At 39.3% G+C, this 144,179-nt stretch overlaps 1 protein-coding gene and 3 long non-coding RNA genes across 7 annotated transcripts; 2 read left to right on the forward strand and 2 right to left on the reverse strand.

Annotated features, from left to right (window-relative positions):
- Window positions 1–861: 861 nt before the first annotated feature.
- LOC115947150 (uncharacterized) lies at window positions 862–3,797 on the reverse strand. The gene is made up of 3 exons (XR_004081108.2): window positions 3,703–3,797; window positions 2,806–2,981; window positions 862–2,062 (listed from the first exon to the last, which is right to left on the reverse strand). It is a non-coding gene; the product is annotated as an uncharacterized lncRNA (long non-coding RNA).
- A 5,864-nt stretch (window positions 3,798–9,661) lies between these two features.
- Window positions 9,662–34,597, reverse strand: LOC115947149 (uncharacterized). The gene is made up of 4 exons (XR_004081107.2): window positions 34,472–34,597; window positions 17,010–17,097; window positions 12,176–12,290; window positions 9,662–9,739 (listed from the first exon to the last, which is right to left on the reverse strand). It is a non-coding gene; the product is annotated as an uncharacterized lncRNA (long non-coding RNA).
- Window positions 34,598–39,099: 4,502 nt separating this feature from the next.
- ITGB8 (integrin subunit beta 8) lies at window positions 39,100–94,103 on the forward strand. 4 transcript variants are annotated; one of them, XR_004081079.2, is made up of 15 exons: window positions 39,267–39,508; window positions 55,788–55,873; window positions 59,302–59,476; window positions 62,164–62,410; window positions 64,179–64,344; window positions 67,089–67,247; window positions 71,413–71,508; window positions 71,603–71,692; window positions 74,192–74,326; window positions 77,242–77,647; window positions 83,812–84,037; window positions 85,277–85,380; window positions 86,484–86,647; window positions 86,733–86,992; window positions 93,667–93,741. XR_004081079.2 is itself a non-coding variant. In XM_031052368.2 (14 exons), exons 1-14 carry the CDS (start codon window positions 39,382–39,384, stop codon window positions 86,853–86,855), a joined length of 2,304 nt encoding a protein of 767 aa, XP_030908228.2. In that variant the 5' UTR covers window positions 39,100–39,381; the 3' UTR covers window positions 86,856–93,035. The 4 variants fall into 4 exon arrangements, 3 of the variants coding, with proteins under 3 accessions (XP_030908228.2, XP_030908230.2, XP_030908229.2); XM_031052368.2 differs by lacking the exon at window positions 93,667–93,741 and having other exon boundaries at window positions 39,100–39,508; window positions 86,733–93,035; XM_031052370.2 differs by lacking the exon at window positions 86,733–86,992 and having other exon boundaries at window positions 93,667–94,103.
- A 34,320-nt stretch (window positions 94,104–128,423) lies between these two features.
- LOC115947127 (uncharacterized) lies at window positions 128,424–130,542 on the forward strand. Its single transcript, XR_004081081.2, has 3 exons — window positions 128,424–128,584; window positions 129,261–129,347; window positions 130,457–130,542. It is a non-coding gene; the product is annotated as an uncharacterized lncRNA (long non-coding RNA).
- The last annotated feature ends 13,637 nt before the right edge of the window (window positions 130,543–144,179 follow it).

Genomic DNA, 144,179 nt, shown 5'->3' on the forward strand with positions numbered 1-144,179 from the left:
TCTGTTTGTGTTTTCTCTTTTAAGACTTTCAAAAGTTCTGACTGAAAATTATTTGCCAGCTTAGAAAAAACCTGCAAGGTGTGATATGATTTAAGTACAGGAAATGCTGAGAATGCAGTTATAAAAAAGAAATAATGCCAGATCTTCAGCTGCAATTAATCAAAACAACTCTGCTGAAGCAAAGGGAGTAATTCCAGTTTACATTTTCTGAGGATCCGATTTGTACATTTACCACCAAAGCTGTTAAACATAGAACATCGCTTCAGCACACTATGTCCTTGTTAACTGAAAGCTGTGGAAATAGGAACATGTTTTGTTTCAAGGCCTTTACAGGACCTATTCTGAAAGGCAAGTTCCCGCAATATGCTGAATATTTTGAGTGCCAACTGGCTGAAGGGAGTGCTTACTCGGAAATTTCACAAAGTTCATTCCTGCTGCCTTCATTTTGAATGTAACAATTTATCTTCCTTGACACCTGCAGTAGCAGGATAAGATCAAATAATGAACTGCTTTAAACTTCTTCAAATTGCATGGGTGGTTTCAAGAAATATTTTCTAGCAAAATAACACAACCAATGCTTAACCTGGCATCTTCCAGTGTCATAACAAATCCCTTTGACTTTTAAAACTAATGCAGTTAGGAAGCTGTGATTATTCACAGGTAATGAAATTGCAGTTCTGCACCAAAGCTAATTGTGGTGTTAACAGCTGCAGCTTTGCTGACTTCAGACAACTCTGAGTTGAAACCAGCAGTGACACTGACCTGTGGATGGAAGTTCAAGTAGGAACAGCAAATAAAAATGGCTGTAAAGCCATCTCAAAATGTAACAACAAAAAAACTCAGGAAACACACACACACAAGTTAATTAATCTATAAAGTAAGATGATTTTGAATAACAGTTTGGATCACAGAAGATCCAAGATGATCCCCTCTACAATTGCTGAAAGACAAGTTCAAAAACATATATAAATTGAGTAGTGATGCTGGTACGCTTCAGTAAAACTTCCAGAGTATGGTGGGAACTGCTCATAAATATTTACCTATTTGAAAAAAACTACATTTTTTGCTACTGTCTTCATAGGCTTAGTTTACTGGAATTTTTTACTTAATTCCTATATAAATAACTTTTTTGAATAGGGGCTCATTATCTCACTTTATTAATAATGGACAAATTTAGTCATAGTAAACACTATTCGTTACAATGTTAATCTTTTAAATATGAGGGAAAAAGAGCAACTTGCAAATCTGTAAAATATCCAGAGAGTGATCTTCCCGACAAGCACCTTGAAGTGAATTCTGCATCAGCATCTGCAAGTTGTAACTCATCATTTTTTCCCACTCATAAACATGTAAAATCATACACAAGTTCAGTCATGATTGTTAAATTGTGGATCAAAGCCACAGTTCATTATAATGAAGACAGTACTTAAATATGCCCACAAAAAGCATTCCCTATTGGTGCCACCAAGCCTGATCTTACTGCATTCACTGGTGTTAAAAACAGGTTGTATTGGTGGCTGATTGAAGGTAGTGAATGCTCCATTCATGGCAGTGCTCAAGACCAGATTGGATGAAGCCTTGGGTGATATGGTTTAGTGTGAGGGGCAGGGGGGTTGGAACTAGATGATCTTGAGGTCCTTTCCAATCCTAACTATTCTATGATTCTATGTATTTCTGATCTTAAACAATCTCATTGTGCTGATACTGTCTCACAAAATATGAACTACCTGCCACACTTCACACACTGAGAGACTGAAGCTCATACACGTGACTCCAGTCTCTTACTCTTCTGCAGCTTAGGCCACGTCTCCTGCACTGGCTACGCAGTGCCTTTTCTCTGGTTCTCTTACTGCTATTTATTTGCTAACCAGTTGCACTTGGAGTGTTTGCTTACAGAGAAGAGGAGTGTGCTGGTTTGTGCCATATGGAATGACTTCTTCCAGGACTCATTTCCCTGGTTAAAATAGCATTACTTCGATGCCAAACCCTTTGACTCAGGTCTCAACCTCAAGTTCCCCTTTCCTCCATCCAGAATCTTCCTCATGCATTGAAGCAGATGGATCTTGAAAAGAAACATAATAAATAAATAATAAATAAATAATAATAAAGCTGGGAAATCAGTCAATCAGTTTCAATTATAACCACCCATCCAAAGCATGTCTGCTTAACATGTTTCTATTAAGGCTTACATCATTATAAGTGTGCAGATCTTATATAGTTGGTGCCTTTTCTATTCAGTGTTTGATTGAGTGCTGGATATTGGGAAATCTATTTAGGAGCCAGCACAGAAGTCATAAAATACTGTGATGAATCTGAGTGTCTAGTTTTATTTGTCAGCCATGTTTTCTCTGGAGCTTTCTTCTTCCCTGGAATCTTAGGCATCTCCAAGAATTTCTAACTTCACATCTTTTGGTGGATTTGTCCTAGAATATAACCCTTGGCAAATCATTTCTGCCAAAATATCTGTGGCAGTGCAGAAATTACACTCTTCACAGGTTTTTATCCTTGCTTCTCCTCCAAGGATTCTGTAGCTAAATTTCTTCTAACATAACATATCTAGTGAATGCTCCTCATTGCATACATATCTAAAATTGTATCATGAAAAACCTCCTACTGCAGCCCCATTTTGCTATTTGGATTACAAGGTGTTAATCTTTCCTTTATATCTTATTTGTAGATTTCAGCAACGTGAGTGAACAAAAGTAAGACTTACCTTCTTTTGCAGCAACCTGCATTGGAAAGGTCTACTCTCCCTGGAATTATTCTATATAATTAGTATGAAAGAAGGTGATTTTTAAAACTCACAACGCTTTGAAATCAGTTAAAACAATCATTTTAGATTCTTTCTTTGCACGTCTTCCAGTTTTCCTATTGCAACATGTCCTCATCAGCTCAGAAATTAAAACCAGTGCTCCTCCAAATGCATGCTATCCTTTTGGTCAAATTCCTTATGATGTCATGATTACTCTTCTTTATTTGGCCTGAAAAATAACATCTTATTTGTATCATTGAAATTAAATTTGATAGTTTGGTAAAAAACTACAGGGATATCAGATACAATAGCAGTATTTATACAATCTGAAGCCATGCCAAATTCCAAGTATGGGCATTGTGAGAGCCCGTGCCAACTCCATTTTGATACCTATGCTAAACTTTCCATGGTATTGGTGTCATTGCAGAAGTTTCCATGACAGTTGTTGAGCCTCAAGACTGAATAAAATATTGTAACTTTACCATTCCAACTACTTCTCCACATTGAGTAATCTTTTGGACTTTATATGAACCTTCTTTCATTATCCATTTATGCTTGAATAAAATCAGTTGCTTTTTCCTGGGGAAGTTTGCTGTTTCATCAGCCATAATTGGATACCGTTTACAGGAACCCATAGCAAAAATAGCCCTCACAGACTCAAGATCCATGATTTCTGTTGTCTTATTTTGAGTAACTGGAATTGTGCATTTGTTTTGATCCTTTTCCAGCTGTTATAAAGTACCAGGATCACATCTGCTTGCAAAAAGCAGTTGAATCAAGTTGCACCCAGCTTCTGAGAGGCAGGTATGTCTTCAGCTTGCTCAGTACAGTGATCTCGTGGTGCAAATCTTTGTCTTGCAAGATGATTAATATTATTTATAATTTTGTGCCATTTAAATTAAATCATTTGCCCTTTTTCCTTCTTTCTCCTGTGAATACTGAAAACTTACCAAGTCACCATCATTCTTTGTTGTTCCTTGTAGAGTAAGAGCTTTGGTGCCTCAAACTTCTTTTCTGGTTAGGAGACCAAGGCTAAGTAAATGTTTCTTCTGTGTAGATAATCAGAAGTTATTCACAATTAAAAGCTGCATAACCACAGAAATGGAGTTCATTGTCATAGACTACAAAAAAGAAACCCTGAAAAATCTTCAAATTACAGTGAGCAGAGGAAGGGTTTCATTTCTTAGGGTTGCACAGAAGGAAATGTTTCAGTGTCCTCTGATGCAATGTTTCAGCTGTTTTCCTGGGACTGAGCACTGTTTGTTCTTGTTCTGGATGCTGCTAAGTATAGGCCATTATTACACCCAGAAAAATGTTTCATTTTTTGTTAGAAACAGAATTCTGTTTTCTATTTAAAGCTTTTAAAATATGTTTCAGTTTAAATATATTTAATTTTATCTTCTGAAAAGCATCATACTTTCTAATTATTTTGTTAAACCATTACTTATTACATATCTTAAAATATATAGGACTCCTGACAAATCAAATTGTTCAGTTAAATTCAGGTTTACTTGTTAACTGTTCTTTTAAATTATCTGAAAGACAGCAGAATGATGGAGAGTAAGAAAGTTAGGTTCATACTTGTCCACAGAGGAACACAGAAGAAGTACCTTTGTCTGGTTCTGAAATAACTAGTTGTAACTAGTTTGTTAAAATAGAATTTTAGAGAAAAAAAGGGGGGGGAGGAGAAAAAGGTTAAAAATATGTTGTTCCTTTTCTTTTTCCAAAAAGACTGGCAAATTCACAGAAAAAAAAACTTTTATTTTAAAATATTTTCAATAGCAAAAAGTAATTAAACAGAGTTTTTGACTAAAATCTTTTGATCACTTTTCACACAAGGACCACAAGTTCCACCTTTACTTCAGGCCTGCATATGAAGTTCCCAAATGACACCGGCCAAACTTTCACTAAGTATCAGCTTTTCTGTAATTACCACTTGCCCACACTTCTTTCATTTTTTCTTTTTTTCTTAAGCAGAAAAAGAGATATGTTTGATAAAAGAAAAAAACCTTACTATTTATTTACTGTTGGAGATGTACTGCCAAATGCTTCAGGTTCATTTTAATGAGAAAAAGCAATATAACCAGAATTGAAATAAGTGTGGCTCTAAACATCAGCAAAATACTGATGAATCAGAGAGAAAGTATGCTGCCAAATCATAATTTCAGCAGAATATATTTTTGTTTATTTTAACTGAATACTTTGCTAGAGATAAAACACTATTTTACCAAATCAGAGGACTAAGAAATATAGTTCTATTAAATAAACAGAAATGAATTGTCCTTTCTTCATTCCATCACCAAGAGCAGCATGTTCCTAAAAAGTAAAAAGCCAGGAGCCATGTTTCAGGAGTTATGGTCAAAATAGAAAATCTGGTTACATCCATGAAGTATGAAAGGTGTACTTTTCTCCCTATGCCTTTCCTTCCCCTTCTGATTTCTTTTAAAATTATCCTTTAATCAGTCAGTGTTCATTGTGAAGACCAGCAGTAGCCCGCTTATAAAGGATCAGAAAACTTTACGTTGTTCTATAAGTTCAGAAGTTAATAGAGGCTTAGGTTTTGGTTCTGATTATTTGAATTTTACTGCCATGTTTCTTAAGAAAACAAATGGTAATTTCAGCATGCAGAATGACTTTATGTATACCTTAAGAACTTTCTTGATATCTTTTCTCATTGTGGTTACATTTTCTATAGAGACCTTACTCCAATTAATCATCAGTCATTGAATTCACGCTTTTCTGATGTCAGATATTTAAACAACAAAAGTCTTTAAAATTAAATTTCTACAGTAACAGACACTATTTTTTAAAATTTACTATTCCATAACAGATGTCACATGGAAAGTTGAACAAAAAGTGTGATGAAGTGATTTTTATCCACATCAACTTACTTTCAGATGATCTCAGTCAAGAGATTGTCAAATGTGATCTGTATAGAAATGTCTGAAATCAGGGTTAACAGACATCTTGAAAACAAAAAATCTCTAACATCTTTTACAAACATTTCCACTGATGGAACACCCATGAGTCATATTTTAAAAGCTTTGCAATAAAAAGCTGCTATAACAGGGCTCTGTTCCACACGCACACACAAAATCCATTGCAAACTCACATTAGTTTGATAGTGGAATAATTCTATTCCAGAAGATCTTCTTTTGCCAACTCTTCTTTTCTTTTTTTTTTTTTTTTGTTTGTTTCCCTATGGAAACAGCAGATCTTTCCCCATGAAATACAGGCTGGAAACACAGTGTACTTAAGAACCAGAAAAACATATGCATTTTCATATGGCCTCCTTGTAACAGGATAATATAATTAGAAATAAAAGCATATTTTGCTTTTATTTATATTTCAGTCAATGAACTCACATTTTAAATGAAGGATTTATCCTTATCATTAGATGTTGAATTAAATGTTATTGATGAGGAAAACAGAAGTTAAAAAGTTTATAAACCATTTTCTAGAACTTAGAATTTTCAAAACCTAATGAAGCTTTATTTTAGTTTACATGAATTTCTTTCAAAACTTACTTTCTGGATCACTAATTAATATACTAAAAAAACATGAGTCAGTCTATCACCGGCTTACTAGTTACGATCAGTCAGAAAATTAAGCAAGTAGATGTAAATCAGGCATGTCTGTGCCTTGCAGCTTTTGTTCCAGGAACAGAGCTTTTTAAGAGAGCAGCAGAGGGATTCTGCACATTACAATTGCTTTCAGGTGATGACTTTCAGAGTACTCAATGCACCTGGCATCCTGCCACCTTTGATAAACCATACAATTTGTTATGCAGATCCTTACTATTGAGTTTCTATCAGAAATAGTGCCAACAGAAAGTGAGGAAAGTATTACAGAAAAATATTAGCCTGGTGCTCTTGGATGGGAAGCCTACTGAGAGTTATGAGATAGGTCTTTGGCAGATCCATTCAAGTGCAGTCTTTTTCAGAGACATTATGTGGTGTGTTTTATCTGGGAGGGCAAAACAGATGATCACAACAGTCCTTTCTATCTTTACAATCTATGAAAATCAAGGATCCCATAAACTCCAAACACTAAGACACTGATATGGCTGAGCCTGTGAAGAAGGGAATTTATAGAGCCAAGACTAGCCTAATGTGCTACAGCAATAAAGAGCGGGCCAGGGATGTTTTGTACTGAGAAAACTGTACTAAACACAGATGAAAGGTTTGGGAGAAAGGGCCAAAAGATGAAAGATGTAGAACAGCTTGGTATGGCCATGTGATAACTTCAAATGAGTAAGAGGCATCAAGAGAATGCTTGGTTTGGAGCCTTCTCGTGACAATGTAGTTTTCATGCAATGATTACAGTAAGACAGATTTTAAAATGTATTTTTCTTTTTTAAAAGGACCTGAGAACCCACTGTAAAGCCCATCGGGCTGAAGAGAACAATACACAGCTCTTACAAATACTTGAAGGCTGATTGTTTTTCACCAGTATCATGTTGAACATAATTTATCATTAGCTCCTTGTCATGATTTAAGCCCAGCCGGGAACACAGAACCACTCAGCCACTCTCTCACTCCCTCCCCTTCCTCCCTCCGGTCCCAGAGGGATGGGGAGGAGAATCGAAAGAATGTAACTCCCACAGGTTGAGATAAGAGCAGTCCATTAACTAAGGTATAACACAAAACCACTACTGCTACAACCAATAATAATAATAAGGGAAATAACAAGTGGAGAGAATACAACTGCTCACCAGCCACTGACCAATACCCAGCCTGACAAGAGCAGTGATCTAGCCCTTCTGGGTAACTGCCCCCAGTTTATATACTGGGCATGACATGCTGTGGTATGGAATACCTCTTTGGCTAATTTGGGTCAAGTGTCCTGTCCCTGCTTCCTCCCAGCTTCCCCTCCTCCCTGGCAGAGCATGAAACTCAGAAAGTCCTTGGTCAGAGTAAGCATTACTGAGCACCAACTAAAAACATTGGTGTTATCAGTGCTGTTCCCAGGCTGAAAGTCAAAAACATAGCACTGCACCAGCTACTAAGAACGAGAAAAATGACTGCTACTGCTGAATCCAGGACACTCCCCTACATTATCTTTCTTTGCCAAGCAGTGTGAATGCAGCAGGCACACAAGACTGTTTCTGCACAAGTCATGACATGGCTATGGGCAAAGTGTGTGCTCTGAGGGCTTGTGGCAGCACTGGCTGGCTGAAGTAACCTCACCAGCTTCAGTAGCCAAGGATGACAAGAGCAGAGCCTCTGTTGCCATGATACCCCTTTCATATCAAATTGAAATTATCCATGGGTTTCATAAGTGATGTCACCCAATTATCCAGCTGAAACGTTTTTAAAGCTAAACCTATCAGTTATCAGAGTTTATACATCCTTTTGTTTCTTTTTCAGTCATTGTCTTTGATGTTCAGACTGCACGTTGTCTTAAGGGAGAAAGAAAAACTTTACTCTTGTTCCAGAGCAGCTTTTCTGTGTTTTCTTTTCATAATACTGACTGAAAATAAATCTGTAGGGTTTATATTTGATAGCTGCCAGAAACACCATGAAAAGGTTCTAGTGTTCTTCCAGAAAGCATACAAAACCCGGGGGATACCTGTTTCAGATCTGCATCTGCTCTGATGTCTAATAATAATTATATTCCAGAAGAAACCCAAAGAAAAAAACAGGGGAAGAATGAAGACACTTTGAGTGTTGCCTGGTATGCTCCTTACTTGAGGAGCTGTAACAGGATCTTATAGATATTTGAGACCTGTTAAACCCATGGGCCATCAGGATCTGGAAAGAAGTTGCCTCCTGGAACAGAGGTAAAAATACTTTGTAATCATGTAACTGTGAACAGAAAAAATCTTAACTACAATACTTCCTAACTTCTGAGCCCTCGGTTTTGTGACGTGCACTTTCAGTGAAGGAGTGGGCATGCAGACCACCTCTTTACAGTCTTGATTAGGTGAAGAGAACACAATTTCTTGTGTTTAATGGGGTATTTGTCAGGCATCTGAGGGATGTTAATTGTAACACCTTTTCCTTATGCTAACGACTGTTGGGAGGAAATTATTGCTTTCAGGCTACAAGTAAATGCTCAGGAAACTAGTTAAGATAGCCTTAATGCATGTTTGGTTCCTCGTTATCCAGTAACTAAGGGTGACGAAAGCTTTCTAGTGCTGTTCATAACAAGTGACTGTTATCAATCTTACAGGTCTCTCATGGAAAACCATCAGTCTTAGCAGCAAAATCTGACTTGTGTGTATATATATTTCAATATTCAGTATGACCAACTATTGGCCACCAGTGATCTGCAGACCACAGTTCTGAAATCTGTGCGTTAAATGCTGGCTACAATAAGCAGAGCTGCAAAGCATTGGGATGTCTCTGACCATTACTGACAGTAAAAAAAAAAAAAAAGGTTTGTTTTAAAAAAAGATCATTGTGTGCTTTGTAGAAACAGTTTGTCACTTGGAAATAGGAAATACTGGTCTTGAAAGCTGATTTTAACAAGTTTAGTGTTCCATTAAAATACCCCTTTTTCAACTTGATTAGTACTTGGAAACTTCTCCATTTACAGGAAAAGGATTCCACTCCTATCCTTGTTTTGGTCTTTCATCCTACTATCACACATGTTTTCCAGAGGTCTCAGTGCCAGAAAAAGTCACAGTCGTCAGAGTTGCTCCAGGTTTTGAAGACAGATCTCTCACTGAAGTATAACAATACCATTTTGTATTAGGGGAACTCTGTATTATACACTTTACTGTTTAAAGATCAGACTATGGATAAAGTAAACTTGCTATAAAACCACTTTGTATGCAATTCTTACTTTCCTTTCAAAAACTGCATCAAAGGAAGTAATATACAAAAGGATTTTCAGAAATTAATTAAAATCCAGCTTACTGTTGTCATTGGGGTGCAAAATAGTGCAGGGCTGCTTTACCTTGGAGAAAAGCTTTTGCTGCTCAAGCTGTCTGGCATCCAAAGGAGGAGAGACTGTTCCCAGCCATCTGGCTGGCTACTCAGTCTGCAGCACAGAGCAAGGAGAAAAGTACATTATAATCAGGAGAATGAATATGAATAACAGCTTAAAAATATGCCTGTCCAATATGTCTGTCAATGCAATATATAATTCACAGGCTGCCCCTCCAAAGTGCAGCCTAGATATAAAATGAAAGTGAAAGATGCCACAGTCATTTGTACACTGCACAGCTCATTGCACAGCTACTATTACTTCTTTAGCTCAAAAAATTCAAAAGTGATAATAAACTCTCACAGGATTTAAAGGATCATGTTTTAGAACAGAATCAAGGTTACACACTTAGAAATGTAATATTGTATATTGGGAATATTGCTAGTTTGGAGCAGAATAGGAAGTGAATATGCTATTCACCTGGTGAATTTGTGTTTGTCATATAGGTAATGTACAGAATAACAAGGATTGTTGTGTAATTTTTAGCCCAGAAATAGTACTGTCCTGGGTTAAGGACAAAGGTAGCAAATAATGGTGTCATTCTGGTCCTGAGAAAGAAAATTTGTCAAGCAAAAGTTTGGTGGTAGTTCTGCATAATTCTCATTTTGCTAGCCTCCTAGTAAAAATGCACAGGCTTTACACACTTAATTTTTGTTTTGAAGATCTGTATTCCCTGGACTAATACAACCTTATAAACAGTTCATAAGTTTATAGTGAAAAATCTTCTAGTAATTATTTTTTCTAAGCTTTCACATTTTCAAAACCATGAATTTAGCTTTTGTGTTTGTTGTTTCCAATGTCTGACTTGAATTTAAGAAAGAAAAAATGTGAAGTCTATTTTTCTGTCTTAAGAATAGACTCAAACCCATATATATGAAAAACACTGTGTCAAAAACTTAAGGAAGCTTTGGGATGGGGATGTTTTGAAAAATTGATCTTTAACCAAGTGATTTGTCAAATTCTCAGAAAGGGCTTAGGAAAGATCTGGGTAGAAAACTCGGCTTATTTGGAGAAAAGGTGCAATTCAAATATGTTAGTGACAATCTAGAACAAATTACGTTTGAGAGAGTGATTGCACCCTGTAGCATGCATTTCTTTGGCAGAATAAAAATGATCATACATTTCTGAGGACCAGCACAAGGAGTGAAACACTTCATTATACTTGTTGGTGAACAATTCTGTAAAACATGGTGTGCTTTCACTTCACAGAAAAAAATTAGTGGGATCTGAATGCAGGTTCAAACCTCTACACAACTTTTTCTAAAGGATATAATTCTTTTTGCCTTTTTTGTTTTTCTCCCTCCTTTTCCCCAGAAGGGACTTTGGGAATCTCTTCTAGCAGTATATTACCTAGCATATTACATAGTGTGTGGAGGGCACTAGCCTTGAATCTGAGACCTTTCCTTTAGATTTCCCATGTGACCTTAAATAAGTTATACTTTTTAACATAAGATAAACCTATTTGAAAGTCAGACCTTAATCTTGCTTCTTTATCTACCATCTTTTTGGCATATAAAGTAGGTATAACAAGACTTTTCTACATTACATATAGCACGAAAATACAAATTTAAAAATTTAATGCAGTCAGATACTGAAGGCTTTTTTTAATAGCACTGCTGTGAAGCGTTATACATGTAGTCTGCATATTTGTTCTTGCTGGGACAAATTATTAAATTATACAAACTATAATTATAGACTTGTTAGTCTGTCTTTGAAAGCAAGACACTGCCTGTAAATTGAATTAAGATGCCAACTTGGAATTTAATACATGATAACTACTAAAAAAATTAAGCTATTTTTAATTGTCATGACAAACCTGTTTAATCAGATCATTTTGAAAGATCTAAAAAACAGTATAGGTAATTGTAAATGGAAGATTGAGACTACGAATGCAAACATGAAAGAGTTCATATATCTCCCTTTTATTGTGATCCCAACAGAACAAATTATTTTCTGCCAGACAGGCTATGGAAAACACATGTTTCAGGGGTGTGCAACTGGGAGTGATTTTCCACTGAAATTAATCTATATATGGAAAAGTAAGTACTATGCACAGACTTTCACATACTTACATGTGAACATAGAAAAGTACACATAGGTATGTGTATCCATCTTATGCTAATCAGGAAAAGCTAGTAAAAAGCAAAAAAAAAGGCAACAAAAAAGAAAAAAGAACTAAAAGATTAAAAAGTGACAGGTAAATTAAAAAGATGTTATTTCACAATTCTGGGAAATTGAGCTTTGGCTTATTATTTTGAGTTTGACAGTAATGACTCTGTAACAGAAATATTATCAGTAGCTCTGTTTCTTGGGATATTGCCTAGGACAGAATAATTCTGGAATCCACATTTTGGGGCAGCATTTTCTCACTTTCATTTAGTTTAAATTTATAATTCATTTGGAGTTTACATACTGAAAGAACAGGGCCATATACACATGCACAAACATATGAAGAGTATTTAATAATTAACTCAGCAAGTGGAAGATTACCTGCAATTGACACCCCCTCCCCTTCATAGCTGTGAGACTTAATGCAGATGGTTTATCAGTTTTTCTTGGTGACTGTGATAAAGGACACACACGATCTTGCCTGAAGAGCCCATCCCTAAATGACAAAAGGGTAAAAATAAGGATTTCTGATTGCAAGAACAAAACGTGAAAGAACAAAACATCTTACAGATACACACACCACTTTAGCACTTCACCAGCATTATATGAGGAAATAAAATCCTGTTGTACTGCTCAAATTGTCAACTCTTTAACTCTAAACAGTGGTTTTAAGTCTCTATTTCAGCAATTGCTGATGTGTCTTTATCAAATACTGAATTTCTGTATTCATGTATGAAATAGACTGCAAAATATAATGACAAGCACCAATTTATTAAACAGATGCAGGCGAGGAAGAAGATCTAGATCAAAACAATAAAACCGGTAGCAGAATGACCTATCATTATATGAACTTTCAGCTGCACGATTAGTCACTAGAGTCTAAAATGATATTTCATTTAGGCTGTAAGGAATATTAACTCCAGCATATCAAAGAGAATTTCCTCTGATGTGTTCTGATGTAGATGATAAATACCTAAAAGTCTATCTTAAATTTAACATTCCTATATGATTTGTCCAGGGTCATTTCATTTGCAAATGACAATAGAAGAGTATATAGAGGAAGGAAGTAGGGTGTTAAGATAAAGCAAGAAAAGAGCAGAGGAGGCCTCTAGAATCATGTGCATGGGAGCTGAAGACAAGCTTATTGTGAGGGGGTTTGCTGTGAAGAAATGAGAGCTTGTACTAAAGCATCACTTCGTGTTAATTCAAACATGCCTTGAAAAAGAAATGATATATTATTATATTAATTGGGAATAGTAAAGCTATTGGAGCTGCAGAGAGAACACAATTTGCAGTAGAATGTAAAAAGGCATTTGAGGTGTTTCCCAATGGTAAAAATGAGACATGGAAAGCTAAAAATCACCAAAATACAGAAAAACACTGGAGCTAAGCAGAAGCCAATTCAGAGTCAGCTTTTCTACAGGTTTGACATTTTGGTTCATATTTGATGGTTTTTTTCTGTCTCATATTTTTCATGAATTATAATTTTAGTTTGTGTCACATTGAACCTTTTTATCAGTTGACTAAATGGAGAGATCCATTTATCTCTGATTTTGACCTTTCTAACCTTTCAACTTCTCTAACCAAAAGAACTGTGTTAATTATGCAAAACTTGAAATATCAAAAATGTCACAAAAACCTACAGAAGAGTGAGATGCAAATTGCAAATCTTTGGACAGACATTTATGCATGTCAATCTATCTGGTATTAAGTCAAATGCCAAGCTGATTTTAGTCTTCTTCAAGTATGCACTTTACAGACTTCCATGTCACCCTTCAGCTAAGTTCTCCAGCTCTTTTCCGCTCGTTGCTACTTCCAGTTTTCTTTCCACTAGTCTAACTTTTCAGCCTTTTTCTAGGCTATGCAGCAGGCCATACAATAGGGAAGAAACCACAACGTAAGCTGCTAGAAAGTGATGTGAAATCTGGAAAGGTTCCTCTGCAAATTGGGCAACAAAAAAGGCCCAAAATATGCCCCCATATTGTGCAGTCTGGGAAAACAGGAATGGAGATAAAGGCATAGGTCTACCACCCAGTATGTGAGACTTGACAGGTCTGCCCTGTGTCTGCCACGGGTTCTCCCTTCTTGGCTCCCTGTTCCATTTAAAGTCAGATGGGGAGTCCCACCTACTGGGTGACCTTCTTGAAGCAGGTCGTTAGCTTGATTTAAAATAACTGTCACAGGAATTTATACAGAGCAAAAACACAGCATGGGCCTAAAATTAATAAATTGACTAATCAGACTTGGTGAGAGGACAAATTGCACTAAAAGTAGCTTCCCTACACTTTCATTACCATTTTGCGTTGCTTTTCTGGCATGCTGGTCAAAAATCTGTAAAGCTGATCATAACTTGTCCTCTTTATATGTAATGAAGCTTTTCAACAGGCTGCATGAAGCACCTCCCTGCCTGCTAAAACTATCACAGACTTTAAGATTTGATTCTAAGGTGTGATACTGTTGTCTTTGTACACAAAAGAAAAGAAAGAACTGTCCATCAGCTCTTGACAAGGTCTTAACGCCTACACGTAACAAAGTCAAAATATTCTTAGTCCTCCTGTAGATCCTGAAGGGATTTTCTATTGTTCACTGAGTATAACTGTGAATAGCCAATGGGATGGATCAAAATTTTCCAAGCAGTGTTTTAAATGTGCAGGTGTCACTCTGCCAGTCCTGACTCTAGGATTCCTGAAGTGGGGAGACTCACAGCACAGGCCAAGAAAGGCAAACTTTTGTCTTGGCTGGAGACATCAGAGAAGATTAATTTTTCAAATTGCTTTAGGTTTTCTTAACTATTTAGTCTCTTAGATATGCCTCAGAAAGCTGGCCTAATGAAGTAAACTTCTTCAAATGAAGAATTTTATGTCTAGAAAATGTCACAAACTGCATATTGAAACTGTTTCTGTCACATTCACTGTTACAGGAAGTGTTCTAAACTAAGGTGCATATATAAAAATGTGGTGCTTTATAACCAGATTTGGGAAGCTGTAACATACATGATATCTCAATCTTTATCTGAAGTTGTGGGGAAAAGTCAAAACAAAATGCCAGAAATATGTAATATTGTAAAGAAAGATGAAGAATTGGAGACAGAGCTGAACTAAAAGAGTGATAGAATCCCAGACATTCAGCACCTGGTGGCAGATCTCAGTGGGCTGCCCAGGAAAACACAGCAAGGTCTGTAGTGAATATTTTGGCTTCAGAACCAGAAAGGAGGCTGCCCAGAGAAAGTCAGTCAGGGTCCAGCACCTGACTTCTGCCAAAATACACATTGGAAATGTGGAGGTGATTGCTTAATTAAATACAACAGTGCCATCATTTCCCAATCTCACTACTTCCTGATAAGATTAAATGGTCTAAACCATGATCCTGTGAGAGCTGACTGAAGTAAATCAATCGACTTCTGTGCGAAAAGTCTAGCAAAGGACACAAAGTGACTGTAGCAAAGGGTAGTTGAAAAATCACATATACTGGCATTAGTTTAAGATAACAGTCAGTGGCAAAATAACACAAAAATTTCAGTTCAGTGGCTATCTGTGGCCAAATAAAAGAAGGAGAATATCTTGCTGAGAGGATTTTAAAGGGACTACCTACAAGAAGATGGAGCGGAATTGAGAAAGTGGAGCCAGGCTGTTCATGGTAATGCTTGAGGGAAGGATAAGAGATAATGGACAAAGAAAGAAGAATGACGCAGACTAGATATAAGGAAAAACTTTTACCATGAGGACAGACAGACAGCTGAAACAGGTTGCCTGGTTGAGGAGGGTGTGCTGTCTCCATCTTTTGTTTTTGAGACCACAATAAATCCCAGAACAACCTGGTCTACCCTTATAGCTGCTGTGAGCAAAAGTTGGACTAAGATGCTTCCTGAGGTTCCTTTCCAGACAAATTTTCCATAAGTCTATGCTTATGTTATACTGTGAAAGTAAATAGCTGAAATAATGATTTAGACTGATATAAACCTGCATGAGAAGAAAATAGTTTGAAAATCAATTGGGAGAAGTTACGTTATGACAAAAACAAAAACTGCCTAGTAAAATTCAATTATGTAAAGATCCTACAAGCATTTAAATAACTCAGCTGATGTATAAATATCACACAAGAAGTGAAATACCTCAGCTGATGGGTAATGACTGAATAACAATGTTAGCTTAAATGTTAGTGGTCAGGACGAATAGAATGAGAAGTTAAAAAATCCCCATAACAGAAATGCACTAAATATGCTGCAATGTCAAGTGACCTAGATGATGATTAAGCAAGTCACAATGTACATGTCAAGTTAGTGGCCAGTAAGGAGGGCAGAAGAATGACTGCTGCATAGAATGAAAATGGGATATCTTGGGAGAGTTCTGCATAAAAAGGTAGATATACAGACAATTATAATCAGAATTTCACCCTGGGGTTTTGCTCTAAAAAGCTGAAAATCTTGAGATGCACTCTAGGAGGACTGTCTTTTTGTGAGTAGTCTTGCCCTCAGTGTTATACTGATAAATGCTATGTGACCATGCAGCTTTAGGCTGAAAACAACAGATGATGATGCAAAAGCAAGAGACAAAAACAAAACACAGATATTAAATGGCTCCATTTTATCTGCTATTATGAATATTTTAAAAGGGTTTTATTGTCATGCTAGTACTAATACATAATATTTTCATTTTCAGCAGATTAGTTTTCTTGAACAGAGTAACTTTGCATCAGAAAATGCTCACTGTCCTTCGCACTTTATTACATTTCTGCACAAAGAGCCTGCATGTACAAAATATAGCATTTCATCACAGCTCCAGCTTCCATACTACACTGATCAGTGAGCCTCTTCCCAGCACCAAATCTGCATTTATCTTTCTGGATTGTCTGGAAGCCTATTTTGCAGAAGCATACATGAACGCTTCTTATTTCTGCAATAGTTCTTGATCTAGATGCTTTGGGGTTGTGCTAATATAAGGGAATATAACCTTTTCCCTGACAAAACTTTGTGAATCAGGTATTCAGTAATTATATTGACAACTTGCTCTTCTCAAAAATTTCTTTGTGCAGGACATGATTAGCTCATCTTTTATATCACAGCTAAGGGTGTCATGCCCAGTTGTGCTTAGTGACAGCTTTCCATTACATAAAAAGAAAGACAAAAAAGCAACAATACCTCCCCCCCCCCCAACCCCCCCCAAAAAGTGCAGTTGAAGAACTAGAAAAGAGATCTTCCATTTTCTTGTGTAGTTACCATATGCTTGTTCCTCAGCAGCAGAATAACGAGTCTTCTCTCGCAATACAGAAGTTATGGACTCATAGTAAAGAACTGTGGTTTTCCCCTTGGTTTAGCAAAAGAAAGAAAGATTTTTATTTGTATCAAAAGTTTCAAGATGGTACTGAGCCTGGTGGACAGAGCAATCATAACATATCAAACTGTTAAAACCTAAAAGAGACAAGAAGGAAAGGTTATAGCTGAGGTAGGTAGGGAACAGAAAAGCTGAATACAAAAATGAGAGACGTGAAAGTTCTAGGAAGAACAACTGGTTATTTATGAGGGATCATCTCCTGTCAGAAATCTGCATCATATGAAAACAGTATACTTTATTGCTCCTGATTCTCATATTTTTACATTCCAATCGAATATTTGCGTATATATCTAACTATGAAACACCTGTTGATAATGTCTTCTGCTTGATCAGAAGTGATACAGCTGGAACAATATTCTCAGTGGCTTCAGTCTCATATGGCTTTTGTGACATAACAAATTATACTGTTTGATTTGAGCCAAATCTCTTTTGACACTGGACTCCTGCCTTGAACTACTACTTCATTATACAGCTTTAGATATTTTACACTGGGTTTGGTTTTGGAGGGGTTTTGTTTGTTTGTTTGGTGTTTTTAGGAAAGGTCTTCTAATTATTCTAATTATTTAGTATTAGTTTAAATTCTGATTTTTTTTGTAATTCTATTAATTTTTTTATTGTTTTTATCACTAATAAGATCTCATTCTTAAGAGTGATACCACTTAATTTCTTCAGAGTTATCTAGTCCCTGGGGCTGTGGAGACAAAGAATAAAGGTACATACATTGGTTTAATTACCCTGAAATGTCTGAAATGCCATGCTATGGCATAAAAATGTGCCATAGTCAATTCAGAGCTTCAGTATTTGCATCTATGAAAGAGAGAGCCTTTACAAAATACTTGAACATCTAAAGTAATCCAATTTCAACAAGCTTAAGAGTAGAATGTTCCTCTTGGGATTTCTTTCCTTGTAAAATCGTGCTTCAGTTACATTTTTCAACTTTTTAATATTTGCTTACATCTTGTTTGGTTCAATTTTATTCACTTCCATTATTCCAAGCTGGACCAAAATTTGCCTGTGGTTCACTTTTATTTCTATGTAATTTCTAAAATGCCACGCCCAAACTTATATTTTGGATTTTCCCAATAGAAATCTGTGCACCTGCACAAATCAAATTTTCCTTTAAAGTGTAATATGGATTCCCCCAAACCAGTATTTGATGTCATTTTTTGATGGAAATATCTAGACAAGCATTACTATCACCAGATGTCACTAAGCTGCAATTTCCTTTTGAAAGATTCTACTTAATTGTTTCCCATTTCGTAAAGCATTTATATTTCATTAGTGACGTAGTTTAAACCCCGCTGTAACTCAGAACCACACAGTGCTCTTTCACTTCCCCCCTACCTCCACACGTCTCCCAGAGGGATGGGGGGTAGAATGGAAATAATGTAACTCCCACAGATTGAGATAAGAACAGTCCAGTAACTAAGGTATAACACAAAACCACTGCTGCTGCCACCAATAATAATAATGATAAGGGAAATAACAATGGGAGAGGATACAACCACTCACCACCCGCTAACCAATACCCAGCCCGACTGAGCAGTGATCTCACCCTGCCCAGTAACTCCCCCATTTTATATACTGGGCATGATGTGCTGTGGTATGGAATACCTCTTTGGCTAATTTGGGTCAGGTATTCTATCCCTGCTTCCTCCTGGCTTCCCATCCTCCCTGGCAGAGCATGAGACTCAGAAGGTCCTCGGTCAGAGTAAACATGACTTAGCAACAGCTAAAAACATCGGTTTATCAGGGCTGTTCCCAGGCTGAAAGTCAGAAACACAGCACTGCACCAGAAGGAGAAAAATGACTGCTGCTGCTGAACCCAGGACAGTTAGTTTAGATTTCATCTCCAGATATGACTTTGTCTTCTTCAATCACTTTGCTTATCATCTACATTGTGTGCAAACCATTGCACTGTAAGCTTGTGTACATTGTACAGGGGAGCTTTTTTGTCATTGGGTAAGCTCAGTGTGAGGACAGGTGAAGCCTTTATGTGGGTTTGTTTTATTTTAAAGAGTTCTGTTTCACATAGTCCAAGTAACATAGGATCCTCCATTTGCAGTAGCTTAACAAGCTTTTTTAAACTAAAATACTAAAAACTTTCTCCTCGTTGAGAGTATGTAAAGAAACTATTCATACCTGGCTTTCTGAGAAACTTGCTTTAGGTTTCATATGACCAAAGTATGTATGTGTTGAAACTTTTTAGAGGCAGCAGGAAATAAATATACCAGAGGAGAAATGCAGACATCCCTATGCTTCTCATGTCAAGTTTTTAACAAAAGCCAGATTGGCCCCTACAATCTGTTTCAAAGGGAGTGCACCAGCTTCCGCTTGTCTTTACACATCTGCCTCAGAGGAGCACAGGGCTATATATGCCAAAAAATGCTTCTACCTTGAGACTACTGAGGTAAGGTAAGGTACTATCCTGTTCTGATGAAATAGCTCAAGAATGCCAGCTGTGCCACTGTGCAAATCCCCATCAGATATTTCATACACTCTGGCAGCACCCAGTTTCAGCTATGGAGACCTTATCTCTGACTAGGAGATCAGTGCCACCAGTGACAGCAGGGTAACCAAAGGGCTCACACTGTGTAATGCAAGAGAGGTTCCAGCATTACCTCTTACCTCTCTGTTCTTGGTCTCTGGGCTTCCAGTTATCCTATGTTGTCAACACTCAGATATCTCACTTTCATGCTATGCTTTGCCACCACAAAAAATTTGACATGATCCAGAATACACGGTGGTGTCCCAGCTCATTTAGAAATAAGCATCTGGTTTCAGTGTCTCTCTTGCTAACATTGAAAGTGCATTTGTTTACAGTACAGTAGCTCAGGCTGGCTGAGTGCAATCATTTTAATGCATTGCTTCTGCCTGAAGAACTTTGCCACTGTCCACTGATTTGTTACCTATGTAGTATGGAGTGTGCATTCTTTGCTTGATGAGATTTTAATGTAGCTGTGACTCTTACTAGTGCCCAAAGGTTTGATTTGCCATATTTCTTTTTGATCCGTTTTTCCTGTCTGTGGTATATATACATCTTTTTCAATAAAAGCAAAAATTTCAAACTAATTCTTTTTCACAGCACTAATGTTTTCCCTTCCTGTTTAAGCTTTGAGTTATACCCTGGTTACAAAAAGTTGGTTACCCTTTACACTTCTCCAAAACTTCAGTTAATTCCTCCTCTGTTTCCAAGGATGAAACCAGTTTTGTCACACACATAAATTAGCCTGTTTCAGACAGCACTGGGAACATTTGTAGTTCTTGAAAATTAAGCTTTCCCTATTACTAACCTTCACAAGCATATATATATTTCTTTTAAACCTGACCTTACTAATGAGTGAGTAACTAAAAATGAGCCTTTAATAGCCCAGCTGGTGTCTAGGTAAAGAATGGGTTCAAATAATATTTCTGAACTCCTAAGGGCATTATTTTAACAATCTGCTCCAGAACTAAATGAGGTGACAGTCCAACTTAATCAAACTCTAGTGACCATAACAAACTAAAAAATGTCAGTGTGTTCCAAAAATGTATTTTTAGAAATGAAAATGTAAGAGATCCGGGGAACTCACATTCAACCTTTAAGTTTTCAAGGAACTGGAGTTCATTAAAAAAGAGGTATTTGTGCATATACAGAATTCTGGAGGAGGGAATTTGGTGCCTACTTCTCATTCGTTCTAGCAGTTATTTGTAAGGACTTCCAAATATTTTAGTTCTTTAATTACATTAATTATGAGCATAGATAGACCTCAATATTAGGTAATACATATGAGATAGAGAACATAGTCAAGTTTATTCAAAAACCTGGCTGCTGGTCACAGCTGTAGAGAAATATTTAAAAATCTGTGCCTTATTGTCTCTAAAACACCCCTGAAGAGAAGTCCACTTGCTTTAATTGCTTCCAGATGTAATGTTAGGAATAAGGTATACGTGAAAGACATATATCTAACTTATAACTTGAATATTTTCTTCTTCATGTTGTTGTGCTACACAGTGATGCAATGCTATAAAAGGCCATGTATATTGAATTCCACAAACTACTTGCAGAAAATGAGAGAACTATGAAAATAATGTTTACAAGAAAAAAAAAGTGCTTTTTGAAACAATGTACTAGGATTCTTACTATTTCACAGAGAGCTAGAAAAAAGTGTTAATACAATGAGATATTTAATCTTAAATAGAAGATATCATTTTGGACAGCATATGCAGGTAAAATAGTGTTCTTTAATAAACACAGCACTGATATTGGCACGAGTTTTCTGTTTGAAGAATTGCTAGCTAGAGGACCTGTTACCCGAAAGCTTAATAAAGTTTTTTTTTATTATGCCAAGTGGCCAGTACATGGGTTTCAGAGCAGAAGCACTCATCCTTTCTCTCTCAGAATTTCGACATGGGCTTCACATATTTCATAACAATGAAGAAAAAAGAATACATTTTTACATATTTGTTATGAATACTGAACTCACAGCATGTAAGATCTCTTTACATCAGCAAAGTCCTCACCACTGATTCTGTCTGAAAAGTTTTATCCACTTTATTGCTGATTTTTCTTTTAATAGCACTTAGGCAGTAACCAAAAAGTTTCTGTATTGTCCTTTATGACAAAAAAAAAAAAAATAAAAGAAATACTGCAAGGATGACTAGTCTTCTAAAAGCTGTTCCTAAAACAACAGATTGTTTGGGATTAGGGATATTTTATTGTACTTTTTATGGAGAAAACAAGAATACCAGGACAGTGTTTATACAGTTTAAGCAGCATACTTATGCCTCAAATTGCATTCCTCTGGGGAATCTATCTGTATCTATATTTTGTCTTTGCTCTGGTCTATCTCCATAGCAACATGTTTGTTCCTATGGAGAATCTGGATGAATAATTTCAAATTGAGCCTGAAATTTTTAAAACAAGATTTCTGTTCTCTATAAAATATTTATGGACCAAAGCACTTTCAAAAACCCTCAGAAAATAAACATAATTTTGTCCTTGTTTCTTTTACCATACCCTAGACATAGTTATCTATGAACAAGCCTTTGATCTCTCTTTCCTGTGATGTTCAGACTGGAAGCAGGTTTATCCACATGCCTTCAGCATCTGTTATAAAATCTGTTGGGGAATTTTTCATTCCAATTTGAATGGCTCAGTGTATTCACTGATTATGTTGTTATATACACATATTCCATGGTTTCCCTCAGAACCTGGGATCTTTGCTTTAAAAAAACCCAACAAACAAAAATCTCAGGAGAATGGTGAAAAGAACAGGGCAAGATGACTTTAAGATGACTTTCAAAATAACATGGGTCATTTTAGAAGTGGTCTTTAAATTATAGACAATGTAACTTCCTGATTGTATCTGTAGCTGTTCTGTCTTTGATCTCAGGGAAAGATTCTGTGGCTGAGAACTCTTTATGGCTACAAGATAACAGTGTTAATTTTTTTTTAAAAAGATTATTGATCTTTAGCATTGATGCTAATTAAACAATTGTTTCTTCATGCCTTAAAATGTATGCACCAAGAGCAATCTAAAAAAAAAAAAAAAGAGAGAAGATAAAATATAGTATGTTTTTAATCATGAGTTACTCTAGTAGTAAAATGATCCAGCTAGATTTTCATTCAAATTATTCCAGGAATTCTCATGGAATTGCCAATATTTTCTGACCAGTATGAGCTGTCCTGCATTGCACAATAGGGCTAAGACTGAAAATCCTATATATAGACTAGCATAAAAGGAAGGACCCTTTTGTTTAATTGCTCAGATAGTGTCAGCCTATTGAATCCAGCTCAGATAATACTACTCATCCAACTCACCAGAATTATTGCTGTGAAGTTTGAACAATTCTGCAATATTTTAAGGCAGACACAGCATCTGCATCATCTGGAAGTAATGAAGCTTTCATTCTCTATGCCAGCTATTCAAGTCTTATATCTGATACTCAAAAAGTTTTCACATATGGTCCATTCCAACCTGTTCTTTTTCTGCTTCCCCTGGATTTGTATTTTTTTAGGCATTTCCCATGTGCCTACTTTAAGATCTTTAAATAGGTGGAATATTCTGGTGAAAGTAATGAATACTTTTATTCTGCCTCCAAATTCTTTCCCAGTGATGCCAAATGCACATTATACCTGGCACACCCATACTTTGAAAAGAGTCGTAAATTTAAGAAGCAAAATATGGACTTGTTTTATATAACAGTGAGTCACTTTTGCATTTTAATCATACAGTACAGACAATAAAAGAGAAATGAAGTGTCAATGATTTAATTGGCAGTCATAGGCAAAGGCTGTGTAGAGACAGCAATATCTCTTTTAACTATAAAAACATATTTGTTTATGGGATAGGTGCCCTACCATCAGCCAATGGAGACAGCTTTAAAATTCTACCTGGCTTAAATAAACAGCACATACAATTATGGAAGTGGTTTCTACATATCATTCAGAACAATATCCTTGACATAAAAATAACTGAGAAATAGCTACTGAAGAAAGATGGTGTCATTTATTTTGAGTAAAAGTATGGAAAGAAAGAAATACATTCCTATTCCACAAAATGAAAAAATAAATAAATCTGAAGAAATTAAGCAGCACCTGTGATGATTTATTGTTAATCTAAATTAATTTAGATCGTTATTTAGACAACCTTTTTTAGATCAACTAGAGAAGAAAAAAAAAAAAAGCAGAAACAGAAAAGTGTGGCAGCTCTATCTGCCACCAAGGTTGGATTTCTGTAAGAAAAATTCCATGTAGCATATATGGCTTTTATCATTGTAATGTGTGTACTGAACTAGTCAACCATCTTCAGATTTCAACTTGCAATCCACTTGATTTAAGGGGGAACTAGAGGGAAAATCAGATCCTGCCTGAATCAAATATCCAAAACTGTGTTGCTCTCTGAGGTACATTGAATTCCAGGCCATTTTTGAAAATTTGGGTTCAGTGTATAGCAGACTATATTCATTTGAAGAGTCCACTCTTAATTGTAAATCAGTACTTCTGTTTGAAAAATCTATGTACACCTGCAGAAGGAAAGAACATGTTCATCTGAATTAAATGTACTGAAGACAAATTAAATTATTACTCAGATTCATGCAGTTTTAGTGTTTTCTGTCCTAAAAATTAAGCTGATAAATATATCCTGCAGTATAACATCTGTGTACTATCTCACAGTGAAAATTATGGGCATTCATCAACTCTGTGGAATATAAATAAAAAAAAAAGACAGTGAAGTACTGACAGATTGTTTTTATGTCACATGAATAAAAGGGAGAATTAACAAGGAAGTCAGGAATAAAAACCACTGAAATTTGAGAAGAAAAAACAACAGAGTGATTTCAATAAATTCAAGTGATCAGCAAATCTCATATACAATTTTTTAAAAGCTCATGGATAGATACTTTTTTGAGTTATTAAAAGGCTAAAAAACTTTTCCTGATTAAGGAATATTTGGAGACTAGCCATCTAATAGCAAACAGACATGGATAAATAAGCTCTACTCTTTAAATCCAAAGACTCTCTCTAAGTGTGTGGAGACACCATAGGAAGCCCCTGAGAATACTGTATGTGTTTGGGATCACATAACAACTAAATGACTTTTAACTGTGGTTATACTGGAATACGTGTCTTTCTAAAGGTTGTATGAGAATACGTCAGATAAAAGTTAAACAGTGAACTGAGCAAAAAAAGAACCTTATTACTATTTATTAGTCTTTGGTACTGTATATATTTTATATAGCCTCATCTCATTCTAAATAAACACTACACTTTCCTCATGAAGGACACGGTGGAGTGTCATGTTAGAACAGGTTCTTTTATTTATATCTATGTTAAACAAAGCTAGGCCAGCACTTGGAAGAAAATAAGGAAATACCAAAGGTGTTTTAAAACTTGTAGAAGGCAATTACTGTTCTTCTACATACAAAAGTTTTACTTTTAAAAATTAAGAATAGTTTTACAGAGCTGGAATAAGGGCATAATATACTATACCATGCAAGAGACAGACTGACATTCACACCCACCAAAATAGTAAATCAGAAGTTAGGGCACAGGCCCAGAATTTGAAGCTTGTTAATACAGAGAGTGCATTAACTAATACATTAGCTTTTCCATCTTGGGCTGGGGAACTTATCCCCAGAACAATGTATCTAAGCCTCTGTATTGCCAGAAAATATTCTCGTTTCAAAAGAGGAAAAAAAAATATACGTGACCTTTTGCTCGCTTTATGGATAGTGAATTAAGAGCTACTGTTATCAGCTACTAGGATAGGTGATAATATTAACGCTAACTTGGGGTAATATTAACAATCAGAAATAGTGCTTTCTGTGGAGCATCCATAAGGAATTGAAAACAACATAGACACTACAAGATGAATTAGCCAAATCTAAATTTGCATGAACTGGACAAAACCCCTTCAGACTTCTCTTTAAAGCTTCTTCATCCCTTCTTGGTTGGCTTTAGCACAGTCTTCTTCTACGAAACATTCTTATCCAACATTCAAAATCATCTTGCTAGCAGTACGGTCTTAAGGGATGAGTATTAATTATAACATTTATATTTCATGCTAATCATAGAAACACTCATTCACATAAAATAAAATTCTTCACATGCACCCTTATATATACACACAAAGATTTTACATGACAGATGCAAACAAAAAGGAATAACGATGTGTTAACAAAATAAGAAAGTTACCTAAATACAACTTATGCCCCTGCCAGCATTCCCTAAAGTCTATCCACTGCATTGAGTAGGCTATGGATCATGCACAACAGTGCTTACTGAGCAGCTCTTCCTGAAAAGGCTTACCTGGAAATCTAAATGTAATTTTTGCTTTTTCTACTTCATCACCTGCTCTGTGGCTCTGGCCTTCTGTCATGTTTCTATTTAGAGAGTAAAAACACTTCTGCTTCGGTGTTTCTCCCCATTTAATGCTGTTGCATAGCAGGGTATGCGTGCTGCATAATTGGAAAGCCTTGGTCACTTAAAATGTGGCTGTAAGCAGCAGTTGCTAAGAAACTGCAACTTAACTGCTTTCAAACACAGTTTTACTAAAGTGCAATTACCCACACCTGCTATTATTATTTATATGAGCTAATGAGTAATTCCTTCTTCACCATACCGGACACGTCCTCTTTTACCTCCCATTGCACTAAGCTCCTTTCCGGCAACTTGTGAGATCATTTCTCATCTCACTTAAACAAACATTTTAAACCACCCCCATATCCCAAATATTCCCCAGGCAGGGAAATGTGTCACAAAACATCTCCGTGTGGCTCAGCATGAGACAGTAGATAAATGCCCAGCTGGTCACTGTCACTTACAAAACCAGTGTCATGAGACAGAGCATCCAAATGAAATTTACACCAAGAGAGACTGCAAAGCTGAATAGGAGGTGGATGGGCATTTTTTAATTGGAAAACAAAAATAAATTATGCAGTAATAAATTATTTAACAAAAAAGTAAGTAGATCATTTAGTAACTCAGTTTCTAGTAAGCCAGCCTCCAATGTTTTGTTAGATGAACAAAAAAAATGCCACTTATAAGGAATATACATACAAGAGGAGTGGGTGTCTCTTGAGTGGAAAACTTTTGTCTTTACCTTTTTTATCATGTAAACATCTACTGGTGCCTCTTGAATAACAAGGGAATCTTTTATAGTGTCTTGGCTGCATTCCACATCAGCACAGACCATTGTTTCCTAAGTAATTTCAACCATGTGAATTAGATGCCTTATTCTTTCTTTGCTTCCTGGAGGTGAATGCAGACATCTTGTAGCTAGTCAAGCAAGGACTTGATGAGAGGAAGCCTTAGCCAGATGATGGGAGTGAACAGTTAAAAAGCAAAGAATTTGTAAAGCATGATGCCTGCCCTTTTCTACGCCATTGGAGGTGAACTAGTATGCAGCAACAAAGAAGAGGAAGGGGATACAACCTTAATAAGAAAAGCAGGGCACTTCTTCACAGGTGGGAAAGCCCAGGCTCACTTCTTTCCTTTCACTCTGCTTCTGCTCAGAGCTAACTAGACAGAAACCAACAAACAGGCTCTGCAGGGAGGCAGATGTACTAGCTCTAGTCCAGGTATGTGTTAAACAGCTGGAAGTCTTCTGGAGAGACCCTTGCTTGTACCTGAAGATTCCAAAATAGTGGAAATGGTACTTACATATGGCCTCAGTCATTCACACAGGTTCACACAAAACAGAGAATGTGAAAACAAAGAGAGAGGGGAAAGGGAGGAAAACCACATCTTACCTAATAAATGCCTACACACTAAGACAGACCTGACACATTCACAAACTCTGTGAAAAGAAGTTATATATTCTAATGCAAATCTTGATGTAAACCAATCTTGTTAGTCATTGAACCACTAGTCATTTAAGTTAAAGTACTTGATTTTTAACATTTGGTGTGCAATCAGGGTACCTGTCTCACTGTTGAACTTGGATGCTTGTTCTGCACGTATATAAGTTCCTGGCATCAGAATGTTCAATACTTCAGCCTATCTGTACGATGGTGAGATGATGCATGCTGCATGCGAACGCAAAGGTAAACAACATGATTTGTAACTGCATGTGACTGCTAATGACAAAGAAACTTTGGGAACAGTATAATAAACAGATGAGGTTATTTGTAAATCTCTCATTTTCTGGTTTTCACTTCCCAAATACATAATAAAATGTGGCTATGTTTTCTTGCACGAAAATGACAGTAAATTTAAAAAAAGTAAATTCTATATCAAAAGGTATCATTGCACAGCTATTTGTGAAAACAAAGATGCATTTTCTTGCCTAAAAGAAAATCTCTGAAGTCTACAGTTCTTTCAAATAGTTTTATCTTCATTGCCAAATATTTTGACATTTCTACATGACTTAAGGATATATTTCAGCAGAATTTCAACATGGCTACTACATAACTGCAGTAAACTAACCTCAGGATTTTGACAAGTCCGTTCTTTTTTCTTTTACATAACATCACAAAGCTCTGGTTTAGAGTGGCATGGGGAAAATAAGCCTGAATTACAATTTCTGAAGATATCATTTGAATGACCGCCTTTAGGCATGAAGTCTCCCACAGCATGCCCCAAATTGCCCAGGAGACTTGTTGAGGCATTACAGTGCCAGAGGAGGTGCATGTCAGGGGACCACCGAGTGTTTCCAAACTCCTCCCAGGTCCAGACACACATTTATCATTCATGTTCTGAATACAACATGAAAGCATTATATTGAATGACATTTTATAATGAATGTGTCAATAGGGATATGATGTTAGTTAAGCTTTAGGGTGTGCTTTTAAAAGTATTTTGAAGGAAACAACAGGGTGGCAGAAGTCCACAGAGCTCCCAGGTTCATTTCTGTATATCCAGATATATCCAGCTTTTTTAAAATTGTTTACCCGTGTGAAATTCCTTCTGCTTTACTTTTGGATGGATTAGAAATTCATTTGTCGTCATACCCTCTTTGCCACCTGAAGCAGAGGCACAACCAATAAATCTACGGATTCAAACTGTAGCCCTTGGCTGCCACCTAAAGGTTTCATATACTTCTTTCGAGGGGTACCATCAGACTCCGTTCCAGTGTTTGGAATGGAAAAATGCTTGCCTAGTATTGTTACAGACAGCTTCTACATTCTTTATTGCTGAGAGGGATTAAAGGGAGGGGACAAAATTGCTCTGGATTTAAAAAGAAAAAAAAAAAAAAAAGGAAAGGAAAACCCAAAACCTATTAAGCCAAGGGTGCTCCAGAAAGAACAATTCCTTCTTTCTGCCTACCCTTTGGATTTGAAAACCAACAAAAAAACTAGGGGAAAAAATATTATATGCTACTTGCAGAAGGGGCCAGTATACCCAGTCACTGTTTGGGTAATTCAACTGGAGCTGCAGACAGGTTGTTTAGGTCTTATGCTCTCCACTGGGGAGAGATTGCTCTCTCTAAGCACTCTTCACAACTCAAGCTACTTGAGAATATCTGGAGCTCAGATGGCAAAGAAGATCCTGGCCACTGACTCCTTTTTCCACCAGCAGGCAGAATTCTGCCTCAACTCTCTATCTAGGTACAACTATCATTTGTTTTCATCAATTAACTCAAAACCATTGTTTCTTATTCACAGTGTCTGTACTAGGTAAGCAATTTACAGGTATTTACAGTTTTACATAGTGAAATTGTATGTTGGAAAAACTTTTTCTAATATATGTATGTATCTAGAACTAATATTATAATAGCAAATTATACATTTTTCTCCTTTTACAGTGGATCTCTTAAAAACTATTTGGTAGGCTACAGAATACAGAATGAGGATCTGAATAAGGAGAAAGAGGGTGATCTGAAGTGATATGGCCACAAAGTACAAATGTAAAACTACCAGAGGATCAACCTATAATTTGAATGAAGTTGTACTCATCTATTAGTGTTAGAATAACAGAATTGCACATGCTTTTTATCTTTTCCATGATGTGTTCATCATATATGTCTTACATTCTGGAGCACAAAGAGCAATCAACAGAACAAATCAAGTAGGAGATATTCCAAGAGAGAAGAAACTATACTCAAAGAATTTCTGGGTAACAAAGAACTGTATTTCTGCTTTGGTTTTGCAGTTTAATCCTGATTTACACATCCAGCTCCATTTTCACTCTCCACAGGATCTGTTCTGGTTTATTTTTGGTTTGCCCTCTCCTCCTACAGGAATGGCACCTCTCATGTTCTTAAAGGGAAGTGTACCGACCAACTGACAATGATGCACCAAAAAATTAACCAAGAGTCTACAGAGAACTAGTGGTTTCCACCCACACATGGGAAGAAACTTAGTGACAGCAGCATTTTGGCCCACATTGTGAAAATGAAAACAAGTAATCAGTAAACTCATAACTGTCTGTTTTCAAGCTGTGATCATAGCGTATTTGCAGTATTCCCTGGGAGACAGTTAATGGCTAAGAGCAAAAGAACTAGTTGTTCTCTTTTGTCCTTTTGAGTAGTCCATGTGTCTATGTCTTCTGTGGCACACACAGTTATATTCGAGTTTACTACCTTGAGCAGATCTCTGAGATCGTAACCTTCCATGGCAGCTATTACTATGATGGTTTGTGCATAGGTAAGGTGCATGTCACTGTTATTTGTACCGCTTACAGTGTTGGCTGTTCTCTCTTTTACTTCAGTCTTGCACCTGTACTTCTCTTCTGAGTATAGTGAAATTTCAGTTTAATTTGATGTAATGCAATCCTTACTTGTTTCAGGACACATCTCTCACAAATTAACAATTTTATGTTCCATTTTCTTCCAAGTTACACAGTTTTGCTACTTACCTGTAGAAATCTGGATACTTAGAAGACTGATAGAATTTAAATTGAGAAAGAATTATAGCAATCATCTTTTCTGACCCCCCAGGTTATATAGGCTATACAACTTCACCCAGCAATTTCTCCAGTAACCTTAATACTTCTGTGTGATATACAGTTTGTCTTTTATACAACCATTGGGTCTTGAATTAAAGACCATCTATGATGAAAACTGGTGCCAAAGAAGTCCAATCAGAAGCATTTTTTTTCAGACACAGTTAGGCTTACTAAATTATTTTGCAACCTTTATTTCCCCTCATCTTCCAGTGTTCTTTAGTGTGTCATGTCACACAAGGATTATTTGTTGGTACAGTATCACATTAACTAAATTTTAAAGGAACAAATTTCTAGTTTGGCTGTCACTTAATTACGTAAAATATTTTCCATTTGAGATAAAAATATAAGGTCTGGCAAATCCTAAGGCAGCTGTGTACTCTTATGAAGTACATGCTTACAGTGTGACCTTAATTTTGGTTCTCAGTTTATTCTGACTCCTTAAATACCATTGAACTATTCCATTACTTCTAGACTGCCTCAACTCAGGCTACAAGTGTCTGTTCCAAACAAAGTGGTGTCTGTTCCTTAGCAATACATAAATCCCATAGTTCCTCTCATGCCTTACCCTGACTTCATTTAACAGTACCAGATGCTTCAGCAAAGGTAGAAATCATCTTTAAAGGACTGCATCATTATGTGGCTGGAGGGAAATTTCTCTGCAGCCCCAGAGAGTGGCTGGTTCTTGCTCTGAAGCATGAAAACCTACCTTTGTTGTGAACTTTTATCCTGGCTAGTGTAAAGGCACATAAAATTTGTATAAGTATCTAATCTGTTTTAAAATCCTACAAAGCTCTTATCTGGAGCCATTGAATTCCACAAGTTACTTATACATTATTTTTAAAAGAATCTTATTTTTATTACAGCATAAAGGAAAAACTAATAACTACAGCTTTACTAGATCCTGGAATTAGACAAGAGAAGGTTTATGTATATGAATAAACAAAAGAAATCAGAAGGAGGGATATCTTTCAGAAGTAGGGATGAGCTCATGTGAGGTGCTGCCCAAGCATACATGCTCCTATGCCAAAATGATAACAATCTAAGAATAAGCAGAATGTGAGGAGACATATATATAGACACATATTTGAAACAGTTGCAAACATCAGTAAGTAATAGAGGTTTTATTATTTCTAAATGTCCCCATCTGCCTCCATTCTTTCTCAATTTCACCATTAAACATTTCTTGATTTATTTTAGCTGTCACATTAGCAGTGAATCTTGAGCAGCAATCTGGTGAGAAAGGAGAGGGAATATGCAGCGAAATACCCCACAGAGAACATCCTGACTGTAATGTGCACACCACCTTTCAAGACTGAAGACAAGGCAGATAAAATCCAGTCAGACAGGCTCAAAACCTTCGATGATTCTGGAAAACATACCCTCCCTGTCCCTGTTCCCCACCCCTCTCACTTCCTCGACTCTGCCATGCGCACACAGAGTTTGCCTGTGGGATTTTTCCACCCATGCACTAGATTGAGCAGCTCAGCTATGGACAGGAGAAATTATTTGTACTCATCAATCACTCAATTACAAACTTCTGCATTTAACTGTAGGACACTTCTGAGCCTGATCTGTAGAGGATATACTGTGCTAAAAATAAACTTTAATTTCTATTAATCGATACTTGCGCTTTTTCTAAAATCACAATTTAACTTTCCCTTTCAACCTCTAACGCTTAAATTTCCTCAATAATTTCTCAGGAGGAACTTTAATCTTTCAGAAGTCCGAAGAAATACTTCCAGCTATTTCTCCACTACATTCTACCTTTTTCTTTCTACCAGCTCCTTGTAAAACATTACATAGGAAACCTCAGGGAAATATGAGTGAGCTAATGGTGACAGGGGCTTACCTGGGAATTTTCCCTGAAAACTTTCCAGAATGTTGTCAGGCCTGCTGTATTATTATGGAATATTTCATCTTCCCCTTTAGTAACCCAATTATCTTAAATCCTGGGGTCAGAGAAGGAGTAAAATCATCATGGAAAGAGGATGAGGGAGAAATTGCAGTGCTGCTTGAGATAGCCGCAGAAGCAGCAACCATGACCTTAGAACTCCATTAGGGAAGTGAGAGAAGCAGAGATGGGGTACAAGGGGAAAGCAAGAGACCTGTAAAGTACCTGAGGATCCATCGAAAGTGACTGAGGGAAAAAAATAATTAAAAAAAACCATGAAAAGAATTAAAAAAAAATAAATCAGGTGAGAAAGGAGGCAGATTGAGAGTAAAAAAAAAAAAAAAGGAGGAAAACCTAAATTTTGAGGAAAAAAAGAATTTAAAAACCTGACATGTAACAGTCACTTGATTGGCACCTAAGCCAGGTCTCAGCAGTAACTGGAAATTGTATAGCTTTCTCAAGTACCAGGAAGAAAGGTAAGAGATAGGCAATAAGAACAGAAGGAAAAGGGCGGCGATAAACTAAAGAAAAACACATGGAGTGCCAGTGTATTGTGGATAGTTTCAGCTTGGAATAATACAAAAAAAACACCATAAAAAAGTATGTGACTGTTGCTGAACTTCACAGTGGCTGCTGCTCATCTGTAGAAAAGAAAATGCTACTTGTCTATGTTCACATATGTTCTTTGAAATTAGTATTTTCAGAGGATTTCAGCAACCTTAGTGTCTATGGATCTACACCTACATCTACCAAGAGGAAACCTGACCTTCACCCATCCTCCATGGAGCTGGAAAACCATACAGTGAGCATCAAAACTGTAATGGCTGGTTTGGTGTGGGCTGCAGTCCTTTGTGAATATAAAACTAAGTAAAACGATATGCTCTTTGCACTCTGTTATTCATTGAAGGAAAACAGGAAAGATAGAAACACAAGGTCTGGTCTACAGTCCATCAGGCAAAAGTTCCACTGAAATAAAGTTAACAAAATAACTTATCCAGCCTACTGCTCTTCTATCGTTCATCTTCCAGAAATCAAGCTGCAGTGTCTGTAAATCTGTGATATAATATCTATAAAATATGAATGACTGCGTTTAGAAGAACCTCAGGTAAATTTTGTACTTTAAAGACAGGCCGCAGGGGAGCTCTTCTGTCTGAAGTCAGAAAGGTTCTCAAAGCATACTGCAGGTTTAATTGTCAAAAAGAAGAAAACATTTCTATCTGAAATACGAGTTCCGTCACATGAAAAATCATAGTGGAAGTACTGAAAAATCCTAGTGAAGAGCATTATTTTAAACTCTGCATGTGACAACAATTAAAATGTTCTTCTTTCAGAATACATCTGTTCAACTGTATATACTGCAGTTTCTTTCAGTAAATACTTCCAGAAAGAGCATTTCAATAAACAACCCTAAGCTTTGACCACTTGTTACAATACATGCTTTTATGCTTTTGAGCATCTTACTTGAATTATACAGATAATTTCTTATGCTTGCTTGTCTCTAGGAAAATCATCCTACTTTTTCTTAAACAGAGGACAAAGACACCTTCACTGAGGCCCCCTCAATGCTAATTTACAGATAAGCTGTCTGAACTACAGATGTCCTAGGAAATTAGTGTCTGTATAGAATCATAGAATCATAGGGTTGGAAAGGACCTTAAGATCATCTAGTTCCAACCCACCTGCCATGGACAGGGACACCTCACACTAAACCATGTCACCCAAGGCTTCGTCCGATCTGGCCTTGAACATTGCCAGGGGTGGAGCATTCACAACCTTCCTGGGCAACCCATTCCAGTGCCTCACCACCCTAACAGTAAAGAATTTCTTCCTTAGATCCAACCTAAACCTCTGCTGTTTAAGTTTCAACCCATTACCCCTTGTCCTGTCACTACAGTCCCTAATGAATAGTCCCTCACCAGCATCCCTGTAGGCCCCCTTCAGATACTGGAAGGCTGCTGTGGGGTCTCCACGCAGCCTTCTCTTCTCCAGTTTGAACAGCCCCAACTTTCTCAGCCTGTCTTCATATGGAGCTTAAAGCTTTGGTTTTGACCTAGTTAACCCTGAACAGACTGATACCTTCTTACTTGAGAAGCCAGTGCTGTCTCTGTGTCAACTGCATGCTAACTGTTTTGGTTGAGAGTCCATCTGTACTGCAGTATTTCTTCTCGCAAGGTTGTGAAACGTCTCAGGTTTATTCTCATAACACGCACTTTCTCAGTGGGCTTCTGGCAAGTACAAAAGCACAGAAGATCAAGATCTGGGATTTCTAGAGGACTACATACTCTATATTTTGGAATACAACTGCTTGTATAAGAAAGGAAGAGAAGTGCGCTGCTGAGTTTTGCAATTAATTCTCTACAGGAAAGCAGAATGGAGGGAATATTGCTGACACTTAGATGGGGGTGGGGGAGGGGGGTAAATATAATTTTATAGTTAAACCCATTCAAGTAAATTGTGAATAAAAACAACACACACAGTATACACAAGTCACTAGGATGAGTGTATGGAAAATCTAAGGTGTTATTCCACCTGTCTCTGCATAACATTGGCCAAACTGTTAGGTTAAGAAGGTAAATGCAAGAAGAAATGTTGCCTGATTGTTTCATGCAGGCCCACTGAAGTCACTGAAGTTACAAACCCAAACAAGACTTGTGAGCCCATAGGAAATGCCCTTGCGAAATCAATGGAAGCCTTCATGAAAAACTCTATTTAGAGTATCAGCCATTTGGAATTACTGTTTTTCCTCAAAATGCACCATTTTCTCTTTGTGCCTTGTGCATTGGGAATTTCAGTAGTGTGGACTGGTAACTATGGTCATTAATGAAAAAAAACTACTATTTTGGGAAGTAAATATTCTGTTTTGAAAGCTGACATTGCCAGTTTTCACCATGAGAACTGAGCCTACAAATGAGAAACAAAGAAGATAGTTGTAATATCTTATATGGAAATACCTCATAACTTTGTCAAAATTACAAAGTTACATTTTGACAAAAATTTTGTGTATTGCATCAGGCAGTTGGAATTTTTATGGATTTTTACAGGATATAAAAAACAGCATAGGTGGGTTGTTCATAATCTGCACTGCTGACGGAGAGGCCTATAACTCTTTGGTAATCTGTTTCTTGGGAACAGCTATTGAATTTGAAGTGTTCCATCACTTTAAATTGATGGATTATGAAAGATTGGCAAAATACACTGACTTCTTTATCTGAAACAGATGCAGTTTAGATTCAACTGTTGTGTAAAAAAAATCCCCATCTATGGCAAATGCAATTGTATCTGACAGACAAGTATGTGATCCTTTTACTTAGTTATATAGCAAAGAAATACAATTTATATGTCAGTGGGATCTAATGAAGCCACCAAATCCAAAACAAGTACTGTATTCAAGCAATGCTTTACATTATTAAAATAGAGAAGTTGAAGGAAAGTGCAATTAAGTATACCAAAATGCTTTCTATGGGGATGAAAGATGCTATAATGTAAGCAATCATGTGACAGGCTAATGAAACCATAACACATTTTTTATTTAAAAAAGAATGTTGTGATATTAGAAGTTGCAAAACACAGTCTGGCAGTGTTCAAGGCCAGGTTGCACAGAGCCCTCATCAACATGGCCTAGTGTGAGGCATCCCTGCCCATGGCAGGGGGGCTGGAACTAGATGATCTTAAGGTCCTTTCCAACCCTAAATATTCTATGAATCTGTGATTCCCTTTGCAATCTCACTTTGGACTCTCCCCCATGAAATGGCACAGCAAAGATGGGTGGGTGTGTTCAACCAAAAAAAGGAACATCTTTTTTGTAAGAAATGCTTTGGGGTGTCTGACCAACTTTACCCTGTTTGCAGATGCAACATTTTCAAAACTGTTTCCTGAAAAGACAGGCTATCACCAACACTTCAATAGACAATTATATTTTGTTTTCAATAAGGCAAACATAAATACTGGAAAGAAACCACAGCGATAACACTTCAGAAAATTTTGTATTCATGTAAGGAAAGAACAGAGAATTATACATTTTCCACCATAAAAATCCAGAGTAAGGCTGGAAAAGGCCCCATGAGGCCCAGCTAGCCCAGTGTTTTAGGGTCAGGCTGCTTGGGGACTTGTTCAGCTGAGTTTCAAATATATCCAAGGACAGAAATTCTACAACCACCTTACTTCAAGCATTCATGGCCCTGTAGATAGAAAATGGAGTGAGACTTAAATCCATTTCCGGTGGTCTTAAACAACTTCTTACAAATCTTTTATGTGACCTTCAGCTTCTTCACTTGCAAAACTAGCAGACTTATTCAAATCTGTATGATGTTGAGATGCAACTTATTGCATTATAAACACTGTGTAAACAATATACTAAAGATGCTATCGCTGCAAAGTAAATATTTTTAAGTCTTTGGGTTTCACTAGGGAAGGAATGAACCTAAATAGAGAGAAACTGCATTTTACATAAACCAGCAGACCACTTTCAACAGCAGCTACAGAAGCCTCAACTCACAGAGGCCTCAACTATTGTTAACTTCAGCTCTTGGTTTTTGTTACTGCTGATACTGGTGACGCTTACTGCTCAGGGTACATAGTTCTCACCCTAGACTAGCATCCTTTTCATTATGTTCACAATATTTAAATTAATGACTAGTGTGTTCATTTTTGTTATCTTATTTTCAGATTTTATAAGAAAGTCACCAATTTATTTTTCTTTCAGAATAGACTGTAGGTATTGCCTTTCTGCCCAGAATGCTGAACCCTTGGTTGGCATTCTTATCAGTAGTACTGCACTTTAGGCCTCCATTTCCCTGTTTGTTATGGTGAACAGCCTATGTTTAGAAATGCATCAACACTACTTAGACTATGAAGGTGAAAACCTCAAAGCAGAGAGATCTCAGTTTCAGCAACATCTGCTTCTGCTGGGATTTTATTTAAAGAGAATTCCTTTAATTCTTCATATCTCGTCCTGGACACTTTTTTTGCAGATACATGTGATCACCATGACTTTGCAACATTGTGAGTGAGGAGACAGATATTACAATGTCAAATTCAGGATTAAGTTGAACGTTTCTCATTTCAAAGAAGAGCACCCAAGTGAGGTCTCACAGGATACATAGCTCACCAATGACATAGCTTGAAATTGTGACCTCTGAAATCATAGAGCTTTTAGGTCACGAATGCCACAAGATTTGGAGTCATGCGATGCTACCCTTTCATATTGCCACCACTGCTTTCTCACATCCCGTATCCCTGTCTGGGCTGTGGCCACTTCAGGAATGACATTCAAATGTCTGAAATGGGGGATTTCTCCAAGATGAAGCAGAAGGGTGATAACAGCAATTAAAAACTCCCACGAGTGTGAGTGTAGGACTCACACTCCATGTGGATGGCTCTACTGCCATCTCTTCCTCAGCGACCTTGAGCAAACACAGTGTGCATTCAGTTTCTGACCTTTGGCATGTAGATGATAAACCATCCTTAGCTCTGTGAGGCTTAGTGCAGGATCTGAAAATGCTTCAGCAGCCTTTCATCCATGAAGACTGAAACAGCATGGTATTTACACTGGTTGTGTTTGCATGACTTACACTGTACCCTGCACTGGCAGACTCGAACGGCTTGTTGATAGACTATTTCGGGAACCTGCATGCACTGACATCTGTTCTATTGTAAGGGGAATGAGGCGGTGGCACGGTGATGGCTAATATAAATAGCCCAGCCGGGTGACAGGACGAGGTGCCGGGGCGCGTTTCACCTGCCGGTAAAACTCCGCCCGCTGATGCCGAAGAAATATAACAAACGGAAGGGCAGGGGAGTCGGGGATCAGCGCTGGGCTGGGCCATGCTGGCGGGCAGGAGAACTTACCTAGGCCTGGCGGGGCTTTCCTGCCCCGCATGGCGAGGTACTTTCCGCCCTGCACCAGGCACGGTTGACCTTTGCGTTACTCCCACTTCGTCCCAAAGGGTGGAAACTCCAAGCAGAAAATACTCGGGCAGGGGGACAGGAATGATAAAAGCAGGGGAGGTATTTTTAGGTAACGTGAAGTAACCGGAGGCGGCGGGGGGTGACAGGGTGGGCTGTGGGCGGGGAGCGGTTTGCTAGCCCGCACCACGGACAGGGCAGGCAGCTGCGGCTGCAGTACAGAGGGCCATAACCGCGGGTAGGGCGGGGGACTACTGGCAGGGCAGCGAGGCCGAGGCGGCTGGCAAAGATGCCATGCCCGCAGCCTTCGCCCGTCCCCCCGCTGCAGCCGTTGTCGCGGCCCGGGGCAGAGGCGGTGCGAACAATGGGCGCCGCCGGCCGCCACCAAACAAAGGCGCGGGCGGGCGCAGTGACTTCACCGCCGGGCCCGCCCCCGCCGAACCTGCCCCGCTGCCGTCTCCTAGCAACCGCGGGGACCCACGGGCCCGGCGCACACCGACTGCGGCGGGGCCCGACGCCTCTGAGGGCGGCCTAGGCGGCAGCGGCGCCAACCGCGCTCCCTTGCCCTTGCCCCGGCCTTGCGGCGCAGCGGCCCCGGCGACGGCTCGGGAAGGCGGCGGACAGCGCCCACCTGGAGGCGCGGCGCCCCGGCGGGGGCAGGCGGGGTGCGGCTGCCGGGGAAGGCGGGTGCAGGCGCAGGGGGGTTGTTTCCCTGAGGGAGGTGCTCGGCGGCCGCCGCTCCCCGCGCGGTGGCAAGTGCCTCCCCGCGGCCGGGCGTCCCTTGCGCGCCGGGCTGGAGGCGGATGGAGGGAGCGGCGCTCAGCGCTCGGCCGGGACCCTGCCGCTGCCTTCGCCGCCCGGGGGCTGCCCTTGGAGGGGCGCAGGGGCGCTGCGGGCGCTGCCCCTGAGATGCAGTGTTACGTGCCAGCCCCGCCGCCCACCCTACCTGTGCTGGGCCCGCTGCCGCTCCTCCCCCGGCCCCGCCGCCGCCCCCGCGGGGGCCGGGACTGAGCTCTCCGCGGCTCCGAGACGCGGCCCCGAGGAGAGGGAGAAGGAGACAGAGCGGGAGCGCTGCCGGCCGCGGCGCACGATGTGGGTGCCGCTGCTGGCGTGCCTCACCGCGGGGATCATCTCCCTGCCCAAGTGTCAGCGCGGCCCCGGACCCCTCCTGGGAGCGGCCCGGCTGCTGGCGGCCGTGCCGGGACTCTGCCAGCACCGTAAGTTGCCGAGCCCCTCGGGCTGCTCGCTGTGCCCGTGGCTGGTCGGGATTGTGGTTGGGGTTGGTTTCCGCGCGGGGGCCGTGCGCTGCCTGAGGCCATGCTCGGGCTCGGCGGCTGTCCTCGGGACACAGCCCTGGCAGCCGGGGCTGCCCTGCGCCGCAGCACGCACTGCCCCGGCCGGCCGGGAGAAGTGGAGCGGAGAGGAGTAGGCGGAGGGTACCTGCGGGGAGAGCCGGGCTGGAGCGGCCGGCACCTGCCCAAACGTCACGCTGCTTGACTACTCGTAGTGGGAGCCCGTGACCTAATGGCACGTACCGAAGGCGTCCAGCCTTGACGGAGCCGTGGCAGCTCCCTGGGAATGGGTTCTGAAGTGCCCAGTCATCCTCCGGAAGCCTCCGAGAGGCAGCGTGCAGGACCCCGGGAGGGGGTCACAAGCTTTGGATGGACGATTCTTAGGGATGAAAGCACACGCGTTTATATCGTTTATATGGCATTTAGTGGCGGGGTTTAAAATGGATAGAGTTACAGGGAGGTGGTCTTCTGTTTAGCTTGGGTAACGTGTAGGCTGACAGTTCCCGAGAGCTGTGGTATGCTGGTGGCAAAGGCTCTGGTACATTTGGGTAACCCCTCAGGTTTTGGAAGGGCTTCCTCAACCCCCGGGCGTCAGCTTTGATGCATGCAGCCTGAGAGGAGTTTGTGCAAATGTACCTTAGATCATGCAGTATTTGATCAGACAGAGCTATCAGGTTAGTCATGTACTTCATAAAGGATCAGAAAAGCACATAATGTTGTCAATCACTTTTCCTTATTTTTTCCCCCTCTTGTGGAATAATTGAGTATTCCAAGTTTAAGCCTGGAGTTAATTTAGAATGTTAACATGTAACCTTTAAAAATAAGACTGACAATGGGAACAGTGTATTAGTTTAAGTTCTTCATTACATATGTGACAAATTCATGCCTAATTCAGTAGGATTTGCCCAGTGCTATTAAAAACAATGGAATAATTTGTTAACTTTCATAGGATAATTTGGTTTGCTTTTTTGGCTTCATATTTTGGATTCAAAACCAAACCAAATGTCAATAGGAAAAATGTAATATTATTAAATTTCTTATGAAACATGGCATCTTGTGTTTGGTGTCCCAGATTCTTTTTTATGCAGTGTAATTGAGTTGAAAGATTAATTGAAACTTTATGGAGAGAATAGTTCTGTGCCTGAGTGGGGTGTTGTGCTTGCTCATGAGCATCAGTCCTGGGTACACACTAGTGCAAGAAATGCATTGGAAGAGAATGTCATAGGGGAAGATGGTGCACGCTACTTTTGTGCCACAGGGTGCTTGCTCTCTCTGTTGTGCTTGATAGTGAAAATAGACACGGTCATGATTTATGTGTTTAATGTAACAACAGCTCCCAGACTGGACAAACTGTAACTCAGACCTTGGTTTTTGCTCTTCATTTGAAACCTCTGCTAATTCATGAAAGCTGAAAGTCACATTGAATTCTTTTCTTCATACGTAATCACTTCACAGACTAGAGTCACAGTTAAAGCAAGAAGAGGGTTTGTTTTGTGCTTCTTTGAATGAACACATTGAATTTTTCATTGTTATTGTTGTTATTGTGTGCTTTTTACTTTTGGTTGTGGTAGCTCTCTCAGCCACTGCAGCACCACCTGGACTCTAATCTTTTGCAGGCTGCTCGGAGCAGACTCTGGGCAGCAGCTCCATGTACAACTATTTGTCAGTACAGCTTTGTTGAAGCAGCCACTCCTCTTTGCTTCTGCACTGACAGTGCTGGGCATGGAGAGGAACATCCTGTTGTTCCCATGCCATCAGCAAGTTCAGTATATTTATGTGCCGAGTTGGCAGAACCTGCATATCTGTTCATGAAATCTCCAGTTCTAAAAGAGACTGGAATTAATATTAAATGTACATGGAATTCATGTTTATTCATTCTTGTTGGAACATTTATGGCTCTTCTAATTGAAAAATGAACGGTTTGATGCTACCTCAGGTATGTGTTCGTCTAACCACAGTTTGAGATGCCAGTTACTGCTCGGGAATAAGTAAAAGTAGAACTTGGCCCTGATTTCGGAGTTATGAGGAGCACAAAAGGAAATCTCGCAACACTGTAAATTTGCAAATCGTAAATTAAGGGTTCTGTAAGCTCAGATAAAAAACTTAGTGTTGCCGCCTTTGACAAAGGATCCCTTGTTCAGTATGTCTCACCAAAGGAAATTTGCAGTTCACTAAGCCAACTATAACAAATACCTGGCAAGAGCTGAGGTAGTTCTATAGGGATTTCTACAGATCCCAAATTTGTATTTGCATGCTAAAACTTTACAAACTCCTAAGGATGTAAACCAGTGAACTTAGTAAGAGGTGGATTCTACAGTGAGCATGTATATGCATTATGTTAACCAGTTGTGTAAATGCTCATTTCAGTGGGGACAGTTAGTTAAGAAACCAAACTGTTGAAACTCTTTAGTTTTTATCTACTGTATAAGCACATGGAATATATTGGGCTTAAATACTGAGCAATGACTTAGTCAATGTTAACAGAGGACATTGGTTCAAATCTCAGCAGTGTCTCAAAAACAATTTTTATGTACATTAAAATTTGAAAAATTAGGTATTTGGTGCTTTCAGAAATATCTAGGTAGTCATTCTTGCATGAAGCTCAGGTAAACAGTTTACATGTGGTGTGCACACAGGAATGCGATGGTGTGAACATCTGTCCCTTATTTAGGAGCTGGAGAACAGTCACACAACAATTCTCTTACACAGTCATGGCTGACAAGTCTCTTGACCATTTAAAAGCTGATATTTTCCATCTTCTTCAGAGTGTCTTTTGGAACAACTGTTTAGTGGATTTGGGAAAGGAGAGGATCTGTGTTCATAGCAGAGAAATCTGTTAATTGATTTATTCCCAACAGCATGACTTATGATGCCGAATGGATTCATCAGTGTTGGTTGTATTATCTGGTCCTTTGGTGTTTTGCCAGTCTTGTCACCTCAGTTTCTCATGTGTGTTCCCTCTAGTTTAGAAAGTTTCACTAAGTCATTACTGTGTTACTTCTCAAAGGAACAGGACAAGTCAGTCAAAGGAAGAACTGCTTTTGAAGAGAGGTGGTCAGGAAATGTCCCTGCACACACATAAAAAAGTCTGAAATAAATGATATATTATTATAGCTTTAACTGGTGGTTAACTGGTGGTTTATCAAATGGTGGTTAATCAAATTCTTTAACTGGTGGTTAACACTCTTCTGTGCTGGTCCATTTCCTTCTGGGGCTCAGTGGAAGAAACTGCGTTGCATGGGATACTCAGCACTGAGAGAGTTCTGCTTTTCCTGAGGCTTGAAGCAACCCAGGAGAAAGAGAAAACCCATTTTTAATTTCCTGAGCCTGCGTGGGTGATATGCTCCCGAGGGGTAATGGACCGTCTTTGGGAAAGCCAACCTGGGTGTTTGAGAGGGCTGTAGGTTGCAGTTCTAAGGAATAGCGAGGGGGAGGTTTGTTTATCTGCACATTGCCCAAGGAGTACATTATGGCAATGGTATGCATAAATTTGCTTTGCAGATTGAACATTTCTCATAATCTGTTGCAGTTTCATGTCTTTTCAGGGGGGTTATGTGGTAATTTATTGGTTTTTTAATTTTATGGGTTTTGCAGGTTGAATGATACTGGTGATTGCATGTATAGTATTTACAATATTTCCATGCTAAAGATGTTTGAGATGGGGTGACATTGGGAAAAGAGAGGAGATGGGCAGTTTGCCAACTAGAAGAGCAATACCTATACTTTTGCTGCTTTGGGAAGTTTTTGTCTCTATGTCACTGAGGTCATGCTGTTGCTGAAGGAAGCTGTGAAGGCAGCCTGAAGATTTTATGTAGTAGGAATTCTCTGTATAGAAGTTTGAAGAGTCAGTAGTTTCTTTTCTGGTCCTTAAGCTTTCAAGTACTGGAACTACAATGACTGAGTAAGCAGGAATGATACTCCAATAGTTAAGAGACCTAAATGAATAAATTTGATTTTGCACTAAAGTAGAATCTAAGTTTAATTTACCTCCCCTCCCCAGAACATCAGAAAAATGTTGTAATGTGAGCTTTATGGAAGCTTTAGAAATTATCCATCAAGTAAGCCCTCATCTGGTTGTACGTTCAACAAGAGCACATTAAAATGTCAGATTATCATCTCCCTTATACTTCACAAGGTACATAAATACTGTAACATTTTTTAATTCTCTAGAAAGAATTCATGCGGACATGTCCGTGCTAATTGTGTCTTGAATCTGGGACAATTTGTAGGAGGTATGAGAAGAAAAACGTAAAATATTATATTTACAAATTGTGTAAGTTGACATGGGCTGCTGATATTTATCAAGACTTACTCAGAAAATCAGATTTATCATCACTGTCTTTGTGAGTTAAGTCATTTGTTGGGAGCTCAGAATCTCAGTTCTTCAGAATAGGCCTGATATAAGAAAGATTAGTGTTGTCACACAAATAAAATCCACACTACATACAATAATTATTTATCACCAATGTACATTTTTAAAACTGCATGTTGCTAAACCATACTTTCGTAGTATTGGGATAGGTGTATTGTAAGCAGTCAACAGGATTTAATTAGTTCTGTCAGGGTAAGAAGGACAAGTGTGGAGTGACTTTGTGTCCTGAGCTTTAAAGTTTTCTCAGTGTTCTTAAAATACATTAATGACACTAGAATCATATGTTGCATGTACAAGACATACATGAACTATCCTGTGCTTTTACTGTAACTGTTAGGGCAGATATCTTGGTATTAATCTGGTTTCTCAAGTTGAATGTACTAAAAACAAAATTCCAGAGAGGTGTATCAATTCCTTTGTGTTAGTAAACTTTTTATGTTTGGATTTGTTTTTGGGGTTTTCTTGGGGAGGAGGGTTCGTTTGTTGTTTTTTTTTTGTTTGGGTGTTTTTTTAATCAAATTCTTACAGCTCCAGTGTTTCTTTTTTAATTTACATCCTCCTTTCAAGCAAAATATTTGTCCAAAGCTCCTATAATGTGTCCATTACTAATTGCTGACTTCTGTCTAACCAGTGGAAAGATGTAATACTTCTTTCTGTTCTGCTTAAATATGCATATTTTATGATGGACAGAGTAGAATATGGTCTGTTATTCTTTCCTAATCACTCAGACTTTATTAAAAAATATTTTTTTTTCTTTTGGCAGTTTACATAAATTGGGCTATTTAGCTTAGCTTTTGGGAAGGAAGTAGAGCTCTAATGAATTAGTTCACTGTCCACTGTAATGGAACCTTTCTTCAAGAAGAAAAGTATGCTGCTTGCCAGCCATTCAGGATTTTCCCTTGTTCTGGTGGCAGAACAAGAATAACCCCTTGAGCAAAATCTAAGTGTTTCAGGATGATCAGAATTTACAGCATTAGAAAGCTGCCAAAAAAGCAGCTTGTAGCTGAGGCTGTATTTGCAAAGCTCATAACTGATTTTTTTCTTCATATGTTTCTATGCTTCTCATGACTTCATTGTCATATGCCTGCGGTGACTTTCTTCCTGCTGCTACCTGTGGTGACAGTAATGAATCTGAAGTATTTATAATTATCAAAAGTTATTAAGACAGAGATTTTAACTAGTTATTGAAGGAATAAAATCCTGTAGCTTTAGGCTGGGGGAATGATGTTCTTGGAGGCTCCATTTCTATTTTTCTTCAGGCCCCGTCTCAGTTAACTGTCTTGAGAGTTGTTAGCAGCTGTATTTCATTGGGTTCAAATCTTGAAAACTTACGTATTTTTGGTATTTTGCTGTTGCTGTAGCTATGTTATGAACACGGCTGCATGATGTATGGTGGCATCACAAAAGTAATCGGAGCCTGATTAAACCAGTCACTGAGTTTTCCAAAATAAATTCTGTTCCTTCTCGGTGTTCAAGGGAATCAGCCTAAATGAATTCCACTTGTTCTATGGTACTTAGGAGTATGATTTCTTTCCATGTCATCACTTCAGGGTGTCAGGGGTTACTGTGCTGAGCACAACTTGCTTCTCTCATATGGGAGCTTCTTGCTGGAAAGCTGAACCAAGATCCCCTCTCCTTGTACGAACAGGACTCCCAAGAAATAAGAGAACTTCAGACAATTTACACTCTGGCACAGAAGATGCAAAATTACCAAAATAAAACTAATGAAATCAGCAAGCATGTTCTTCCAATCTAAGCAAAACTGTTGAATTGCGTCTGCTGTCAAAAAATGTTGTGGCATTACTTCAGAACATTAAATAAAACACTACCTGTTTAAAATCTCGAATTCGCATGTTTGAAGGTTGTGTCTTCCAGAGCATTTAAGCTGCACCTGCAGACCAAAAACGTGTGAATACTTGCTTGCAGAAGCACAAGCAGAAGCCTGCATTCAAACACTATCACATACTGCACCAGCAGTTATGGTTAATATTTTATAGCATGCAGTCATGTTTTGTGTAATCTTTGCCCTCAAATTATGAAAATCTAGGAGGCTTATATAAACCTAAAATGGAGGTTGGCCAGTGTCTCTTCCTAGACAGGTATGGTTGGGTTTTGTTTTTTTGTTTGTTTGTGAACAATGCATGTATCTCTTAGTTGAGAAGTTAATTTCTCAGTGTTCTGTGAGAAGATCTTTGTGTTCTTCCATTTTTGATCTGCATGTTCAAAAGGCTGTGTGGTTTAACTCACCTTTGAGGGACTTTTAATTCAGCTGTTGATCATCAGATTGGATCCTAGGAGTTTTTTGTGCTGTGTTAACACACAGTTAACTAAAATATGACATCTGCTTCTGCATTCAAGGGGCATAAAAGTAGCAAAAAAAATTTAGAAGAAAGCCTCAGAAAGTTTTTACCACATTCCTTTTGTCTCAGGGCCAATAACCATGTTTGGAGATTGAAAACCCTATTGAAAAGCAAATTACTGAAATAATAAATACTAAACACTTTGTATTCTAGAAGGCAATGACATTTTAAAAATAGCCCTGCTGAGTAAATGCTTCTCCCAAACTTGTGCACTACATACATACTACAAGTCCTTAAGGAATAGTGGTTAACCTCTTTGATATCAGTTTTAGCTTTATCATTGCAAGTATAAGCTATGTATTATGTATTCAATGTTTTGTTTTAATCCTGACATGTCTTCCTAGTATATACATGTGCACAGATTTTGGTTTTGGGGCTTTTGGTTTGTTTCAGGAAAATCTTTTGTAGAAGCACAGTTTGGTTATCATTTTGTGTTCAGAATCGAGGGACTGGTTCCATTAGTTTTTCAGCTTTGAGAATCGGAGTCTGAATACAGACTTTGTTTCAACTCGCAATGTGTGCAAATAAAGACATATGAAGCAAGCTGTTTGCATTGCTATGGGCATAGAACCTATGGTTTAGGTGGTCTATGGTAACACTCCTTGGGAAGAAATAGCTCTGAGCTGTTGCCCATCTTCTGCTCTGCTTCTGGGTTTGTGAGTGAAGACGCAGGGCCAGGAAGAAGTAGTGCTCTCAGGACAGAAAGCAACGGTTTGGTGAAGACTAAGTATGCAACAGAAAGGTGAATTAGGGAAGCGGTTTGAGGTTGAGGACCTGCTTTGAGGAGATGGTAGGATATACAGCTTGGGCTTGTCTTTTATTCAAGGTTGAACTTCTTAAGCAGGAATAAAATAGTCATTTGTGTCTACCTTTATATTTGTCATGACCTCATATTTAGGTAAAGAATTTACAGTATACACAGGAATATGTTGATCATTCTAGGTTGTTGATGTGCTACTTGCTAGCAGTGCATAGTATTACACAAGAAATTAAATTAGCAATGAAATACAGCAGTAGCTGTTCCAGGCTTTGCTCAAGCAGCATGACTATATCCAAGCTGGCCAACTCCAGGGGAGATTCTAGCAGCTGGAAATGACTAGAGTATAATTATTCCTATGCCTGTTTGGTCCTAGGAAACAAGGGAATTAACACAGCTCCGCACATCCTGAAGTTGCCTTTAAATTAAGTGATTTAATAAATTTTTAAGCTCTCTAGTTCCATATGCTTTGCATTTTTATTGGTGCAAGGCTGTGTACAGTACCATCAAACCTGTGCCGTAAAAGCTAGTGGCTGTGGGAAACGAGTCTTTTCTAATGATGTAATCAGAATAAGTTGTCCAGTATGTTTTTATTTGCAAAAGGCAGAATACTTCAGTTTCAAAAGCCAAACAGTGGTTGACTCATTGTTTGCAGGCATGGACTGCATCAACAAAATATAACCATCTCCTGTAAAAAGCAGGAAGTTTCATAGAAAGGAGAGGCTACAAAAATTGTGTTGTGAAAAAATTCAAGGTTACATTGCTTGTCTTCATTCTGTATTGCGGCTTGAGAATGAAGTCAGTCTGGAGTAGTCAATAGCTCTGCCTCCCACAGTCAAGGTCATGTTTGAGGCTGTGGTTTGAATGTTACGCTTGTGAGTCCTAGCTGCTATATACCAGTAGCTATTTTGGGTAGTACCTTTTCCAAAATGATGTTATGTGCCCCTTTCTGACCAGAAGAAAACAAACAAACAAACAAACATAAACTATAGTAGAAAAAAATATATAATAAATATTTATACTTTTAAACCTGAGTTTGTATATGCATGAGGCTTCTGTGCTCCAAGTTGTCCTCTTGAGTGGTGTGCAACATCGATATAAGTAATGGGACTTTTCAGAGGAATGAGGCTGAGAAAGGCATATGTAGGCTCAGAGCAGTGTCAGGGGTATCTCCTGGAAGGCTAATGTCTATATTATTTCCTAATTATGGAAGTGTCCATACACTGCCTGGGAACTCCATCTCCACTGCTATTACACAGCAGACTTCTGATAGATTTGCTGTTCTCCAGGATCAGATGCAACTGTCCTGTTCTGCCAGAGTTTTCCCAGTGCTGTGTTGACAGAGGTCTCCCCCTTTTCCTCCTCACCTTTTACCTTTGCCTCATTCAGCTGATATTAGTTCTTTGGGGTGGCATCTCTCAGATCTTGCACAGTGTGAAAGAAAATGCAGGAACACCTTGGTATTTTGCTCCATAGTTTGCAAAGGCAATATTGCATACAATGAGGCAGACTGCAGCGGTACTTTGCATTTTGATGGCTTTTTAAATCTTTTCTGGAGCTCTCAGTAGTGACCCTCATGTTCATAGGGTGTTGTGTTCATATAGTCATACAGATTAATTGGGGAACCCAAGAACCATCAGGGTTAGGAATGGGAGCCCGCATCAGTCATCAGGACTTGTTCGCTAGCGATGCTTTTCAATGCATTTATACAGAAGTGCATGTATAGTTCTTATTTGCTTCATTTATATCTCTTCTCCAGTTACAGTGTATACCAGTATTTATAACAGCATACCAGTATATATATACAAGTATGTATAACAGTATGCCAGTTCCCATTTTTGTTTTTTTAGGAACACTGTAACACTTGACTATTTTTTCTTTCTTAAGAAGTTCTAGGATGGGTTTTGGTTTTGTTTTCTTTTTTGTTGTTCTTCTCATGGAAAGGTGTTTTTACTCACTTGCCAGGTTTACAGGAGTATTTTTCCAGGGCTCAGTGTTTAACAGTGCCTGTCATGGTTTGCACCTTGTTTTTTTACACATCTTTTCCGTAACAACCACATGTGTCTCTTACATGCTTGAGTATACTGCTACCTCTCTTGCTGCTAAACAGTATTTTCAAATCATTGTGCAGCTTAGCTCCTGTCTGAATAGTGAAACTAAAGTGGACAGCCATCAATAGAGAATTGATACCAATTAACAAATCCAGTATGTTATAGAAAAAAGGGGGAGGCAAGAAAAGGTTTCTGGTATTTTTGCTCAAGTAATCTTAGGAATTTATTATAAAGCATAATAGATGTACAGTATTGAAGTTGAAATCTCCTTTTCTGGGCAAGGGTAAGTACTTCTTAAAGCTGATTTTGAGAATTGCCTTGTAACACTTGGGATTACTCGTAGTGCCAAAGGGTGTTTTTAAAGCATAGCATTAGGCACAAAGAATAAAGAGAATTATAGCTTGTTTGAAAAAAAAATTGTGAAAAAACACCTAATTCCAGGATTAGGTTTTAGGATTGGCAGTTAAAGCACAGGCATTCATTTTTTCCCTTGTATAATCTGAGCAAGTAAGTGTCAGACACAATAATCATGGGGGAAAAAATACCCCTCTATAGTATTTCTACAATGCTTTTTATTGTATCTGCATGTTTAGCCAAAGTGAATTGGGAAGCTGTGTGTTACCTGGGACAGTTACTGGCTGTCCCTTCTGCAGGAGCCATGTCGCTAAGCTGCTGAAGACAGAAAGGTGGTGGTAGCTGCTGTATACTATATAAAAGCTCTGCAGCTTTCCTCCTAAGTGGTGCTACGCACAAGTTACTAACGGCCACATTAACAGCCTGGCTGATTGCTGCCCCAGAACAGGATTGGATACAGAATTTAAAGAAAAAAGCTCTGCAGGGGCTAGATAATTTTGTATTGGCTTTCCTTAGTTACTGTTCAACAGTCTGAGTACCACAGAATCATAGAATTGTGGAATGATTAGGGTTGGAAGGGACCTTATAGATCATCTAGTTCCAAAACCCCTGCCATGGGCAGGGACACCTTCCACTAGACCAGAATGCTCAGAGCTCCATCCAACCTGGCCTTGAACACTGCCAGGGATAGGGCAGCCACAGCTTCTCTGGGAACCCTGTGCCAGTGTCTCACCACGTTCATAGTGAAGAATATTTTCCTCATGTCTAATCTAAATCTACCATCTTTCAGCTTAAAGCCATTCCCCCCTACATGCCCTTGTAAAAAGTCTCATTCCAGGTTTCTGCTTAAACCACGACAACCCCCTTTACTGTTCCATGCTCAGGGACTATAAGCTGCTAGTTATATTTTGTCTTTCTCTTTTAAGAAAGCAAATCATACACCGTCCAAAATCAGCACAAATGTGTACCAGCAGTGAAGTTGATATAAATCTGAATTCTTGCCTATACTTGAACTGCTGTCTGTCTGAAAACCTGTTTAACATCCCCTCTCAAACATCAGTGTGCATTATTGCTATTCTATCTCTGAGATAAATAACCCTCTCATGATAAAGTTATTTTCATAATAGTGACGCAGGATATGACTATATAACACATCATATTTGTCTTGCCTTAATCCCTCTTGTTGTTGAGTTTTTAGGAATGCTACACCTGTGATCACTGTAAATAGTTGCAGTCATTGGAGCACAGTTTATTTTGTGGATGAGGCTGGAAAAGCGCTGTTTAACCTGCTCCACTCACTTTTTATTATATGCATATGCCTTTACAGTTCGCACCACAAAATCTGGCCATCATTGAAAATACCTTTTGGCATACATCAGTTAGAACTGAAGCCAGTAGAAACTTGCCCTTAGCTTTGGCTGAACAGTAACTCAGTCTTGACTGGACTGTTTTTGGTGAAGTTTCAGGAAAAATCTCAGTCCTTTTTTGAGACAACTCATAAAAAAAAGTTTCTTCTTTTAGTATATGATTTTAAAAAGAAACTGAGAATTTATACTAAATCAGTTACTGGTTTAGAGTAGGCTTATAACTTTAGAGTAGGCTTATAACTAGATAATAAATATTTGGTGAATGAAAACAAACATGTCCATAAACATTACTGCTATACGGGACTATGTACTTGGGAACTACAGTAGCCATGTAGCCAGAATGTGTCTCGGAGATTAATAAACCTTTTTCAAGTTTTATTCCAAAAAAAATCAGCTTTTTGAGCCAGTGGTACCAAGCTTATCAACTGCCAATCCGTGACTTCATGTTGCGAAAATTGAGCTCTTGAAACAAGAGATATCAGCAAAGAGGTTTGCATCCAGCAATACTGTATAGCTCATTTCTTAAAGCATCTCATCTGCCATGATCACATTGAAAACCCAAACTGGATTTTAAGATCTTTTCTACTGCATTAGCAGTTTTGAAAGATATACCCACCACCTACATTTTACCAGACAGGGTGTATTAACAAACTAAATCAAGCTGCAATAGATTCATTAAACTGACCATACACAAAAAAAAAAAAAAAATAAATAAAAAAATAAGCTGATACAGTTATTTTTCAGACAGTTTTCCAATGCGTCTGGAATTATGGTGCAGTTGTTCCAGCCATAGACACATACCATTTTTGTAATATTTTTTTTTTGTTAGCCCAGGCACATTACAATAAGAGGATAATGTTTTGTTACATGGCCAATGGCATTTAATTTTGAGAAACATGTATTACGCAGATAGTATTATATGTTTTAAGAAAGGAGTCTCAGATGTTACTGCAGGAAATTAATTAGGCTAAACTCATTATTTGGTTTACAGATTATGATGACTAGGAATTAACTTGACTTACTTCTTATCTGTATAGCTAGAAACACAGGTCTTTCATTTTTTCCTGTCAACTATTCGTTCTTATCAGAACAGGCCTGCCTCTTCTGTGGATGTTATCTTAATTGGTATCTTCAAAGTTCATGTCATCTCCTCCCTCTTTTGCCTCATGGTGGTCTTTAGCCACTGCTACACTGCAGATCAGCAGTTCATATCTTTTCTTGTCCTTACCAAATCCATCACTTTCTTTTCCTTGCAATACCTTTCATCTCTGCTGTCTTTGGTATGTAGTTGAAGATGGGAGTGATGTTTCTGTGCCAAGAACAATTACATTCTTTTTATTTGTACTCCTTCAGCAACTTTTCATCCTCTGCCTTTGTGCTTTACCAATACTTTCCAGGAAGGAATCTGTGCAAGCTCTATAACCCTGTGCATGTCTGTACCTGCCTGGAATCTTCATCCTCATTCTTCTCTCCTGTGGTTTGTGGTAATTTTTATTATGGCTTCCAGGGCTGATCTTTCAGACTGCAGAACATAAAGTGCTGTTGCCATCTTCCTAGAAATGCAAAGAAGTTTTATTGTGTCAGTGCTGAATGAGCTTGCTGTCATTCTACATCCAAGTCAAACTTGCCATGTTTATTTTTATAACAAACAAACAAAAAACTTTCACATTTTTGTCTTGTTCTTTTCTCTCTCCTTAGCAACTCCTCCTTTATTTATCCCTATCCACCTCTCTCACCCTTTAATCAATTTTCCCTCTGTTCCAGAACCTTTCTGGGCTGCTTTTCAGCTTACTGTTTCTATCATGTCTGTGATTCTCTCCCTTTCTCATCATTTATTTTCTCACATTGTCTGCATGGCAAAAATTATCAGCAGCAGTTTATATATACCGGAAATACAGGTATGACCTTTGAAATTAATGAAATGGCCACTAACCTGTATGTTATCAGTATAATGCTGCATTTGTGCTAATACTAGGCTTTTCTATCTTGTTAATACTGATAATGGTATATATGGTGTTGATACTAATAGCTTGCAAGCTCTGATTAGTTCCGTGGATCATCAGTTATTCAAAGTGACCTGTTGAGGACTAGCTGTTGATGTGATATGGATTCTCATCTTTGAATCAATAGCTGAAATCAGTTAAAAAAGACATCAAAGATATTTTAGTATGTATTTTCCTAATACAGATTTTCACTGTGAACAGTAGCTCTCATTACTCTAAAAAGAGAAGTGGCTTGCATGATTGCAGGATGGAAAGAAATAATCTGACAGTACATGTTGCAAAAACTTTGGATGAAAAACAAACCTTTCTTCAGACTGTTTTGATATGATGGTATGCACATTATCACCATGGACAAGTTAACAGATGTAGCCTTTCCAGTATGCAGTGTTTCCATTTATTTTGTTTCCAGTATATTTTATAATATGCCATGCTGAATATGCCACAAAGCGGTGTTGTTAAACAGTGCTACTACTGTGCTGTGTGCTGAAGGGTCATGTGTCTTCTGAATAACTCTGGGCAGGCAGCTTGTCTCATGAGGAGGCACACTGATCTATAAGAGCCTTGTGCTGAATGTGCTGAAAGGATAAACTAATGCTGACATTCATAGAATCATAGAATAGTTAGGGTTGAAAAAGCCCTTAAGATCATTAAGTTCCAACCCCCCTGCCATGGGCAGGGACACCTCACACTAAACCATGGCATCCAAGGCTCTGTCTAGGCTGGCCTTTAGCACCACAGGGATGGAGCATTCACAACTTCCTTGGGCAACCCATTCCAGTGCCTCACCACTCTCACAGTAAAGAAGTATCCTTGTATCCAATCTAAACTTCCCCTGTTTTAAGTTTTAACCTGTTACCCCTTTTCCTATCACTACAGTCCCTAATGAAGAGTCCCCTCCCAGCATCTTTAAAGGCCCCTTTCAGATACTGGAAGGCTGCTCTGAGGTCTCCACACAGCCTTCTCCAGGTTGAACAGCCCCAACTTTCTCAGCTTCTCTTCATATGGGAGGTGCTCCAGTCCCCTGATCATCCTCATGGCCCTCCTCTGGACTTGTTCTAACAGTTCCATGTCCTTTTTATGTTGAGGACACCAGAACTGCACACAAAACTCCAAGTGAGGTCTCACGAGAGCAGAGTAGAGGGGCAGGATCACCTCCTTCGACCTGCTGGTCATGCTCCTTTTGATGCAGCCCTGGGTATGGTTGGCTTTCTGTGCTGCAAGCGCACACTGAAGCTGGCTTATGTGAAGTTTCTCATCAACCAACACCCCCAAGTCTTCTGCAGGGCTGCTCTGAATCTCTTCTCCACCCTGTTCAATTCTTCACTCAATTGAAGTTGAGCTGACTGAGTCCTTTTTAAAGGCTATCTCTTCTTGTCAATTTGATTGACAAAGTTTCATTACAAGGAGTACTAACTTAAACAATGACGTATAAAACAAAGATGTGGAAAGCATATAAAGAATTTGCTGATGATTCGAAGCTGGGGTGAGCGGCTAATACACCTGAAGGTTGTGCTGCCATCCAGCAGGACCTTGATAGGCTGGAGAATTGGGCAGAGAGAAACCTAATGAGATTCAGCAAGGTCAAGTGTAGGGTACTGCACTGGGGAGGAAAAACCCTAAGTACCAGTACAGGTTGGAGGTTGATCTTCTAGTGAGTTCAGCTGAGAAGGACCTGGCAGTATTGGTAGATGATAAGGTGACTATAAGCCAGCAGTATGCCCTTGTGGCCAGGAGGCCAAGAATATCCTGGGGTTCACTGGGAATAGTGTGGCCAGCAGGTCAAGCGAGGTGATCCTCCCAGTCTACTCAACCCTCGTGAGACCACATCTAGAATACTGTATCCACTTCTGAGCTCCTCGGTACAAGAAAGAAAATGAGCTACTGGAGAAGGTCCAGCGGACCCTCTCTTATGAGTAAAGACTGCAGGAGCTGAGACTGTTTAGTCTAGAGGAAGGAAGAGTGAGACAAAAACTCATTAATACATATAAAAATCTCAAAGGCGGGTGCCAAGAGGATCATCAGACTCTTTTCAGTGGTGCCCAGTGACAGGACAAGGAGTAGCAGCCATGAACTAAAATACAAGATGTTTCACCTCAATGTGAGGAAGAACTTCCTCACATTGAGGTGAAACTTCTTGTATTTTAGTTTAAGAACTTCCTTACATTGAGGGTGGCAGAGCGCTGGAGCAAGCTGCCCAGGCATCTCCCTCTCTGGAGGAATTCAAAACCCACGTGGACATGTTCCTGTGTAACCTGCTGTAGGTGGCCCTGCCTTGGCAGGGAGGTTGGACTGGATGATCTCTAGAGCTCCCTTCCAACCCTAACGATTCTGTGATTTTGCTGATAAACCTGTTAGTAGGCACATTCTTTTGCAGTTGTTAGTACAGAATGACGTATCTTCAATCTGTGACACATGTAATGTTGGATAAATTTGTATTTCCTTCTGGAAAAACAAAATAAAATCTGGCTCTTCTAGGAAACCATTCATTCCAGAAAATGTAGGGGAGGAATATTTTTAGAAGGTGAGAAAATATTTTGGGTTCCAAATAAGAGTGAATAATGAGTAACTCAGTCAAGTGTAAATTACTTAAAAGAAAATGTCTATGAAGAGATAAGCTACCTGGTAAATTTTTTTTTTCTGTTAGGCACTAAATCGGCAAGGTGCATGCCAAAGATAGGCTTTCACTTCAAAATTATTCTAAATCAGGATCATAAAAATTTGGCCTTGGGAATCTGTACATATAGTTCTGGACTGTGGATAAAAAAAATATGCTGTGAGTATTCTAGTCTACCTCTGTTCTGTTTTACTTCTGTTTGGATACGCTGTCATCACTCTTAATCTGGTGAAGTCATTTTTGAAATCTTGGTTTAAAATCAGGTATTTTACAATTTCCACATATCATCATAAATTATGAATGTTTGGTTTTATGTTTCATTGCAGCAGAAAACAGATGTGCCACTTCAAATGCAGCAACATGCACAAGGTGCCTTTCTTTGGGTCCAGAGTGTGGGTGGTGTGCTCAAGAGGTATGGCATTTTGCTTATTTAAATTTGACTTTATATTTTAGCTGTTTCTGATTTGTGAAGGTAGAAGACATCTAAACTGTGAAAATCATACTGAGAAATAGCAAAAAAAAATCTTTAAATGACCCCTGGAGACAGAACCTGAGAAATCATGTGAAATATACTTTCCAAATGAGAAAATACAATCATTTATTTGGGAAATTGCAGTAAATAATAAAGTGAGACATTTTTAATAAATAAATAAATGAAGTGAGAACTTCTTAATGCATTCCATGTGCTTTGTAGACAGCTTTGGCAGACTTATAGTAGCTTTTAGAGTTCAGTGTCTTTTGGCTTCAAAAGCAAAATTACTTATCAGTAATTTATGTTAAGTTCTCATATATCAGAGGAAGTCTATACATATGCCTGTTGCATTTAGCAAAACGTTTTACTAACAGTGGAGTTAACTTTGACTTCACCATATATTATGATCCTGTCATGAATGGAAAAAAAAGTATACTTTTCTTGTTTTGACACTAGAAACTATCAGTTCTGAGACTTACCACAGAAGATAGATCTTAAGTAGCAAGGATTACCCTGAAATTGTTATTGCCTTCTGAACTATAAGAATATGGGAATCTCAGGTTTTGTCTGACAGAAAAAAAAAACTGTTGAGAAAATAATTTTGAGTGAGGCTGATCCATTTTAAGCACTTCAGAGAGCAAGGTTTTGAAGACTACCACTGACAATTCCTGGCTTATATGCTCTTGAAGGTCACATGCAAATTATCTGTAGTACCTTTCAGGCTAGCAGAGAAGGTAAATAAGTTCCTAGGGTGTGCCTAGAGGCAATAAGAAGTGTAAGCACTGGCATAACTTTATCTGAGATACAGTGTTTTGGAATTATTAATTTAGTCTGCAGCAAGTCTAAGGATAAGTAATGCAAGGATGAATAGAGGGCATGGAGGTCTTGTTTTCCAAGGGGAGCCTTAGGGCATCTGTAGCTGGCACAATGGATTATAATGTGGACCAGTCCATTTAACCACGCAAAGCACAAGGTCCTACACCTGGGTCAGTGCAACCCCAGGCTGGGCAGAGAAGAGATTCAAAGCAGCCCTGTAGAGAAGGACCTGGGGATGGGTCGATGAGAAAATGAACATGAGCCAGCCTCAGTGTGCGCTTGCAGCACAGAAAGCCAACCGTATCCTGGGCTGCATCAAAAGGAATGTGACCAGCAGGTCAAAGGAGGTGATCCTGCCCCTCTACTCTGCTCTCATGAGACCTCACTTGGAGTTTTGTGTGCAGTTCTGGTGCCCTCAACATAAAAAGGACATGAAACTGTTGGAACAAGTCCAGAGGAGGGCCACGAGGATGACCAGGGGACTGGAGCACCTCCCGTATGAAGACAGGCTGAGAAAGTTGGGGCTGTTCAACCTGGAGAAGGCTGTGTGGAGACCTCAGAGCAGCCTTCCAGTATCTGAAGGGGGTCTATAAGGATGCTGGTGAGGGACTCTTCATTAGGGACTGTAGTGATAGGACAAGGGGTAATAGGTTAAAACTTAAACAGGGGAAGTTTAGATTGGATACAAGGATACTTCTTTACTGTGAGAGTGGTGAGGCACTGGAATCGGTTGCCCAGGAAGGCTGTGAATGTTCCATCCCTGGCAGTGTTCAAGGCTAGGTTGGATGAAGCCTTGGATGCCATGGTTTAGTGTGAGGTGTCCCTGCCCATGGCAGGGGGGTTGGAACTTAATGATCTTAAGGGCTTTTCCAATCCTAACTATTCTATGATTCTGTAATTATTGTGGCCTGATAATCTGTCTTACAAAGGGCACAGTTTTATCCTACTACATCTGTATTTATAATGGAGCAGCCCTTGCTAGCTTTCTAGTACTAGTACTTTTCCAGCTGCAGTAGGTCTCCTTTTGACAAGGTGCTCAGATTCAACCAGTTTCACTTCTGGTCTGCTTCTCTTGCTTTACTTCTCACACTTCTCATGTCAATCCTGAGATCTGTTTATGGAAGTCATGGATTTGTCAAACCCTCTTAGACCACACTTTTGATAGCTGGTTCACCTACCAACATCCATGGCTGTGGAATGCTAAAACCCATACTATACAAATCAAAACTTCCCAGAGTAAAGTTACAGGAGCAGATTTTGGTTTAGCATGCCTGCTTCATTTAAACAACATTTTTAATGAGAAAATCAGCCTTGAGGAGCACTTGAGATGCTTCGACTTTATACCCCACACAGTGAACTGCAGAAAATGCAATATATCAGTTGTTAGTGGTAGCAATGAGAGCAGCTAATGTCTTTATACATTTAAAAATGTACCATTTTGATGCGTGCATACATTAAAAAGAGTATTTAAATAGCAGTTAGTTACAAAGCTATTCTCTGTTACGTATGTTTGAAAAGGTTGTGGAAAAAATATATCAGAGATCAACTACAAAAATAAGTTGGAACTTGGAAAATAATATATATGACTGTTGAGTCTCATTCTTCAGGGACTTTCTCTGGTCTTTTCAGTGCTTGGGTGACTATTTATTCTCAATACACAGTTGGCTGTATGCATTTTTTGATTGTTTGTTTTGCCCATTTGCCTCTGAACTATCAGAGATTGTGCATTGTTTGCTCTCCAGCTGTGGCTGGGTTGGACTGATGGTTTGACAGAGTACAAAGGATCTTGTCTTCTTTTTTTTTTCCCTTTCAGGATCATGTCATGTTAACCATCAGATTTATGGTCAGGAAGGAATTTTGCATTGGATCATGCTGGCACAATTTTGGCAAATATGCCCTTTAACTGCAAGAAAGGATATGCTGCTTCCAAGATCATCCTACTACTAATCACTCTAACCACTTTCCTATTGTTTACAGGGGCTTTTCTATTTTGGTGGCATCTTAAACTGTCTAGTCCTGTAGTATATAGACTCCTGTTTCTGGGAGTTGAATGATGTAGTCAGCTGGTCCTTGGTTTTGGTGTAGGGTATGGATTAAAATATCTGTGATAGACAAATTCAAGTTAGATAAATCTAAAGCTATCTTCTGCTGCTACTTTTATATATTAGCCTGAGGAATATTAGGGTGAATGACACTTTCTTGCTATAACTAACTCATAGCATAGCACAGAACATTTTTAGTGATATAATGATAGTACAGATTCCTTTTCTCCAGTCAGCTTGTTCTGATTGTGCAAGATCCTCTTTCTCATACAAAAGTTTTGTCCTTTGTAGAAAAAAGTTATTGTGGCAATTAGGTTTAACTTATAATTTAAATATTTTGTCATTGCCCTTATTGAAAACATATGACTTCCATGAACTTGTTCTACAATTTATGTAATTATAGTAACATTTTTTATTGTTTCAAAGACTATTATTTTGTTCTCCTTTGAAGATATTGCAGTTGCTTTTTCTGTTCAGATTGTTTTGTACTTTTTGTCTCTTATTAAACAGGATTTCATGGCCGACACAACACAGAAGGGACGCTGCGACACTGTTTTCAACTTAATGAAAAGAGGCTGCCAATCAGATTTTGTAGAAAATCCCACAGTTCATGTCACAGTGCCCAGTGACCATGAGACAAACACACAAGTGACACCTGGAAAAGTTTCAGTCCAACTGCGTCCAGGTTGGGTTGTCTCTAACACATTGATGTTATAGTCAATTTAAAATACAGCAATATTAAGTACAGATATTTTATGAAGAAGTGGCTGGAATAATTATTTTGAAGAACAGTACTATAATATCGTATTGTAGGACTGTGATTGTGTTGCTCTCATATTCAGGTACTGTCTTCAGCGAGAAGTGTTTCTGTCATATACTGCTGAAGATCAGAATAATGCAAGCAATAAGTGGAAAAAATATTTTAGGTAGTCTTTTCTGTTTTCCATTATGGTTTCTTGATTTTTTTTCTTTAGCCACTTCATAAATAGTTTTCCCTTATGTATATATAATACAGTATCAACTGTATACCTTACTGAAAACAAATTGAGTTAGAATTTCTGAATTCATAATTTGATAATTGTCATACACTTTCTATAGGTATATCTACATGTATACACTATATGTTATACAAATATTTGGTTACTTTTAAGTGCATTGACTAGACAACCACAAAGACATCATAGCCAATGTATAAGAATGGACTGGATTCCTAAAGGAGACAGGTATTCACTGCCTGTCATTTCACCTGGCTCTAATAGAATCTACAAGTCCCTTCATGGATCTGAGATTTTCTACTTGCCCTCATCTGAGCTCAAGTTAAATCAGTGTATGTTCTCCATCTCTAAAATGGCTGTAGACAACATCAAAAGTGGAAGGTGATATGAAAGGATATGGGGTATGTTTCATATCGTAAAATTTCTTTCCTTTGGCAAATGAGAGTTGGAGAAGAAAATGTCTTTTACAAGGGATCAGTCTTCGGCAGAAAAACATTAAGTGAACAGGAAAAATATCTTACTGATCTTCACTGTATAAAAGATAATTTTTTATCAGTTACAGGAAGACTCTTCATGATTGTAAAGCACAAACAAGCTCTGGCTTACCATCTTTATAATAATAAAACTGAGAAAGTAACTTGAGCACTTCCTCTTCTTTCCCCACTCTCCCTCCAAAGAAATGACCAATACTCTACTTTGTACTGAGAAATGGTGTCAGAAACTGAGCTAGCTCTAGATGTGTCTGTAATCACATTTATTTTCAAAGGCATACTTGATTAATAGGAAAAAAATAATCTTCCAAAATTTGGTTTAATGAACCTTTTTGCCACTAATCGGTGAGATTGTTTGGGGTTCCGTATGCTTTGCAGAAGTTCTTCCATCAGGGAGGCAGAAGACTAAAATCCCTAGAAGTATAACTTTTGATATATGGACATCTTGCCCATATTTTATAGCCCAGGGAAATACACAGATGTACAGCTATAGTCAAGCCTCAAAATAGAAATTTGATACAGTATAATCATGCAGGCAAAGATGGTTTTATCTTGATACTGGGGGGTTTTGTCACTGTTTACATACAGCCAACTTTCAGGATTTACATGGAAAAAAAAATAAAAACTGCACTCAGCATCTCATTATATGCAAACTAGAGACCTGCAAAGGTCATTTACAAAAAGTAGTTCCATTTACACTGGCAAAGAGGAAACGCACAAGTTACAGCACACTGAAATCCTGATATTTTTCAAGTAGATTATGTTCAGATTGCTTGAAAGAAAGCACTTTGCATGTTCAGCTTTTCTGGGTCAGATCTCTGTTGCATGTACTTGAATTATGCTATCTAGCAATATCATGTGCACTAGTAGATGTCGTAGAGAAGTCACATTTCAGGAAAGGCATGTTTCAGTGTTCAGATAGTTTCTACTGATGCCTATGTAATTCTTCTATAATGTCTCCCTTTCTCCTGTTCTTTGCTGTATCTTCACTGCATAATATTCAGTTAAATTCTGCACTCATCATGCAAAGATCGTACTCCTTCATTTCTTCTGTGAGCTTGCAGTTTGGGTGACATAAAATAACGAACAAATTGAAGTCATGCAGTACTGTACCTACACTGCCTGTACTCTAGTCACTTCACTCTTTTTGCAGGTATTACATAATATCAGGCAAGCAAAAATGTAGGGACTACTTTTAGTGACTTCCAAAGCAATAACATTTTTATTTCATACAAGAATGTGATGTGCTTCTGCAGGAGATACAGACATCCTAGCTAAAAGAAGAGTTCTGTTTTGCATACACCAAAAGATGGATTTTCTGTTTTTGTTTTAAATTAAACCCTCTTTTTTGAAAAAAAATATGTTGATTGTACCGAGTTTTCTCATCAAATCTTTGGAAGTAGATTGATATAAGCTTGAAGCATAATTTACTGTGCTATCTTTATGGTACACATGTAGTTTTAGACTTAGATGTGAGACAATTTGCAGGATACACGTACATACTTAAAAGTGTCACCCTTGAAGTGACTGGCCACAGTTTCTATGCCAATCTGTGTCCTTTGTGAGTCTTAACTGCTTTTTGGAGCAATGTCAAAGGAATTGCATGACCATGAATTAAAAGAAAATGGGGAGAAGTCAAACTTTTGCAATAAATTGCTCCTGCAAGGAAAAAAAAAAAAGGCAACATGTTCTACAAAGAGCCCCTTATGGCTTATATTTGAATGATACTTCAAGGTTTCGTTTTCTCTTGGGAGTTTTTCTTGTTTGTTTGTCTTCTGTTTGCTGACATAAAGAGCTTTGTGCTGAGGTTGCTGCAAAACTAAATGTGTTTTTTAAGAGTGTCCATTAAAAATAGTAAATAAACTTATTTGTTTCCTTTGAATTAGGAAGTGAAGCAAACTTTATGTTAAAAGTCCGTCCTCTAGAGAAATACCCTGTGGATCTTTATTATTTAGTTGACGTCTCAGCCTCTATGCACAACAATATAGAAAAACTAAATTCCATTGGATTTGCTTTATCTAAAAAGATGGAGAATATTTCTGTTGATTTTCGACTTGGATTTGGATCCTATGTGGATAAAACTGTGTCACCCTATATTAGCATTCATCCAGGTAGAATCCATAACCAGTGCAGGTATGTAGTGTTTGTATATTTATTGTACCACTGAGAAATTTCTTAAGTACACAAATATGCATTATGCATATTTATTTTTAAAGCTCTTCAGAATCTGTCTGTGTTTCATTATACCTTGGTTCTCCAGCAGAGTTCCTAAGAAAATGCTGAAAGTTATTATATAATGATTACTTCTGAAATATCTGGTGAGTGATTTCAGAAAAACTGTTTCTGTATCAGATAAAATATGCTGGATTGTTTTTTGGGGGTTGGGTTTTGTTTTGGGGTTGTATTTTTTTTTTAGCAAAACAAGCCAAATGACATGCTGTTTGGGCATACTTGAATATGTTTTGCATTTAATTCTATAATCTAATGTTTTGTTCTTAGTTACTTTGCATATGTGTTGCATATGTTGCCTAGATTCATCACAAAGTTTTGTACTTCCTGAGTTAGGTCTTCTGGTGTATGGTTGTGTATTCATCAGCTCTTAAATTGCTACTTCTGTCCATGTGATACAGTTTCTTTCAGCTAATTTAGTGAATAAAAGCAATCCTCTGATCTAATTCCACAGTTGTAATATAAATGAACTCCCATTTTAAATAAGAAAGTTGGTTTGGCTTGTGGTTCTTTTTTCATCCCATGTCTTTTTTTTCCTTTCTTGTGTTCAACACTTACCTAAAGTGAGAGATCACTTCCAAAACCTGTGGGAGAACAAGATTATTCATGAGAAATTCAAATCTGTATAAACCATAATACTTGGAAAAGTGAATATTAACTGTTCATATGTTCTTTATTCTTATTATCTTTCCTGGGAAGGCATGAATTCAAAGTTGTGTGAAGTCCATAAGTATCTTTTTTTATTTCAGTGGTGTTTGAATTGGGCACTAGGAGTGGAACTCATTAGGTTGATATAAATGTGTATAAAGCAGTCATCTAGACTGTGTAGTGAGTGGAGTTCTATTAGCATTTCTAGGACACAATTCGTTTTGCCTAAAAGCAGATGTCTGAGGAAGTATTAATACTTACAGTGCCAGTTTCTCTTCCTTGACTGTAAACTGAGTTGGGGGTGGGCAGGCTGTAGTCTGGATGCCTACACTACTTCTTCAGTGCCATAACACCACTACTATAGATGGATCGCAGAGCAATGACCGAATTAAGTGCTGTGGCACTAGCTTACTTATGTCAAACTATTCATACTTTTCCCTTATGCTTAATTTCAAAGAGTATAATTTACAGCTAAGATGTTACTGAAAGTGGAGTTTACCATCCCTTTAATTGTCACTAATCTCAGCATTCATTTTATATACACTTACTGCTAGTGGATGTAGGAACTTTTATTTTAGTTTTGATCCAGTCACCTGTGTATCAATATATTAAAGGATCTTAATGCTGCAGTGTGATAGCTCTATTTGAAGATAATAAAAAGCAAAGCTATATCACTTGATAGACATTCCAAAAGGGATTGTATACTCTCTGAGATCATACCATTGCTCGCGTTGTGTTTCTTTTTATTCTGGACAGAAATACTACATATGTACTGTTACTATATTAAATTATATTATATACATTTCCATAAGTGCCAAAAAAATATTTTTTTTCATAGTAAATGAGAACTAATTCCTACTGAACTTAATGTGGAGTTATTCTTCTTTAAGTATTTCTTCTACTGTGCATCTATGCACTATGTAAATTAGTAACAGGATTTTATAGGTTAATAGGGATTCAGTATTTACAATTCAAATGGAAAATACAGAATGTGTTAGACTTTTGTTTTTTGGGTTTTTTACAGTGATTATAATTTAGATTGTATGCCTCCTCACGGTTATATTCACGTGCTATCCCTGACCGACAATATAGCAGAATTCAGAAATGCAGTAAATAAACAAAAAATTTCTGGGAATATTGATACACCTGAAGGGGGTTTTGATGCGATGCTCCAAGCAGCTGTGTGCCAGGTAAGGAGCTTATTAACAGAAGACTAAATGGTAGTTCAGACGTGTGTGTATATACATACATATATATATATATATATATATATATATATATATATATATATATATATAGTTAACCAGTGCTCAGTGTTCCTGATTTCAAAACGCCATTTCCAGGCCTGATAATAAGATTTCTTCCTCCTTTTTCATTATTTCCCCGTTAGCTATACATTTCTGTTTCCCATTGATGCTGAAAAAGGAGGGCCTAAAGGAGTATTTGTCAGCATTGATTAATGATGTTCTTCAAACTCTGGCTTTAAACAGCCTAACTGACATAGGATGGACAATGAAAGCAACTGCTTCTTGCTTGAAGAGTATTAATTTCAGTTCACTACAAAATTAGTTTCAAAAATCGTGAAAGCCCTCCTTGTGTTCCTAAGTGAAATGTCAAAATACCATTTGACATTTTTCTGAAAAACCTATTTGAAAACTGAAGGATTGGTTACATATCTGCTTGTGTAGATGAGGAAAACATGCATTTTAATGTTATCTTAGGTTTTAAATAATTTATATTTGGTAACAATATGAAACAAAAATTAACTGTTGTATCTCAATAAAATTTCATCACCATCTCTCCATGCAGTAAAGGATGGGAAAGATCTGCATCAGTAATTCCCAGGCTATAAGCATATTAAATAATAAGAATTTCTTTCTTCTAAAGGGCTATTTTGCATGTTGTTTGTCTTCTTTGCATAGTACTGCAATAGGAATTTTGAAAGTTGGCTGATTCATGGGTTTCCTAATTCTCTACTCTTTCTGTTCTCTTAAAGAAAGTAATTCAGCTCGTGTCCAAATCACAGGCCTAGTGTGTTTCTCATGTCTTGAGATGATGTCAGGACTATTCTTTTATCTTGTCCATCCTCACTTTTTTTTTGAACAGTCAAATGAATCAAGGACAAAAAGTAACTCAAACTATGCTAAAAAATAACAGTTTGGCCTAATTTTATTTTCAAATTTTGATGAGCTGTAAAACAGGTAAATAAAAACTACTCTTCATAGGCACTGTTATCATAGCTGTTATAAAATATCATTCTGAAGCTTTCAAAAAATCCTTAAAATTCAGTGTTTGTCATTGGACACATTCCACACTTATGACATGTGAGCTGTAGAATGTATGTTTCCAAAAACAACAGAATGAAAACATTCATGAGAATGGGGAGGGTTTCCTGCTAACTGAATTGTGAACTAAAATGGATGAGAACAATGTGCAATTCGTAACAACCATCATGAACTATAATTTAGATTAATGTGGACTCATTTTGCCTAGAGCAGAACTTCATAACTTGCTCCATCTTGCTTTAGCCAACACAGACCTGTTACAAGAGGTAGCAGGTTAGGTCGTAAAGCTCCTTTAAATTTTTGGTTGCTGTGATGTAGGTAGGTAGGAGTCTTGAGGTGTCAAGGTGAAATGATAGTAGTCTTAGGAACAAGAAGTTTCTGTGGTGCTGAAGGAGAAATTTGGCTTATTTTAGATACAAACTGCTTATACATAAAACTTAAAATATGTCTTCTTTAGGGAAAATGCTGTCTAGATTTCCTGAGGGAGGTTCATGCCTAATGTATTAGCTGGAAAAGATACCACACCCCTCTGTACTTATTATCCCTACTGTTACGAGATACTTAATCCCCATTCAGAGGTAGGAGGGAATGAGCCTGAGAAGGGAGCTAAATCGCTCTCTGCAAAGCAAAGAAAGACAGAGAGTAAGACAAAGCCTGGCTGAGTATGGGGGCTGTGTTGCTGATACATGTTTCACATGAGATGAAAGATACCTGGACATGTTAATGGTAGAGGTGAGACAGAGTCATAGGATGATCTTAAGGTCCTTTCCAACCCTAACTGTTCTATGATTCTATGATGGAGGAGCAAAAAAAGGAAAAGAGGAAAGTGGAATTAGCGAATAAGATGGAATAATCAAGAAAGAGAATCATGAAAAATAATATGCAGTAATTTGTGTGTGCCTCTAGAGTTTAATTTAAAGGAGCCATTTATTTCTTGCAGGGAAATAAATGTTATGGAGATACAAGTTGGCACCTAACCCAGTTTAGGTATAAGCTTACCCTTCTGCATTTTCACATCACTGAATTCCCGAAACACATTAAATCCACCATTGTGGATGATGCTTTGTTATTAATCCCTGAAGATGGTGGATAGATGTAGTATTTTGCTGCACACTCTTTGATTTGTTGTTCACATTCAATGTCCTTTCTGGAAAGCTGTGTAAGAAAACAAAATTATGGAATGCTGAGAAAATAAAGTAGATATGTATAAAGTAAAAATAAAGCAAGCACCAACTACCTGTACAAGTGAATGCATATTAACTGTTTATAGTGCTTTTTGGAGTATGGGGTATTTTACCAATTTGCATTTGTATGTATGTAACAGTGACACACCCAATGTGGCAGCTGCTAACCACGCCCACTGTGTAATGCATGACTTACGTATGTTTTGAGAGATCTTTCTAAAGAAAGATTTCAAAGCAAAGTGGTAAGTGGATCACTGAGTACAATGGTAGCTTTCAGATGTAGGGCATGATACATATTTCCACAGAAAAACGCTTTATATAGCCTGACTTAAACTCAGTGCTGCTAAGCCGTGTAATATCTGAAACTAGATTTCCACATTCGTTTTTCATGTTGTTAGTTGTTATTATAGAAAATAAGTAGTTAGTTATGCTGGGTTTTGGTTGTTTGTTTGTTGTTTTTTTTAGAGTCATATTGGGTGGCGGAAGGAAGCAAAGAGACTGCTTCTTGTGATGACAGATCAAACTTCTCATCTGGCCCTTGATAGCAAATTAGCAGGGATCGTAATTCCCCATGATGGAAACTGTCATTTGAAAGATAACGTGTACATCAAAGCTACGAGTATGGTAAGGTATATGTCATAGATTCTGCCTTCAGAGAAGCAGTGTAAAATGGCATAAAGGATGGTTTAGATTGCTGTCAAAGCACTGCTCTTGTTTCAGTTATCAGAATAGTATTTTTCTAAGTAGACAAGTTGTGAGATGAAAAATGAATCACTTGGAATTATTGTCATTCTTTCTGTCTGTGATAAAGTATTTTGGAGTCTGAGACAGCAGCACCCAGCAGAGGAGGCTATGTTACTGGTTTTGGTGTTATATTTTTTTATTGCCATCTAATTAACATTACATACATTTTGATAAAATACATGTAGGAAATGCCCTGTGTGGTATTTTGCACAAGAACAAGACGGTAAAATGTAAGAATTGCACAGTCCTGCTAATACGACCAAGGTAGCTGTCATGGTTTATGGTCACAGAATTCTGACCATTGAATTGAATTGCATTGAATTTAAAGGCTTGGTAGGAGTAAAACAGAAGATATACAGCAGCAATGAGTTAATTCAAACATGGTAGACTAGAAAATATTCTTGTGCCACAAAGCTTTGTGATAGTAATGCAGCATTAAATACATTTGAATCTCATAGTGTAAAGACAATGTGTGGTAATACATACCTGTGCAAAAATACTGTAGAAAATAATACATCTTTAGCAAATATTTTTAGCTTATGAAATAATTTCTTCAAGAATTTATAAAGTAGTCATAAGTGATTGAAGAAATTATTTTTTCCCTGAAATATTTAATATTTAATAGTTTTGTCTATTTGCTTAAAAAATTATGTCATTTATATAAGAAAAATTAATCACTACTCACTTGCCATGTAATCATCAGAAAGCAGAATTATGAACTGTGGTATCATTGGAGCACATTACAGTTTTATTCTAGCTGCACTTAGTTAAAGTTTATGGCCTGTGTTCAGCCCAAGCCAGCAACGTGCTGGTGAAGGCAGTGAGGGCTGTGTGTAAATTAGACTTGACCTGAACTTAATCCCAGCAACTGGTGCTTACAAGGATGATGAGGCAGCAGGAAGCAGCTGCCATATGGTGTGTGATCACGGCATTTTGGGAGGTTTCTGGGAATCAGTGGGTGTTCCAGGACCTTGCTGAGTGGAGGAGGGAGCTGAGCGTGTGCTAACAGGAAAGTTGTTTGGATTTCAAATTAACTGATGTTCTTGCATACATATACTCCCCCTGTCACCTCCTGGATATTCCCTCTCAGATGTCAGGATTATTTATTTTCCTCTAGCCAATCTGTTCAGTTTCAGTAGTTTCAGAACAAGTCAAATCAGGGCTACTTGGTGATTAAATGAAATGTCATGGAAGGCTGACACTTTTTAAAAAAATAGGTCATATGATGTATTTTTTGCCCTTTTTTCTTTTTCAATGCAATTTTGTTGTTCTATGGCAAAATTAAAGAACCATCTGTAATCACATTTTCCTACCTTGATTTTTAGCTTCTGAGTCTTGAGAACATTTCATTTTGGAATATTTTTATTTCCTCCTTGTGCCAGTTAAGAGGACTTTCCTTTATTTATTTGCATAAGCTCAGCCTTTACATCAGAAATGTTCCCAGTCACTTTTCTGCCTGTTTCTTTCTAACTTTTGCTAAGCAGTCACACAGTGTCAGCAATAAAAGCATAAGACAGGAAAGAAATCTAGTCCATTTTAATTAGATCTGTGCTTGGTCAACTCCCTTTCTGAAATACTTAACATCTATATTAGTTATCTTCACAGCTTAACACAGTGGGTTAAAATAATAAAATCAATGATGTAATTGGAACAAGAAAGATGATATAAAGTACATTTGCCTGAGCCATAGTGGGAAGAGATAAGGTAAAAACATATAAAGTACAAGCTTTTCACAGCAAGCAAAGTGAGGCTTCACAAACAATGAACAGTTTCTTATGTTATCTTTTCATATGCTTAAATGAAAAAGATAAGTGTGGGTCTGCTGGTGTTTGTTTGGTTAGATTTTTTTTAATATCCCTTCTAAAATTAAGAAAAATTTTCTTTCTAACTTAAAGTGAGACTTTAATGTACTGCTAACCAAGCTGGACACTGTAGTGAGTTAGAGATGACAAGTAGAATAAAATTCAGCATTACTTGTAAGCAGACCAGGTAACTTGGAGATCCAGTCTCTACAACCCTTGCACATCTATGCATATAATTTCTTGACTTCAGTAAGCTCCATCTGAGTAAGTTTTGGTTTCATGAGCACTTGGAAAACCATCTCTGATACTACTGATCCCAGAGCCCTGCTTTTAGTTGCCAAGATGTTGAGGGGCCCCTCTGCTGGAATTCAGGCATGTCAAGTCTCGATTGTTAAGGAGGAAGACTGATTTAATTGACCACCATCTCATGATACTTTGATACTGCCCATCCTTCACATGCTGACAGTGCAGGTAGTATTTACAGAATGTCTGGATTCAGTCTCCCTTGTTCTGCAACCACTTGGTGTGTCTGTGATCTAGCCAGCTGCATGTGTCCTGTAGGGTTGTGCAGCACAATGGAGGCCCCACCACTGTGCTCTGTGAAGAAGGAAGGAGGGCTTAGTACAAGTTGCAAGCTACTGAAAATGGCAGCAAAACCACTGCTGCTGCAGTTCAACCACAACTTCTGTGTAGTGGGAATGCATGCTCACTGGATCCTCATGAATGGCACACTCCCCGGTCAAAGCTGGAAGAAGGCCCATTTATTGCTGCGTTACCTTCCTTTCATCATTTATCTTAAAGAATATAATCTCTTACCAAAGGGTGGAAAAGTAGAGAGATATGTGGGCCCTGGCTAAAATCAAGCCGCAGTAAGAAGCTCCTTTGTTCTTTCTATACAAGGCTCATTATAATGGTGTGATATGATGGAAAATGAATTTTGCCTCCTTGCTATCTCAGCTGTCTTGGCATTCAGATTACAATTAGGAGAGCAGTTGACCTGCAGGGTGCCTTGAGTAACAAGTGGTACTCTGGGGAGAAATTAATTGTACAGGGTAACTTGAGTATGGTTTTGTGAGAAAGAGACAATATGCGGCAGATGGTGAAAAATACCAGGAAGAGAGACAGCAGAAGTATGTGGGGGGAAAGAGGTCGAAGGACCTGACATCAGTGGAGGTGTCCAGATGAAATCTTTGTAAGGGGAAACACATTTCAAGTCCCCAGTCACTTCTCTGTGTTTAGTTATGAATTTTAGGTATTGAATTTGCTTCTTGAGAAGTATTCACAGATGTGTAATAAGTAAGCAGTGATTTTCAGATACAGTTTGTTTCAGTGAACTGGAACTGGAGGAATTTCACATAGCCCAGGTGTGAGGTGTGCAAAGCCCACTGGGACCACAGACGTCCTTGTGCTTCCCCAGATCTTGGATGAAAGCATAGGCACCTCTTGTTCTCAAATCCATGTCAGATCTCTCAACGAGAAGTGCAGAAAGGCAGGTCTCTGGCACAGGACATGCCATCATAGGTACCTCACCAAATAGAGAAATGTCATTACTGGGGAGAGACATGAAACTCATGCTACCGTCTTTAAGAACAAGTGTGGTTAAGAAAATGTAGCAGGTCATTGCGGTGAGGAGTGAAGGCATCATTCCCAAGGCAGGTCTTGGACATACAGAGAAGGAGAAAGTTGTCAGCTCTAAGATATGTGCAGAATACTGACATTGCTAGAACGTGACCCAGTGGCTGCATTTAGTTGATGTGTCTGATCCATAGTGCTAAAATACATTTCTGAGAAACAAGATTACTCACTAATTACTCACCTTGCTGTTCCCAAAAGCATACTTAATCTCAGTTTCCTTATGTTGTATTTTCTCCCTGAGTTTTTCACAAGAACCTACCTGTCATTATTAGGAATCTTGTTCTAGATGGATCAGGGACAACATCGTATTTCTTAAGCATCAAGCTCAAAACAATAAAATAGTACTATATGGGTTATTTCTCTCACTGTGCAACTTCCCTATATAGCTGGCAACAGTAAATGACCTGTGACAGTCTGTGTGATTCCCTAGCAACATTTTTTGTCATGATCTTTTTGTCCCACCATCTTTCATAAATAGGCCTAGCATTTTTCTGTACTTTTAGAAGTAAGGATTGGGGTGGTTTTGGAATCCTGCGTTGTGTCCTATGCTAAACCTAAGCCTTTTACCTACTAATCTGCAGTCTTCTCTTTTCTGGTATATTTTGCAGGAGCATCCGTCTCTTGGCCAGCTCTCTGAAAAGTTGATTGACAATAATATCAATGTTATTTTTGCAGTTCAAGGAAGCCAGTTCCACTGGTATAAAGTAGGTTAGAAACCTGATTTCTTTTTCTAATTTTACAAGTACAATAATCATGTTAAAAATTAAAACTGTGCATAAACCATTGTATTTTTCTTAGGATCTGTTGCCTCTGTTGCCTGGTACTGTTGCAAGACAGATAGAATCACAAGCAGCAAATCTCAATGATTTGGTGGTAGAAGCTTATCAGGTATGATGAGAATGATAATGTTGTATGCTGTATATGTTCAGGGATTTTTACCTTTCATAGTCTAAAGCTGGAATTTCTAGGATCTTGGCATCTATCTGAAGCCCACAAAGATAAGTTCCCTGCTTTTCTGAATATCCAGGTTGGTGGGTGGCACTGTCCCACTATGGCTGTCAAATTCACAGGCTGTCAGGGTCTCAAAGCTAAGAGCTAACACTTTTTCCTTTCTAAGGGTACTTATAAATAAGCTGTTTGATTTTCTGCATCTGTTGCCGTGTAACTTCAAAAGAAATATCTGATATATTTGAATTTTGTCATTCCTTAATTCGTAGACCAGACACCACTCTCTAGTCACCATATAAATTCAGTGCAAAAAGATAGTGCAGTAGCAAGAGAGTTTTACAGCATAATTCTTAGAACATGGATAACAGGTAGGAATTCATGAGGAGGTAGTTTGAGTTAACAGTGGGTATTGTGGAAAGCACAAAGCAGGGTAATGACTTGGAGGTTTGAAGCATGGCACCGTGGAAGACTTTTGATACTGGTTTGGGAAGGAACAATGGAAATGGCTCTTGCCTGGAGTTCTCAACTGCAAGTAGCAGTATGGGAAAGAGAACACAATAGTATGGGAAGAACATGAAGTCATTTTCCACAGATGATAGACAGGGAATGGCAGCTTGAAACTGGAAATTGGCATCCTAATAGTGAATGAAAGATAGTCTGGTAAGAGTGGGCATAAACAGCTTTGAAAGTGAAGCCAAGTATGAATGCTGTTAAGGTGTGCAAGGTACACAAACATGCGAGTTCTAGCAGTTGAAAAATCAGTTACAAAGCTATATGCAAGATATCAACATATATCACATTATTTTTAATTAGTTGGACATCAGAGGCTGAAATTATCCATTGTACTAGTTAATCATCTAAATCAGACAATTTGCTTTCAGCAAATTGGCTATAATGAAAAACCCAGTCCCATGTTTATTCCTAGTCAATAGAGTGGTTTTGTGCACATTTTTGTCACTGTCATGTTGGCAACATCATGCAGAAGGTAAAGGCATTCAAAAGCAGAGGAGAAAATTGTGGAGTTGTTCTCATTGATACTGTACTTCATCTTATAAAATCAAGAAATGTCATTTTGAATATGGAGGCTTGCAGGAAATTGCTGGCAAAAAAAAATTTGAAGATCAGTCCTTTTAGATGCCACTTTTACACAGTATCCGAGTTTTTAGAGCACAATGAAGGGCAAACATACAAGGAGAGGAAACAAAAATTTACAAAACAAGGACTTAGTTCAGTGGAAGATTCTGTGGGACTTTCCTGCTCCAACCACCCCCAGCTTGCTCTTGCCTTATTTTCATTTTTTAGACATTGTCTTCCTTCCCATCCTAAACTTCATTGGATTTTATACTTCAAGATTTTTATCATAGTTTAGGGGCTTTTAGTATACAAACACACAGTGAACAGGGCTTGAATGTTTTGCTTTCTTGAAAGCAAAAGTACTTAGATAAGAAAATAAATTAAGTGTTGATGTTCAATGACAGTGGACCTCTTGCACTCTTGTTCTGGCCAGGCAAACCTTAGGCTTAGTTGTGGAAAACCCTAGCTGAAAATCCCTGGCTAAAAAGCCAAAGATGAGTCACTAGTTTTCAAAAAGTTGCCAAGATAAACGTGTTCAGATCCATGTAATTAAATTTCCAGTTGCAGCAGTAAAAGTGTCCTGTTAAACTAATTTTTTATACTAATATGCCAGGAATTTTAATAATCTCTTTGTGCAGTTTTCAGCTCATAGATTTGTACAGAGTTTTAATGAATTTTTAAAAGGTCAAGAAGCAATATTCCTTCTTGGAAGAAAGTAGGATTATAGAGCATGCAGTAAATACAAATTGCAAAGTAGCCAGCTTTTTCATTATTTTATATTTCAGAAAGCCCTAATGGGAATCAACCAATTGTTGACATGTATAGATCTACCTGACCCAAATAAATCAGTAAGAATAACCGCAATAAGCCTCTAGATCACCCTAAGGTTTGTTCAGAGAAAATTTTTCAAGACAGATGCAAAATATCAGAAGTTTAGAAAATACCAAGTCAATTAAGAACCTTTTCTGCTGGATAATGATAGTTGTATGTATGTTTACTGTTTTATTTTAAATGTGTGGCTAAAAGGCAGTATAGCCTCTCAGACAATAAACAGGTTTTGTTGCACATGGTTGTTACAATAGATTTTCAAGTTGCAAAAAATACAGTTTCAAAATGATTTTCAAAAAACTGAAAGCATTTTTTATCTGGAAAACATAATCTTCTTCATCAAAATTACCAGCTCACTGGTTCTGTATATTTGGAATGTAATCGGGTCTTTATATGGGAAACAATGCTTTAATTCATTCCTTTATTCACACAGAAAAGCTTTCTTCATTTTTAGTCAGTCATAGTACTTGGTATTAGTCACTGATGCACATTCTATGTTGAGATACAATGCAACTAAAACTTGTTTTCTGGTTACAGAAACTAATCTCTGAAGTGAAAATTCAAGTGGATAACCAGATCCAAGGACTTGATTTTAATATCACTGCAATCTGTCCTGATGGAAGTAAAAAAACTGCCATGGAAGGATGTAAAAATGTGGGATATAATAAAGAAGTATGTCAATAGTTTTTGTTCAAGCAACTGAAATACTTATTTTTCTGTTTGGTTGGGTTTCAGTGGTTTGAAATTTTATGGGGATTTACTTAAACTGAAAATGGATTTATGTGATTAATGATCACAGACTCTCTATTATTCTCTGGTTTTATTTTTCCTGAATCTTACTTCAATTCTCACTAATCTTGTGGAACTAAGGCTCAAAGCTTTTCTTGAAAGCTAACGTCCATTAAAACGCTCCTCTTTTGTCCTCCACGGAGCACAATGGCCATGTTCATTGTGAGGAAATCTGTATGTAAAGACATTGAAAGATAATCACCCGATGGAAAAGAATCACTGGAATTTTTGTTCCTTGGGTCTGTACTAGACGCCACCTTTTCCTCTCCTTGCTTTAGTAGTCTTCATGCACAGTCAGGGTTGTGGATAACTGGTTTATTTTATAAAACAACTTAATAAAATTACTTAACCCCATTTGGATCAGTGCCATCTATTGAATGAAATGGATTGTAAAACTGGAGCATCATGCACCATGAAAATGAGGGGGAAGATGTCAGGCTAATGTAAGAACATGGTTTTCTTCCCAGAACAACTTCTCTGTGCCTTGATATATTTATTTAATTCCTTGGACGAGTAGAGTAATTAATTTTGCTTGCCAGGAAGAGATTTGTGTTTCTGGAGAGTAGGGTCAAGGAGTTCTTTCCTTCACATGTACATACATCTCAGTTGGTGTGGTTTCACTTGTGTCTGTGTGAGTAAAAATAGCAAAATAAATCAGTAGATTAAATGTGTGCATTTTAAATACGTTCATTTAGATTGATTTTATTCTCTTGTGAATTCTGTCTGCATGACTTGCTACTGATCAGCTTCTACAGTTTAAGGGAGATTTGGTGTGTTTTTCTTAAGTCTTCTCCAGTGTTGTTCCTTATGCATGTCGTAAGAAATAAGGCTGGAATTTGTTCTGTTTAATGAAAAAGAAAATATTTATATCTGTTTCTTTTTAACAAAAAGCCAGGCCAGTTGGTTGTAAAAGATTGCATGTGGTCCTAAACCTCAACTGCTGTTGAAAAGGAGCCACCCTCGAGAGATTAATTTATTTTAACCGTAAATCCTCCTTCAGTATTTGTTTACAGGCAAAATGCTTTTTCTTCATTTTCACATTGCTTGCATTGTCTGATCCTTCTTCCTTCCTTTTCTTACCAAAACACAAAGTGTGTTGTATTCTGAAAGAATACTACGGCCTCTTCAGGGTACAAAACTAACTGGCTATTAGCAAGTGTTCATGGTGTTGTAATTAGTCACAATGTGCTTAATCTTTCTGCTGCTGTGTTCAGACCCATCAAATTTCACAACTCATACTCAAGACATGGTTTGCCCTTCCCTCTCATCTGCCTGTCATTCCTCCAATATTGTGTTGTACATGAAGATGACGTTTTCTAGCAGGGTTCTATGTTAAATTAAAAGCACATTCTCTAGCTACAGCCTGTCCTCCTTGCGTGATGCGCACCTGCTGTATGAATTCATTACTGCATAGCCACATTTTGTCCCAAACCCAAAGCCTACACCAAGAATGCAGGCAACTGAGGGGTTGTGTGTGTAGGGCTGCATTTGAGAAACAAGAAGAAAAGCAAAGGGTGAGACAAAGCCCAAGTGCCCCCTCAATACAACATTAAACATAAGCTTCTGCACAGCATTTTTCTCCTGTTGTCCGTGTAGGCAGCCACAGCCCAGCTCACCACAAAGCTGCCATTGTCCCTAAGGCCTCGGGTACTCTCATGTGGGAGCACAGCGGGAGGGGCAAACAGTGATGAGAAATGAATGGCCTTAGTCTTTGTGGGTAGTTTCAACCTTGTATGTAATCTGTTTCTTAGGTTTTCTCTTTTTTTTTACTTGGAAGTCTTTGTTCTTTGCTGGTAAGGAGTAGAGGTATTTGCTCCTCTTGCGTCTCCTTTCTCACTTTTTCCTCTTGGTTACATTTTCTCTGTGAAAAGGTGAGGATGAATTGTTTTACATCAGCAGGCTAAATAGTCTTAGTGAGAATAACCTGTCATAAGCCCAGAAAAAAAACAATTTTGAAATACAAGATTGCTACCCAGTCAGAACCATCAAAGAGTTTTGGTAGTGAGGCAAACTCTGTGGCAGTCATCTACTCACCAAAATTATTCAGGGTCCTGGAAAGCCAGAGGCTGCTGCTGCAGTGGGTACTACCAGGGTGAGGACCTGGAGCATGGTTGTGATGGCCATGACACAGCCACAGTGTCATGGTCACATGAACACAGCCACATGGCCAGAACGCTGGGTCCACTCTGAAGCAGCACTTGGTCTGCCCAGGACCACAAGAGCAGTAAGACTCTTTTGCATGATCCCCATTGCAGAAATTGGGAAAAATAAGCTGCTGCTAAGGTGTGAACCATTTCTGGATTTTAATTGGAGTAGATAGGGCTGTAAAAAAAACATGGTTTCTATTTTCATAGACTATTTCTGAAGCAACATTCATTATAGATCCTTTTTATAAAGAGTATCTGTTTCTGTTTGTGTATTATCTTGCTCAATCCAGTCCCAATTCTCATCTGAGTATTTCTAAAATATAGCAGAACATACACATTAAATAATAACAGGAGGATGATGATGGTAATTCTATTGCTATTTAACATGTATTAAACTTGTCTTTTGCAGCTGTTATTTCTTAACATGAAAAGTAGACTGCTCTCAGTCTTACATTATTAGGATTTTAACTGTATTTGTGATGCCTATCATTACTAGAGTATCATATTTGACAAATTGTCACTGTATTTTGTCATTATCGGCTACTGCACATTTGTATATAGTGTCAGATTCTGCTTTATTTATGTGTCAAAAATTTCATGCAATTTATAGGAAATAATAATAGTGTAAAATCTGTCTTTGTTTTTTCTTAGGTACTTTTCAATGTATCAGTTACAATGAAAGGATGTGATACAACTGGAGGAAGACAATATGCAATACTTAAACCTATTGGTTTCAATGAAACCGCCATTGTTAATGTGCTGAAAAGCTGTGCCTGTAAGTATGGAGACAGTGCAAGGCACAAAAGAGTATGGACTGATGAAACTTCTTCTGAGGGCAAACAGTCCCCTTGCAGTGACAGTAACTGTAGCTTTAACAGAGATACACTTCCCTCTGAGACTTGCAGACAACACCAGGACCAGCCCATCTGCAGTGGTCAAGGAAATTGCATAGATGGAAAATGTTTCTGCTACAAAAACAAGCTAGGCAAAGTGTTTGGCAAGTACTGTGAAATGGATGACTTTTCCTGCCCATATCACCGGGGAAACTTATGTTCTGGTAAGATGCAGAGTTTATGCCTGTATTTTCTTTTATTTTGGTTTTATATTCTTTTCTGAAGTTTATATATATGCTGCAGCTGAAAACAATCATGTAATGCTGTCAGGTACTAGAACTCTGTGTGCAGGATTAGCGTATGAAATGTCCTGAACAGCCTGGTAGGAATTCTGGAATCCTGGGCTTTCTTTGCCACAGAATTATGCACTGTCTTCTAAACTTCAACCCTGCTTTTTTGGGGATTTATTGAGTTATTTTTAAGTTTAGCTGTTTTAAGATTTAAATCTCATACTTGCTCAGAAATAATGATACTGATATCTTAGATAAAATGGTAACATTATTCCAGAATGTAAGTTGATATATTTCAGCCTGGTGGGAATAGAGATGCTAAGAGATTAGGAAGGAATAGTAACTTCCGGATGAGAATCTGATTTTCTTACACCCTAAATCAGACTTGTGGAAGATACAGAGACACTTGATTCAAATAACTGATAAGTATGGTAACTGTTCAGAAAAGGAGAGCATAAGTGAAACGTAAACAGGGAGAGTCGTTAGAAATTCATATTCGTTTTGTGGCCTGCTTTATGCTTTTTAAAGAAAACATGCAAATGAAAATTGGGTATAAATAAAATACAAAATATGTACTTCAAAGTTAGTGTTTGAAAGGAAATATGTGATTGAATCAGTATCATTAATATATCACTACTGGATTTTTTTTTCCCCTCAGAAGTAATTAAACATTTTGAAATATGTACTGCTGTTCTGCATTCTTTTGTTTCACTGTATATTAACCAGTGATGAATCAAAGGACCAATTTTTTCATCCACAGTTTGATAAATTGAAATTAATACTGTGGACTTCAGTAAAGTTACTTTGGTTTTGCTCTGCTTGTGATTGTGAACTTTACGTAATATGAAGAGAAATAGTGCTACCTTAAATACTTAATTGCAACAAAAGTATTACATTTCATAGAATCATCATAGAATCATAGGTTAGGATTGGAAAGGACCTCAAGGTCATCTAGTTCCACCCCCCCTGCCATGGGCAGGGACACCTCACACTAAACCATATCACCCAAGGCTTCATCCAACCTGGCCTTGAACACTGCAGGTATGGAGCATTCACTACCTCCCTGGGCAACCCATCCAAGTGCATCACCACCCTAACAGTAAAGAATTTCTTCCTTAGATCCAATCTAAACTTCCCCTGTTTAAGTTTTATCCCATTACCCTTTGTACTATCACTATAGTCCCTAATGAAGAGTCCCTCCCCAGCATCCCTATAGGCCCCCTTCAGATACTGGAAGGCTGCTATGAGGTCTCCACGCAGCCTTCTCTTCTCCAGGCTGAACAGCCCCAACTTTCTCAGCCTGTCTTTATATGGGAGGTGCTCCAGTCCCCTGATCATCCTCGTGGACCTCCTCTGGACTTGTTGTATCAGTACCATGTCCTTTTTATGTTGAGGACACCAGAACTGCACACAATACTCCAAGTGAGGTCTCACGAGAGCAGAGTAGAGGGGCAGGATCACCTCCTTTGACCTGCTGGTCACGCTCCTTTTGATGCATCCCAGAATACGGTTGGCTTTCTGGGCTGTGAGTGCACACTGCCGGCTCATGTTCATTTTCTCATTGACTAACACCCCCAAGTCCTTCTCTGCAGGACTACCATGAATTTCCTTCTTTGCCCGAACTGTAGCTGTGCCTGGGATTGCTCTGCCCCAGGTGTAGGACCTTGCACTTGGCATGGTTAAACTTCATGAGGTTGGCATCAGCCCACCTCACAAGTGTGTCATGGTCCCTATGAATGGCATTCCTTCCCTCTAGTGTATCAACAGAACCACACAGCTTGGTGTCATCGGCAAACTTGCTGAGGGCACACTCAATTCCATTGTCCATGTCAGCGACAAAGATGTTAAACAAGATGGGTCCCAACACCGATCCCTGAGGGACACCACTTGTTACTGGTCTCCAGCTGGACATTGAACCGTTGCCCACAACTCTTTGAGTGCGAACATCCAGCCAGTTCTTTATCCACCAAGTGATCCACCTATCAAATTGATGACACTCCAATTTAGAGACAAGGTTGTCATGTGGGACAGTGTCGAACGCTTTGCACAAGTCCAGGTAGATGATGTCAACTTCTCCACCCCTGTCCATCACTTTTGTAGCCCCGTCATAGAAGGCCACCAAATTGGTCAGGCAGGATTTTCCCCTAGCAAAGCCATGCTGGCTGTCACCAAGCACATTTCTCTTTTTCATGTTCCCTAGCATGCCTTCCAAGAGAAACTGCTCCCAGATTTTGCCAGGCACAGAGGTGAGACTGACTGGTCTGTAATTCCCCGGGTCATCCATTTTCCCCTTCTTGAAAATGGGGGTTATATTTCCCTTTTTCCAGTCATCAGGAACTTCACCTGTGTGCCATGATTTTTCAAATATGATGGCCAGTGGCTTTGCAACTTCATTCACCAGCTCCTTCAGGACCCGCGGATGGATTTCATCAGGTCCCATGGACTTGTGTACATTCAGGTTCTTAAGATGGTCTCGAACCAGATCCTCTCCTACAGTGGGCCCAAGGCCTAGTTTTTCACAGTCCCTGCATCCGCCTTCCAAGACTTGGGTGCTGCGGTCAGAGCCTTTGCCAGTGAAGACCGTGGCAAAGAAGTCATTCAGAACCTCAGCCTTCTCCAAATCCTGTGTAGCCAGTTCTCCCCAAAGCTTCCGGAGGGGGCCTACATTTTCCTTAGTCTGTTTTTTAGCCACTACATACCTATAAAATCCCTTCCTATTATCTTTAACATCCTTTGCCAAGTTTAGCTCCTATTGTGCCTTAGCTTTCCTAACTTGGTCCCTAACTACCCGGACAACATCCCTGTATTCATCCCAGGGCACCTGTCCTTGCTTCCACCTTTTATAAGCCTCTTTTTTTCCTTCTAATTTTTCTCAGCAGCTCCTTATCCATCCAAGGGGGTCTCCTGGCCCTCCTGCTGCACTTCCTTCTAGTCGGGATGCAACACTCCTGAGCTTGTAACAGGTGATCCTTGAATATCATCCAACAGTCTTGGGCCCCCTTGCCCTCTAGGGCTATATCCCATGGAACCTTGCTAAGCAGGTTCCTGAAGAGTCCAAAGTCTGCTCTCTTGAAGTCCAGGGCAGTGAGCTTACTGCACGCTCTTCTCACTGTCCTGAGGACCTGAAATTCGACCATCTCATGATCACTGCATCCAAGACTTCCTTGGAGAGTCACATTTCCAACGAGCCCTTCCCTGTTGGTGAGCACAAGGTCAAGCATGGCACCTCTCCTTGTTGGCTCCTGTATTGCTTGCAGAAGGAAGTTGTCTTCCACACAATCGAGGAACCTCCTGGATTGCTTGTGCCGGGCTGTACCATCGCCCCAACAGATGTCAGGGTGGTTGAAGTCCCCCATAAGAACAAGGGCCTGTGAGCGTGAGGCTTTTCCTATTTGTCTGTAGAGTTCTTCATCCACAGGTTCCTCTTGGTCAGGCGGTCTGTAACATATCCCCACAGTAATGTCTCCCGTCACTGTTTTCCCCTTAACCCTGACCCACAGACTTTCTGTTAACTGCTCACCTGTCCCCAGACAGAGTTCCATACTCTCCAGCCTATCCCTAACATAGAGGGCAGCTACCCCTCCCCTCCTACCGGGCCTGTCTTTTCTAAAAAGGCTGTAACCTTCCATTTCAACACTCCAGTCACAGGAGCCATCCTACCATGTTTCTGTGATGCCTTCTATTATATCATAGCCCCATAGAAGTGCCCACATCTCTAATTCCTCTTTTTTGTTCCCCCTGCTACGGGCATTTTTATAGAGGCGTCTGAGCCGAGCTCCAAATGAAGCCGGCCCAGTGGCTGGGGTGGCTACAACATTACTAAATTGCTCAGAGTATTTATTATAGGTGCTGGCAACTGACTGGGTGTGTTGGGATGGAATGATGCTCCCCTCCCCCAGCACAACTAGTTTAAAGCATCCTTGACAAGTCTGGCAAGCCTCCCAGCAAAGCCACTCTTCCCTTTCTTTATCAGAGCAGTTCCACCAGCCCCCAGTAGGTCTGGCCTACAAATGTGGGCCCCATGTTCAAGACACCCCAACCCTTGACTATGACACCACCCTTTTAACCATTTATTAACCTGTCCAATCCTCCTTGCCTTTGGAAGGTCCTCCCCTGACCTGGAGAATTGTCAAAAAGACTATCTGAGCTCCAGAACCCCTGACCACCTCTCCCAGGGCTCTGTAGTCCTTCTTTATACTCCTCAGGCTACTACTATCTATATACCTAGCACCAACATGTGTCACTAGAAGCAGATAATAGTTCATGGGACTTACTAGAGCAGGCAGCCTCTCCGCAACATCCCTGATCTGTGCCCCATGTAGGCAACACACCTCCCTTGCGACCGGGTCAGGCCAACAGATGAGCGCTTCTGTCCCTTTCAAGGCAGAGTCCCCTACTACTACAACCTGTTGCTTTTTCCTGGCGGCACCAGTAGAGATCTTCTGTGCCAGTGCACTAGCCGGCTGTTCCTGGTGCAAGTGCATTTCCTCATCAGCCCCTTGCAGTACAGCAAAGCAGTTCTGGGTGGGGACAGCAGATTTAGGAGGAAGCCCCTTGCTTTTTATTGCTCTCTTCCTTCTTTAGCTGTTTTGTTGTTTTTTTTTTTGTTACTAATTCCCAGCTTCCCGGGTTAAGAGCCTCCTTCTTTCCTCCATGAGTTAGAGGGGAATCTTGAGGCCCCTGCACTGTTTGGTCCTGGAGCAAGCAGTCCTGCTTCCTCTCAGCTTCCCTGACATCTTGCAGCTTACTGACAGCATGCCGTAGCTCAGCCACCTGCTGGAGGAGGACCTCCAGCAGGGAGCAGCGAGCACAGCCCTGCCCATTCTGCACCTTTCCCTCTTTTCACTCTTCTTCCCAACCCACTTTGCAAATTTGCTATCTTAGTCATAAGCAAACCTTCTGAATTTACAAGTTCCTAAAGCCTGAAATACAGGGCCCTTTTTGGCAGAGGAGCCAGGGAGATCTTTGTATAAGGGTTGTTGGAGACTGTCACCTGTATGGAGTTCTGCTATAGGCTACCACAAGGGGAATCTGTTGCCCAGAGTCATGGCTGGGTAGCATGCCTCTTTGTGGGATGTTTTCCAGTGCAAAACCTTGCTCTGATATGTGCCGGGATACATTTCCTCTCTCTATTTTGCCCAGCCCAGGCAAAAAATGGGGCAGCCTGTACCTTGGCCTGACTCCAGGCCAGATCCTATCTGTTAGGTGGCACTGTCTCCCTACAGCTGCACTGTGGATCCCTGGAGCACAAGGGCCATCACAGTCTGTGTGAAACTGAAGTACTGCTGAGGTGTGGTTAAAGAGACCTCATGAGATTTCCTAGGCCTGCCAATGCTTTATGTGATCACTGTTTCTGTATTTCCTAAGGGTGCTCTCACATGCTGTAAAAATGTGGCTAAACATTATCAGCAGGTTACTTATGCACCTGCCTAAATGTGCCAAAACGTGGAAAAAGTGGATTTTACACTAAAGTTCACACTGTTTTGCCTGCAAAATTGTAAAGGCCACCAGAGATTCTTACAGCTTTTGAGTCTTTGATGTTGTCTATTTTAAGTTCTTATTAAATAATCTACAGTTCATAAGCACAGCATATCTACCTGTCCAGCTCAGTCATCTGTCATTTAGAAAGGCAGGAGCCAGTGCTGTCATATATGCTTCTGAAAAGGAAAAAAAAAACCAACCTGGCAGATTCGCATGAACTTGATACTCCTTCCTCTACTGAATCTCTGTTTATTTGATTTGAATGGTTTCTTGCCTAAGAGAAGTTTGTTTAGTTTGGCTGAAGACCATTTTCCTGATCATTATGTAATTTTTAATCCCCAATGCTTTGATTCAAGGAAACAGGGAAAGATTTTAGTAAGAGGTTTTAACAAGACATCAAGGTAGAAGCTTTTGCTCAACTTAACAACAAACAGCAACCATAAATATGTATCATGCTGGTAGTTTCAGTCAAATCATTAACTTAAAAATTTATTAGCAAGCCAAGGTCTAAATTAGCTCTGTTTAACATAAAGCACCAACAACACAAATGTATGCATATAAAAATTGACTTCCTGTGTTTTCATGAAAGCTAATGACTCAGGACTATGCTGTTGTAGGTAATGGTGAATGTGAAGCTGGTAAATGCAAATGCTTCACTGGCTGGGAAGGTGACCGTTGCCAGTGCTCATTACAATCAGGAAAGTACTGCCTGAATTCAAATGGCCAGATTTGCAGTGGAAGAGGAAAATGTGTATGTGGAAAGTGTGAGTGCACAGATCCAAGAAGCTTTGGCCGTTTGTGTGAATATTGCCCTACTTGTAACAAAGCCTGTGAAGAAAACTGGTAAGCTTCTTGTGCTAGACTTGACTTTTTAACTCTGAAGTGTTGAAACTAGAATTATTTCTGCTTGGCTAGATTTGTGCTACCTGTCTTAGATATTTAGCTTAGGAAATGGAAATAATTTATGCTTGTGACTTTATGTAACTGAGGGGTTCACACTGGCAATTAAGAGAACTGCATGTCTGTATCTGTGTTCACCTGTCTGTGTCCTATTTTCAGCTTTCTGAAGTCAAAGGAAGTGTGTCCTATGAGTATTGTTATTTCATACTTTTATTAAATGATTGTTCTTCATATGAAATCTTCTGGGCAGGAAATGAAGCCTGTGAACCTGGAGTTTTAAAATGGACAGTAGAAAGTCACCAAGTGCCGTAATTCTCCAAATTTGTTTTTTGCACATTCCTTGTGCTTCTCAGGTGAAAGAAGGAGGTGTGAGTGTTGAACAGGAGCAGAGCTGGTCTTACACAAAGATCAACATTCTCTGCTACTCGGTTTTAGTCTTTGTGGTGCTAGTTTTAAAATACGTCATTTTTTTCTTACCCTTGTAAAAAAAAGGGACAGTGTGAAGGTTGAAATGAGCAGTCCAAGGAGAAGAGAGGCTAAACCAAGCCCTCAGTGGCTTTAAGCCAGCACCACTGAATGGTGGGCCATGTCTGAAAAGGTGACTGCTAAGACTTCACTGTATAAAATGTGCTTAGTCAGATGTGTTTAGTGTGCCTTTAATAAATTCAGAACATGTCATAGTCAGGGCTTTTGCAGGATAACTGGTGGTGTCCATCTTCAGCAAGACTATACAGTGAAGATGGTAGTTAAGACTGACAGTGCTGGCTCGCACTATGCTGCTGACCCCTTGAACTGCCCAGCAGTGGGAGCTTAGATGGCTTTGTCTTAACATAGCATCCAGAAAAAAACTAACAAAGCTGTGTTTCCTATACCTATGTCTATCTTTCAGTTCCAGCATGCATCTCAATGATATTTCCCCTGGAAAACTCACATCTCAAAATGCAGAGCAGAGGCCAGATGAAGGTGGCTCGAAGCATGTTTTACTTTACAACTTCTGACTAGTTCATTCAGAGAAACATCACAGGGATAAAATGCTGAGAGAGGCATCACATTTCAGAAAGAAATAAATAAATGTTGCAATGGTTTTAATAACAGCTCAAAAGCATTATGTACAAGCATACCATCTCTGTAAGGGGAGTGCAGAGAAAGACATAGGTTTTTAATTACAACTTTATTTTACAGGAATTGTGTTCAGTGCCATCATTTTAACAATGCATCCCAAGCAAAACTTGACCAGTGCACAACCTCATGCTCTTACCTGCTGCATTATATTGACCAAACTTCAGGTATGTAACGTTTTCCAGGTAACTTTAATTACATGATAATCTGTTGTGATTAGTAATAGAATTTACCACTGTTATAGTGTTTTTCAAAAATGTGTCGTAGTATCACAATAACAAAAGAAGAAAACAGGAAAAGAGAAAAATTACTCATAGCTTTAGGGAAAGTAGAAGATAAATAATAACAGGAAATGTGATTGGCAAGCATTGCTAAATCAGATTTCCCAGCTCCTTGAGGAGTCACATCCATTAATAATGAATCCTGCTTGAGCAATGCTTAAAGAAATATTTATAAAAATGTGCTATGGTATATATATTTATTGCTTTAGATATGCTTACATTATTTGACATCACCAGAAATGAGGAAAAATGAAGTAGAATGCTTACCTCATGTTCAGTAATGTTTAAATATTCCTTTCAAGTATAAAATACTTTATAGTTATGAGGTCTGTGGAAGAATACGTTTTCTTTCGTAAAATCTCTTAGAGCTTAATCAGTACATGCTGTGACAATAATGCAGGTAAATGGTTACCTTTTGTGACTTCACATAGTTGTACCTCTTTTTCTCTTTCGAGGAAATTAACTGTGAATACTTTTCTCATAACTTTAGAATTAATTAATAAGTTTACTGTGTGAAAGAGGTCTACCAGTGAGGAGAGCGCTGGACAAGGATTCAGTAAACCATATTTTCAGTCATATTTCACCAATGATCTACACTCTGATCTTGTGAAGGTTAAACTGGCTTGGCCCTGTATGTCTCTCACGCTTCATTCTCTGCTTCAGCTGTAAACTCAGTGATTTACAAAGAATTTATGGTGGTCAACACAATGAAGCCTGAGTCTCAGTTTCGTAGATTAAAGGAATAATAGTTCCACCTTTTTTCTACAGCAGATCTTAATCAGAATTCTCTTTTTTGATATGCCCACTTTAAAAGCTTGTATATGGCAACTTTTCGCCTTCACTTCTCTTAAGTTATTTTCCCTTAACTTCTATCAAGATAGTGTTACATTTATGTGACATTACTAGGCAGTGGTTGATATACCTGTTATTTGAGGAATGTGCCTATTCCACACATTAGACTTTACACTTGTGTTTTCCTTTCATTGCAGAATGTTTCCCTGGACGAAGCTACTTTAGAGTCTTTTCCATAATCTTTATAGTTACCTTTCTGATTGGGTTGCTTGTTGTCCTTATCATCAGGCAAATAATTCTGCAGGGGAGTAGCAATAAAATTAAATCTTCAGCTGATTACAGAATATCTGCAACAAAGAAGGTAATTTATTTTAATACTCAGTAATCTTTTTCTTGCATATACAAATTAGCTAATCATTGACAAAAACTGTATCTTCTCCTTCAAGGATAAGATGTTTTTGCCTACTGTTTGTACAAGAACAGTAACATACAGACGTGACAAACCAGAGGAAATAAATATCAACATCAGCAAGTTACGATTAAATGAAACTTTCAAGTGTGAATTCTGAAGAGAGTGTGTTTTCTGCAAATGTCTGTTTCCATCACACTCAACTTTTTAAAGTTATCTTCTGTACTCCGTCGGAGTTGTGACTGTTGCCATATGGTTTTGTGTCCTGCGATGCTGAATACTGTAACAAAGTCACATGTAAGCATATTCACATAATGTGATTATGTTTGAAACTATAGCTGCTGTATTTTTTTAATGGTTTATTTTTTTGGGGGAAAGAGAAATGTGCGTTACTACTGTTCAGGAACTTTAGTTTGATGTAGCACTTTAGCATATTCTAATTTATTTAGTTTTGGCCTAGAATGTAGATATGAACAGGTCTGACAAATCACTGATCTCATTCTACATGTACCTAGTACTGTTGTGCTCTGTGGGAATGGACAAAAGCTGTGACTGAAATATTAACATTGCTGTATAGTATAACAATAGATGAAATTATTCAAATGCTCTTAAGTAGAGTAAATGGTACTTTTATAGTTCTCTCAGTTGACAAATTCCACTGATTTGTCTGCTTTAGCCTCTTACCTTTTCCTCGTTACTTAAAAATAATTGGATTGAATGAGTTACTGGTGTGGGTATACAGTTGTGTGTATACACACATACACACACACAGAGGTAAATTATATATAAAGGTTTTTATATGTATGATGTCACTTAAGCATAATTTATATCTGGTAAAGAGTAATTTTTAGCTTTTTTATTTGTTTCAACATAAACCCTTTTATACAAATTTTAAGGTATTTGGAAACTGAGTGGCTACAGAAAGCAAGAGCTCTTCTGTCCAACAACATAGTGTACATGATGATCACTGCCAGCTGACTTCAGCTCTGGAGTCAGCAGCATTTCCATTGCAAATAGATAAATTATACCAGAGCTGTGCTTGTTTGCTAGCTACATGTCAGTGTTTTGCTAAATGAAGGCTTTGTTCTTTTTTGTATGATGTCAGACATAAGTCTGATTTTACACACGTGCTATTCTTTCTATGTAAATTACTGGACAGAATTAGGTTTTGTGAATTCTGATGTAACCACTTCCATTTTTATGACTATTCATTTGTGACATAAGAAATGTGCACAGTGTGATGTGGAAAAAACCTGCAATTTGGAAGGAGGTGGAGAAAACAGGAGTTTTTTTTTTCTCAGGAGAGCGCATTAAATGACTTCATAAATGTGGGATCAGATTCTGCCTTCAGAAATGGGCAAATCTCTTCTAAACACAGTGGGACCAATATAAGCTTATCTGAGAGCAGAATTTGATCTACACAGTCCAGCAGAAGCGTTTTCTTACCCCTGAAACTGGCTACAGTGGTAGAAGACGAGTTACTGTTATAAGCTAGTTGGAAGAGTCAGCCTGATTTACTAACTTTATGCTGCCAAACCCTATGAAAATATTCAAGTTCTAATGCACTAAAATCTTGCTGGCAAAAAGGAAAATCATCTCAGAAGACAGTATGCAGTGTATCATTTCAGCAACATTAATTACTGTTACTGAATATTGGTCTGCACTTGTCATAGATAAGAATTACAGAAACAAAGCAGGACCACTTTATATGCAGTTTGTAGAGATTAGTATATATTCCTATTTCTTGTTCTGTATTTCTTATGTAAATTCACACTGAAATATGAGGAGTATACATGTGAAAGGAAGGCAGGACGCAGAACAAATGATAAGTGCTGTGTGAGTGTTCATGGTTTCTTGGGTCATGCATGAAGTGGAATTGAGAAAAATAATATAGAGACAATGGGCCTGACATTAAATTGACATAAAATCTTAGATCTTAGGGGTTGTTTTCTTTTTAAATGTAAACTGGACGATTCAATGTACTAAAGCAGTCTTCATAGTAGTCCCTGAGCTTTCTACCAAACAGGTGAAAGTGTCTCTTATAAAGAAAAGGGTTTTTCTTACACTGACCCCAATTTTAGTGACAGTTTAATTGTAATATATTTATTATAGATTAATCCTGTAATCTATCATGTATACCTTAAACTTTCATTTTCTTTTAAAACCTGTAGAACCATTTTCCTCCTCTGTAAATTAACAGATTCCAAACCATTGGTTTCAGTGGGATAAAGAGAGAAGATTGATAAAGGTTTATCTGCTATTGCCCATATCACAATTCATTAGTATTTTTGAGTAGGAAACACAGTTTCACTTAATAAAACAAGCAAAAATAAACTGAAAGCTTAGTGGAGAATATCTGAGTATATAATGAAAATTGTGATTGTGTTCTTTAAACAGTGTGGTAGTTTTCTTTGTAACAAAAACAATTCTTCAGAATGTATTTCCCATAATGGCCTTTAAAGCATTTACTGAAGTGACAGCTAATGTTTTTTCTTTAGACATTTTTTTTTTTGCTGTTAGAAGGTGTCAAGTTATAAGGGTAGGGGACAGTGAATGTTCTTTGTGGAGGAAGACTTAAGTTGTAACACCCATCTTCCAGATAACATCAAATGGATACTACTTTTCTTGTGTAGCACTTAGTTGGCATTGCAGTGCTGCCTGTGAAAGGGCACGGACAGTATTTACTTATCAGACACCTGCCTGAATATTTAAAATGCTCTGGTCAAACAGAGCAGGCTTACAGGATGAATTGCACTGTAAACTGCTTGCTGTCCTGAGATTAAAAAGAAAGTATAGTAACAAAAAAAAAAAGCTTTTTTTTTGCATCTCCCTCATGGTTTTGCTGTATTGTGGAGGAGGTCAGGGAAAACGAATAAGCTGTTGCTAATGTGACAGGTCAAGGCTTTTAGAAGGCCCATGAGGAGCTTATACAGGGCAGGATCCTTTGGAGGAGGCTTTGTTTCTAGGGATGGAATCTATCCATGAGAAACTCTGGCTTTGCTTGGTACTTGTTTCCCTCTGCCTTTGACCATGTTTTTCAGAAGAGCTGCTGCAGGAGATGAATAGCCCAACAAAAGCCTCACTATTTAGGGAGCTGTGTTCCCTCAGCACATGACCTTAAATGAGAAAGCAGCCTGTAATTCACAAGGAATTTCCTCAGCTATTGCAGAAGGACTCTGCTTCCTATAGTGCTTAATATGGGAGATATTAAAGACTAATTAGTTCATATTCGTTTTCAATGTATTGTGCGTCAAAGATGCTTATAAACCTGGCGGGGGGGGAAGGGGGGGAGAATATCTAGCCTGAGAATAGAATGTTCCAAACTTCTTAAATAAAACTTCTTATACTGGGCTTCTTAAAAAAAAACAAAAAACAACCAAAAAAAACCAACAAAAAAAAACCTCAAATAATTCAACTGCATGCCTATTCCCAAAAATACACCAGCAGATGCTCTTGCATCTTATAATTGTTGTTTGTAATGGGAGTTGTTTTTAGGTTTGCTTCCACAAACAGAGCATGTGTATGATTCTTCAACAGCAGATTTGTTAATGCCAAGATCCATATGTATACTTTCCAAATTCTAATACAATTTTTTTTACCTTTAAATGGTTATTTTTCTAACATTTCAGAATGACATGTTTATACAATTAAGAAGTATACATTTTACTTCTGATTTTTTTAAAGACTTCACAATGAAGAAATACCATGAACTGATTATTTCTAAGCATAAGTACATTAATAACATTGCTACAGAATTGTGTGGGAAAAGGAGCTGTTTCATCCAGAAAACGTGCACATGGTATGCAAGGAATTTTCATTGTGCCCAGCTGAAATTCCCTTACATTCACAAGGAATGTTGAAAGAGAACCTTAAAAAGGAAGGACATTTGTATAAGCATAGTTTACATTTTATCCATTATTTTCATCTGGATTTACTTTTTCCTCTCTGTAGTGTCATGAAAACCTGCTATGTAAGGTATTATTCAGACAACAGTGGAAAAAATTATTTTCCCAGTCTGACCATATATAATACTTGTTTCCTGCTTAGTGTGCTTACCTAAATGTACATCTGTTGAAAACCGTGGGAGGGAATGTGTGAAGCAGCTTCCAACAGCCCTTAGTCCTAAAGTGGCCATAAAGCTTAGTGATGCCCAGGGCGGAGAGATACAAGAGCACTGCTGCCTGCACAAGGCCTTGAAGAAGGACAGCATCCTCAGCAGGCGCTATGTGTCATGCAGTTCCCACAGCATCCCTACAGAGGTGGTGCTCCAAGAGCAGTTCTCCATTTTCCAGGGCAGGAAGCCTCTTCAAAAGTAGGTTGGCTCAGCAGAGGTGGTGCAGTTTGTGTCCAAGGTGCTTGGCCATACTTTGAAACTGCATTTCGTGCAGCCTGCAACCCTCAGCACTGCAGGCTTTAGCATCTTTACTCATCAAAAAATGCTTATATTCAACCTAGCAAGGGACTGCCTGTGCCAGTACGTACTGTAAACCTGGATGCTGATGATTGACGTTAAAGCTTCTGGGAAGTCTTTGGGCATCTGCCCACTGATTTCTCACCAGATCCAGGATCTCCACCAGCCAACCTTAAGGAATGTAAGCTGTAACTGGAAAAAGGCACTTCACATAGAGGCATTTGTGCTGAGTCAGTGCTGAGTGACACTTCCTCTGCTCTGACTGCGAGTGACGTGTACTGACAGTGCTCAGGCTGTTTGTAAGAGAGGGGAAAGATTTATTTGCTAAGCAGATTAGAGGAGTAGTTGAGAAGAACACCACCTTTTAATGATACTGCTCCAATGTACAGACATCTCACGGATCTTGCAGAGAATTGAAATTCATGGAGGGGGAAAAAAGTTCAAAATTAGCCAGCGTGGATGCATCTCCATAGTGAGCCAAATCAGTGGGTTTCACTGAGTGTAAGCCAGCTCAGAATGGTTGGCCTTTCTGGGGTGGGAGGTGGAGGGGAGAAAAAGAAAAAACCTAAAATTGGTAGATTCTTAGCTTTATAAATGCTGATCTGGATTACATGTTCTCTTTGTTTCCTTTTCTGCACACACTTTAAAAAAAAGGTACCTACTTAATAAAATAAAAATAAATCAGACATTTGTTAAAATAATAGCTTCTACCTGAATCCCAGCATCCTGATACCTGTATTTTGGCTGTTTCAGATTATTTTGAAGGGACATGTTGAAAGAGGAAGGATTCTTTTGGGAAGGCATTAGTGTTCGATGAATTCACTGTGCTAACATCTTCACTTTTACCTACTACTGCTTCAAAAATAAAGTATTTTTTAATGTCTTATTTAGCAATTGTGTGACAGCTATTAATAATACTACAGTTTTTAAATTTCTGTTTAACATATACTACCTTTTGTAAAAGAAGTATATACAGATAATGTTTCTCTAGAGTTTATGCATAGAGAATGTTAGTAAGGGAAGAGGTTTTTAATAAATTTATAACTTCTTACTGGTCATCTTACATTTTAAATGATACTTTTAAATCACTACTTTTGTCAATTGGAAATATACTGAATATTTTATTATTTAAATAGTATAATTTTATAGCTGTTTATTAATTTCAGTTGACTACTAACTTCTATTTTATTATTTATTAATGACTTGACACTGTAGGATATTGAGATGTTTATTTTTCTATCAGAGCTGTAACAACTATGACATTGCATTATTATAATGCAACATTATTGTACTTGCTCTCTAAAAAAATAAAATCAATATTTAATCCATATGGATTTTTCATATTTGTAATGCTTATTATGTCTGTAATAAGGAACAGATGCTGCCCTCCTTTTAAAAATAGAAGGCACCTTCATTGAAGAGCAAATGTCTGCAAAGGGAAGGAAATGATTACAACTGTTTTTGAAGGGAATAATACTGTGTTGGGTGAGATAAAACACAACACCATGTTTATCATATGTAGGCAAACAGATGAATGCATGTTCAGGATGAACTTTGAGAAGGTAAGAAGGGACACAGTAGCCATTAGCAATTTGGAGGTGCAGCTGGTTTGCCTTGCCCAGTACAGTGGAAGCATGAATGCACAAGGAGGTGTTAGTACTTGGTAGAAGACAAGATAATTTTTGTAGAAATATAATCTATAGACTGACAAGTGGTTATGATAGCCTTTCTTCTGCTTTGCTCTGTTGGGTGGTAGAGGAGCTGGTTTTGTACTTTTAACATGCTCCAGTTTTTGCTCTAGGCATGAGAGAGCAAACTAAAGTAACAACTGATATTTGCTCAGTCATCACGTCACTTACTGTACAGGACTTAACTATACAACAGAAACACCTTGGAAGAGCTGTACAGCAAAACCGGAAAAAAAAAAAAGTCAATATCACAAGGACATCCATTCACCTCTGTTGCTTCTTCTGTCAAAGCAAGACACATAATCCCAGTAGATGCCTGATGAGGTTAAGGCTGAGAATTTCCTTTCACAGAGGCAGGAGTCACCAGCCTTCACTGGCACACTGAGCAAGCACATGCAACCAGCCCTTGACATACAGATATACTTTGAAAGTCCTTGACTGAGAAAACATTAATGTTGTCACCAACTCAGAGTAAACATAAACCTTGATCTGAATTTCACACGCACAATTTGAGCTACAGACATAGGGCTTCATTTTGCCATCTGATAGTAATCTCAAAACTAAGGTTACTGTTAACATTTAAGTTTCCTACAGACCAAGTTTCGGGGCACCAAGCTGTGTTCCATACCCTATATGTTGTGGAATGACAGTAAGCAATCTAGATGAAATTCTTTCTTTCTTCCTATGTCTTGAAATCCAGATAATAAATCTTGCCTATATAACTTAAAATGTCCACATAATTATAGAACTAAGTTTTGACATGAGTGGCATTTTATTTCATCAGTTTTTATTTACATCCACAAAGTTGTCGATGAGGGCACAACAATGCCCTAATTTGACTCCAACATAACACAACTGCTATTTTGTTGCAGATACCATTGACAAGAAAAGGCTTGCTGCTCAGTCTCTCCAAAGAGGAAAGATACCTAAGTTACAGTCTTTAAAGCCGGCAGAAGAAAGAGATCCAGGTTTCAGCCACTTTTTTGACATCAGACATGTAGGTGCGCACTATTACAGAATTTCTCTCCCTGCATGATTCCCTTTCTTGTACATGAAGAATTTGATCCAATACACAGAGAAGATGGCATTAGGGGCAGCTGGCTTAAGTGAAGATCTGAATATGCTTGGTGATCACTAAAAGGCAACAAAAATTTTGTTAACTGACTGATTTCAACTAGTAAGGGGTTAATCTGAAAAGTGAGGGCTTTCTTCTGCACTCAGGTCTACAACAAAGAGAAGAACCTTGGAAATGCATTTCTGCTACCCTGGGTTTAAAACTAAATGGCTTAAATCTGTTGTATGAATTAAATAAAAAATACAGTTTTACAGAAAACTACATGGTCTGAAGCTGTATTTAGAGCACAGGTATTCTCAGTGTGGTGTAGCGGCTTCTGGCTGCTCATCTTCTGCTTGGGAGCCTTAGACTGATCCAAGTTGGGTTGGACTGTGCAGCATTCATATTGCCTAGAGGTAGGCTGCCAGTCTGATTTATTAGAACTAAAGAGGCCACAACATTACCATTTCCTGACCCCTTGTCCCAGTAAAACAGTGGTGGGTGGCAGAAAGCAGTGTCTTCCTTTTTCCAAACTCTTCTATCATCTACTCAGCCCAGAGCATAATATGGCCTCTGATTATTTTCTTGGCCTTGAACTGCATGATTCATGAAGGACGGTTACTGTTTAATAAAGATGATGTGTATGCAAACTGATAAAACTAAATGATTAACCACAAAAGTATAATATTGCCAAGTTATGTCACATATGCTTCCTGAAATCAGTGCATGTGATGTATTTCTTTCAGCTTTCCAGCTTGCCAAGTTCCCCTTCTGGGGCCCTAAGCCTGCTGTTTATGCCTCAGCAATCTGGAGAGCTCAGGACCTGTTCCTGTGTGGGGTTCCTCTGCTCTCAGAATTGCTCACAGGAGCAGCCTTTCCCACAAACTCCTTCTGACTCTGGCCTTTGACCGTTTCCTTAACACATCCATTCTGAAAGCATCACCGGGGCTGTAAGATTTGTGGCTGAACTGCTGACAGGACACATGTCAGTGGATGTGTTCTCCACAGAATTTTTAGGCACACTTTCACTTTGCTCTGGACAAAGCAGGAATTTCAAAGATTTGCTACAGCTTAAATATGGTGCTCACTAGATTACCCTTGTCTTCAGAAGTGTTTAAGGTTGGCTTCTGTCCTTGAATCACTCTGCGGCTGCACCCAGGCCTCTGTGAAAAAAAAAAAAAAGCTAAAATAAATACTTCCCATATTTCTCAGTTTCTGGTACATCTCTCTGGATCTAAATTGGGCTATCAAAGAAAATTATCTTCACTGTGCCTTTCCTGAAGATTGCAGGCCAGTTGAATCAGAGAGCTTCATCAGGAAACAGCTCATGAGAAGAGCTTTTTTATTTTGGGGCAGACAATAACAAGTCTGTAGTACAGAGCTAAACAGAGCATCTCTGAGCCTGGTCAGATGCAGTCACACTCCTCTGCTCCTTTCCAAAGTTAAGAAGTCAGGGCTATTTCTTGGTGAACTAGTCAGTCCTCACATACCTAAAGGGATGCTCCTGCTGTAAGCTTTGTATGATACCCTCACAGCTTCTGTAAGCTGTATGCAACATACAAACCCCAGAGACACATTTCCCTGTGGCATTTCACAACACAGACTCAAGTTGATGCAGACACTCAAATCCTCGTTTATTACCACCAAGCCCTTTTTATCCCCTTGTTTGGTACTTTCCCAACCTGCACATACATACAACATTCAATCTCATTGGCCCCTGTAAAACTCTCCAGGTAAATAGTCCAATCACAATGTTGCAGACCCACATTCTCTGGCCTCCAACTGAGATTCCTGCCACAGCTACATCCTGGCCCATCTCCCAGAGGCTTGCTTGCTTACCTTCCCTGTCCTTCAACGTTCCAACTCCTTGCCCCAGAGCTTGTCAAGCACCAAGGCCTCAGAGCTCTTTCCCAAACTCTTTTTCATGCAAATCTTATCACCTTCACTCCCCACATTTCCCATCCAGTACCACCATTCTGGTGGCAGTTTTTATCATTTGTAAATATTTCTTTATGTATACCTTTATGTGTGTGTGTCTGCATGTTCCATCCAAATAAACTTTTCCTAAACATTAAGAAGTCCATCTCTGACTGCTAAATAGCCTGTCAGACCAAATTTTATAAATACATGTACTATATATACAGATACAGTCTTACAAAACTTTTTGTATATATTTAAAATGGGACACCTCACATAATTTCTCATGCATAGCAGGATTTACCTTTAAAAAATCCTACACATATCCTGTTTTCTGTTAATGGCTATGCTGCAACCACAAACTGAAGAGTTCCCCAATAGAAGACAGACACATCAACTTACACGAGGATTCCTTTTTCACAAATAGGTTCTAATCAAGAAAAGGAGCGTGACCACCCACAAGGACCCCGACACACTTGTGAGGTGGGCTGATGCCAGCCTTATGAAGTTTAACCATGTCAAGTGCAAGGTCCTACACCTGGGTCGGAGCAATCCCAGGCACAGCTACAGGTTGGGCAAAGAAGTGATTCAGAGCAGCCCTGCGGAGAAGGACTTGGGGGTGTTAGTCAATGAGAAAATGAACATGAGCCAGCAGTGTGCGCTCACAGCCCAGAAAGCCAACCGTATCCTGGGCTGCATCAAAAGAAGTGTGACCAGCAGGTCGAAGGAGGTGATCCTGCCCTTCTACTCTGCTCTCGTGAGACCTCACTTGGAGTACTGTGTGCAGTTCTGGTGTCCTCAACATAAAAAGGACATGGTACTGTTAGAACAAGTCCAGAGCAGGGCCACGAGGATGATCAGGGGACTGGAGCACCTCCTGTGTGAAGACAGGCTGAGAAAGTTGGGGCTGTTCAGCCTGGAGAAGAGAAGGCTGTGTGGGGACCTCAGAGCAGCCTTGCAGTATCTGAAGGGGACCTACAGGGATGCTGGTAACAGACTGTTCATTAGGGACTGTAGTGATAGGACAAGGGGTAACGGGTTAAAACTGAAACAGGAGAAGTTTAGATTGGATATAGGGGAGAATACTTCTTTACTGTTAGGGTGGTGAGGTACTGGAATGGGTTGCCCAGGGAGGTTGTGAATGCTCCATCCCTGGCAGTGTTCAAGGCCAGGTTGGACAGAGCCTTGGGTGACATGGGTGAGGCATCCTTGTCCATGGCAGGGGGGTTGGAACTTAATGATCTTAAGGTCCTTTCCAACCCAAATTACTCCATGATTCTGTGTCAAAAAGTAGTAAATAATTTGTTAGCCAATTTATTCCTCACACTTTTGTAAGTTAAGTCTTGCTTTTTAAAAAGGAAAGAATCCTTAGGTCACAAGAAAGAAAAGATAATGTGTCAGATATATCATTTTGCGAAGCAAGAAAGTGGCATTCCCAGAAGGACTATTTATCATCATACAACAGAGTGAGATGTTCCATGCTGCCTAAAATGAAATCTGAGTAGATTAATTTCCAGGGGAGAAGGGAAAAAGAAAAAAAAGAAAAAAGAAAAAAAAAAGGAGGGGGGAATAAATAACTAAATGAAAAAAAAAAATAGCAACCTTTGCTTTTGTCCAAGGTTCAATTCTGTGAAATTGCTGGGCCCTTGTAGTTCAGCTGAAGGCCATACTAGGAGGGAACAATGCGAGCATCTTTGAGTATTAAGTTCATAAGATCCCCTTTGAGATTAGATAAATAACAGATTAAGAATGTTAATGTAATGTGTTATATTCCTTCTTTGAAAAAAAAAATGCAAAATCTTACCTGATTATGAAGCTAAAACTTAAGAACTTTTTATTTGTTGTCTTAGCTGATACTCCCTTTTGGATCACAAGGAATTTATGCTAGCAGCCATTGTGGAATATTCTTACATTTTCCACTTATCTCCTTTTCACTCATCCAAAACCTGTTTGGATTTGAACTACCTGAAAATAATGCAGTGCATAATAGATTGTAAATTCCTGTGCTACCCAGGAATTTTGCTTGTCTGGATTTTCCTCAAGTGTGTTAATGGACTCAGTTATTTGTGGAGTGGGGAGGGAGAAGGAAGGAAAATTTAACCAATGACTGCCTGCATCACTTGAAATATCTTGAAGTGTGTTATGAGGTTAATTGCTATCATTTAAGCTTTATGATACATCTGATTACCAAGTTCCTATGGAATTCAACCGCTTTTACCTTGCCAAATTTTACTCCTTACTTTGCCAGTGCCCAGTTCCTGATGCTTCCCTAGGCCAGTGAAGGTGCTTGCCAACAAAGTTGAGTCTGCAATGTCTTTTGAACCAGCGAGATAAGGGAATTGTTATTCCTGAAAAGCTTCAGCGAAGAAAACAGTAGTATAATTTTGCTCTGATTACAAACCTGGGTAAATGAAGTTTTATAGGATGTAAGATTTATAGTCAAGTCACCAGCATTGCAAACCTGAAATCTTGCTAATTTTATGGGCTATTGATTGCATGAGAGACTTACTTAATCTTTTTGAGATGTCCCTTGGCAGATACTTCATTTCCCAAGGACGCCTTCCTACAGGATGATAAAATAGGATTTCATTTACAGTATTCACAAGGTGGCACTGAGCCTTCCCTCCCTTAGGGATATAGAATTGACAAGTACTCTCAATGTTCTGACAGGAGTATTGCCTTTTCATACCAGTCTCCCATGAGAATAGCCAGATTCTTTCAGACCTATAGTCCATTTAGCTGGGTGTAGCTCTCTCCAATAGTGGAGATGAACTGCCATGGGAAGCATAAGCACACTCCAAGTGTATACTACTTCTCCAAGTTTCCCTCAGCCTCCAATCATTTTTCAGTGGAGGGAATTTCCTACATCTGATTAGTTTGTTTAATCAGTAATTCTCACTTTCGGATAAGTGTCATTGAACTTACTTAAAAAAAGAAAAACTTCACTGAGTTTGGAAATGCTGCATGAAGAACTGTTTCCTTTTGTTCCTAACATAGCACTTTGCTCAGTGGCCCTGCATTCAGAGTGGACTCTAAGCCCCAGCCATTCTCTTCTGTAGAAATTGTCATATTTCCCTAGGTCACCTTTCCCAGAGTGCAGAGTCTAGCATAGCCAGTCATTCTTTATACTGAAGCCTTTCTCTGTCTTCGATCATCTTTTCTGCCCTTTTCTGATCCTCTCCTGCCTCCTTTCCTTCCTTAGGGGTAAGAGAGTAGAGCTATTTTTAAGATTCAGAATATAGATGAACCACTTATTTTCACAGGGACATACTGATGTCTTTTCCTGTTCCTTTTATAATACTTCCTAACGTTTGCATAACTTCATCTGATACAGAATTTTCATATCTTTCTCCTTAACAGAGGTCTTACATTGAATTACTGTCCTATCATGTTTAGGTCTGAAACCGCTGAATGAAGGAAAACTGATCAATCACAGCTGTCTTGAATCCAAACTCTAGCAATTTGGTTCCCCTTTGGTTCAAGCAGAAGTTTTCTTCTTCATAGCTTCTACTTAGTTGGCAAGTAGCACCATTCCTAGTGAGGCAGAAATCTCCTCCAGATACCACCCTCCTAGCATTGTATCTCTGCCTTTCTACTTATCTTTCCAGCCCTGAACAGGGTACAGTCAATGTTTCAGAGAAAGTCCCCAACAATGTCCTGATCTCCAGCTTATTTTCAGAGTAATTTTTTTTCCTCCAGAATTTCCTATCTTCCTTCTTCTTTATGTGGTTGATGCTCACTTAACTACTACTGGTTGCAACCCACTGCCTCTGAGCTTTACCAGCTTTGCACTAAGTAAGCAAACAGTATGTTTGCCTATATGTCTGAACACCTCTTTGCTGGATGAGAGCTCTTCTTTTCCTTCCTGTTGGACATCCTAATTCCAGAAGAGCACTCTCATTAAGAGAGGGCACATATATATAAATCATCTAAGAGAAACCTGTTACTGCAGTCATGTTTGCTTTCACTTGCCAATATGACATTCCTGGATATATTCTCTGTTAGCCTAGGTCTTAGCAGTAGCTAATTGCTTTTTTGAGGACTAAACTGTTCAGCAACTGCAGTATGTCTTCATACTCTTATCTCCCCTGATATCCATACACACATATGCTGTCTTCCCCGAAGGGGAACCACCCATGTAAGTTTCCCTCTCTCCTTGCAGAAAAAGTGCTTCTAGTGTTCTTCTTTCCTTTCACCTTTCTGAAAGCGTGCAAGAGCAATTCCTAACACAGCCTCTTTTGCTAGCTGCCCCTTCTTCCACTAACCTCCTACAGCACAAAAAACAGGGAGATAGCAACCTCTTCTGCTCCTGTTTCCCTACCAGAGCAGAAAATCTTGTCCAGCCACTTACTTCTAAATTGCTGCTCACTCCATGCTAGACCTGGCCTTAACAGAGTAAGGCATGCAAGGCATCCTGACCTTGCCTCTAGCTTTATACCTGCGGCTGGCTGGCTCCCACTCACCCCCCCTCCAAACTCTTCCCAGAGTGGGTTGGTGTCCTGGAATGCCCTTGGTTGGCTACTTACTCAGCTAATTACCACCTTGGCTCTTTACAGAGGGTTCTTCAGAAAGGGAACATTTCTTAATGAGGTAATTGTATTGGTCCTATAACCTGCAGAGTTTCAAAAGAGTTGTGGAAACAATTTTTATTTAAGGAGATTATAAGATTTACAACTGAAGGGACTTCAGTACTTTTAATTTTCCTGTTACAGAACAAAGCTATTTAGCTCCTAGCTCAGCCTATTACTTCTTTTTAGCTTTTCTACCTACTAGCCAGTCCACAACAGTAGGAAAGATACCTATAACATTACAATTACCTGGAGAATCTGCTTCCTCCTGGATAAATTTCCATGTCCATTTGCCATGGTTCATAGCACAGACCCTTCAGTGTCTTAAGCCTGGTTTGCTATGCATTGATTCTGCATCCTTTGGGATCTATCCCTTTCCTATCTTCAGAATTTCTGCTTAAGTATTTCTGAGGGTAAGGGAGAAACAACAAAAAAAAACAACCTTAACCTGTGGTTGGGTAACTTAGACTCAAAACTCAGTAAATCTTAGAGAAAGGGCCTAGAAATCTGAGGAGGTTTCAAGGTTTGGGGCCAGAGTTGAGGGATTTTGTCTGAGTCACATAAAAGATGAAGTTTTTACATATGGGCCTTAAACTGCCGTGCTGTAAATGGCATCTTCAGACCATTTGACACATGAGGCTTCCTTCATTATAACCTGAATTGTTAATTAGACACAACTATGGCAATGGGATTTTTTCTAAGGGTTGTTACTAAGATAAAACTTAAAATGAGACAGAAACAAGGGTGCATCTGAAAACAGTTAAAGCAAGGATCAATTATAAATGGCCCCTAGTATAGTGACTACAACCTTAAAAATGTTCTTTAGGGGGCAGGAATTCAGCATTTCACTCCTAGGCTTTGTTCAAAGTTTGAAGTTTTGAACTTAAAAATTTTGGCAGAGATTCCTCCAACTTTTGGCACAGCACAGGCCCAAATGAACTCCTACATTTGTTGAATACCAAGAAGTGGAAATTCAAAAAACAAGAATAGACTACTGGGATAACTCTGAAAGTAAGAGTCAGCACAGTGGAAATCTATTAAGATATTTTCCACAGTATGAATCTCTAAGGTTTTTCCACATGGGATGAGTATTTGGATTAAGGTAGACATCTTGACATGCTGGAGAAATGGGCCAACAGGAGTCTCATGAAATTCAGCCAGAGCAAATGCCAAGTCCTGCACCTGGGACAGATTAACCCTTTGCAGTGATGCAGGCTAGGGGCTGCCAGGTTGGATAGCAGCTCTGCTGTAAAGTGACCCTTTGTGGACACAAACTGAATGGGAGACAGCAGGGAACCCTGTCACCAAAGCCAGCCAACAGCATCCTGGGCTGTATTAATAGGTGCATAGCAAGTAAAATGATGGAAGAGATTGTCCACCTTTACTTAGCACTCATTAGACTGTATTTAGATGTTACATCCACTTTTGGGACCTCAGTACAAGAAAGACATCAAGAACCTCAAGCAAGTCCAGTAGAGGGCCACTGAGATGGTTGGATTTGCAGCACTTGCACTGTAAGAAGAGAACAAGGGAGCTAAACTTGTTCAACCTGGGAAGAGATGGCTTCAGGGGACTAAAGAGCAGCCTGTCAGCACCGGTGGGGAGGTTATTACAAAGATGGAGCCAGACTCTTCACCAAGGTTCATGGTCAGGTAACAGACATCAGCTGAAACACGAGACTGGATACAAGGGGAAATACTCATTCTGAGAGTAATTAAGCATTGGAAGAGGTTGCTTAGAGAACCTGTGGGGTGTCTGTCCTACAGGTGTCTGCCAAGCTGGGCAAAATCCTGAACAAGCCAGTCTGATGCAGTCTTGATTCTCCTTTGAGCAGAAAGAAGGTTTGCATAGAGACCTTGCAAGGTCTCTTCCAGCCTGAATAGGCCTGTAAGTCTGTAATAAATGTGGCTCCTGATTAACTTCCCAGAAGAAACTGTTACTCCCTTCTGTATTAACTGCATTTACATCAAGAGGCTTGCTGTATGCAAGTGGTAAGTGCTACTGTTAGCAACAGTAGAATCTGCTGGGAAGGAAAAGTTGATTTTCAAACTCCTTTACAAAGCAGAGAGATCTTCACTGTAGAAATAGCTATATAAGGAAATTCAATACAGGGAAATTCACAGCATATGTTGATTTTCTAACATGCATTTCTCATCTGGCTATGGAAGATTTTGTCATCTAAAGCAAGGGATCATATTCTGCTCTAAGACATATACAAATCCCCTTAGCTTCAATCGGAATAGCATATATATATCTGAGGGCATGGTTTGACCCATGGTCAATAGTTTCCTAAAGGCTTTTTCCTACTTTTTTTTTCTTGCAGTATTCATATTTTTCCTTTCCAAAGGCTCTGATGTCATTCCTGTTGCTGCAGTTATGGAGTTCAATTTAGTGGGAACATCTTTGAAGTCTAATTAGATTTCTTGAGAAAGACCATGAGCAATCTGAAATACAAGTTCACAAGATCGCTTCAGGCCAAAAGTGTCACACAGTAATATTAGACCAAATATTATGCAATTGTTCTCTTCCCACTCATTAGTTTGGTTTAAAAAGCTTGTGGAATGTATATATTTCAGAGAAGTGCCAATGTTCATCATATAGTCCATTCTCACATTTTCCGTGGAAAATATCCCTTCTTCCAATCTTCCTCTTCCCACATTAAGCTTAAGTTTGTCCATTACACCAGGGTAACATCATACACATCCCCAGAGTTGCAAAGCATCACTGCAATTCAGAAGTACTGCAAAGTGTAGTTAATTTATAGGGAATTTATAGGGATACATTTCACATGTATGAGAAATATCACAACAGACTGACATCCACCATGTGTCAGCAAAGCATGGGGTACCAGTGTAGAAAACTTTCTATACAGTGTCAGCATTGGCCAGAAGTGGAAACTGCCACAAAGCATAAGAAAATAACAACACAGGAAAAATGTGCTTAGGCCTTTTCTCACTGGGCTGGCTCCATGGGCAGGACAGTTCCTGTGACTTTCCCAAGGAAAGCCTCACATGGACACAAGATCTGTTCCAACTGCAGTGTCCAAGGCCAGGTACAGATTGCATCCATAGAGCTGGCAAGATAAAATACTATAAAATAAACACAGCTGGCATCTGTGCCTTCTTTCTAGATATGCATAAGTGATTATGCTGAATTACTCACATATTACTATAGAAACTTGAAAATCAAACCTTACAGCTATTCTGAGCAAGTCCTGGCCTCGTCCATCTGCTATGCTGTTTGCAGGTCTGATTTGCTTTTGGAGGCAGGAGCAGAAGGCAGGAAGAGCAGGGTATGTATGAAATTGTACATGTGCATGCCCTTTACATAAGTGGCCCCTCACAAGGTGCACTGAAAAGTGCTGGGGAGTGGGGAGAGACTCTTTATCTCATCTAGCATCTCATTGCTTCCCTCATGCCCAAGAAGGAAGTGCTTCTGCTTTGCAGCACAGAAGGTAACACAGCATCTACTGCTCTTACTCTACAGCAATATCTTGTTTACAATCACAGCATTTTCAGCCAAGAAGATCCTGAAGTGTATTTACAAACTCTAAGTTAAAATTTACTCTTGGTAACTTACTGTTAAGCCACATTCTGTCTTCAGTGAGATAACGACAGCAGAGTTTGTGCCAGGCTTGTCCTGAGTTGTGCTATCTCCATGGGCTGAGCTCAGCCCTGCTCATCTTGAAACATCACAGCTGCCTAAAGCAGCCAGCACTGCTGTGCATGAGGAGGGCATGCTGTAAGGAAGGGCTTTCCTGGATGGATTGCTGTAGGAATTTAACTGGAGGGATTGTAATGCCACAAGATGAAATATCAGTGACACTGTGGCTTTAACAAGTCTGAGCAAGAGCAAGTCACCTTGGTGCTGGTGGCAAGTGCTTGATTCATGTCTCCTCAGCACTGTCCCCTCTTCTAGGCCAGGGACAGGGACCTCCCAAACCGTCGCTTTCCTCGGAGGTTTCTCACTGAGGCACCAAGCAGGCACAACCCTATTAAGCTATTAGGAGACTGTAGCCCAGGGTTGTATGGCCACAAGTCATTACTAACAAGCACTGTACAGACAAGGAAAAAACAGCTGAGTTTTCCATGTAAAAACCTTGAACTGATACAATGGAAACAAAAAAAATGGGTATGCATACTGCTCAGGGTCATACAGAAATGTTTTTTCCTTTTTCATTTGTTTGTTTGTTTGTTTGTTTTCCCCCCTCTGGACATCTATAATATTGCCTGGACTATTGGGATGCAGCAGTAACATTATTCCTATTAAATTGGGATGCTAAGGGGAAAATTCTCATAAATTTTTGAGGCAAAAACAAGTGCAGGGATGGCTATAACTGAAAGAGAGATTTATGCCTGATAGCTTATTAAAAGAAATAGAGTTTAGCAGAGAAAAGTCTGATTATGAGAAAGCTGAACCCACTGTCACATATTTTATTTCACCTCAGAAACAAATTGCAGGCTCCAAGCTATTTTAAATATTAAAGAGAAATATAACAGAGAGATTCTATTAAAAAAGCAAAATGTACTGCCACTCATGATAAGGCACTCTAATACTACAGGAAAAAAAAAAAGGAAGGGACACTAGATATATGTATATTTTTGCTAATGGCTTTCTTTTCCTATCAATAATGGACTTATTGACAGTTAAATGTGTCAATAATATTTTAAAGTGCAGTAATGTTAATATTTCAAAGAAAGAAAACTGAAGACTCCTCAATCTGGTGTTAATTTCCCTTTTTGTTAAATAAGTCAGGAATGAGACTAAAGAAAAATAGTATTAACTTAATTTTTTGTATCTGTGCCTTCCCTGATGATTTCATATTTCTTTTTAAACTTGCTTAACAAATAAGGAGAAAGGAGGCAGTCCTAGATTAAGACACAAACTAAATATTTTCCATTAAAATGCATTTTCAGCTTCATTTGTAGAGGATGCATTTCTATAGCTCCAATAAAACACCCTTCAAAATAAATGCTGAACCAATGCATATTCATTTAATCTCCCTTAAGCTTCAAGATATAATACCTGTAGGAACTGGAACTAACAAAAAAAAATGGAGTTGCAATTAACTTTATAATGTTTAATGTTAAAAGAAAACATACTTTCTTTCAGTTACTTTATGGTCACGTGTTTACAGAAACACGTCATCAACTTATTGTCTTCTGTTGTCCCACATTTTCAAGCATGAGTGCAACAGCTACATCTGACAAAAAAGTCCTTTGCAAGGACTCCTGTCTAATTCTGCAAGACTTAGAGAGGTGATCAATGGCCCACACCTTGATTTCTTAAAAAAAAAAAAAACAACAAAACAAAACAACAAAAAGCAACAGAAAACCGAAACCACAAAAAAAAACACACCATTTTTATTTTTTTTTGTTGTTGTTTTACAACTTAATCCTGCAATAGATGCCAGTTCTGATGATTGCATTGTTCACTTTTCATCAGGGTAGTAAAAGAGAAGGGCAGGACTTTCATAGTAGACCTCTTACCTCAGTAATACTGCTTTCTTCATTTTTACAGGTAACTCAGTGTTGTGACCCAGAAAGGTAGCCACCTTAAGCCAGCTCATACTGACTTCCTTCACACTATTTTGTCACTGATGTCAGAAAAGCCCTTTGTGCCTCCAGCCAGGACATATGGGCTGTTCACATGTAAACTGTGCAGCACAATTATATCCAACAAAGTTGTCACACATTTAAGTTTCCACATGACAGATTAGCACACCATATAAAATACTAACTAACACAAATATATTGCCCAACACTTCTGTTCTATAATATGTTCCAATTCTTAGTCCATAGCCACAGTCCTTTTCTTTGGCAGTGTTAGGAGACCTACCATATGTTTCTTCTATGATTCTATGCTTCTATTCTATGATTCTTCTAGTGGACACACAGCCATGAAAGTTACATTCACCTGTTACTTTTTTAACAGCTAATGACTCCGAGAGGTAAGAAAAACCTAACTATTAAAACACTAATCCATTCTAATGTTACTCTAAAAGCCATTTATAAAACTGGCTTTATGACAGAATGAATCAGGCCTCAAAGCTATGCACTGTAAACCATGGTTGTAACCAAATATAAGTTTTAATTCACGCATTGGTGTTTGTGGGTTCCAGCATCAGTAAAGCTCTGAGTATAAAATAGTGGCCCACAGTGTATTTATACTATAGGCTCTATTACAATTGCTTTAAATTCTTTATGAGAAATAAACACTGAATGTACAGAATGGAAGGCTTTTATCCATACAGCTTTAATATCAAAGACACCCCCTGGGTTGGACCTCTATGCCCTATCACTTTCCCCCCCCACTTTCTGTAGCAGCTGGTTTATAAACCAGGATGGGAATGAAAGCAGCAGAGCAGTGCCAGGGAGCCAGGGCAAGAAAGGGCTATTTCAGGAGAAGCCACACAGGGAATCCCAACCCAGCCTGAGGATCTGGGCCCTGCAACTAGTGCCCCATTGTCACAGCTCCCCTGCTCAGCAGCCTCAGCACCCACACAAGTCAGCCTCTGCCCTCTTTATTACTGTATCATATTCCTCTTTGCTTCTTTTTCTGCATTTTAAATGCTCTGAGGAGTAAGAATTAGGATCCCTAAGTCATATGCCTTCTATAGGAGAGCCAACTTGTGTGCTAGACACTGGTGGTGTGCCAGGACTTCTCGCTACAGAAAAGCAAACTTTTTCTTTATGCTCATGCCTCAGGTTTCTGTAGGAGTCTTTGGTAACACTAAGTACAGCCTTTTTTACATTTCTATCCAGCGGTTTTAGATCTCAGTGGTACTACTCCATTTCCCTGTCAAGGGGATCCCTCCTCCACACATGAACCAGCCAGTTATTTATACAAATACTGTTTATTCTTCTGGTTTTGAATTATGCCTATTAAAGAATTTGCTGCAAGAGCGGCATCCCTGGGATTTGGAATTGGCAACATGCCACCGTTTTCACATGCAAACCCTTGGAGCTACTATTAGCCTTTCCATTGTGGCTTTCTGCTTCTACAGCCTTCACGGGTATCATTATTCATTTAATTCTTCCTTTTTTTTTTTTTTGATGTGCATCTGAAAATAGGCATCTGATTGTGCCTTTCAACCTTTGAAGCAAGTAAGAAAACATGAGTCATGGCTCTGATGATGTTTGGTTGTTCTCCATACACCAGAAAGAAGCCTCCCCATCTTTCCCCAATAACCCCAGCACCCTTTCTGATGCATCTGTTTATTTGGTTGGCAGACCAATGGCTTAAGCAATGCATGTACCACCCAGCAGGTTGGTGTGCCAACAGGCCAGCAACAACCAGCTTTCAGAAAGAGTAAGGAGACACTGCTGTTTTTGTGTCTTAAGTGCTCAGGTACCATTTTATTCAACCACACACTGGGAGAAATTTGTACATTTAAGAAATGTAGGCTGCTGTCATCTTTCAGAAGTTATTACAGGCAAGTGGCCAACAGAAAAAAAACATGTGACTATGAACATCTCTCTCTCTCTTCCACTTTTTTAAAACTGTTCTGGGTTGGTTTTTGTTGGTTTTTTTTTTAATAACACAATAAAAGTTAAGTCAGTAGTTCTTAAGCTGTCTTTTTTCTGTGGTTTTGGGCAAATAATGGTGCCCACCCACTTTGCAGCTGTCACCAGGTTTATATGTACCCACAAAAAAACAGTCAAAATCACAGCTGAAAATGGAGCTGGGGAGGAGAGGTTCCATATAAGCAACAGGCTGCAAGTAAAGCATATCAATAAGATGCTGTTGCTGCGTGTTATTATTGTACTACAGAGGTTATCTGCCTTATGCAACCACATGTTTCTTGAAGTGCTACATGGGTAACTAGTAACGTATCTCACTGGAGGCAGACATCATGTCACAACCTTCCATGCTATGACTTACAGAAATCTTCACACCACTTTTCCTCAAGGGAGGAAAAGAGGTGAGATCCAAAGAATGTCAGCAAGAAAAAAAAAGTAGTAACACTACACTCTACACCATGAAACAGATTCCTTGAAACAAAATGGCAATGAGCTTCCAAAAAATTCAACTGGGAAATTAGGCACACATTCATAATTTCAATTGTTTTGATCTATTCGTTGTAATTTATTTTTATTACAAACAAAATTTGATCAGGAAGCCTAATTTCACTTTGCAAGATCTTTATAATTCTACATTTTCAGCCATTTTACATTTTTTTCTTTTTTTTTTAACGAATCTGAAGATAGTGGAAATGCGTAAACAGGAAGGAAAGTAAAGTTCAGGGTTTTGTCAGCTGCTCAAACAGTTTTGACTAATTGATCTATTAAAGTAATGTTTGTGGGACATCATAAATTGCACAATGAAAGATTGTACTTCCTACTTGGTGTATGACTTTGGTTTTCTAGTTTAATTTATTACACTGTATATAACTACCTTGCACCTGAGTTGATTTTTTTATTCACTTGCATCTGAAGAGCAACTCAGTTTTGCAACAGTTAAATAGAGCAATTCTGCCATCCAGTGGCTAGCTAGGTTATGTCATTTCTTCTCCTTTCACATGACCATTTGCTATTTCTTATTCAAAAATATGTAATTACTCTAATGTACAATGTCAATTCCATTGCAGCATTCTGTTAATTTATGTAATAAAAATTTTAATTCTATTCACACTTTTTCTTCTAATAACTGAACTCAAACTGAAGCCCTGAAAGAGAAGAAAGATGTGGCTATATATCCATATATCCTTCTGGATCAGTAAGAGATAAGTACAAGTTACTACATATCCTCTCATCAAATGTCATGGACTACTGAAAATAGTGAGGCAAGAAAAACACAGCTTGTCTGCAGTGTCCATGGCAGAACCTTTGATGAAGTGTTGCCAAAATAACAACCACAAATGAGTTTAAATTATGATGTTCATGAAACATCTCAGTCGAAAGAAAAGTCAGATGGGCAGACAATAAGACAATCCTATACTGTGATTATAGTCTTACATGATCAGTCGCATTCATTTCACATCCATAATTTTTAAAGCAATTCTCTGGAGCACAAAGTGAGATCTGGTCTTTGTTGCCTAAGCCTGTACTGAGCAGAATGGTAAATGTGCCCATGAGTTACAACTTCAAAAGGTCTCATTTCCAAACCAAATTCTACTGTGATCACTTCTGAAGAAGACAGGCTTTCCTAATCACAAAGTTTTGTTGGTGAACCACAAGCCTGGTCTTGGGGAAGGCCTCATTGCACAAATTGTCTGGCATCCACAGGAAGCGTCCAATTTGGACAAAAGCAACACGTGGAAAGGAAAACCCAAGGAAGCAAGAAGTTGCCCAGGGAAGGGGAATTGCAAGGGAGGAGGCTCAGACATGTACAATACTACACAGTTGTGATTGTGCTGAAGAAGGGAAACAGATACTGATAGGCTCTTCTGGCTCCTTTTTCTGCTCCTGTGTTTTTAGGCCTGCCACTGCCCTGAAACAATAAAATTGTGCAGATGAACTTACACATCCCAGGGATTGTCACCTGGAGAAAAAGCACAGCGTTAAAGTAGCGTGGGGGCCTCATGCTGTGGGTACAGCTCTGGCATGGAAAATTCACAGTCCCTGCATAAAGTTACAGCTTGGTTCTTGTACAAGAGCCTGTGCTCTCATGACGCTGGCAGAAAAGGGGAGGGGAATGCCCAACCGCCCCTCTTAACAGATAGACTGACTGCTTGTTTTCACTTGGGTTTAACTGCAGCTTTTCTGCTTCCTGGGCTTTGCACAAAGTCCAGCTGTGGAGTCCTTCCAGGAGCAGCATAAACACATGTTGTGACCCCGCACAAAGAACCCTACTCCAGGTACAGCAGCCAATCCAGCTCCCCTTCTGGCATGTCCTCCCCATATCTCTTCTCCACTACATTCCCAACACAGGTGTGACTCACTATATCCCAGTGTGATTCCTCTCGGATTAAGTATTTCCCAACATATTTTCTTGAACACTAGCAGCAACTTCTCCCATACCAAGCAGGGCGTCTAGGGAAATCCATTTTTAATGTTGCCCTGCTTTTTGGGGGCATAAATCACTGCACATCACTGACTGCCACACTATGATATGAGCAACTAGATAACACACTGATAATCCTTTTGTTACAGAGACACAGGAAGATTCTTCCACATGAAAACTCTTTGATCTAAACGGAATTGTACCTTGGCCTGAAGTTTAGAAGGTGGCTACAGATTTAGAGAGTGTCTTAACTTCCAGAGGGCCAATCTGAGAGTGACTTGAAACAACTTTTCTTCTGGCAAGAATCCAGAATTTTCAAGGCTTCTTAAAAATGAGGCAGCAAAATCTGCCTGGTCGCTTTTCAAGATGATCTTTGAGATATTTTGCTGCTGATGCGCATAACTCACATTTATAAAACAGTGTTTGTTCACAACATACTTCCACACCCGGAAAGAACATGCATACTATTGCTTTTATTTTAGATATTACCAGTTCTTCATAAATGAGAGATTATACAATATACTGTAATTTATAGTACAAATTATACATAATATACTATATTACACGTAGATTCTTTATATTATGCTATGTTATGCTGCATAATGTATATATATGTTATATTTATTGTATTATTTATAATTTATACAAACCTGTTCTCAGAAAAGAGACTAATATCAGCTAAATGCAGTTATCTGTTTTTTTTTCTTTTATACATTAATAGAAAAAAATAATGCATTAAAAAAAAATGCAAAACCCAGCATGAAGATGTCAAGAAGGATGGAGAAGCAAGAGCTTCCCAAGCTGTACTTTTCTCACCTCCTCAGCTGCAAAACTCTGAGGAGACCAAATTACAATTTTGAGTATTGAGTGGTGGGATGAGGAAATCCTCCCCAGCCATATCCCAAGGCAGGTGAAGAATTCGCTGCTCTGGAGCCCTTTGAAGAGGGAAAGTGCTGACAGTCATCACTATCTCACTCCTACTGAGCATGTATCCACTTGGAAGAGCTCTGCTACCCCTTCTGCATGGATCCTAGTGATCAAAACCAGCTGAAGTTGGGCCCAAGTGTGGATACAGGTTTGTGGCTGAGATGAGCATTGCTGTGATGACCATGGTTCAGATCAAAGGAGAAACAACTTTCGTTTGAGCCCTTTTGAAGAAATATCATAGAACTTTTACAGAATATTTTTTACTGGACAGATGACCTCAGGTGAGCTGGAAAAGCTTAACTCTTTCTTACAGCCTAAATGAGTTTTTTATGGGTTGATAGCAAACTGCAGTCATCATGTTTAGCACCAGGAGAAGAAAGCAGTATTATTGCTTTAACATGGCTAATACCCTGGTCATGTTGTTAATAATAAGCCAAATGAAGAGAAGTGCTGGTAAGGATATTTTTCTATTCTCACCATACTGCTAGAATCATTGGCACAGCTTTTTTAATCAAATCTGAGTAGGGAGGAGATAAGGCCATGATGAGTACCTAGAGCAAGTCTCCCTCACAGAAGCTGCTACAGCAGCTTTCCAATTTGCATGAACTCCTGAACATTAGATTTGGTGGAGGAGATTTTTTCAAGGGCATATAAGGGGGTTTGGAAATTTTCTTGTGGTATCTATCAACGAGAAGAAACTCAAAGCTGGTCCCTCAGTGATACTGGGTGTTTTGGAGCAGCTAATTCATCTAAGTTTCTTAACTGTAGTGAAGCCTCAGTGATTCCAAAGCATCTTTTGAGATGAGACTTTTGCAATATTTCACAGGAGTGTGTCAACCACACCCCAGAAACCCAGTGTTATCCCACCCACTGTGTTCAGACTCCTGTGTGGTGGATTTTCATGGTTTCCTCATGAAGTCCCTCCACTCCTTTCCCATTCATTTTTACCTTCCTAAGCCTTGCTGCCTATGTCCCTTCTCCTGAGGGAGTTCTTGGCTCTGCAGGCATGAATCCTGTTGAAGTTAGTTTATCTCTGATAGTTTTGATATGCCCGGACTATGTTCCAGGATCTCTTCCGTAAAGGAAGAAATACATGATTAGTCAGGCTTATACTTTTTAGGACTGCCTCTGTGGCTTATCTATAGCAGAAGATAACAGCCAAGCATGACCTCTTCTTAGGACACATTTATTAGCATAGTATAAAATGGCCATTTTCATTGTAAAAAGCTATTACCATGATATCAAGTTTGTAAGGAAACCCTGTCAAAGGCAATCATCAGAGATAATTTTCTGTCTTCTTCCAGCTATGAATTCTTCTGCAGCAGTAGCAATTTGGTTGTGTTTTGCTGAGGACAACGGAAATGCATTAGTGTATTTTCTGAACTTCTGTTCAAGCGGCACAAAGATGCCCTAACCAACATCCAGCCTTTTCATGTCAGATGCAATACAAAGAGCTGTATGACTTAAATCTTTTAACACAGAGTAGGAAAAAGAAGTGCTTAATTTTAGGGAGAAGAAATAAGGAAATTAGGGCAGGACTTGAACAATGAACTTGAACAAGCAATGAACTTGTGACAGAGATACCCAAGAAAAAGCATGGGTCTAAGGTCAGCTGCAGTGACATGGCTTTGCTGGCAGTGAATAGGTATGCTCCTGCCTGCCTCAGGATGGATTAAATGTCTAGTGCAAGCACATGTGGAGCTTATTCTCATGTAATTGCTGCTGCTTCTTGCACAGATTTCCAGAGTTGAAGGTAGTCTGTAGCACTGGAAGACCTGCCTCTCCTTTCCCACTGACAATTTATGAGCAATAAAGAAAAATACTGCCATTCATACTGGATCATGGAATCACAGAATGGTTTGTGTTGGAAGGGACTTTAAAGCTCATCTAGTTTCAAGTCCCCTGCTATGGACAGGGACACCTTCCCCTAGACCAGGTTGCTCAAAGCTTTGCCCAACCTGTCCTTGAACACTGCCGGGGAATAGTATGGTACAGTATATATGGGACCGATAGTATGGTCTACAGTTCCTGTAAAAAATGCACTTGCAGGTATCAGTGATAATGCTGACAAATGTGTCTGCTCCCAAGTATAAAGGTAATGTTTTCAAATGTTTGCCACCTAGAACACATAGATCAATGAGCACTTGAAAGAAAATATGTTTCATGAAGAGTTCTTCTTTATCAAGTGCCTTATTCAACAACGTATTGCCTTCCAGCCTGATAAGCTGTTTTGGAAAGTTGAATAAATTGTTGGTAAGTTGTTTTGGAAAGAACCTTGACAATAGAATTTTTCTCCTTTCCATTTAGATAAAGCACAATAAGAGGTTTGGGGAAATAATCAGGGCTTGGAGACAAACCAAATTCATGCTCTCTCATCAAAGCAAACCAGAAAATTAAAAAAAAAAAAATTGGGAGGGATATTTTGGGACAGGACATTTTTCCTCATTGAAAAAAAAAATGAGTGTTATATTTGAGAAGAAAAAGGAAAAGAGAAGTCTCTTTCTAAAAAGCAAGAAAAAAAATGTAAGAAGTTGTAATTCACAACTGAAGAAAATCAAAATATCCTGCTTTTGAAATCCCAGTTTTGATCTTTTCCCTTTTTTTCTCTGGCCAGAAGCACATGCCGGATTTGGTAAAAGCCTACAAACTGTTTTGGCCAGGAGGAAGCTGCATTTTTCATGGAAGAGAAGGGTTGTTTTCAATTTGGATCCAACTCTCCGTTGTAGGAGCTGTGCTAGCCAGCTCTGCTGGTAAGAGGAACATGTGAACTACACCTCCTCCTCACTGCTGGTATCTCCAGCTGTACCCTGGAGCTAGTAATACAAGAAGACAGAGTCTTAGAGGCCAATCTTTGCTTCCAGCTTCTTCATTTGTATTTTAAGGTCAATCAGCAGATGAAGAGTCCAGAGACGTGATTGGGCTCTAGGACCTCAATGCCACCCAGCAAGGGTTCAAACCTTGGAGACAAAGTGCAAAACTTGGTCCTCATGCTGCTGGGCTGTGAAATTTGCTTTATAACCAGCTTTATCAAAGAGAACAAGTCCTTTTATGGTTTGGGGGTACTGGAAGGCTTTGGGAAAACTCAAAGCTTCAAACGCCATCGATACATGTTCAATACAAAAGTACAAATCATCAGAATGGATGAAAAGTTTAACTTCATTTTTGGTGTTCCTATTAAAAGGTAATGCCATTCATATTTTCAGCTCACAGTTTCTGTTTATTGCAGTGGGTTTCTTCATACAGCACTAGAAATTCTAACTGAAGATGTGTTTATTTTCCAAACTTTCCCCAATATGTGGGCTCGGCAATTATCTCCTCTTAGAGCTTCCATTTTTTTTTTCCATTCTGCTCATCCAACAAAAGCTAGGCTACTTCTGTATATACTCTATATGATAGTTCAGTGAATTACTTGATCAATTTTTACAGCCCGAAATCCAGTCAGTGTGAAAAAGTAGTTAACTCTCATTTTTACATTACCTAATCCGCACATCTGGAGTTCTTAACTCAGTATTTTCAATATTCAAAACTCAGTAATTTCAATTTTCAATAACTTATATTTTCAATATAAGCCTTCTATTATGGTAAACCTTCTGTTTCCTGCTTTATTTCTGAGAATGCCTCAGAAGCCTTCCAGTTGGTGCTAGACAACCGATTTGACCAAATGATCTCTTCTTTCTTTAAATTTGTCCATACTTTAATGTCTAATTCAAAACACCCTATACTTTTGTTTCCTCATTAAGTGCTGTATCAGATCAGATAACATTCAGCAACTACTATCTCAAGGTGAGCAAGGTCATAGTATAGTGAAATCAGATCATAGTATTTTCTAATACCTTTTGGTCAATTTAATAAGCTTTCAAAAATGTAATGAAAAATTTATGGAACAGCTCAAGCTAGACAAACTGATGTAAAGCATCTGAAGCATCCTCTGCCTGCAATGGCAAACACATAAACTGACAAGACTACTCATATTAAAAGGCTCATTTTAAAAGCCTGCCAGACCAATCAGCTGCCACTGCCCTTGAAGCTATGCGGCTCTCCCCTCTGCACACCAGTAGTGCTCCTGCCCTCTTTCCTTCAGCTGTAATGTCCACCTCTTCCCAGTATTAACCCCCTACATGCTTGTTTGATTATGTGGTCTCCCTTTAAAATAAAAAATCCTCAAAAAATTATTTATAGACGCATCAGTAAGGATATGACAAAGTACGTAAGAAATGTTTGTATATGCTCATTACATAACAGAATATATTCCACAGTATTAATAACCTTAGCCTCTTTCATTAATCACATAGGGGGCAGTATCCTCTAATACCTCTAGTGCTGTAAACTGGACCACTCTGAGGGTGCAAGTTGATTCAACAACTTTTTTTCCCAGTAATATAGGAGACATTGGTATTTGACTGAAATGCACCATGTCATGGAATTTGTTACAAAGATACAATTTAAAAATGCTTTGTGTGGTGATTTAGAGGCAGTTGTCTCTTCAGATGCAACTTCAGCGGCAGGATAGCAAATCGAAGGAGGTGATCCTGCCCCTCTACTCTGCTCCCGTGAGACCTCACTTGGAGTATTGTGTACAGTTCTGGTGTCCTCAACATAAAAAGGACATGGAACTGTTGGAACAAGTCCAGAGGAGGGCCACGAGGATGATCAGGGGACTGGAGCACCTCCCATATGAAGACAGGCTGAGAAAGCTGGGGCTGTTCAACCTGGAGAAGAGAAGGCTGCATGGCGACCTCTTAGCAGCCTTGCAGTATCTGAAGGGGGCCTACAGGGATGCTGGTGACAGACTGTTCATTAGGGACTGTAGTGATAGGACAAGGGGTAATGGGTTGAAACTTAAACAGCAGAGGTTTAGATTGGATCTAAGGAAGAATTTCTTTACTGTTAGGGTGGTTGGCACGGAAAGGACTCAGTCAGAGACCAATATGATCAGACAAAAAGCCATTTATTGCAAAGCATTAACTCCTTATATACTATTGCTTAAACACACTTACAGCAATTTGGCATATCATGGTTGGGTACTTGTCTTGAGGACCCTTAGTGACTAACATATAATTGGTTAAGCACAGGTGTGAGAACTTGACCTCGAACACTTGCCAAAAGTCCACAGTTCTCATAACTCAGTGAATCCCAGCTTCTTCTTATCTTGCTTGCTTAGGCTTCCTCGGGCCTCCCACAGCCTTGCTGTATCCCTTGGAGTTATTCAGAGCTCATGTACCAAATATCCATTTCTCCTGTGAGAACACTGTCTCCACAGGTGGTGATGCACTGGAATGGGTTGCCCAGGGAGGTTGTGAATGCTCCATAGCTGGCAGTGTTCAAGGCCAGGTTGGATGAAGCCTTGGGTGATATGGTTTAGTGTGAGGTGCCCCTGCCCATGGCAGGGGGGTTGGAACTAGACTTGATTTCAGTAAAGCTTTTGATACTGTCTCCCACAGCATCTGCATATATAACCTAAGGAAGTGTGGGCTTGATGATCAGGTAGTGAGGTGGATCAAGAACTGGTTGAAAGGAAGAAGGCAGAGAGTTGTGGTCAATGGGGCAGAATCTAGCTGGAGATATGTGACTAGTGGAGTCCCTCAGGGGTCAGTGCTGGGACCAGTACTGTTTAATGTTTTCATCAATGACCTGGATGAGGGACCTGAGTGTACCCTCAGCAAGTTCACTGATGACACTAAACTGGGAGGAGTGGCTGACACACCAGAAGGCTGTGTTGCCATTCAGCGAGACCTGGACAGGCTGGGGAGTTGGGCAGGGAGAAACTTGATGAAATTCAACAAGGGCAAGTGTAGAGTCTTGCATGTGGGGAAGAACAACCCCATGTACCAGTACAGGTTGGGGGTTGACCTGCGCAGAGCCACAAAGATGATGGAGTGGAACATCTCCCTTATGAGGAGAGGCTGAGGGACCTGGGTCTCTTTAGCTTGGAGGAGACTGAGGGGTGACCTCATCAGTGTTTACAAATATGTAGAGGGTGGGTGTCAGGATGATGGAGCTAGGCTTTTTTTCAGTGATATCCAGTGATAGGACAAGGGGCAATGGGTGTAAACTGGAGCATAGGAGGTTCCACGTTAACATCAGGAAGAACTTCTTTACTGTAAGAGTGACAGAGCACTAGAACAGGTTGCCCAGCGGGGTTGTGAAGTCTCCTACATTGGAGATATTCAAGGTCCGTCTGGACAAGTTCCTGTTTGATGTACTCTAGGTTACCCTGCTCTTGCAGGGGGGGTGGACTAGATGATCTTTCGACGTCCCTTCCAACCCTTGGGATTCTGTGATTCAGTGATCTTAAGGTCCTTTCCAACCCTAATTATTCTATGATTCTATGACAGAGCTACCCCGGTGCTTTCAGTGAGGTGATTCCCAGACTGACCTTAGCAGAGCTGGTTTTCTGTTCTCTGAGAAATACATTAGCAGAACGGCAACCGTGACTATACAGGCTTGGATCATTTAAATTATGAAGGAAGACCCTTGTTTGGTTGGTTGATTTTAAAGAATATTCTGTATTTTTCTGTTCCACTTCAACTAATGTCAGCATAATGAAAAATCCTTTCTAATTAATATAATTATGGAATTATACCATGAACTGTTGCACAAACTGGAAAGCACTTCTAACTGGACATCGGGTTGCAAATGGAAGCTATACTTTTCCAAAGCGATCTTCCTTTAGAGAATTAACTGAGCTCTGCAATCTAGGAATATTATAAGCATTTTTTCTTACAGCATTTTGGCTTTTCTACTTGTACTCCTGGTTGGGTCCTTCAATTCTGAGATAAGCATATACAAAAAATAAACTTTGTTAACAACAGAGCCAACTTGAGCAAACCTCCAAAAATGCTGGATATTGAGACTGGGATAAAATCAAATACACTATTTTGTGTGATCCAGTTCCATTATCTAAGACTGGAATGGTGCATCAGAAATAAATCAGCATTTCAGTGAAGCTAACAGCAGTAAATACTTAACTTTCAGGAAAAGCACTAACTGCTTTAAGATTTCTGGGCCACTGGTTTTGATTTATTTGAAGTTTGTTGGTGGTTTTTCCTCCCTTGGCTATGCAGGGGTTTTATTAGTTTCCTGAAAGTGTGCAGTGTACCTGTAAGTTTTCAGAATTGACCACCTCCCCTTCACACAACTTACACGGTAGAGCCTGTTTTCCACAATTTTTATCTTATTTCAAGCATCAAGCATATAATAAATACAAAGTCAGAAAGCCCTATGATTTTTACAGGTCTAGTGAAGTCTCAAGTAATTAACCTGCAGAGTAGGGCATGAAATGCTAAAAAATAAATGTTCCACGTGACAGGAATTGCACACAGTAAGTGGAGCAAACTATGTTTTAATGCTTTATATGAATGGTTCTGCCTTGTTTTCCCAATGGTAAATGAATATTTTATTATTTTTGTCTGAGTTCTTCCCTGTGAGCTGGTCAGGTGCTGGCACAGGTTGCCCAGAGAAGTTGTGGATGCCACATCCCTGGCAGTGTTCAAGGCCAGGATGGACAGAGCTTGGAGCAACCTAGTGTAGTGGAAAGTGTCACTGCCTCTTAAATACATGAGTTTAAAGCTTAGCTAAAAAGCCAAACTGTCCTGTTTCATTTACATGTCAAGGCACCTCCATTAACAGGAGGTGATTTAATTTCAAAGTAGCACTTACTTATAAGTAGCACTAGTGTTTAGATCTGTCACAGTGCCTCCAGTAACTACAAGTTATAGCTAAATCCACAGTCATGCATAAGTATTTTGTTTTGGACCCTAAAAATCCATCTGGAAAGGATCTTGAAGCATGAGAAAATTTCTAACCAGCAGGGAAATATTCACCCAAACTTTGTATGACATTAAGTCAACTTTACATAAAGTCAACTTGCAATCCAGCCATGTTTAGGGCAGGATAATAGTTTTGGGGAACAGCTGCCTCCACAAAGAAAAACAGATCCAGGGGAAAATTTTGACTTCATATTGAACTTTTTTCCTTTGGGCAAATATCCATTCTGATCACCTTTGCTTACCCAGCTGTTGCTTCACAATATTTATTCGAATCTGCACCTTCTCCAGTTTGACTTGCCTTTCTCCGTGTCATGTGCAAATGCATTAGGGAATGGCAGGTACTCTAGAATTAACACATCTTCCTCACATAAAAAATCAGTGGTCTAATCAAGAAAAGTTACGAATTTTAGAAAGATCTCACTGTTTTATCCTGTTCTCCCTTTGCCAAAGAATTTGCTGTATTTAAAGTTCATATAATGCTGGAGTAAAAACTGGTTCTAAAATATGTCTGGCTGCAAGACATGCAAACCCTGTCACAGCTTCCAGCTGTCTTCCTCTTCTTTAGGCCTTCCATCATTACATGTTCTATAAAAAGCAAATATTAAATGACTGGCTCTTGCACGCCTCTGAGGGGAGAAATTAAATATATATATATATATATATATAATGGAACTGAAAAATGGAAAAAGGAGATCTCAGTGGCTCACAGACATTTTTTGAAAACATCTAATGCCTATTAGGTAAAAATAATAAATCTGCCTCCGATGATATTTGATTTTTCATTATTTCATGCATTTTCATTATTTTCATGCATTTCAGAAATCCTCTGCCTAAAAACCCTGTCACTTTAAAGTTGTTATGACACTGAAGTGAACCTTACTCTCTTACAGGTAAGATCCTGCCAACTGGAAATAACAAGGAAATTAGCCACTCGGATGATTTGAAAAAGGAATGAAAAAAAGGTTAATGCATTTCGGAAAACTCCAGCTGAAATGCCACACTGATGGGAAAAATATTTCAAGTGTTATACAGATGACAAATTTGGCTGGAATTCGGTTCTGTGAAGATAGGTCAGAAGGACAACTGAGAACTGGCACTTTTTTTAAGGAGGAAATTATGCCATTTTTTGATACCTTCTAGGGAAACATGAAACAATTCCAGCTTTCCTGGGCATGGTTTTCCCAGGTGCTCATGGAAATAACAGAAAAACTCATCTTTACTGTGCATTTAAGACTCTCATTTCTTAAGCACAGAGATGTCAGAATATGTACAAGTTTGACAAAGATTTAACTTTTGTGGCAGGTCATTTTATCAGCATTTCATTTATAATTTGCATGCCACTTCTACCCAGCAAACATTCACACAATATCACTAAGGCTGAAAATGCTCTGTATTGTATGGAAAATACACTTTTTGTATTAAATGGGTGGCAACTTATCAATATTATGTATAACCACCTGGAAAACAGTATGATTTGTGTAAGAAGAAATACATTATTTTTCACTGCTAGCTCTGGATGCTTTGTTCTGTTTTTGAGAAATTATGCTAATTTCCGAAATATAAAACTGAAAGATTGATCTCTCCACCTCCCAAAGCACATCACTGTGCTTCCTCCTGGACAAGATCATTGTGGCCTACAACAGACAACGATTCGGGAAGTGTCTAAAATTTCTTTTTACAAAGGAAATATCTGAGACAATAGACAAACTTACACCTGAAGTTTTTACATTCTTTTGTCACCTTTTACACCCTTGCATCACCATGTTGTAATAATATAGACTCTGTTCTTCTTACAGTGCTCTAAGTGTGTTTCGCCTGGGCTGACTTACAATGCAGCAAAATTCAATGCAATGTGAGGATTATTCCTTGAGTTCTCTGCCTGCTGGTATACATCGACCTAGTCTCTTCTATCTTCTACACAGCTAAGAAGCTGTGCAGCTTGCCCAGCCCCTCCTGGGGCAAACAATTGTTTGGATTAGTTAACACTAGAAAGGAATGTGTCCTACTCATTGCAAAGTCTTGCTATGACTTCACTACATTACGGTGCGTGGCAAAAGGTAAACTAAAATTAAACCCACTCCCTGTTTCCTGGTTCCTAACCTTTTATCTCGTGAAAACATTAAACATAAACCACCCTCTGATATGCAGTGCTAGTGCATTTTGCAATGGAGCTGTAAAACAGAGAAGTTTTACAGACAAGAAACCTGACTTCAAGTTTTCTCTCTGGCTCCAGGGAAGTTCATGCTCCATTCATACAAAATCAGTCTACAGGGGAGAGATCAGCACTAAGCAAATGAAGGTGTGAGGGTACTTCACCTCTTTCATGAGGATCACAAATTCTAAGTGATCGGAACAAACAGGAACTGTGTTTTTATTTTAGCTGACTCGTCCAACAGATCAGTAGTACTCTCCATGTCTATTTATACCCCCTTTGGTGGAAGAAGGGATTTTATCCCTCTCTCTGTTAGTGGTTATATCAAGTTACCTCCCTGCTACTACATAAACTTCCAGTCTGTTTGCTAGTAATTTATTACCAGAAGTTTAAAGCGTAATTTGATTCCTGCCACATTAAATGCAGATGAGTTTTCATAGCAAAGTTCAACTAAACACTGGTCAAACTGGTCACCAAATATATCTCATCTGCATATGCCACACCAGCCCATAATGCTCAAGGGCCTTGCCGTGAGAATGACATAATATCCCAGAAATTCACTTGTCTATTTCAAATTATACTTTTACCACAGCTTTCCAGATTTTGATGCCAGATTTTATGGCTGGAGTTCAATTCTAGCACTCAGCATGACTTGGCTAGGTTTACTTTACTATGATTGACTTAACTGATTGTCTATTCAGATACTGTTCCCTAGCTTCTTGATACAAAACAAGGGAGATAAATAACACATTTTGCTGCTTCACTAGGCAGTTGAAGCCCAGTCAATAATGTAAGTAATGCTTACAAAAACATTTTAGTCTCAGATGACAGTCATTATCAAAACTCAAGATAATACTAACTTAGGGGTGTTAATAATGGTACCAAGAATAAAATTGTTCCCCCTGTGAGAGAGGACAATGGATGAATACCAAGCATGATCAGAGAGGGGAGGGAAACATCTGGATTTTCCTTTGATGGCCAAGGATTTTTTTTTTCTCTGCAAGCTCTTACAGATCCAAGTTTGGGCCTCAGATTACCTTTTCACACTAGTGGCACACAGAGCAGCACGAAGGACACCTGTTCTTGTGACCTTTGGGAGGCACAAGGCAGGGACAAGGACAACTGAGCCTTGCCAGTAGCTGCCCAAAAAGGCTGGTGAGGCCAGTAGTAACAGAAAGTAGTTACTTTCGGTTGAGGATAGCAGGGATAAAGAATGGCCCCAAGAACTGGAGCAGGAGGTAAGCTAGTTGCCACATCACCTTTCTATGACTTTATTACTACACAGCATGCAAGAGAGGGCATATTTTTATAGTCGGTGGTAAACTAGAATTACCTCAGTACATCATTTTAAGTTGTTTAATTAGATTGCCTTCACATTTTCATCACTTTTCAGATAGAGCCCAGACTGAAAATGCCAGCTGCAGCATATTCAGGCTGAGCATGTTTGCACAAGTATGTGTTCCCTGCACACTGATGATTCACCAACTCCTTCAGCTTTTTCTTACAGTGCTTCCACTCTGTACACTCACTGCTTTACTATTATGCCAGGGTTGTTACTGAGCAAAGAAACAGTGCTGACTTCAGCTACTGAGATCCTTATCTTCTCTCTTAAATACATCGTTCAACATATGGGAGAGGAAACGAGGGATGGAAGGTGACTTTTCATAAAATGCAATGGTAGCTTTTCCACAGTCTTCAACACACACAATGCCTTACAAAATGTCTGAGCTTTAAACAGAAGATATATCCTGTTGGAGCCTTCCAGATTTGCCAAGGCTTTTCTGACCTGCCTGGTATGGTTCTGTGCTTTCTTTAGAAAGGTCAGCAGCTTCTCTCATACACCATAACATTCATAGAATCATAGAATAGTTAGGGTTGGAAAGGACCTTAAGAATGTCTAGTTCCAACCCCCCTGCCATGGGCAGAGACATCTCACACTAGACCATATCACCCAAGGCTTCATCCAACCTGGACTTGAACACTGCAGGGATGGAGCATTCACTACCTCCCTGGGCAACCCATTCCAGTACCTCACCACCCTCACAGTAAAGAATTTCTTCCTTATAACCAGTCTGAACCTCTGCTGTTTAAGTTTCAACCCATTACCCCTTGTCCTATCACTGCAGTCCCTAATGAATAGTCTGTCACCAGCATCCCTGTAGGCCCCCTTCAGATACTGCAAGGCTGCTATGAGGTCTCCATGCAGCCTTCTCTTCTCCAGGCTGAAGAGCCCCAGCTTTCTCAGCCTGTCTTCATACGGGAGGTGCTCCAGTCCCCTGATCATCCTCGTGGACCTCCTCTGGACTTGTTCTAACAGTTCCATGTCCTTTTTGTGTTGAAGACACCAGAACTGCACACAATACTCCAAGTTAGGTTGCACAAGAGCAGAGTAGAGGGGCAGGATCACCTCCTTTGACCTGCTGGTCACGCTCCTTTTGATGCAACCCAGAATACAGTTGGCTTTCTGGGCTGTGAGTGCACACTGCTGGCTCATGTTCATTTTCTCATTGACCAACACACCCAAGTCCTTCTCCGCAGGGCTGCCCTGAATTTCCTTTTTGCCCAACCTGTAGCTGTGCCTGGGATTGCTCCAACCCAGGTGTAGGACTTTACACTTGGCATGGTTAGCAAAATCTCATCTGAAAAAGTGAGACTCATTAATAAGTTCTTCTGCTCAATGGGAAAGTTAATCTTGATTTTAACATGTCTGCCAATACCACAGAAATGCTAGATCATCCCTTGTGGGCAACTGCCATTCCCAATTAAAAATGTATACGTCTGTGCTCTAACCCACACATTTTGCCCTCTCAGAAGAAAATTTTATTGGATTTTTTTTTTAATGCCTGATATTTAGTATCAGGTATACATGAGACTTTTCTGTCTATAGAACCTGAGCATTTCACCCTTTCTTTGTATCTTTGTAGTTTCACGGCATGTCTGTGGATCAGGAATAGTATACTTCATTCTGTTCCATAAATAGATAAATATTTAACAACTTCAATAGAATCTTCTCTGTGTTTTTGGTTTGGGTTTGTTTTTTTTATTCTGTAAATGGGAGGAGAAAATTACCTGCCTAAGATCACACAAGTTAGTCATAGGAGAGCTAAAAAAGCAAGTAAATCCTAACTTGCTAGAACATCTCACTTCCAACAATTGTTTTCTAAAAGATTTAGAACAAAGTTCCTATTGTTACAAGCCCAGAGGAGTGATACAGTGTCCTGGTTTTGCTGGGACAAGCTTTCTTTCTAATAGCTGGTGCAGTGCTGTGTTTTGGCTTTAGTATGAGACTAATGTTGGTAACACACTGATAGTTTAGCTGTTGCTCAGTAGTGCTTACCATAATCAAGGACCTTCCAGTCTCTCATGCTCTGACAGTGAGGAGAGGCACGGGAAGCTGGGAGGAAGCAGAGGCATGACACCTGACCCAAACTAGCCAAAGGGATATTCCATATCACAGCACATCATGCCCAGTTTATAAACTGAGAGGAATCATCCGGAAGGCCCAGATTGCTGCTTGGGTTGGGCTGGGTATCGGTCAGTGGGTAGTGAGCAATTGTATTGTGCATCACTTGGGTTTTTTTTGGGGGGGTGGAGTTTATTCCTTCCTCTCTCTATTTAGAAGAGGTTATGCTACACTGGTGTAGATAAGGTCTTGCCTGTGATACAGCAGTCTTTCTTTTTCAATAAAGATTTTTATGAAATTACCAAATTTTATCCAATACAGTAACATTCCCAGCTTTCTATAAAATAGACCATCAAAGCAGGAGAAATTAATATACATGGTTTAAAACCTGTGGATTTCAGTCTCTTTTCATATCTGTAACCATTGACACAACAAGCCACACAACTTTTCTGCATGTAAAATATCACTAAACACAAGTCCTTAATATTTAAGAAAGTCACCCTTGGTGATTCTTTTTTTGTGTTCTTATTTCTAGCTTATGTTTTGTTTGGGGGTCTTTTTGTTTTGGTTTGCTGGTTTCGTTTTTTTTTATCATAGATTTGTTTATTTTTAATAACCTTGTGATTGTGGTTAATAGTTCTTTGAAGTTCATGTATTTTCTAGTTCAGTCAATTATGGCTGGTATTAATGATATTTACTACATGTAGTTTTGCTTTTCCTGTCACTGACTGCTTTTGGACAGATGGACTAAACACATGGGTGTATATTGCCTGTTTGGAATTAGAATACTTTTCAGATTTATCAAGTATTATTTTCCAAATCTGTACAAATATTTTTGGACAAAAGAAATAGTATTTCTCCTCTAAATTGCATGATATTTTATCACAATTTCTCTCCCCATGCTACAGATTCTAAGGGCATTATTGTAAACTGTCATTTTCTGTGTGTTGCTTTTCTGCCTTCTTTTATTGAGGAGAGTCTTCTCTGCTTGAAACATGTGTATTTTAGATCAGAACTTTTACTTCTGCAAAAATGTCAGACTGTGTTAATTTATATTTTATTTAAGCACAGAGTAGTTGGCTGTAATTAGATTAAGAGTCTATTTTCTCAGTAGGTTAAATGAGCAATCTTTTTCCAAGAGACTATTTCTTATTCCTCCTTTTGCTTATTTTCCTTTTTAATCTGTTTGGTTATGGTTTGGGTTTCTATTTTACCCCTCTTTGGAGATGCTCATTAACCTGCACGAGTATAACATCACTCCCAAAGGAAGAAATGGGGGTGGGGAGAAAAAAGAAGGAAACAACTTTCTCAACATCCCATGCTTCTCTTTTCTGCACTACCAGTAGTTTGTCCTGCTCAGCTTGCATGTCTTTTGGGACTGACTTTTATGTGCAGGAGAACTCTGAGGCTTTTTTTTTTGCCATTTTGTTGCTACTGTGTGCCTATGATAATGACACCTGCACTTTTCAAAGCTTCTGTGTTTTCAGAGAAACCAAACACTCCCTACACTGTCAAGTGATCCCAAGCCAAGGTATGTGGGTATTCAGCAGATCTAAAAACTGGCGAAAGGGAGGGGGCTTTTTTTGTTTCACACTACATCCATTCTTCTATTTTCGTATCTGTGTGCTCTGTCAGCCCCACATCAAGCATCAAATCTTGGCATTTGTTTTTGAGGTGGGATGTCCTCACACTTAAAATTTTTGTCTTTGGAGAAGGAAACACTGCATGCAGCTGTGAACTCTGCAGCTGGAACAGTGAGGTGCTCCAGCTTGCTGTTCTGCCTCTTCTCCTAAAAATCCTTAAATTCAGATTTTTCATGGCAGCAGAAGCTGAAGCTTTTCATTAACTTCTTGGAACAGAGAACACAGATGTGGATGCGCATTGCGTAAGCTTTACACTGAGTCAGTAATACAAACCCTGAGTAATACTACTGAGGTAAGAAAGTACTAAAAAAGTAACAGGTCCGACATGCAGGAGCTGGAACCTAACTGAACATACAAAGTCCCAGCAAGCAGAAGTGATGCCTGATAATGCCTGTTCTTCTGAGTTTCTTTCAGAACACTATAACCAACACATAAAACGTAACCTGGACCCTGTGGTGCAGGCAGAAAAGGGAAGCCTAACTTGGAATGAGTCCTGAACTTGTTACTTGAGAATAACTGCTTCTGAGTAACTGCAATTAATTATCTGGCACTCAGCTTTGGGATAATGGAATTTGAGTGGATGGGAAAATAGCTGGAGTTTATTTTTTTGCAAATACTAAAAGCATTACTGTAAGTAAATGATAGATTCCAATATGTGTGGGTGGGGTAAGCTGAACAACTGTTTACCTTTTTTCTTCAGAGGAAGAAAAAATCCCAATCCTCTGAGCTAAGACAAAGCAAGAAAAAGCCTTAACTTTTCCTGAAACAAAGCTCCACACACACTGTGGTGAAGAGGCAGGTAGTAAATGAGCAAAATGTGATCTTTAGCTTCCTTGAAAATAAATTTAGCTAGCTTTGGTCTTCGTGTCATTTAGAAGTGGGAAATCAGAACACTTCTTTAATTATATTTCTCAGTTCAAATTCACCAGTGTGTCTTTACTCCTGTGATAAACACATAAATGTATTTGCTTTCGCAAATCATAGATGTGATTATGTGGATATAACTATACAAGTTTATAGTAACAAAACCAAAGCTCAATAAAGACATTAGATGAGCAAACCGGAGTCATATAGTAGAAGAATCTGTAAAGTTAAAAAGAAGAAAAAGGGGGTGGGGGGTGGGGGTGGTGGTTTTGCATGCTTGATAGGAGAAAAGCTAGCGCCTGTAAAATATAGAGTTAAAGTACTTTTTAGCTTAACTTAGGTTGTAGAAAGAGAACAATGTTTATGTTGTTAGCCTGTGGTGGCCCCACTAAATGTGAGTTAACTGTTTCACACTGGTCCTCTAAAGTATCTTTAGTTTTAAAGAACAATGTTTGTGGTGTAAGTCTGTGGTGAGATAACAAGATTTAGTGACTCCACTAGGCATGAAGGAGTTATTTCACACCATCTTTGTACTTATCAGTTAGTTCAAAGACAGAGCCTCCCAAACATCTGCTAGCCTGGGATACTCCTGTCCTGCTATAAATTATGCAAGAAGGTCGCACTGTTTCAAATCTTTGTTAATTATTAGAATAATTACAGATATGGCTGGTTTTAGTGAGTTGTGTAATTACTGGGGCGTCCAACTGGGCCAAAGGTGAAAAGCACACTGTGAGGAAGACTGCTTACTTGATCTTGAAGACCCCTACTCACATGAGGAAGACTGATTACTTCATCCTCAAGACCCCCACCTACAATTATTGAAGAGCAGTGCGCAGATGCCAAGAGGAGGAGACTTATGATAATAAATTACTGGACTTAATTATAATGTTCCCTGCCTATATGCAGGGATTATGAATATGTATGTGACTAATGGAATTGTGAAAGTATATAAACCTGTAACAAATACTAATCATTTTGCGCCTCTGGCTACGGTCACGAGCCCAGTGCTGTTTTCCTTTTGCTTTATTGATTTTGTCCCTTAATAAAACCTTGTTATCTTGTTTAGAGAAGTGAATTCGTATTTCACACTCCTAAACTGAAATCCACCAAACGCAGGAAGCAATTACCCAGATTTTGTGTGACCTTACAGATAGCTTTCACAAGCCTGGACTTTTTCACTGGACAGCCCCTTCATGTTCAAACGCCCCCTCGGTTCTGCTTATAAGCAGAGCTTTCCAAGCCATCATTCTTCCGGGTTTGGTAGGGGTCGGCTGTGGGCAAAACACATTTCCCTCCGCCCCTCCTGCCGGGCTGCGGCACCGACCTTCGCCTGAAACCAGAGCTGCGGGAGGGTAAGAGGGAGGGAGGGAGGGAAAGTCGACGGAACAGGAAGCCGGCGCTGCCGCTGTAAAGGCTGCTCTAGGCGGCCGGGGCCGCCGTGCAGGATGCGGCCTGCGTGGCGCTTGGCAGGCGGCTGCAGACGCCGTCGCCGTGGTGCGTGAGAACATCGAGAGGGGCCGCGGTCACCAGCGGATATGGATTGTCAAGGTAAGCTGGAATAACGGTCAGGAATCTGCCCTAAAAGATGTTTTGAAATAGATTTTATCATGGGTTTTGTTATTATTTTAGCCTTCATCAAATTCACGCGTAGGTTTTTTTGCCCCCTTTTAAAAAAAATATATTTTTTAAACCTGTATATACGATGCATCAAGAAGAAAAGACCTGGAAAACTCAGAACACCAGTCATTTACTGCCCTTAAGTTTTGCATAGTTGCTGTGTGGCATAATGCAGACATGGCAAGGGATTGGGACTATATGGTATTTAAGGTCCCTTCCAACCCAAACTACTATATCATTCTATATAACCTTAGTCTTTAGGATTATAGCCGTAATTGTGTTATGACTCTTAAATAAATTCTATTCAAACATAAGCTAATGAGAGCAATTCCTCATTCTGTGATAGATCATCCACCATAATTTGCATATGGATGATTTAGCATAAAAGACTACTGAAACTGACTAAAAAGGCTACTGAGTTTGGTTCCATTGTAATAGCTTGCACTGTTCTTAATAACTTGTTAAAAGTAATTCTTTGTCATGCTGTTATCTTTTGGGGTGGGGGTTGAGATCAGGATATAATGAATCATGAAAAACCCCCCAAATGCTTTAACATGACTTCTTTAAATATGTTATTTCTGAATATTTTCTTGCTTCTTTGATACAGGTTTTGATTAAGTGCCTTCATCTTGTAAATGTAAAACAAAGAAGAAGAATGTTGTAAATTCCCCAGAAAAGGACCTCTCTGATGCTGGTAAGCCACAGGCATGAAAGGCATGTGTGTGTTTGAGGGCTATATTCCACAGCTCCAAATCTAAAGGTGCGTTATAAGTCTTTCCTGATTGCTGTGTTGATTTCATAGGAAATTACACAAAGAGTTAAGCCAATACCTGGAAAACATTAATGTATAAATTATTCCACCAGATTGAACAAAGTTCATTTCTGTTTCTGTTCAGCTGGGTTTTAGCTTGGAAATGTGTCATGGGTTCAGCAGTAGCAGTCATTTTTCTCCTTCTTGGTAGCTGGTGCAGTGCTGTGTTTTGACTTTCGGGCTGGGAGCGGTTACTGGTGGCGTGTACGTTTTGAGTTACTGCTTAAATGTTTGGTTTTGTCCAAGGCCTTTTCTAAGCTCATGCTCTGCCAGGGAGGAGGGGAGGCCGGGAGGAGGGAGAGATAGGGTGCCTGGCCTGGGCTAGTCAGGGAGGTATTCCATACCACAGCACGTCATGCTCGGGGAGGTAACTGGAAGTTGGCCGGGGGGAGGGGTGGGGTTAGCTCTCTTCCGGGTTGGGCTCGTTTCGGCGGGTGGTATAGTATTTCTCTCCTTGTTTATTTCCTCTAACATTGATTTATTAGTGGTAGCAGTAGTGATTTGTGTTATACCTTAATTGCTGGATTGGTTTTATCTCAATCCGTGGGAGTTGTATTCCTCTGGTTCTCCTCCCCATCCCTCCAGGAGTGGGGAGGTGGGGGGGGATGAAAAAGGGGTGTGTGGTACTGCGGGAGACTGAGGTGGGGTTTTAAACCACGACAGCATGAAAATACTCCTACAATAATCGCAGTAAGGTGAAAGCACATTATTACCGTCAAATGGTTGTCTAAGCAGGTCTTTAAACAAATCTCTAAACAAGCCTGATATGAAAAACAGTATGTAGACAATTCTGTTCATGGTGAGCCATTATGTAAAGTTAAGGTAATGTAAAGTGGGTTCGACAGGTGTGCAAAGCCCTTTTTCTCCTCATGTGATTCACAGCTAGCTCCCTACTGTGGTTGCTCATCAGTTTATTTATCCACTTATTAAATCTCATTTTATACATTTAGAATCATAATCTTTCAGGGGTAAGATTCTTTTTTTTTGTGTAGGTTGCCAAAGCCCCTAGCACAAAGGAAGTGGGATATGTGATAACTATTGCAATACAAAGGAATAATGAGGACTGCTATTACAGGTGAAGACATGGTTCTTCTGTTAACTCCTATCTATTCTGTGTTACCTACAGCAATTATGATCTTCCCCATAAGCAAGTCCACTTACTTCAGCAGTGCTTCTCCTCGTTTGCATTCAGTTGTGTAGGTGTTTGCAGGGTGAATTAATTCTTGCATTTAGGTAGCTTTTCTGTATAAATATATTTTAATTGTAAAAATGAAGTTTGTTTCAGTCTCATAAATGGAGCTGGGAGCTTTTTTCTGGCATAGAGGAGATGAATTGAAGAATCACAGAATCACAGGGGTTGGAAAGGAGCTCGAAAGATCATCTAGCCCAACCCCCCCACAAGAGCAGGGTAACCTAGAGTACATCACACAGGAACTTGTCCAGGCAGGCCTTGAATATCTCCAGCGTAGGAGACTCCACAACGCCCCTGGGCAACCTGTTCCAGTGCTCTGTCACTCTCACAGTAAAGAATTTCTTACTGATGTTAACGTGGAACCTCCTATGCTCCAGTTTACACCCATTGCCCCTTGTCCTACCACTGGATATCACTGAAAAAAAGCCTAGCTCCATCATCCTGACACCCACCCTCTACATATTTGTAAACACTGATGAGGTCACCCCTCAGTCTCCTCCAAGCCAAAGCGACCCAGGTCCCTCAGCCTCTCCTCATAACGAAGGTCTTCCACTCCCTTCATCATCTTTGTGGCTCTGTGCTGGACTCTTTCAAACAATTCCCTGTCCTTCTTGAACCGAGGGGTCCAGAACTGGATGCAATATTCCAGATGCGGCCTCACCAAGGCAGAGTAGAGGGGGAGGAGAACCTCTCTTGACCTACTAACCACACCCTTTCTAATGCACCCTAGGATGCCATTGGCCTTCTTGGCCACAAGGGCACATTGCTGGCTCATGGTCATCCTCCTATCCACCAGGACCCCCAGGTCCCTTTCACTCCTTTCTAGCAGGTCAACCCCCAACCTGTACTGGTACATGGGGTTGTTCTTCCCCAGATGCAAGACTCTACACTTGCCCTTGTTGAACTTCATCAAGTTTCTCCCTGCCCAACTCCCCAGCCTGTCCAGGTCTCGCTGAATGGCAACACAGCCTTCTGGTCTGTCAGCCACTCCTCCCAGTTTAGTGTCATCAGCGAACTTGCTGAGGGTACACTCGGTTCCCTCATCCAGGTTGTTGATGAAAATATTAAACAGCACTGGTCCCAGCACCGACCCCTGAGGGACTCCACTAGTCACAGACCTCCAGCTAGATTCTGCCCCATTGACCACAACTCTCTGCTTTCTTCCTTTCAACCAGTTCTTGATCCACCTCACTACCTAATCATCAAGCCCTCACTTCCTTAGCTTATCTATGAGAATGCTGTGGGAGACAGTATCAAATGCCTTACTGAAATCAAGGAAAACCACATCTAGCGCTCTACCATCATCCCTCCACCTAGTTACTTCCTCATAGAAGACTGTAAGGTTGGCCAAACATGACTTCCCCCTGGTAAAACCGTGTTGGCTGTTCTTAATGACTCCCTCATCCTTGATATGCCTAGAGATGGTGTCAAGAATAAGTTGTTCCATCACCTTTCCAGGGACGGAGGTAAGGCTGACCAGTCTATAATTACCCAGGTCCTCCTTCTTGCCCTTCTTATAGACTGGCGTGACATTTGCCATCTTCCAATTCTCAGGGACCTCTCCCGTTTCCCACGACTTACCAAAGATGATGGAGAGAGGCCTAGCAATGACCTCTGCCAGCTCCCTCAGCACCCGTGGGTGCATTTCATCCGGATCCATTCATTTTTAGATGTCCAGATTGCATAGCTGATCCCTAACCCCATCCTCATCTACCAAAGCAAACTCCTCCTTTGTCCTGACTCCTTCTGGGGCTATAGGAATCTGGGGCCCCCAGGGAGAGTCTGCAGGAGTAAAGACAGAGGCAAAGAAGGCATTCAGCACCTCTGCCTTCTTTATATCCTCTGTCTCCAGGGCACTCACCTCATTCAGCAGTGGGCCTATATTGCCTCTTGTGTTAGTTTTATTTGCTATGTATTTGAATAAGCCCTTTCAATTGTCCTTAACCCGACTAGCAAGATTAAGTTCCAAGGAGGCCTTAGCTGTCCTAATTGCCTCCCTACATCCTCTAACAACTGTCCTATATTCCTCCCAGGTGGCCAGCCCCTCCTTCCATAATCCATAGATTCTCTTTTTCCACATGAGTTTGCCCAGCAGCTCCTTGTTTAACCCCACTCGTCTCCTAGCTCCCTTACTTAATTTCCTACCCATTGGGACACTCTGATCCTGAGCTTGGAAGAAGTGGTCCTTGAATGCTGACCAACTATCTTGAGCACCTTTACCACCTAGTACCCTTTCCCATGAGACTTCCCTTAGCAGTTGATTGAACAGGCCAAAGTTGGCCCTTCGGAAATCCAGAACTGTGGCCTTGCTAGGTATTCTATTCCTCCCACACAGCATCCTAAACTCCACCATCTCATGATCACTGCAGCCAAGGCTGCCATTGACCATCACCACTTCAACCAGACCCTCCTTGTTGGTGAGTACTAAATCTAGCAGCGCTCCTCTCCTAGTTGGTTTGTCCACCATTTGCATTAAGAAGTTATCATTAATGCACTGGAGGAACCTCCTAGACTGTGAATGATTGGCTGTGTGAGTCTTCCAGCAAATATCGGGGTAGTTAAAATCGCCCATGAGGACCAAGGCATGTAGTCGTGAGGCTGCCTATAGAAAGCCTTATCAACTCCTTCGTCCTGATCAGGAGATCTATAATAGACCCCCACAACTGTATCACCCATACCAGCTTGCCCCTTAATTCATACCCACAGACATTCCACTTGCTCCTCATCTGCCCCCGGACAGAACTCAATACATTCTAGTTGCTCTCTTACATAAAGAGCAACTCCACCACCTCGCTTTGCTGACCTGTCTTTCCTAAAAAGGACATAGCCATCCATGACCACATTTCAGTCATGTGAGCTGTCCTACCATGTCTCTGTAACTGCCACCAGATCATAACCTTTAGACCGCACACAGACTTCTAACTCCTCCTGTTTATTCCCCATGCTGTGTGCATTGGTGTACAGGCATTTCAGGGAGTGAGCAGAGCATGCTGATGGCACCTTTGGAAGGCAGGAGGCCTTCTGGTCTTTATTAATGCTAGAACAATGCCCCACTAGGTCAAACCCAGCTACAACCAGAAGTTCTTCTTTGCAGTGCCTCATCAGGAGATGGTTTGGTTTAATCCTGCCCAAATAGGAACGCCTAACACCAGGCTGACAGGGTAAGGATTCTGTTAATTTTTTACCTCTGTAAGTATGATCTTTTAAAGAAAACTGCCGTTTGTCTTTTATGGTATAGCCTACAGAGAGTTAAAAAAAAATGAAAAACAAACCTAAAATGTGAAATGTTACTGCCCTAAGGGAGAAATTATTTATCCTTTTCAGCTTCATTTGTTCAGTTTGTGTAATACATGCATTGGAAGGGGTTTTGCTGTGAAATGCTTGGCATTGGCTTTCTAATGTCCATGAAGTACATAGCAGACAGTCTATATAAACAACTCTGCTGTTTCCAGCTAGTTTACGAACACCAAAAGCTCTGAAACTTTGTTTAATGGAAATGAGCTTGTATTTGCATCAAGCCAAATCTCAGGATGAACTCTGTCCGGTTAAAGTCTTTGAGCTTTTCCACTGATTTATATGTAGGGATGAGGGCTGTGTGCCCCAAGATGCAGTGGGGCTGTATGCATGAACACAGATTATTTTTTTTCCTGGATTTTATGGTAGCTTTGGACAGAGCTGTGTCCTGAAAAGTGTAAGAGAAGTTTAAGTGAAACCACTCTCTAATATCTCTTATGTTCTAAGAAGAGAAAATGGGGAGAGAAATTTATGTGAAAGCCAGAGATTCTTCCAAATAATGGTTGTTTTGGTAAAATGGAGTTAACCTGTGATCTCATTCTGTAGCCAAAATTAAGAACATAAAATGCATCAGAGAGCTGAGCAGTAAGAATCATTTGGAGATGGTCACAGAATATGAGGAGGCTGTTCGGGTGTTTACTTGTATTACATTTGGGTGCTGGTTAAGGAAACTAGGTCATTTGTGACATAGTGACAGGGCACAGAAGCAGCAGAGAATGATGGAAAATAGAGAAAATTAGTCCTAAAAAATAGGAGGTTTCTGCTGTGTTGTGTCCACACAAAAGACAAATGGTACTGTTCAGTAGCTGTGGTTAGAAATTTCACTATGCCAGTTAGGAAATGGCAACGCTTCTGACAGTCGGCCACACAGCATGAAGGAGAGTGGGAGGAAGTTAGAATGAAAGGCATTCAAAGCTAATAAATGTTTGGGTCTTTGTTTTTTGGGTTTTTTTTCCATGAGGGCATTGGAGACATCTGTATATTTGTACATTTTTTTTGCCATGTTTCTGGCAGGGATTATTACAGGATTCATCTACAAGTGGAAGCTGACACTGCTGATTTTGTCTGTTAGCCTTCTGCTTGCCTACATCAGCAGCAGTTTGGTCATCTGTGTGTGTGAATTAAAAACCAAAGCCAATCAGAAAAACAGTACAACTCTTATGCACAGGAACAAGAGAGAGAATGGGAGCAACCTAGTGTGATTTCTAAACTGGGACTGTTGGTCCTTTGCTTACTTTGTGATTTCTGCTCCTCCTGTAGCTTTTCTCTGAGTTCTCAAGCATGTACTTGTGAATCATATTCCTTCTGTCCATGTAATCTGTCCTTATAGCTAGTCGCAGGAGGGACAAGCTTCACAGGAGGATGCTGCATCACAGCATCTTCCTTGCACAGTGATTTCTTCATGCAGAGAACTGGGGAAGTCCAGACACACACGTGTGGCTCTTAACAGATACTTTTCAAGCTCTTTCCATCTGCTCAAGTACAATACCATATCTCTTGCAGTTTACCAGGCTTCATGCTGTGTACAGAGTAGACTCTAGGACATATATACAGCTGCTACTGGAGGGATATAAATTAGTGAAAACACCTGGAGAGGTTTCCCTTTCACATAGGAAAACATTTTCCCTTTTTGTGAACTGTTGTAGCCACATTCATGGGATACCACTTGGACTCCTGAGTGTTACATGTACTTGTATATAGTACTAGGAGGTTTTTCCTACTAGAAGCATTTCATATAAGCTAGGAAGAAGAACAGTAGAAGCTGTAATGTGACTGCCTTCAATGTCTATTGGTGCTCTGAGTTTCTGAACACCTTGGACACCCTGCAGAGCAGTAACATCACACCTTCCTCACACGCACACACACACACATCATAGTGTAGTTCAGAGGCTGTCCTCAGGCTGGGGAGAAAGTGATCAGTCATGAAGCTCATCTGATGCTCATGGTAATCTTTCACTGTAGTGAGGATACAATCAGAGAATGAGCTCGATTTTGGGGAAATTCAGGACCAAGAGCGGAGTTGATGGACTCCTTCCTAAAATCTCAACACGTGCCTTGAGCCGTGATCATTCTTATTCAGTGATATAGTGTGTATGTCCTTTCAGCAGACTGCAGTAATGCTATTTTTCAACTTTCCAGTTGCTGGCATCCCTTACTGCTAAAGAGCTGTCTGCTTATGCCAAAGCAGGAGCTGGGGTGAAAGAAATTTTGACAGCAGTCAGGACTGTTGTGGCTTTCAATGGACAGCAGAAGGCATTAGCAAAGTAAGTTTTTGAAATTCTATTATAAATATGGAACAGGAGATTGGCTGGGGGTTTGGTTTGCGGGCCAGGGATGGGAGGCAGGGGAGTCTCCGTAGTGTCATTTTATCCTTCTGTAAGTGGACAGCTTATATGAAATAAAAATGCGTAGACATAGTGCATACAGGGTACTTTGTGTTTTTACTGCACCACAGACTTGAATTTCTGCTCTGATAGAGATCTAGAGTGGAATAGAAAGTGGTAGGAAGGTTATCTTTACCTAGTAGTCAAATGCAGAGAAGCATGTGATTAATTGCTTAACTTTTAGAACACACACCACTGTTTTGATCTCTGATTGATGAGCTTATGTACAAACTTCACTGGATAACAGCCTTCAGCAAAATCACATTACTGGCTTTTATTATTTTAACAATTTGCAAATAACACTTGCAGTTGACCTAATCCAGTGTTGGCCCTAGTCACATGTAAAAGGATAAGGTGGATATGACTGACCACAAATTTATTCACATGTATATCAGGTAACAAGCATAAACAATATGCAAATACAGGGCATGACCAGTACCATGCAGTTGAGAAAGGCAAACCAGAAGACCTGATTCATATGATCCATTAACCTCTTCTGTCTTTTTTTAACTCTCATGTTTGCCCTGATCTTGTGAAATTTCTAAGGCAATGTTAGCCCTAGCTCAGTGTCCTAGAGCCTGTTGCTGCATTCACCTGCTTCCAAGGGCTGAGCTCTATCTTACAGCACCGTGTTCTGCTTCCTGGGATTTGTCCTTAAGTTGTAACAATATTAAGACTCTTTCTGCTTATGCAGTAAAGGCAGAAAAGCCCTAAGATGACCTAGATAAGTTGTCCCTCTCCTTACCATCTTCTTGGTCCCTGCAAATGCCAGGGACTGAAAAATCCAGTGACAGGAGCTGCTTCAAACTATTGTTCCTGCTTAGGTTTGTTGTTTGTTCTGGGTTGTTTTTTTTTTATGAGATCTAGAAAAAAAATAACTGATACCCAGGTAACTGCACGCCCGCAAGGCTTTCCCGCATGGCTGTCTCATCAACGCTACCTCCAGTTAATGTAAAAACCCTTGGAACTGGTGCCTCTCCTAGGAACATCATCTACTAGGGACAGACACTCCTACCAGGAGCTGACTACGGCATTTTTCAAGCTGTGGCTTATGGCTCCTACACAGCTCTTGAATGAAGGCCTCATAGTTAGGAAAATCTTTCGCTGCACAGTGCCTCCATGGACTGCAAATGTTTATGCTTGCAAGGGACCTTCAGTCATGGTATGTTTCTGGCAGTGGTTTGGCTCCTCCTTTGTAGTTGGGTGATCACATGTACTCGTTACACTCCTTAAATCCAGTTCTCATTTCCCCGGAGGACCTGCGATGCTGCTGATTCGAAGGGAGGGCTTGGTTTTAAGAACACAACCAAGCCAAAACTTTTAAATATATTTGAGTAACGATACAGCATTGGTAGCCTGTGAGCAATGGGCAAAATTAATACACATTGTTTTAAGATTCCTTCCCAGCTGACTCAATTTCATTTCTTCCTTTTATGGGATTGTTTTTCATAGAAAACATGTATTAGGAAAAAAGTGCAAGCTGCTGAGCATGCTGAGAATGAGATGGCAAGTAAAAAGATACACTATCCCTAGGCTGTATTTTCCATAATGAGCTTGGCTAAGTGAAAGTTGTTACCTGGAAACTATAGATGAATGAACACAAACTGTTCTTAGAAGAAATAATTCTCCAGTGGAACTTGTCAGTCTTCATACTAGTCTTCCATGTGCACTTGTTTGCTGTATTGCCATATTAATCAGTAAATTAACCTAAGGGAAGGAGTGCTGGCTTCCAAGAATGGCCAGTATGAGAATAACTCAAGTGCCAGAGGGAGCTCTGGCTTCAATTAATTTACCTACCTTAATCTGTAGTGCCTGGGCATGCTTTTTGTTTTGCCTGTTTTGAATGTGGAAGACTAAACTTTACCTTGGATATGTAATGTTGATAAAACTTTTTCAAGATTTTCTTTTAGGACTAATGCAAGCAAATGGCTCAAGAGTGATACTGTGTCTTCAAGAATAACAATACCATGTTATTCAGTTGTTTTCTAAATGTCTTCTGTAATGGTATGACTGTTGTCAGTGTATGCCAGAGCAGATTTATTCAGATGAATTCTATCCTTATTAATCTTCTGTCAAAATAAGAAGTCTGTATTCTTTCTGTGAGACTTTAATTGCTTTGATGGCAAAAATCCATTTAATTGAGAAAAGGTCAGTGGGAAATATCAGTCAGAATGGCATGTGGTACCAATCACATTAATGGTTTCCTTATCCACTTTCAGATATGATGCTAACTTAGAGGTGGCTGGAAGTGTTGGACTGAAAAAATCCATTACCACCATCACATCTCTTGGTGTTTCACAGTTTCTCATTTTTGGACCTTATGCACTTCCATTTTGGTATGGAACCAAGCTCACTGCTGAGGATGAAAATTATGACATCAGCTGTTTGTTAATTGTAAGTGCAGCAATGCAGCTTTGAGAAATGTAGTTTCAAGAAAATAGTTATGTCAACAGTTTATATAATTATCTCTATTTTTCTGCCAAGTGCTTGCTAAATTAGCTGTTAGTAGCCCGCTTGCAATAAAAGAACTGAAAGGAAGGCATTCATCTTCCCTAGCTTCTCATACAAATTTGAAGAGGACACCTTGAATTCCCACTCTAATCAATGTAGAGGCAAAAGTATCTGTACTTCATCACTTGTCTTGCACCCTGTTGTAGGGCAGGATGAACAAACTAGAGCTGATAGTTAGGGAGTGAAGACAAGTAATCTGGACTGCCAGCAAAAGTCTAGCTGGACACTAGGATTAAATGAATCCTACTGGTGTGCTGAAAGTGTACTGATAAGTCCTCAATATCTCATTTAGCCATATTGTCTTTTTGCATATTTGTTGTTGTTTACTTGAAGGTGTTTACCATACCTTACAAATATGTCCAAGTTGGTAATGGTTTGAGGATATTTAGCTATCTTCTTGTTCTCAAAAGTTTGGTTATATGCTTAACATACACACTAAAGCAATGTCTGAGTTCTCCTCAGTATGGCTCCTCAAAGCACATTAAGTTAATCTTGTCTTGGTCCCATAGGTGGGATTTCAGTTAAGAAAATCTGCAATAAATTTTGTAAGCCTCTTAACTTTGAGAACATCTGGAAAGCAACACAGGAAGATATTTGTTGTATTCCTACATGATAGGAAATGCAAGAATATCAAAAAGAAAAGTTATTCATGCCACAGAAGCATGTTTCAGTAGTTACCATTAACCCCAGGAAAATGAGGAGTGGACAGGAGTGACTGAAATGCTCTTTTTACTTTTCTATTTATTTTTCCTGGAAAGGGTGCAGTTGAAAGACGTGGGCATTTAGCAGCTGGGCATTGGTGGCTCTGTAATCACTGTTAACTGTGATCCTTCCCTCTGTCTCCTGCAGGTGTTCTTCTCTGTGTTCATTGGAGCCTTGACCCTGGGCTAAGCAGCTCCCAAGCTGGAGAGGGTGGCTAATGCACGTGGAGCTGCCTATGAAGCATATCAGATTATCAATAAAGTAATTATCTATGTAAATGGAAGCCTTGCAATCACAGTTAATTCCACCCCTCTCTTTTTTGTTCCTCAAGAGACATAACCAAAAGCATTCATAACTATATATATTCAAACTATAAATGTCGACCATTGAAACCTGTAATACTTCAATTCATATCAAGAAAGCTCCTTCTTTATTTGTTACTATGAATGTTGGGAAATCAGACGTGTCTGAGATTGATGGATGAGATCTTTCTCTAATACTAGAGTTGCAGCTCCAGAGGGAAAATAGTAAGGCATGAAATTGTATGCACAATTTCAGCTGAGCTGTTGGTTTTTTTGGGGGGAGTTGATGAGGAGGCGATTAATAGTGCCATTGAAAGCTTTAATAATATAAAGCTGCAGTGCTGATGTTTCTATGAGAAAAGGTTTGCACATTGCTATTATTGAAGTCTTGCTGTGTTATGCAGCAATGGGATATCTCTATATATAAATATTTTAAACAAGTAGGACTAGAAAGCTCTTGAAGAAGTGGCTACATCATTCTTGATGTGAGTGTAAACTTCTCCTATAGAGATTATTGAGGGCCATGTTTAGCTGCAAGATAGTACAGTCAAGTGCTGCAATTATGGGTTATCTGCTGTGGATTTTGTTGTGTTTGAAAATGTAATGTATTTGTCATAGTAGAATTCACAGTCAGATGTTCCCCTGCATTCAGCATCCTGTGAGTAAAACACAGAAGCTCTGCCATGGTGTACTGAAGTGTAAATCAGCAACTGAGAGAGTAAAGGAGAGAATGATTTGTCAAGCTGTGAAATAGAAGTTCCGAAAGTGTAATAAGCAGCCATATATTTTAAAAACCACTTTCCAGAAACAGCTTATAGACAGCAGTTCTAAGGAAGGCTACAAACCAGACTCATAGGAGAAATTGAATTCAGAAGTGTCCATTTTGGTTACTGTCCTGGTTTGAGCAGTAGCAGTCATTTTTCTCCTTCTTGGTAGCTGGTGCGGTGCTGTGTTTTGACTTTGGGGCTGGGAGCGGTTACTGGTGGCGTGTACGTTTTGAGTTACTGCTTAAATGTTTGGTTTTGTCCAAGGCCTTTTCTAAGCTCATGCTCTGCCAGGGAGGAGGGGAGGCCAGGAGGAGGGAGAGATAGGGCGCCTGGCCTGGGCTAGTCAGGGAGGTATTCCATACCATAGCATGTCATACCCAGGATGTAACAGGGAGAGACCCGGAAGGGCTGGAGCTCTGGGGGATGGAGGAGGTATCGGTCAGTGCTCGGCCAGGCAGAGTGGGGTGAGTTATGGGTCGGTGGCTGGTGAGGTGTTGTATTCTCTTTGCTTGTTGTTGGCTTTATCATTATTATTTGTAGTAGTAATGGCAGTAGTGATTTGTGTTGTGCCTTAGCTATTAAACCGTTCTTATCTCAGTCCGTGGGGGCTACATTCTTTGGATTCTCCTTCCTAACTCTCAGGGAGTTGGGGGAGCGAAGGGGGGGAGTGAATGAACGAGCTGTGTGTGGACTTGATTTAAACCACGACAGTTACCCACCCAGACCTGATGTTAAAGTGCTCATTTTAGACTAATCTACTCTACTGAAATTCTGCAGCCTATGTCCATATTATTTGTCTAATGTTGGTTTTGTTCTTGAATGCAAAATGCGTTCCTGTCTTGGGAGGCGGGACATTTCTTTGTGAATTACTGGGGGGAAAATAAAGCTCTAGATCTACTGCCTCCGGACAAGGCTAAGAACATGTGTTACTCATAGTCTGAATTTCTGTGAACAAGAACTATGATAGACCAAACAAAATTTTTTCAAGATCTGCCATTAAAGCTTCTAGACTCTACACAGATAAATCAGGAAGCTGCTCTTTGCAGTCTTTTGTTCATAGTTGCTGTGATATCCCATGTGAGATATGACCTCTGAGATAAGCTTTACAACAATATGCCGTCACATGGATTGAAGCAGATCATCCTAAATACACATTTGAAGCCAAATGTTATTTTGGGCAGATGTTATAATTGCTGTTCAATAAAGTGATGTTCCTATTCTTTGCCAGTTGAACTTCCTTTAATACCCTTATCATGTAGTGCTACATATGTCACATCATGGTGATTACTTTGTGGTGATCTAGTTGATTTGACCTCTCTACCATATTCAACAGTTTGTAATATTTTGAAGACCCTGATAAAGGTGAAAGGAAAAGGGCTTTGCTGCTGCTGTTACTTGGTGAAGAAAAAGGTAGAAATAGAGATTTCAAAAGTCAGCAACTAAAAGCTGGGCATGCCAGTTAAGTGCTGAGAATGGGAAAGTTCATATCACTGTGTCTATTTCTTCAGATAGCTCTTCCCACCTCAGTCATCTGAGGTCTGGCCCATTGTGCATCAAATCTGTTTCCAGGGCACCAAGGCTGCTGAAGGACAGAGTCAGATCTGGGCTTTCTTCCAAACAGTAGTCAGCGTAATGCATCTTCTTTCACTCTTGGCTCAGCAAACTCTTCATCCTTCTTCCTAAAAATGCTATTCAGGCCCATGAGCTAGCTATGCAATGGGTCTACATACCAAGGGGAGAGAAATAAATATTTTGTCATCCTGCCCAAATCTGAGTCAGCAACTTTCCCTGCTCAGAGTATCAACATTATTTAATAGGGCCAGAGGGAATCAGCAAAAATGTGTGGATGTTATCCACAAGTTATCCACAATCCTTCAAGCAATTGATGCAACACAGTGTAATCTCCCCTATCCTGGCTAAACCAGATCAGCCTCAGGAGTCCAGTTATTGTCAGTTTTAATCTTGACAACACCTTGCCTGATAAAAGAGGTTTAGAAATAAACTTTAAGGTGGTTGCGACTATTTGCATCTGGAGAAATTATAGTATCCAAAATGCATGTCTGCCTTGATAATTTGGGCACCAGGATATCAGCTTCCTGGAAATGCAAACCTTGCTGGATGTAACACGGGAAGAGGAGAGCAATAATGCAACTATTTTAATCTCTCACTACAAAAACATGTAGGCAAAATTATAAATCAGCCTAGTATAAACAAGAAGAGTTCCCATAGTAGCCAAATATCTTGGCAACTATACAGCATTACTAGTATATGACATGGATGTCTTTTGAGGTAAAATGTTCCTAAATATGAAAATGGCAACAGAGGTATCTGTAACTACTCCTTAGGTTGCTGAGGCTGTTAACAGTAAGGATTGGGGTTTATTAAGGGCTTTCCAGAAGTCACATTTCCAGAAGTTACCAAAACAGTTGTTTGTATTCTAAAAATAGAACAAAGCAGGGTTGTTCCTCAGCAATAATGTTTAGCAGCTTAGAAGTATTTTGTGAGACTCATAACTGTTATGCCGCTATCTAAGCGTTGGAACATGGAGGGCAGCAGGGGAATGTAAGACCCCGAGCCTGCTACCCAATCACATAAATTGGATAAAGTGAACTATCAAGTTTAGAGTACTGTGGCTGTGTCTATATTAGTTGATTTGAGTGTGCTCGGGAATTTTCCCAGGCACTGGAATGCAGTGATCTATGCAAGGGAACACTTAAAATGTTTCTTGGCATGAGGTTGGCCTGTTCTAGTTATCAGTCTTTTCAAGTAATTCCCAGGCTTGGTTTCGTAGACAGAAGGATCCAGGGACCATTCCCAAAAGTCAGGTTGCATGTAGCCATCCTGTTTCAAAGGCTAATACACTTCACAAACATAGATGCAGTCTCCTTCATATCAGTGCCCCAGAATATTCCCAATACTAATATTGCTATCCATCCAGACTATGCCCCTTTCTACTGCCTTGACTATTGCTACAGTTACCTTGACATACTGTTCTCTAATCAAATTTGTCAAACTAAAATATTAATTTTTAACTTATTCTTCTTTCTCCCCAGGTCCTCAAAGGTCTAAACTTGAAAGTTCTAACTGGAAAGACCATTGCTTTAGTTGGTGCCAATGGCTGTGGGAAAAGCACTAATATTCAATTGCTGCAGAGGTTCTATGATCCTATTGAGGGAGAAATGAGTGCTTGCAAGTAGACTGTAAAAAGCTGAGAGCCATTAATTTCCCATATTGACTGAATCTTGATTTTTTTTCTTTTTAAATCTTTTTATTAGATTTGCGCATACCTGTGCATAGTTTAGTATTTTCACAATTTAAATTTCAAATGAACTATCTTCCATTAGCTTGACTTCATTATTCTTCTCCTTGCAGTACTATGGCAGAAATAATAAATAGTACAAGTCTTTGAATAGATGCAAGATCTGGATTCAAAATTATTTTCATCAACAGTTGGCTTTTCTGTAAACATTTTTAGGCAAAGCATAATCCAACAGTGTTCTGCTTTTAATTGAACATAAGCTAAAACCTAGAGAGATTTTTGCTATCTTAAATGGTTGTTTTCT

This window comes from Melopsittacus undulatus, chromosome 1, assembly GCF_012275295.1.
Source record: "Melopsittacus undulatus isolate bMelUnd1 chromosome 1, bMelUnd1.mat.Z, whole genome shotgun sequence".
Lineage (NCBI taxonomy): Eukaryota > Metazoa > Chordata > Aves > Psittaciformes > Psittaculidae > Melopsittacus > Melopsittacus undulatus.

Excerpts from the sequence above, each read along its gene's own strand:
- ITGB8 (XM_031052368.2), top strand. The coding sequence starts at position 39,382 with ATGTGGGTGCCGCTGCTGGCGTGCCTCACCGCGGGGATCATCTCCCTG. Across the intron at positions 74,327-77,241 it reads ATGTGGGATATAATAAAGAA|GTACTTTTCAATGTATCAGT; the intron begins GTATGTCAATAG and ends GTTTTTTCTTAG. Across the intron at positions 85,381-86,483 it reads TTATATTGACCAAACTTCAG|AATGTTTCCCTGGACGAAGC; the intron begins GTATGTAACGTT and ends CTTTCATTGCAG.